This window comes from Rhinatrema bivittatum, chromosome 2 (genome assembly GCF_901001135.1).
Source record: "Rhinatrema bivittatum chromosome 2, aRhiBiv1.1, whole genome shotgun sequence".
Classification (NCBI taxonomy): domain Eukaryota; kingdom Metazoa; phylum Chordata; class Amphibia; order Gymnophiona; family Rhinatrematidae; genus Rhinatrema; species Rhinatrema bivittatum.
The window spans coordinates 82,619,834-82,764,012 of NC_042616.1; the positions used below are offsets into that span (position 1 = coordinate 82,619,834).

Genomic DNA, 144,179 nt, shown 5'->3' on the forward strand with positions numbered 1-144,179 from the left:
TCATGGGGTAGTCAAATGCCCAACAATCCAGCAACTCCATGGACCCCTCAAATGACCTGCAAAAACTAACAATATTAAACAGTACCAGGTCCAAACTCCATCGATTCAAACCCTCATGTAGGACTCAAACGCATCAGACTTCCAAAAGACAATATGAAATCTAACATCCTCCGAAATCCCCAACTCAACAGCCAAATTGACCGCACTAATACAAAAAGAATGTCCCATAATAAACAACATCCAAATCCAGCTGATCAGCACCATTTGCAACACCACAGGAAACTGATATCTAGTTAATGGGCTGTCATCCTCATGCACTAAAAATTGCAAACCACCCGAAGGCCGCACTGACACAAACCTGCTAACAGTGGCCACTGGAGAAGTCACCAAACCAGATACAACCTCCACAGTCAAACATGCACCTCACCAGCCTGATCCATCAAAGAACAATGAATCTTTAAATGGACTGTCTCTGCATCCAACATCACATGTTTGCACAACAGTCCCAAATTGTCAATCCAACCCACCCTTCTAGCGACTAATTCCCCAATCCAAAAAGCCCCCCAAAAAGGCTAAAACAAAAGCCATATGAAAAAGACATTGCCTCATAATCTGAGAAACAAATCTCCGCCAACGTCTGTCACATGCCTGGCAACAACTCATGAGTGATTGCAAGCCTGCTATCAGGAAACAAACCAACCTCCTTCCACCAACTCGACAACATGTGTCACACCAAAAAACAGTTGGATGGGCAACCCCACCAGTGCAACTTAAAGAAAATTAGCCCCTGAGGGAGGTATTGATGTTATGTCTAATCAAAGCCCTAATTTAACAGCTTTTTTAGAGGCGTCAGTAGACGACATACAAACTCGAGCAACTTTGATTGTTGCCTTTAGTTTAGAGCAGGATAAAAACCTTGTTATGCAAAAATACTTTAGAAATAAAGAATTTAAATTTTGTGGACAATTAATACAGGTGTTTCCTGACATCTCAAAAAATACCCAAGTAAGAAGAAAACAATTTCTCGTGTTGAGAGAGAGTGTTAGCCATTGGTGCTACATTCTTTCTCAAATTTCCTTGCAGATGTTTAATCATGTATAATAAAAATAAGTTTGTTTTTCTTCAGCCAACTCACTTAGAAACTTTTCTTGGTGATAAAGAAGGATGAGAAGTTTATAATAACTTTTTTGGAAATATAGGTCAAAGATATTAAATTCCGCATTTACCATGTTATAGGTAATTTTCCTTTTTTGATTTTCATTAAGTCCTCCCAATAATGTGGACTGTATTTGAGTTTATAAATAATTTGTTTTCTTTTATAGAATTTTCTTGGGATGTTTTGTTTGTGATGTAAACCGAATATTCTTATTTCTTTTTTCATTGTAAAATGTTTAAGAAATCTAATAAAGATTAAATTAAAAAAAAAGAAAACTGACAAACTCACAATGTGGCTTGAAACTGCAGCCCTGGTAACATTTGATGCCCTGGCTGTAGTAATTTAATCCATCAACATTACTTCAGATTCTGGACCCCAAGACCATTCCCTAGATAACAAAATAATGTAGCACTTTCCTACAGCTACTGACATTTGCTGTCCATGTAGAAGGGGCAAATGACACCTGCTGCATGCTCCAAACCTCTGGACACCGAACCTCCAAAGGAAATGGGTACTGCCACTTCTAGCAGATTCTCTCACTGTGTCAGCCTCTGGAATACCATCATCTGAGAAAGAGAGACAGAGTCTGCAATAGGATTGTCAATGCCTGGAACATGCCATGCCCACACAGTCGCATCAATTGTAGACATTGCAGCACAAACTTTTGCAACAAATCCACAATTAACCATGAGCTGACTGCCTGTACCTGCACAACTCCCAGATTGCCACACCAGAAGATAACCTTTTTGTCATGCATCCTGTGTCCCCAGACAACGTGCCATCACACTAGGAAACAATTCCAAAAAGGTAATATTCTTCATCATCCCCACCGACACCCATGACTCCAGCCAAGAAGCAGCACACCAAGAACCCCAACAGTACACACCAAAACCAACACCCCCGGCGCATTCGTAAACAAGTAAAATTACCAATCGGACAGAGGCTCCTACACCCAGTTGAAAGTATTCAAGAAAGTGGACCAGACTTGCAAATCCTCCCGAATATGGTGTGTAACTATTATGTGATAATGTCTCTTATGAATGCCAGCAATAGCCACAAATGAGCATCACCAAAAAATGAGATCTATGGGCATCACCCGGCATGCAAAATTCAAACTGCCCAGTAGTGACTGCATCTAATGTAAAGTAAGCTTCTTAGCCAACAAGATGTGACTAACCAGCTCTCTCATCTTAGAAACCTTATCCTCCGGAAGACAAGACACCATAGCAACAGAATCCAATTTAATGCCAAGAAAAACCAGCCTCATCAATGGTCCCTCAGCTCTCACTTCAGCAATTGGAATGCAAAACTGCTGCGCCACCGGGATAGCCATAATGTTCTCATAAACATCTAATGATCCAGGCCTCACGAAAAGAAAGTCATTCAAATAATGCACAATGTTATCATAGCCCGATACCCGCACAGTCACTCAGTGCATGAATGTGCTAAACATTTCAAAATATGCCCAGGAAATAGAACAGCTTATTAGCATACACTTATCAAAGTAGTAGCTTCCCCAAAAGCATAAACCCAAAACAGGAAATCTATCAGGGTGAACTGGAAGCAAACGGAATGCCAACTCAGCATCCACTTTAGCCCAACAGACCCCCTTGCCCACACCTATACACCAACTGGACCGCAGAACTACAAGATGCATACCACACAGTACAGAATTCCCTGGGAACAAAATCATTCACAGACTGGCCCTCAGGGAAGGACAAATTATGTATCAAATGAAAGGCTCCAGTATCCTTCTTAGGCACCACCATCAAAGGGGAAAAAAATCATCATCTGAAATGGATACATCAAAAATGGTCCACCAATCCTACCCAGTTGCAACTCCTCTCCCAATTTCCGCTCCCCTATGCCTGCAAACCTATGAACTGAATCCAAATTGTCCCCACCTCTATCCAAAGGTCCAACATAAGGAATCCAAAATTCCCGACTAAAACCTTCATCCAATATCACAGCCACCTCTATCCATGGATATTCTTGCAGCCATGCTCGCATCTCATCCACAAAAATCAGGATAGGCACCCTGAGTAAAATACCATCACTTGTCCCTTTCTTGGTCCCCCAGCGCCCTGGCATGGACATTTAGAGGCAGGGTGATTCAAGGAACAGATGGAACATGCTTGCTTAAATTTGCCATTTGGAAAAGAACACCCTGATCTGTAGTGCCAACAGACATCAGACACCCCAACAGAACCTTTTCCTAAAGTGGTGAGTACCCCTGTGCCCCAAAAAAGCTTTCCCACCGATGTGGAAGCCGACCCAAAACCCTGAGTTCCCTAAGCTGCTTTGTCATCTGAGTGAGCCACAAGTTCACATCCTGAATGCCCCAAGACATGAACTTATCCTCCATTCTGTCCCTAAAGTGTTTATCACAGTTAAATCAAGCCCAACCATCGTAGTCCTTCTGAGCAGCCAAGATCATGTCTGCATAAGCCAACAGCACCCCATACTGGGAGGAGTCATAGTGACCAACTACACAAGCCAGATGCAGAAAGCACCTGATCCAACTCAAGGTAATCTGAGGTACCCTCCGCTCAGTGCTCTCCCCCTCTTTCTCTTTCGTGTCCTCCCGCCTCTCCTCCCATTAAGTAAATAAAAAATATCAATATACTTCCTCTTCGGTATCTTGTCATGGTAGGACTTGAACACGCTTTCCATGAGCATCACCAGAGCAGGCGCGCACCCCTCTCACCACCATGATCAGCTGCAATACTATTCTACGATGGACTAGGATTTCAGGAAGAGAAGCTAGAAGATGAATCTGAACTAGATGAGCCAGAACTTCCACTATCCCCCCAATACCTGTGCTGCTTTTTAAGCTTCTGATGTACCCAGACTGTACAACACCCTCCACAACACAGAGACCTGCTGTCCCTCAACACCACCTGCCTCTGCTTCCAACTCACCAGGCACAACTGTATTCAAGCTGGCCACGGACTCCAACACCGCAGGCCATCCCAGCATGTTTGACAACCCTCATGTTGTCAAACATGCTGCTCAGCCAGCCCTGATGACTCCTCCAGTCCTCCTGAGGTGATGTTAACAGAAGCTCCATTAAATCAACAAACCCACCATGTGGCTGATCAATCTGTAAAGAAGAAAAAACAGGCACATCCTACTCAACACCTGCCGTAGCCACCAGAGGGAAAAAATACTCTTGCATCTGAACTGCCAAAGATTTGCCATCAGGACCACCTGAGGGCCCATTCATCTCCACATGGACCCCAGCCCTCTCCATTGGCTCCCCAACAGGAAGCAACTTGGATAGCACTCCAGCAGAGGAGACAGACATCTCAAGAGGAAATCCCTCACCATGCCCAGCCACCGCCTCAGCATGCTGTTCAGGAACATATGATGCAGAAGCAGCAGCTCCTCTACACTGAAGAGATACAGATCCCTTCCTGCTCTTTAAGCCTACCACCACATGGCAGACTCGCACCTCCTTCCCACACCTCGTGCTACTCAAATGCAGAGACAGCGACAGTGCCTGCTCAATGCTGCCAACCAGATCACCCTCGCACGATTGTGACGTCATTCCCCCGTGCCCTCATGCACGTCCCTGCAACCCACCGCGACTCAACTCCTCCAGCCTCACAAATGCCTCATCCTGCACAATGCTGTCATCCTGTGGTCCAGAGAAAAAAATCAGATCCTCGAAGCTCAAAAGAAGCGCGCACAACCTCACTCAGACCTCCTCCCTCCAAAACTCTCCCGCTACTCACCGAGGCAACACTGACTCCCTTTCCTTTCCCCATCCTTCCACCAATGGACTGGCATGACCTGGCGCTCAGGAGCTGCCTCCACCTGATGCTCCCTGTCAGCCGACCAACCACTGACATCCACCAAAGCAAGCCCGCGACGTCTGCCTCCACTATCCACGGCAAGCGACACCTGAAAAGAGGGGAGGGAAGGAAAAAACTCACAGGTTGGCAGGACACTTTTATTTATACCCATATCAAAATGTGCCACTTTGTTTTTTTGTATTTTTTTTAAGTTCCCAGTGGAGCCAATCAAACCAAAGCAAACCCTGCATGGTTTGAAAGCTCCCCTGGGAAGAGAGGATTCCAAATCACCTGACACCCCCTCCCCTCCCAACCATTTCCTGCTTGGCCAGCTGCACGAGGCTGCATGTATTTCCAGCTGGAGCTCACATTGTCCCGGGCAAACCAATACCTGGTCTGGCCTGCCCAATCATCACACTCCCAAATACAAGTTATTGTACTTCAAAGCTAATCACATATGTACATAAACTGTTGGGCCTGAGATATACACAGAGCATCTTGTTTATTTACTTGGCTTTATTTTGCTTGATTATACTTTGTTTAAACTGTGTGTAATATAGTAAGATATGTTTACACGTTTTATACATAGAAAAGTAACATTTAAATTAAAATATGTAATTGCAGTCAAAAGCTTAATTCTTCTTTGTGCAACTGCCCACTCCAATTTCACCCCTCCCCTCTAGTTCCCTGCATACAAGAGGAGAGGAAGGGCTGAATTAGACAGCAGAATGGCTATTCCTTGCTCTGCTGTGTCTGCTCCAGGCTTCACCTCTCCCCTCCTGTCCTTCAATGACAGAAGCGGAGGGGGTGGATTAGGGAATAAAGTGGCTCCTCTTCATTGGGCTCTGACTGCTAAAGGCTCACCCCTTCCCCTTCCTGTTGTCTTACGCATTGAGAGTGGAGGGGCTGGAGAAGGAACCAGAGGGCTGTTCTCTGTGCCCTGAGATTCGGAATAGTGGTCAATAGAATTATAGGGTTATAGCCCCGTAAAGCCCCAATAGAGTTATGGGGGTAAAAACAACCTTTCTGATGCTGCCCTGCGGGATGTGACACCCAGGGCAGCCCCCCCACTTGCTACTCATCCCTAGTACTGGTACTGCTCATCAGTCAGCCCAGCCTTTTTGAAAATTTCTATTACAACTTCAATTATAAAAAAAAAAGAATATCGAGCAGCTGTAACCCAAAATCTACTTTTACAATGAAACATTTCCACTTTATATTTATTGTAAGTGCAAGTACATGCAAATTTTGCTGTGGAATATGCAGTTCATACCAATATAGGGAATGGATTCAAAGATCGCTTATCCCTTTCCTTTTGTGAAACTCTCATAGCCATTGGAAAGATCTCAGGCTGATCAACTTACGGATCTTACCCAAGTCTGAGGAGGAATGTAGTAGCTTGCTGTATAAAAAAAAAACACCCCCCCCCCCCCAAAAAAAACAAAACACTTTGAAAAAGCAACTTGTATGTGAGTATTGTTGTGGTTTAATAAACACTTAGAGCCAACAGCTATGCAGAGAAACATATTAAATGCTACAAATAATATGATAAGGCATACCTTATGGGGACTCTCTCTCTCTGGCATTATATAGGGTTTACACTTCACATTTCCAATTCCTAAACCAATAACTGGGTTACACAATTGTTAAAATATTTCTGATTGGACTTTTAAAATAAACAATCCAAATGGCTGTATGTAAATTCACTTAATGCTCTACATGTAAATTCTCTCTTGCTTTGTCTGCAATTGATATCTATGAACCTACACTAAGCTGAAGTACCAGAACTGCCTTGATGTGTTTCTAAACCTAATTCTATGATACTGCAGCCTAGAAACTTTTAGCTTGAACAACACTTCTAACATCTCCCCTTCTGCTATGTCCTTCCTGTCTAGCAAAAGCAAAGCACAAAACTGAAGCACGGATGCCGTAGAATACTTATTAGTAATTATAAAGCTATTTATGATCAAAAATAAAAGTAGGAGAGCAAGAATAAAAATGTCTTTTGTGACATGTCGAAAAATGTTTCACTGCCTCTTCACCGCTCTTTATCACAAGTGATGCCTGCAATTGGGCCCTGTGCACCCATGGCAGGATCTTGGAGGGGCTACAGCAGTGTTTCCTAACTGGTGGGCCATGGCATTTAGGTGTGCTGTCGTCTTCATTTTCTATTTCCCTCCTGGCCTACAAGATGTCCTTCTGCCAGCCGGGGGCATCCTAGAGCAGCACTTATATCTGCAGCCACTCCTTCTTTCCCCTCTGCAACAGAACCTGCACAGGGGTCCTGCAGTCTTGCCAGACCTCTACTGGCCCTGTGCAATTCCAGTTGCAGAGGGAAACAGGCAGAGGAGGAAGAAGCAGTACTAGGTAAGCCTGCTCACAGAATTCTTCTATTCCAGGCCATGGGGGAACAAGGACAACTGAATGTGTTAAGTGCAGAGGGCGAGAGAAGGGAAGGTGACGATCCCAGGGAAGTAATGAACAGGGATAGAGAGGATGCCAGGGTGTGGGGAAGAGGGGTGGGGGGGGGGGGGGAGAGTGAAGATGGTGTTGATGGTGGGGAGGGGAGTGGAAGGAGAGAGAAGGTGATACCAGAGAATGAGGGTGGAAGGAAGATGATGCCAGGGTTTGGAGGGAAAAGGAAAAGAAGGTGATTATGCTGTGGGGTGGAGGGAGAGAGAAGAGATGGGAAGAGAAGATGATGTCAGGAGGTGAAGGGAGTGGGGTGGAGGGAGAGGGAAAATGATGCAAGGGAATGGAGAGGAGAGGTGGTGGGAAAGGGAGGGTGCCACAGGGATCGGTTTTAGGACTTCCAAGATCTGGTACTGATAAGCAGAAATAAGGGGAAAAGCTCAGGACTGCTTCTACTGCCACGTGCATAAGCAAAGCACGTCAAGCAGCACTGTCTGAATTTTCAAGCAGCTCCTCACCCAGTTAAATGTTGCTAGCAGAAATGTTTATAGGTTATCATAAGGCTTGGGGATAACTGCACGAAGTGAGCAATTTCTACCCTTAAGAGAAACATGGGATTGGCCTGCACAGAGCGGCAGAGCGGCAGTTACTACCTTAAGAAGCTTGCTGGCAGTTACTACCTTAAGAAGCTTGCATGGACCATTTGGTCCTTTTCTGCCTTCATTACTATGTTAATATGCGGCCGATGCAATAAAGTGCGCTCAGCCAATGCATGGGTCTACGCAATGTGCGAGTACGTTTTTATGTGCTAGACTCGCACCCAATTTGTGTCCAAAACATGTGCCTAAACCTATGTATATCTAATTGCGCCCATTGCATGTAAATTCCATGTAAATGAAGTTATTAGCTAATACCCCCCCCCCCCCGATGCAGGAAATTTCTGGGTGTCCAATGCAGATTTAACTCCAGCCCTGGAGGTGATGTAAATTCAATCCACGAGTCAAGGGCTCATGAGAAAAAAAAAGTATGTTCCTCTGTGTGTCCTCCTACTTAGTATTGTGACACTCAAATTTACTGCTTGTGGTGTTGAAAAATCAATGTATTTTGGCTTGATTTTAAAAAAACAAAATTCATCTGACCACACAGTTTAGACACCCATAGCAAGGGGCACTTAGCTATGGGCATCTTCAGCAACCTCAGCAAAATAACTAAGAAACTGGCCAGAAGAAGTGGGATAAAAATGGACGCTTGTATTGAGTGCTCATTGCAACTCTGGGTGCCCAATGCATTTGAATGTAGGGATGCACATTTCTCCCCTAGTGCACCCTTTTTTTACTCAGCCCCTCATTTAAATATTGCATCAGGCACTCAGGGCATGTAGCTGCGTGTACATTAGGAAAACGGGTGCTCAATACGAGCACCCATTTTCAGCGTGTGTCTTATTGCATCGGTCTCTATGCATGCCAAAGGCTGGAGGGAAAGGGAAGAGAAGGTGATCTTGCCAGGGGGTGGAGGGAGAGGGAAGGTGATGATAATGTTAAGGGGTGAGAGAGAGGGAGGTGATGAATTCTGGAAGTGAGAGTGAGGGTAGGTGATGCCATCTCTAGCTTCCTTCTCCTGTTCAGGTTTGTCTCCCAGTAGTTGCCTTGCCCTTATCTCTGATTTCTGCCTGTCCTTGACAATTTATTGTTCAGATTCTCCTCTAGTTTTACAGAGCTGAAGTCAAACTAACAGGGAATTAGCCAACTTTAATTATCTGTGCTGATACTGAAGGGAGTTTAAACATTAATTTTGCAGTGTACAAGTGCATTACCTTTGGACAGCTCAACAACAGATCCTACGAACAATGGCAGGCTTTGAAGAGATTCTGAAAGCTGCTGGTGAATTTGGGCGATTTCAAAAATGTTTGGTGTTGCTTCTGTGCATCCCAAGTTTTCTGATTTCTATTCATACTTTTAGCCAAGTGTTCATGGGGATCCCTGTGCCTCACCACTGCAATACAAGCTGGATCTGGAAAATTGGTGCAAACCTGACCAAAGAGCAACAGCTGAATTTAACTCTTCCAAGGAACAGACACGGGTCCTATGAGGAATGCTCTATGTATACGCCCGTTGATTGGGATATTGAATCCATTGAGAAATATGGGTTGAACGCTACAGAGAAGTGCCAGGATGGATGGGTATATGACACCTCTGAGCAGAAGTCAACACTGATAACTGAGGTTAGTAATATGACACTATATTTTACACAGCATTAAGATATGAAAGAGAGGTTTTATCTTGGTGGTATTAAACGCGCCCATCAAAAACAACGGGATTAAACAGTTACATAGAAACATAGTAAATGATGGTACTTAAAGACCAAGCGGTCCATCCAGTCTGCCCAGCAAGAATTTTTATATTGTTTTTTTGGATAGTAACTGCCACTCAGTGCAGGTTACCCCCAAGCCTTTGATTAAGGGTAGTAACTGCTGCTTCATGCAAGTTACCCCAGTTAATACAGGCTTACCCCTTTTTTTCATTTCTCTCCTTTAGTCATTAAGGATCTTCTGTGCTTATCCCATGCCCTTTTGAATTCCATTACTATTCTTTCCTTCATCACCTCTTCCATGCATCCACCACTCTTTCTGTGAAGTAATATTTCCTGATGTACCTGAGACCACCACATTGGAATTTCATATTATGGCCCCCACCCCCCCCAGTTCTACAATTTTCTTTCCACTAGAAAATACTTGATTCCCATGCATCATTAATACCCTTCTGGTATTTAAGTCAGTATCATATCTCCTCTGTCCTTCCACACCTCCAAGGTATATATATTTTGGACCTTCAGTCTCATCCCATAAATCTTCCAGTGCAGACCCCACACAATTTTGCTCATCGTTCTCGGCAGCGTTATCATCCTGTCTCTGTTCTTTTAGAGAGATGGTCTTCAGAAATAAGCACAGTATTCTAGGTGAAGTCTCACCAGGGACCTGTACAGGGGCATTATCACTCCTTTTTCCTGCTGCTCTTGCCTCCTTCTATACAGCTCAGCATCCCTCTAGCCTTAGCCACTGCCTTGTCACATTGCTTCACCACCTTCAAATCATCAGACACTATCACCCCTTGGTCTTTTTCACAGTCCGTGCACATCAGTCTTTCACCCCTATCACATTGATCAACTTTGGGTTTGTGCACTCCAAATGCATGACTCCGCACTTCTTGGCATTGAATCCCAGCTGCCAAACCATCAACCACTCCTAGCTTTCTTAGATCACTTTTTATTCTCTCTACTCTTTCAAGCATGTCCACTCTGTTGTAGATCTTAGTGTCGTCCACCAAAAGACAAGCTTTTCTTTCTAACTGTTCCAATATGTCACGCTCAAAGATATTGACCAGAACTAGCCCCAGAACCGATCCTTGAGGCTCTCCACTTATGACTCTTCTCTCTTCAGAGTAGATTCCATTTACCACCACTTGCTGTCATCTGTCAGTCAATCAATTTATAATCCATTCCACCAATGGGGACCCATTCCCAGGCTTCTCATTTTGTTCATGAGGCTCCTATGCAGGGCAATTTCAAAAGCTTTGCTGAAATCCAGATAAATTGCATTGTGTGCTCTTCCTTGATCTAATTCTCTTAGACGCAACCTTCCTTTGGGAAACCATGTTGACTATCCTTTCCTTCAGCAGCAGCATTATTAATTTTCCCACTGCTGAGGGTAAGGCTAACCAGCCTTTAGTTTCCAGCATCTTTTCTGCTCCCACTTTTGAAAAGCAGGACCACAGTTGCCTTTTTTGAATCTTGTGGCACGATGTCAGTTTCCAGAGATCTATTGACTAAATCTTTCAACGGACCTACCAGCATCTCTCTGAGCTCCTTTAATATCCTGGGATATATCTCAACAGCCCCATGACCTTGTCCACGTTCAGTTTTGCTAATTCCACCCACACACTCTCTTCTGGGGGTATCTCATTGCCATCTGCATACTTGCCAACCAGCAATGGTCTTCTTCCAGGGTCGTCTTTAATGAACACTGAACTGAAGTATTTGTTTAATATTTCTGCTTTTTCCTCATCTTTCTCCACACAATGACCCTTGCCTCTTTTTAATCTTACAATACCACCTTTGGCTTTCTTCTTTTCCCTAATATATGTGATGGGGCTTTGCCAGTCACTAACATTATCCCAAGTATTTTGCTAGCTAAGGAGGAGTTTTGACATTTTTTATTCCTCCCATTGCTATAACCCCACCTTTTTGGGGAAAGAGGTATAAAGACCCTTGCAGCATGCCCAGTAATTCAGTGGGAAGGTGACTGGAGAGTGATTTGAAAGAGATCTAGAGATTCCTCCAGGATCTCAATACAATTGGATTGGAGAACTAGATATTTCCCCAAGGTCTGAAAAGCAAATGGTTGGAAAGCTGGAGGTTCCCCCAGGATTTCAAGAGGCAATTCAAGCGAGAGATTTTGAGGAAGATATTTTTGAGAAGACTTTTGGATTTGATTGACCAGTACCAGACGAAAGGGCATACCCCCGGTATCCGAAAGGATTGGATTAAAGATTTTTTTGCCCAGCATGGATGGAGAGAAGGATTGAGACTGAGGAAAGAACTGAAGAAAATTGCGTGTTTAGAGTTTGGATTGCAGTTGGAATGTTTTGACTTGTTTGGAACCCAGTTTGATATTTTTGTGCTTGGGGATATTTTCCATCTGACCAGTCTGTATGCCGGAGCTGGAGTTACGTTCTAATTATCCCACTTTCACTGGTAAGGACATATTTGCAGTGGATGAAAGTGCAAGGGATAGAAGAGCTGTGAGAACAACAAGGAAACCATCTGCTCTATTTTGGTGATCTGTGTTGATTTTTGTAATTTTGCCCTGGATACTTATCTTTAAGTTGCAGTAAAGACTTTATTTTGAACACCATTTTTGGACTCCTGGTAGATTTTTTCTGATAATTTTCGTGCAAGAGCTGTATGGATGGACACTGGCTTGAATCTTGGCTTCTACCTCTTATTGGTTCTGGCTTTTTAACTCCTTTTCTGGACAGCTTGGCACCTTTTAGAGATCTCCGAGCTGGAGTGCGAGTTGTGACTGAGACTATGCTGGACTTGGACCTGGACTCATAGTGCCCCTGGATGTGGCTAAACCACCCAAACAGGGGACAGGCTGCATATTTCCGAAAAATGTTTTGTCACTTTGCTTTATTTCTGTAACAATTCTTTCTTGCACTCAAGCCTTTGCTATCCTGAGTTCTTTCCTCATCTTTTTCAGTTTCACCAGATATTGTTCTTTGTCTTCTTTTGGAGTTCCTTTTTACCTTTATTTTTTTTTTCAGCCACCTCTTTGGAGAGCTTATAATGGTTTCTTTTCCCTCTTACTTTTTATTTATTTTTCTTACATAAAGATTTGTTGCCTTAATAATAGCTCCTTTTAATTTGGTCAACGGTTGTTCCACTTCACCCAGTCTTTTAGCTCCTCCTCAAGGTACCTCCCCATTTTAACAAAGTCTGTATTTTTGAAATCCAGGACTTTGATCTTAATGTGACTTCTTTCCAACTTAGGTGCTATATCAAACCATGCCGTCTGATGATCACTGGTGCTCAGGTGGGCACCTATCTGGACATTAGATATACTATATACATTTGTGAGAGCCAGGTCCAGTTTCACTCATCCCCTTGTGGATTCCATCACCATTTGTATAAACAGGACACCCTGCAGGGCATCTACAATCTCTACTTCTTACGGATTCTGCAGCAGGGATATCCCAATCCACATCCTGCAGATTAAAATCTCCAACAAGCAAACATTTTATCCTTCCTTCCCACTTTTTGGATGTCTTTGGCCAGATCCTGGTCCAGTTCTTCTGTCTGATTCAGAAGCCTGTAGACCACACCAGTGTAAATAAATGGAAGGGCCATCATATTTTTTAAGGCAGCCTACAGTGTTTCTCGTTTCCTCACTCCCCTTGCATTTCAGTTATTGTATTGTGTTTTTTTGGGTTTTTTTGTACATAAACAGCTACTACTTTCCTTTTTCAGTTTTCTCTATCTTTCCTGAGCAGATTGTCATCTGGGATGGCCATATCCCATTCATGAGATTCATTGAACCACATGTCTGCAATAGCAACAATATCCAAGTCCACCTCCACCATTAGGGCCTGCAGATCTGGAACTTTATAGCCAAGACTATGAGCATTTGTGCGCATTGCCTTCCAGTTTCTCTTTCAATTTGCTATTCCTGAGCACCTTTTCTACTATTGTGCTTAAGATTTATCAATTTTGTTCTTTTTCGCCATTCACTTTCTATATTTGTATGTGTTGGAGGTGACATTCCAATTTCATTGACTTCCTTCTGCCACCTCCATCCTCTAAACGCCTGATAACATATGCTCTGAGTTTCTCACATTTTCTTGCTGCAGGCCATTTTTACTGTATAGTCTTTTATTTCATATATGGCTCTAGCTCCGAATATCGCCAAATCCTTCTTTCCTAGCGTGTAGCAGATGGACTCAAAACAAATGGGTATTGTGTGCTCGTGCTAGCAGTTGGAGACGGATCTGACGTCAGCACGGGTACATATACCCCCACAGGAAGTGTAGCAATTCAGTAATCTTCCTTGCAAAGCTGTAGCTGACCGATCGTTTAAATGAACAGGATTACCCTGACCAATTGATAGTAGCTGGAGACCGCCAGTGATCACAACCGGACGGCGTCGACACCCGGCAGGGTGGAAACCCTAGTATAAGCAAACCATGGCTTACCGTGAGTCGGCGAATCCCCATGTATATCGGCAGCCGGGCGGGATGCTGAGTCCAATACGGCCCCGTATTGCCAATCTTCAAAATGGCGCAGCGCTACCTTTGCCCTCACTATGTCATACGGGCGACCGTCACCCGTATGACATAGTGAGGGCAAAGGTAGCGCCGGCGCCATTTTGAAGATTGGCAATACGGCCCGCGTGCAGGAGGTCGCTCCTGGACCCCCGCTGGACTTTTGGCAAGTTTTGTGGGGGTCAGGAGGCCCCCCCAAGCTGGCCAAAAGTCCCTGGGGGTCCAGCGGGGGTCCGGGGGTGATCTGCGCGCGTGATGTCGAGAGCCAGGAACCAAAATGGCGCCGGCGCTACCTTTGCCCTGTCACATAAGGGCAAAGGGCCACCGGCGCCATTGCTCAACGCAGCCGTGGCCAGAGAGCTGGAGATCGCGTCGGGACCACCCCCACTGGCCCCAGGTAATTTAAAATGTTTTGGGGGGGTTAGGGAGGGTGGGGGATTTGTTTTAAAGGTTCGGGGTGGGTTTTAGGGTTTTTTGGTGTGCCGGTTTTCCTGCCCTCCCCCGATTTACGATTTTTAACGATTTTTTTAAAAAAAAACCACGACAATCAGATTTCCCTCCCCCTCCAGCCAAAATTGATCGTTAAGACGATCGATCACATGATTCACACCCCTGTATACTACCATCCATCTGGCCAAAATGAAGAAACAGACTGTGACATGCTAGCAGAAATTAGAGAGGTAAATAAATTTTGCAACACAATAGAATGGGAGATTTCAATTATCTTAGTATTGATTGCGACAATGTGTTTTATTGATGTATTTGTTTATTGTACATAGTTGTAGAGCACTGCAGGCTGAACCTCTGTTCAAGGAAGGCAGTATATGTGTAACATAACCTCTCTAGCAGATATTATGTTTCTAAAGGCCATAAATGACTGTCTCATGGAGTGCCTGGTCCTAGAACTGACAAGAGGGGCAGCTATTAGGGATGTTTGTTCTTTGGAAACAAATGGGTTAAATGGGATGAAGGAAATCATATTCAGCCACTGCGTGGCTTAGCAAGTTAGTTGGATAAACCTATATTTAACTATCCTAAAGTTAGCTGGATAAGGTTGTTTGGATAACTTTAAGACAATCAGAGTTAGCTGGATAACCTATCTGACTAACTGTTAATATCGGTGTTAGCCAGATAACTTATCTAGCTAACTCAGCTACTTCTAGTTATGCCTCCAGAACTCCTGACCAAATTTAAGGCAGGTAAAAAGTGTCCAAATATTCATTTAGCTGGATAACTTCTGAGTATAAAGATTTTTTACTTGCACACACAAAAAAATAAAAAATATATAGACTTGGGATTTTTGGACATTTGTGTTTATCCTGGGCCAATGATTATAAAATACATGCACTTGTTTCATTCATAAGATGTAGGGCACCGCATTCAGTGGTGCAATCTAAGTGTCCACTGTATGAGGTCCATTAGTGTAAAGTATTTACATACAGAAAACATTTGCACAGCATTGCAATTCGTTGGTGAATTTAGTGGAACAGTAGACATCCATTCATGACCTTTCTCTGGAAACAGAGATAGGTGTAGATCACCCACTAAAGCATCATGACTGGATAATGATGAGGTAGATGCTACAAGTCCTAAAGCCTTTCATGTATGCCATGAAGGATCTGAGTTCCACAAGTGCAATCGTGGACAAGATATATTGCTCTCCAGTCCCAAGATCTCATGTACATGAAGGAGATGATAGTGATTAGGGTACAGGAACAAGAACACCAGAGGCACAGTGTGTGCAGTGCAAGGAAGAGTGGCCTCTCCAGAGAATAGTATGAACATGAACAGCACTGTATCAGCCTCCATTTCCTCTTTCACCTTGGTAGATCTCTCCCATTAGAAAAGGACTGTTATCCACCCCCCCAGGACAGAGAGTTTGTCATCCTAACACCTTGGGCCAATAAGGAGTATTCCTTCCCCCCATCAGTAATAATCTGACCCCTGGGGCCTATGGACTGAGGTAGAAAGAGAGAAGTAAGTTCACCTATGTGATCCCTGCCTTCAGACCCAGCCACCGAGACAGGGGCTACACAGACATAAGTGTAAGGAAACCTTGGTTTCCTTAGCAAAAAGAATGTATTAACTAGCTGGGCAGGTGCAGAAAGTGTTGCGCCCGTCGGTCGCAGACGGCTGCGCCCACTCCTGATTACCTTTCTTTCATCTGCTCCGTGTCACTGGGAAAGAGTGGTGGCCATGGCGTCTTCATTCCGATGCTCTCGGCGATCCCAGGCCCGTATGGGCGATTGCGTTTGCCATCTTTCTGGATACCTCCTAGGCGTGCGCGCATGACTCTGTCCTTTTAACAACGTCATGGCGGGATCCTCGGGGGCGTCCCCCTCGTATGACATCAGGAGGCTCCAGCATTTAAGCTCATCAATTCAACAGCAATATGAGTTAGCAAGGTTTCCTGCTTCTCTGCCTCCCGGCCAGACGCCGCTCTGGTTTCGCTATCTACTTGTCACTCGCTCCTTGAGGGCTATACCTTCTATGGGCCTAGATAAGGACGCTTTGGGATCATCAGGGTACCCGCTCCTCGGGGGCCTTGCTCTGTTCCTTCCTTCCTTTGTACTTTCTCTGCTTGCTTTACCAGAGCCAGACTACCCCGTCTGCTGTGAAGTCTGGGACTTCCACTCCTCGGGGCTTTGCCCCGTTCCTGCCTGCTCAACGGGGACTCATATATCACCCCTTTGGACCTTCAGGGTACCTGCTCCTTGGGGGCCCCACTTTGGTCCTATTTCACTGATTAGCGAAGGCTCGCTCAACGCTGCATTTCACCTCAGTGAGTACTACTGTTCCTATGATCTCTGCTTGCCTCCATAGCACCCTTATCTCACCTCCAAGGGCTGCTTCCGCTCCCTCGGGTTATCGGGGCTGAAGAGGCTACTCACAGTCATCAGAGAACTCTACAGCGCCAGAGACTCCCTCTGGCAGGAAGCTACAACTACAGCCTGAGCTTCCATCTTTTGCAGTATAATAAAGATAACTGTGTCCTTAGCTCTCTAGTTGGCCTATCGCTGCAAGCTCCCCACAGGGCTCCTCCCTGTGGGTGTTACCACTTCTTGCATGACCAAGAGTCCACACTTTATTACTCAAAAGTATATCAGAAAGATTTAGTGAAGAGGGGTTGGATTCTGCTCCTTTATGTGGGAGGCTGAGATGCTGTTGCATTAGCCTTTTTAACCACCAGGCACCATTTTAGGGTGTTGGATTTTTAGTTAGATTTTCTGAAGGCAGGAGCTCTCTCTTTTCTGTCTGTTAATGTTGCTAACTCATATGCGAGGGTTTTTGCTGTTTTGCCCTTTGAAGTCAGCCTGTTTAGAGTGTCCTAATTCAGCCCATGTTTACTCTCTTAAGCTATTTTTGGGAAATTTTCCTGTGAGAGCCTTAACATACCAATTCAGACCGAGGGTCCATCAAGCCTAGTATCCTATTTCCAACCGTGGCCAGTCCAAGTCACAAGTACCTGGCAGAATCCCAAGGGTTAAATAGATTCCAAGCTGCTTATGTGAAGAATAAGCAGTGGATATATGTAATTCCACCTCAATGGTTTATGGACTTTTCCTGCAGGAACTGATCCAAACCATTTTAAATTGCAGCTGCACCATGTTCTCTAGCAATTAATTCCAGAGTTTATTTTATTTATTTATTTATTTATTTATTTATTTATGTACTTGTTTTTATATACCGACATTAAACATGGGTATCACATCGGTTTACAAGATAACTTTTGTGATAATGTGACTGCGGTCATATCTTTACATTGTAACGTTATAATTAACACAACTATGTATTGGTTTAGAAATTGTAACATAAACATTGAGTAACACACGTTAACAAATTGCTTAACATTGTCTTTAAAATAGCTAAATGTTAGTGTTGAAGTATGTTTGAGATGTTATGAGGTCTCTGTTGGGATGTGAGATCTCTTGGCGGGAGAAGGGATGGATCTAGGTAGTGAGGGTTAATTGACGTTAGGATAAGCTTTTCAGAAGAGCCAGGTTTTTAGGGCTGTTTTGAAGTTTTGAGGAGAGGGTTTGGTTTGGAGTTTTATTGATAGTTTGTTCCACAGAGCAGGGCCTGCTATTGAAATTGCGTGTTCTCACGTTGAAGTGAGGTGTGCTTGTTTGATGGAAGGAATTGAGAGTAGTCCAGTGCTTTTTGAGCGTAGGTTTCTTTGGGAGGTGTATGGATGAAGGGTGTCCTTAAGCCAGTCAGTCTTTTCATTGTAGATGGATTTGTAATGAGGGTAAGGGTTTTGTACTGGATTCTGTGTGTGATGGAGTTCTTTCAGTATTGGGTTTATGTGTGTGGAACGCTTGCTGTTAGTGAGGGATTTGGCTGTTGCGTTTTGTAATAGCTGGAGTGGCTTGATGGTGGAGGCTGGGAGTCCTAGGAGGATGGAGTTAAAATAGTCGAGTTTAGACAGGATGAGACTTGAAGTATTGACCGATAGTTTTGGGTGAATAGTAGGGGTTTGATTTTTTTTGAGGACTTGTAGTTTGAAATAGCCCTCTTTTATTATTGTATTTATGAAGATTTTTAGATTGAGCTCGGTGTCTAGTGTGTGATGCCTGGGTCTCTTACTGTTGTGACAATTTTGGCTTTGGATTTGATTGGAGGAATGGTCTTGGATATTCCATGTGGGGGGATGGTTGGAGATGTGAAAGATTTCAGTTTTTGTGTGGTTAAGAGTGAGTGATACTTGTGCTAGGAGTTTTTTTATTTGAGTCATGATGGAGTTTCATTGTAGGAGGGTGTCCTGGAGGTCGTCTTTCATGGGGAGGAGGATCTGGAAGTCATCGGCATATACAAATTATTGTAGGCCCAGGTCTGTGAGGAGTTTGCAGAGTGGGAGCATATAAATGTTGAAAAGGGTGGAGGAGAGAGATGATCCTTGGGGAACACCGTGTGGAAGGGGGTACTGTTTTGATTCTTTGTTGTTGAAGATGACTTTGTATGATCTGTTTGCTAGGTAGGAGCTGAGCCATTTGATTGTGGTGCCGACTAGGCCAATCTCACACAGAGATTGGCCTAGTCGGCACCACAACACCCTCCTGGTTAGGAGGGTGTTGTGGTTGATGGTGTCGAATGCGGCGGATGTGTCCAGTAGTATGAGAAAGTAGGATTTGCCGGCATCTAGACCTCTAAGTGCTGAGTCGGTAAGGGTAAGTAGGAGGGTCTCTGTGCTGAGGGTTTTTCTGAATCCGTGTTGATGGGTATAGTGTTTTTTGGGATTCCAAATGTTCGGAGAGTTGATGGTTAACAATTTTTTCCAGGATTTTTGCGATGGAGAGGTTTGAAATGGGTCTGAAGTTGGTTGGGTTGTTGGTAGCAAGGTGGTTTTTTTTTTAGTATAGGCTTGATGATGGCACATTTAAGGGCTTCGGGGAAGTTTCCCTGTTCTAGGGAAATTTTGATGACGTCTGCTATTGGTTTGGCTATGATTTTTGGGATTAGTTTGAGGGTGGTGATGGGTATGGAGGTCGAGGGGGTGTGAGGCTGGGTTTATTTTTTGTATGATGGTTTTTATCTCTGTGGAGGCTGTGGGTTCGAAGGTGGTCCATGTGGGGATGATCGAGAGCTGGGAGGTAATTAATTCCTTGGTGATTTGAGTGGTGGGTGTGGTTAGTTTGGAGACTTTGTCCAAGAAGAACTGTGCTAGTATGTCGCAGGTTGTAGAGGTGTTCTCATTGGAGGGTGGTGTTTGGATGGGTTGAGTTAGCTTGGTTACGAAGTTGAAGAGGGCTCTTGGGTTGTATTGGTGATCGTGGATTTTCTTTGCATAGTATTCCCATTTAACCTGGTCTGTTGGATTTATAGAAACATAGAAACGACGGCAGAAGAAGACCAAACGGCCCATCCAGTCTGCCCAGCAAGCTTCACACATTTTTTCTCTCATACTTATCTGTTTCTCTTAGCTCTTGGTTCTATTTACCTTCCACCCCCACCATTGAAATATCTAGCTTGATTAGTTAGGGGTAGTAGGGGTAGTAACCGCCGCAATAAGCAAGCTACACCCATGCTTATTTGTTTTACCCAGACTATGTTATATAGTCCTTATTGGTTGTTTTTCTTCTCCCCTGCTGTTGAAGAATTGTTCTGTATTTGTCCAGGTGGGTTGGGGTAGGATCTTTTCTCCATTTTTTCGCAGCTTGTCGGAGTGCTCGCTTGATGTTTTTCAGCTTGTGTTTGTACCATGGCGCTTTGAGGGAGTTTCCAGTTTTAATTTCTTTGGTGATGATGGGACATTTTGATTTTGCAATTTCGGCATTGATGGTGAGCCATGAGTTGGTGGCTGTGTCTGCAGTGTTGAGGTTTAGATCTTTTAGTGCTGATGGTAGGGCTTCTGTGATGACTTGGCTAGGGCATGGTTTGTGGAATTTGATGTATTTTTTGCTGTAGCTGGTTTCTGTGTGATTGATATTGAGTTGGAGCATGGTGTGGATCATTTTGTGGTCAGACCAATGGACGTCTGTTGTGGTGAGGGGTTATTGGTGCGTGATGTTTTGTTGTTGATAAATATGAGGTCAAGTGTGTGGCCGGATTTCTGCGTTGGCGTGTTTACTATTTGCTTGAATCCAATTGCTGACAGTGTTTCAAGCAAGAGTTTGCATGTGGGGGACTGTGGGGGCTGGAGTCAGTGAGGAGGTTGAAGTATCCTAGTATGATTGCTAGTGTGTCCATGTTAATGTGTGATGGGATGATTTCAATGAGTGAGGATATATGGAGGACCAGGCATTTGGGTGGGGCGTATACCATCATGATTTGCAGGTTTTTTATTTTGAAGAGGCCAATTTCCAAAGGTGGAGGGTGATTAATGGGTAATTGATGAGTTTAATTATGAGTAAAAAAAAAAATTGCTCTTTTTAGTTTTAAGTGTATCACCTAGTAACTTCATTGTGTATCCTCTGGACTTTGTAGTTTTTGAAAGAGTAAACATCTGATTAACTTTTACTCATTTTATTCCACTCAATATTTTATAGACCTCTATCATATCTCCCTCATCTGTCTCTTCTCCAAGCTCAAGAGTCCTAATCTCTTTAGCCCTTCCTCATAGGGGAATCAGTCCATCCCCTTTATCATTTTTGTAGCCCTTCACAGCAGATTGGGGCATCCGTGTGTAAGGTTAGATCAGGGAGTAGGGAAAATTCTTCAGTCTTCTGTCACTCCTGCAGGGGCTACACTGTCAGTGACCCGATGCAGAGGAGTTTCAAGCTTGAGTTGTCTTTCTTTAGTGACTATCTCCTCATTTTGAGGCAAGGACGTTTTTACGCCCTTCTTGACTTAGTTTATTTTGTTCACAGTACACTTTTCTCTTTGTATTAGAGTGAGCTAGACATGCGCCTATAGGCTCGCATTGGACCCTTTGTCTGGCCTAGGTCCTATCTCCAGCTTGGTTCCTGTCTTATTCTTAATTCCCATTTCCTGCCTAATACCTTCTCTGTATTTGACTTCTACTTCCTGCCTGGTTCCTGCTCTGCAATTGTTTATCCCTATTTCCTGCCTGCTAAGCCCTAACAGCCACCTGCTTCCAAGGTTGTTTGCTCTGCCTTCAGTGATACCTGGTCACTTGAAAGCATGCCATGTATCCAGGCGTAATACCTTCCTGGACTTGCCAGAACACGTCCATGACACTGAACTTTGATTCAGTGACCGAAGCCACTTCCAAGGTCCTTTTTGACCCTGGTAGCTCTAGGTCAATACATTTGTTGGAAAGGTTAAAGCATTTGTACAAATGTATGTATCTATTACTGTTTGTACAAATGTATGTATCTATTACTTCTTAAAATTGTGTCAATTGTCCCATTGTCACTTAACCAGTTCTCTAGCTTACCCCAATTCACAGTCTTTGTTTCCGTCTGTTGTTTTTCAAATAACTTCCAATTCAGTACTACTACTAATACACTTCTCTTATTTTAAGGAATGTTTTGCTTCAGAGAGAGCACCTATTGTCGAGGCTCTGTTTGTCTGTACACATCAGTCTGTGCACAGCACTCAGTAGGCAGCTGAGGGCCAGGAAGGTGAGAGGAAATCCCTGTGCCATCGCCATCACTGCTGCTGCTCCTCCATCTCTTACCTGCAGCAGTCTCAGTGGGGGAACAGCTGCCGTTTGTGCCATTGCCAAGGGAAGGCAGCGGATTGTGTCCTGAGGTCTGCCGGGAAGGCAAAAGGAGTCAGCAATATGAAGACGCTACTGAGGTCTAACAGGTTCTGTGGCTTGACTACGGTTCCCTTGCCTCTCCGGCAGACCTCTGGGCAGGGACTGTTGTCTTTTTTCCCATCTCCTTCCTGGCAGAAAACCACTGATGCCCAGCACTGACAATGCTGCTGTGGCTGAGCCGCCACTTCCAAATAGAGGGCTCAGCTGTCATCTCCTGGTGGGCCTCTATGTGCTATTTGGCCCAACACAGAGGACGGTGAGAAGCTGCAGTCGACTGGTGGCTGGGGGGGGGGGGGGGGGCTGGCTGCTCAGGACAGCAGATGGAGCCCACATTTCTCCTTCCTGCCTGCCATGATCAGCTGTTCGAGTGCCAGGGAGTGTTGCACAATTGCTGGATCACTCCCCCCCCCCCTCCCCTTCATATTTCTGATCCTTCAGGTCCAATATTGGGATAGATCAAGAACATAAAACAGGGCTGTTTCTTTAAAATTGGTAAGAAAGTCCCTTCATAGATCTCTCCTAACACTTTTTGTTCCTATTCCATTTGATTGGAACATGATTAAGGTTGGTGGCATAGTCTAGATCCTACGACTTTTCCATGGGAGAGGAACAGAATAAAAATTGACAGGTGTACTCCCATACTCCTTGTAGGAGCTGCATAGCAAGTAAAGATATTTGGGATGAAGAGCTCTGGGAAGTGCTCTGGGAAGTGAATAAGTCATGGAAGTGTCTGGCTAACTAACCTCTGGTGAGCCAGATCAGGGCGTTGAGGGAAGGACATCAGTCTTGGGACTATGATGGTTTCATCTCCTATTCTCCCCAAATTTCTTTTCCAAACCATATCCAATAGGTGTTTGCCTTCCTAATATGGATTCTGAATAAGCTCTTTTACAACAACTGCTTTTGAACAAATCCTGAATATCTGTCACTATGCAGACTGAGGTCCAAACCAATGAGGGGGGAGGTGACCAGAATGATCTTATTTGGATGTATTAATAGTAAGGAAAACACTTTACATGAATAATGAATTTTACACTTTCAAGTAATTCTTATATATTTTCTTCAGTTTGACTTGGTGTGTGACAAGAAAGAGCAAGAAGCCATCTCCCAGTCTATTTTCATGTTGGGACTTCTCATTGGAGCACTGATATTTGGCCCATTAGGTGACAGGTAAGAAGCAAGGAGAAATGATTTGAAAAGTATTATAAAATAATTCTAATGCTTGTTTTACTGCATGCCACATTTCTTTGCTCCAAACTGAGAATGTTTTTGGTATGGAAGACCTGCTAGCTGGGATGGCCAACTTTTCTGTGGATTGTACTGGACACCTCACCAAACTTGAAAACCTGGGGGGAGGAGGGTGGTAACTTCTGAGTCTGAGGGTCAGGAAGGGAGTGGGGTGGTTGCTGTTAGTCGTTAATCCACTGTCCTCTGATCACTTGGGCTCCAAACACCCCTCTCCATATACTTTGTATAAGGATCCTTTGGTTTCCCTTACCAAAAAGACTGAGCCAAAATTCTGGGGAGGTAGAGTGAGTTAGTGTGAACAAAGGATTGGGTTGTGCTTCTCTATGTGGGAGAAACAAATGATGTATTCTGAGCCTTTATGAACCCTTGCTACCATCTTAAGGTGCGGAATTTTAGTTGGATTTTCAGTGTATACTTAGTTGGGTTTTTTAATTAACCTTCCCTTAGGGCAGCATATCCTATGCTGAAGTTTTCTTGTTTTGGAACAGGAATCTGGGGACTCTCTGAATAGAGACTGGGACAAGAAAGGAGATTGAAAGGTCCATATTCAGACACAGTCTGGATAGCAAAGTTAGCCGGATAAACTTATGTGACTAACTTTGGAGGCATATTCAACAGTGCAGCCACACTACTGAATATAGCCGGCTATCTTAATTAGCCAGCTAACTTTAGGACAGCTCTATTTTTTTATTTTTATTTTTTTCTATTTTCAAATTTTTCACAATTAATCATGAAATACATCTTTATGAGAATTCGGTACATATTCCGGGATCACATTATTCTTATCTTACTCTGAAACAAAATGAAAAAAGGTACTTTTCTTTCCGAATACATTCCTAAATATAAGAATTACGGAGGCAAGAACAAATTGAACGAGTTAAACAAAAATTTCAAAATATATTAACTTGGAGAATAAGATAGGTGAGCAACCCATGTATACTTAATCGATCACACATCAGGATTCTCTAAGGGATGACCCAATAAGAAGTCCTTCAGTTGTTTAGGATAAAAAAAAACCCCAAACATAATTGTTCCCTTGGAATCTTATACAACATTTACATGGGAACTTTAGAACGTATCGGGCACCCATATCCTGTACCCTTTGTTTCATGGTAAGGAATTCCTTCCTACTTTGCTCTTTGACTCAACATTGGAGTTAGCTGGTTACCTTTGCTGGCAAACTCCCAGTTACACCCCTGGACTGCCCCTAACTTATCGGGATAAATTCTAGCTTCCTAACTTATTAACCATCTAGAATTCAGCCATTATGTTATCCATCTAAACAGCTTTTGAATATGGACCTCAGTGTCTTATCCCTGTAGTATTTTGGCCTATGTTTTAGTAACTGTTTTAGTTGCTGGTGGAGAAAGTTCTTTGCATCCTTTCTGCCTCTGGTTCTGATTACTCTCTTGATTAAAATTTTATTTTTATGTGTTACTGAGTTCTCTAGGGCCCAGTGGCTCAATTAAAGTGGGTTGAAGGAGTAATGGCTTTCCTCTAGAAAACAGAAAGAGAAGAAGAGGTATTATCAAGGAAGAGTGGCCTCATGTCCATTTCCATGGAGAAGTGAGGGACGGTGTATGAGTTTTGGTATGAACGCAGGGAAGTAAGCAGAAGAAAAAACTGTGCTAAGGTGCCTTTTTTGTGGCACAAAGCTGGGAGTGGTCGATAGGAGATAGTTTGTAAGGATAAAGACTAGAGGATTTAAGGGTAAGCTTGTTTAAAGAGCCAAGTTTTGATTTAAATTTATGTGCACATTGCTCTAGTCTGAGTTCAGGTGGCATGGTGTTCCAGGCATAGGGGCCAGCGATTGAAAAGGCCCGCTCTTTTGTAGATTTGAGGTGAATATATTTTTTTTTGGGGGGGGGGAGGGTGTGGAGGGTACCCTTGTAAGAGGATCTAGTAGGTCTGGTAGAGGCGAGGAGGCGAATAGTGTCTTTCATCCAGTGCATGTTTTTGGTGTGGAGGGTTTTGTGCATTATATTGAGAGTCTTGTAAGTTATGCGCTGTTGAATGGGGAGCCAGTGCAGGTCTTTGAGTATAGGGGTGATGTGGTCACATTTACGAGAGTTTGAGAGAATTCTCGCAGCTGCGTTTTGTAGGAGTTGTAGGGGTTTAATCGTGGCTTTGGGTAGACCAAGAAGGAGGGAGTTGCAGTAGTCTTGTTTTGGTCATGACCGTAGCTTGCATGAAATTACAGAGGTCACTAGGGTGGAGGAGGGGGGTCTGAGTTTTTTTAGCGTATTGAGTTTAAAGAAGCACTCTTTCATGGTGGCACCGATGAATTTTTGTAGGTTGAGGTGATTATCAATTGTAACACCTAGATCTCGGGCTTGGAGTGAGAAGGAGGTGCTTGCAAAGGGAGCGCTCTGGGCGAGACTGGGGGGAGAGATGAGAAGCTCCGTTTTAGATGTGTTAAGGGCAAGGTTAAGAGAGGTGAGGAAGCTGTTTATAGATGAGAGGGCATTTTCCCATCTTTTCATGGTGGCGGCTAGGGAGTTGGTGATAGGGATGAGTATTTATACGTCATCCGCATAAATGAAGTGTGTGAGGTGAAGGTCAGAGAAGTTTGCAGAGGGGAAGTAGATAAATATTAAACAGAGTGGAGGAGAGAGAGGAACCTTGCGGGACGCCTCTGGAGAGGTGGATCGATTTCGATTCACAATCAATTTTTATTTTGTAGATTTTGTTGGTAAGGTAGGATTTAAACCAAAGAGAGTGCCTGTAATGCCAATTTCACTGAGGCACGTAAGGAGTATGTTGTGGTTCACTGTGTCAAATGCCGCTGAGATGTCAAGAAGTGCTAGTAAGTGTGAGTGACCTTTGTCTCTTAGAATGGAGTCAGAGTGAGAGTAGGAGGGTTTCTGTGTTATAGAATTTTCGAAAACCGAATTGGAGGGGAATGATAGAGAGATGTCCTCTGTATTGATGTGTTGTCAAATGCCGTGTTGAAAAATGTTCTAGGAAGAAGGTCCCTTTCAGGTACGTGCATACGATATGCCGGTATAGCTATTTAAATAGACGTCCTGTCAAAGGGTTCCTTTCAGGTCTTCATGCCGCTCACTGACAAAAAACGCCTGACTCTGCAGGGTTTCGGAATCCTTTCCTTCCTCAGGGGTGCAGTGTCAGACGCTACAATTATCCCTGCGGTGACAGGAAGATTTTTCAAAATCTGCGCTGATTTCAAGACAACAGAGTGTCACATGTATGATTTTTTACCTGCCGGTGAAAAATTGTACATGTGCATGCGATGCAAAGAGCTCCTGTCTCTCAGAGATCGAGTCTGATCTCTGGAGGCTAGAGTGGCAGACCTGGAGGAGCTGAGGCAGACAGAGGTATATAGATGAGACCTTCAGGGACGTAGTAGCCAAGTCCCAACTTCAGACTGGCAGCCCTGGTGCTACCTTGGAGGAAGAAGGTCTCATGATCAGAGAGAATCAACCTGGTGCAGCAGGAAAGGATTCTGTAGCAAGGACCTGCGCTCCAGGTGATGCATTTTCCTTTTGCACCGAGGATGTGTCTCCAAGGCCTTACTGCCCAGGAGGGAAGGGTTAGGTCGGCCGTCATAACTGGTGATTCAATTATTAGGAATGTAGACAGCTGGGTGGCTGGTGGGCGTGAGGATCGCCTGGTAACATGCCTACCTGGTGCGAAGGTGGTGGACCTCATGCATCATCTAGATAGGATTTTAGACAGTGCTGGGGAGGAGCCGGCTGTCGTGGTACATGTGGGCACCAACGACATAGGAAAATGTGGGAGGGAGGTTCTGGAAGCCAAATTTAGGCTCTTAGGTAGAAAGCTTAAATCCAGAACTTCCAGGGTAGCATTCTCTGAAATGCTCCCTGTTCAACGCGCAGGTCCCCAGAGGCAGGTAGAGCTCCGGAGTCTCAATGCGAGGGTGAGACGATGTTGCAAGGAAGAGGGATTCAGTTTTGTAAGGAACTGAGGAACCTTTTGGAGAAGGGGGAGTCTCTTCCGAAGGGATGGGCTCCACCTTAACCAGAGTGGAACCAAACTGCTGGCACTAACCTTTAAAAAGGAGATAGAGCAGCTTTAAACTAGAACAAAGGGGAAAGCCGACAGTTGCTCAGTAGCACATGGTTCGGAGGGAGGTATCTTCAAAGGATACTGATGATGCATTAGAATTAGGGCATCCTGACAGTGGGGTTCCAATAATAAGAAAAATAGTCCAAGTGCCTGTAACTAAAAACTTAACTGAGCTAAAAAAATTCTAACTTATCCTTATCAATTAAAAAGCAGAATGAAAATACAAACAAAAAACAAACTTTAAAATGTTTGTATGCTAATGCCAGAAGTCTAGGAAGTAAGATGGGAGAATTAGAATGTATAGCAGTGAATGATGACATAGACTTAATTGGCATCTCAGAGACATGGTGGAAGGAGAATAACCAATTGGACAGTGCTATACCGGGATACAAATTACATCGCAATGAAAGAGAAGAGCACCCAGGAGGTGGTGTGGCGCTTTATGTCCAGGATGGCATTGAGTCCAACAGGATAAACATCCTGCATGAGACTAAATGCACAATCGAATCTTTATGGGTAGAAATCCTTTGTGTTTGGGAAGACTATAGTGATAGGAGTATACTACCGTCCACCTGGTCAAGATGGTGAGATTGACAGTGAAATGCTAAGAGAAATTAGGGAAGCTAACCAAATTGGTAGTGCGGTAATAATGGGAGACTTCAATTATCCCAATATTGACTGGGCAAATGTATCATCGGGACATGCTAGAGAGATAAAGTTCCTGGATGGAATAATGACAGCTTTATGGAGCAATTGGTTCAGGAACTGAAAAGAGAGGGAGCAATTTTAGATCTAATTCTCAGTGGAGTATAGGATTTGGTGAGAGAGGTAACTGTGGTGGGGCCACTTGGCAATAGTGATCATAATATGATCAAATTTGAATTAATGACTGGAAGGGGGGACAGTAAGCAAATCCATGGCTCTCTTGCTAAACTTTCAAAAGGGAAACTTTGATAAAATGAGAAAAATAGTTAGAAGAAAACTGAAAGGAGCAGCTACAAAGGTAAAAAGTGTGCAAGAGGCGTGGTCATTGTTAAAAAATACCATCCTAGAAGCACAGTCCAGATGTATTCTACACATTAAGAAAGGTGGAAAGAAGGCAAAACAATCACCGGCATGGTTAAAGGGGAGGTGAAAGAAGCTATTTTAGCCAAAAGATCTTCATTCAAAAATTGGAAGAAGGATCCAACAGAAGAAAATAGGATAAAGTATAAGCGTTGGCAAATTAAATGTAAGACATTGATAAGATAGGCTAAGAGAGAATTTGAAAAGAAGTTGGCCATGGAGCCAAAAACTCACAGTAAAAAGTTTTTAAAATATATCCGAAGCAGCCTGTGAGGGAGTCAGTTGGACCATTAGATGATCAGGGGTTAAAAGGGCAATTAGAGAAGTTAAGGCCATTGCGGAAAGATTAAATGATTTTTTTGCTTCAGTGTTTACAAAAGAGGATATTGGGGAGATACCCGTATCAGAGAAAGTTTTCATGGTTAATGATTCAGATGGACAGAACCAAATCACAATGAACCTAGAAGATATGGTAGGCCTGATTGACAAACTGAAGAGTAGTAAATCACCTGGACCAGATGGTATCACCCTAGGGTTCTGAAGGAACTCAAAAATGAAATTTTAGACCTATTAGTAAAAATTTGTAACCTATCATTAAAATCATCCATTGTACCTGAAGACTGAAGGGTGGCTAATATAACCCCAATATTTAAAAAGGGCTCCAGGGGCGATCCAGGAAACTACAGACCAGTTAGCATGACTTCAGTGCCAGGAAAAATAGTGGAAAGTGTTCTAAATATCAAAATCACAGAACATATAGAAAAACATGGTTTAATGGAAGAAAGTCAGCATGGCTTTACCCAAGGCAAGTCTTGCCTCACAAATCTGCTTCACTTTTTTGAAGGAGTTAATAAACATGTAGATAAAGGTGAACTGGTAGATTTGTATATTTGGACTTTCAGAAGGCATTTGACAAAGTTCCTCATGAGAGACTTCTAGGAAAAGTAAAAAGTCATGGGATAGGTGGCGATGTCCTTTCATGGATTACAAACTGGATAAAAGACAGGAAACAGAGAGTAGGATTAAATGGACAGTTTTCTCAGTGGAAGGGAGTGGGCAGTGGAGTGCCTCAGGGATCTGAATTGGGACCCTTACTTTTCAATATATTTATAAATGATCTTCAAAGAAATACGACTAGTAAAGTAATCAAATTTGCAGATTATACAAAACTGTTCAGAGTAGTTAAATCACAAGCAGATTGTGATAAATTGCAGGAAGACCTTGTGAGATTGGAAAATTGGGCATCAAAATGGCAGATGAAATTTAATGTGGATAAGTGCAAGGTGATGCATATAGGGAAAAATACCCCATGCCATAGTTACACAGTTAGGTTCCATATTAGGAGCTACCACCCAAGAAAGAGATCTAGGCATCATAGTGGATAACACATTGAAATCATTGGTTCAGTGTGCTGCAGCAGTCAAAAAAGCAAACAGAATGTTGGGAATTATTAGAAAGGGAATGAATAAAACAGAAAATATCATAATGCCTCTGTATCACTCCATGGTGAATACCGCACCTTAAATACTATGTACAATTCTAGTCACCGCATCTCAAAAAAGATATAATGCGATGGAGAAGGTACAGAGAAGGGCAACCAAAATGATAAAGGGAATGGAACAGCCCCCCTATGAGAAGATTAAAGAGGTTAGGACTTTTCAGCTTGGAGAAGAGACGGCTGAGGGGGGTATGATAGAGGTGTGTTTAAAATCATGAGAAGTCTAGAACGGGTTAATGTGAATCAGTTATTTACTCTTTCGGATAATACTCTATGGGGCACTCTATGAAGTTAGCATGTGGCACATTTAAAACTAATTGGAGAAAGTTCTTTTTCACTCAACACACAATTAAACTCTGGAATTTGTTGCCAGAGAATGTGGTTAGTGCAGTTAGTGTAGCTGTGTTTAAAAATGGATTGGATAAGTTCTTGGAGGAGAAGTCCATTACCTGATATTAATTAAGTTGACTTAGAAAATAGCCACTGCTATTACTAGCAACAGTAACATGGGATAGACTTAGTTTTTGGGTATTTGCCAGGTTCTTATGGCCTGGATTGGCCACTGTTGGAAACAGGATGCTGGGCTTGATGGACCCTTGGTCTGACCCAGTATGACATGTTCTTATGTCCAAACCCAAAACAATGCACCAGTATTGTAACGCACATCCACAATATGGAAAAAATAACTCGGTCTCTTCTTACTTTCCCTCCCAGACAGGCACACTCTTATGAGCAGGTACCCTTCTACCCAGTACCTGTAAGTATTGCAGATCTGTTCCTTTCTATCTATCTTTTTCTCTCTGGAGTCTCTGGCTGAATTGGATTTGATCAGTTTTTGACTGTGGACTTTACTAGGCAGGATACTTCTCCTCTGGTACCTCCCAGTACACTTGCTTCTCTTCAGGAACATATTTTCCCTTTCCAACTATGGAGTACTAGGAAGTAGGAACAATGACTATCATGGAACTCCTCCTTTTGAGATGTGGTTTGGCCAACCTCTCCTTCAGTCTTAGCCAGTTCCGTTCAATAGGATCACTTTTCCTCTCCTGAACCTTTTATCTGTGAAAAGAGAGTCCCATTGTCATCACTTTGTGGAGAGATGGTCCCAACACACCACAGAATTCAACTTTTTTGCATTGGTCTGTCTCTTTTTGCTGATTTTCTCTTGCCTATCTTTTCCTAACTCCTTTTCCAGGCTTTCTTTTCCATTTTACCTTTTTCACTATCATCTTCACTTCTTCCCCTCCCCAACATCTATCTTTCCCTTTCATCTAATGTTCCTTAATTTCTCTCTTCTATGCCTCCAAATCTCTCTTCTTACATCAGTATCACTTTAGTCTTTCTATCTTCTTCACCTGGATCTCATTATTCCTTCTCCTCACTCCTATCTATTTCTCACGTTCCAGTTCTTCTTATCTCAAGACAGTTTCCTCAACTCTATTCTCCATTGCTCTTTTCCCCTCCCCCTCACTGAGGTGTCCTCCCCCCATCAATCTCCTGATATCTGGCTCCCTTCTTCTCCAATAGCCACTCCTCTCACACCACTGAAGATCTCTCCCTCTTTCAACCACTTCTTTACTCATCTCATCTCTCACAGTTTCCTATCCCCTCCAGTTTGACTCACTCACCCCATCATCTCTGCTCCGACTACCTCACCCCCAATTATCTCCCCTCATGCCTTTCCTCATCACACTTTCTGATTTACACTCACTCCTAGTCGTCCCCTTGTAAATTCTACCATCTTCCCAGCTCTATATCATATGTTTCCCCATCACTCATGGCTTTCACATACCAACTTCCTCATTCTCTCTTTCGCTCTCTCTCACCCTTCCTCTCCCATCATCACCCCTGGCTTTTTATCTCTCACTACCTCTTTCATACACCCACCCCAACCCCCGTTTCTGGCCTTCTTCCCCCATGTGGCATTCTTTCACATAGACCTTTCCCCTTGGATCCCTATTCTATCCTATTATTACCAGCAATTTTGAACCCTTCCCTATGAATCTTTCCCCCACACACTTGCCTTCCTTCCACATGGATTCTCATGCACCTTCATACCTGGGTCTTTTTCGTCACCCCAGGCAGTCCAAGTTAGCATTGCTGATTTTAGGGAGATGGAGATGGATAATGGCATTCACTCCTGCAAAATGATTCTGGTGATTAATTACAGCCACATATTTAAGGTAAAATTTGGCTAATATCTTGCTGGCCTCAGACACAGGAAAGTGCTCTGAATGCAGTTCAGTACTTAACCCCAATTGAAATGTGGCTTGAAGGATTTAATAACCCACCAGTTCCAATATTAAGGAATCTACTCTGGATTTGAGTTAGCATTTATTTTGTTTTCTTTATTGGGAAAATACAGAGTGTACTTTTCTAGTTGAAAATTAAAAAAAAACAAACAAACCAGATTTTCTCTCTGCGTTCCTTCAATGATCACTTTAGGGCAGGGAGATTAATTATCTTTTGATTTTGGGATTAGCAAGAACAGTTCATTAAGAATTCTTGGACCTGCACTAGAGAACACTTTTTAGTTTGTCAGAAGAACATTGGGGGAGAGTGTAGTGGCAACATACCCCAGCCATGTCCACGATCGGCACACCTTAGTAACTGTTGCAGGAGAAAGATAAGTGGGTACACTACTGGCGTAGCAACAGAGATAATTCAGACACACAAAAAAATACATAAAACATAAACACAAACAAAAAGAAAAAACCACAAAGAAAATTAAATGCCTATAATGATAAAGTAATACTTACCTGCAGAAGTCCAGAATACCTGCAACAGAGAATAAACACCACAAAGAATGAAATTCTTTGAAAATACAATGTCAGCTGAGATAATTTAAAGGTTTTGCTGAACTCTGAACATAAATACATAATACTTATCTGATAGAACTTCACCAATAGTTTTCAGAACTGGTTCTAGAAGAAGTCAGAATGCATATTAGAATTTTGTTCATCTAATTTTGTTGAGACATTTAGAATAAGAAAATTTATACCACAAAGATCTGTTGTCAGCACATGTGTTTAACTTAACATAAATTTTGAAGAGAATCTTATTATTTAATTTCATCTGACTTCCCTTTCCTATTATCCCTGTTCTCCCTCCCTACTTCCGGGAGACTGGATTTGGAAGGGTCTTGGGCTGTAACATATTAAACCCAGTAGGGGGGGAGAGAGTGTCTGGGAGTGTCCTCTGAAAGTACCATCAAGAAGCCCCTCTTATCATTGGCCTTGGACATCACAGCAGGAGGAGCTCCCCTTGCAGGGCAGTTTACATTGGTGCAAGCATTGCCGAGAAGAAAACAATTGCCCCACCTATTTTCCATCCCTTTCCTTCCTTTTCCCTGCAGGTTGACTGGAGAGGAGGGACTGGAGAAGAAAACGGATCAGCTGTTTGAGATTCGGGGTGCTGGCCAATAGATTTGGGGGCATAAGCCCTGTGTGCCCAAAGTTAGCAATGGCCCTGGTAGTGCCAATCATCAAGGTTTCAACCTTAGCACTCTCTAATTCAGATGTGGTATTACCCTAGTTCCATTTACCTTGGCTTTAGTGTGCTTTCCATGGTATGTGCCAGTTAGTGGGATAAGAAGACCTCTAGAGAAATACTGGGTTGCCTCTAGGTTAGAGAGGCATGAGAAGGTGGCAATGAAAAATTGCAATGTGCCCTAAAATGCCAATATCCCTTCTATTGGGAGGTGAAAATTGGAAAACAGAACAATTTGGACTGCTACAGATTCCTACACAGAAAATACGTTAAGATGCAGACAAAAACTAAACTGGAAACCCTAAGAAGACAGACTTTCTATATGCAATGCAACACTGGAACAACTGAAACAGAAGTGTATTTCCTCTTGTGATGTGCAAAATACAAAGATATTAGAGATGTACATTTCCCAAAGCTGACAAAATCAGAGACTTCCCACAAAAGGAGCAGGAAAAACATTGTACAGGGTGGCCCATGGAAAAGTAGCCTGCAAACTCCCGTTAGTGCGCACTAACAAAAAACCGTTAATTTTTGTTACTTTTTATTTTTTACTATTTTTATTAGTGCGCGCGCTAACTCTCGTTAGTGTGCACTAAGCCGAAAAAACGATTTTTACTAAAAAAAAAAAAAAAAAAAAAGCCAATCCGCGGGAAACCGAGATTTTCCCGCAGCCACATGAACCCGATAGCAGAAACAATGAGGCACCCAATTCACATCCCTAGTGGTTGCCATCCAAGGATTTGTATGTATGGGAGCAGGAGTCCCATTCCAAGAATTTAGCAGCAGTGGGAGGAGGGGTGTGCCATTCTGAAAGGGATGCCACTTCCTTTGTTCTGTTTGCACTTTATTTAAATCACCACTCAGGCTGAGTGACAGCATCTTATCAAATCCTCTCCCTTAAAGGCTCAGGGGCAAGCTGGCTTCTATTCTATTGCACAGTACTGCCAGTCTGCCCTGTCCCTTTAAGGGGATGGGTCTGGTGGGATGCTGCCACTAGGTGAGAGTTGGTTGTGACTAAATGCTGCCAAAACAGAGCTCAAGATGGCTCCCTTAGGGCTTGATTCACTAAAGCGTTTCTCCCATTGAGTCTATGGGAACATACCTTGATGAATCAGGCTCTTTGGTAGCTGCCTACTCTAGTGGGAAATTTAGGTCTGGTGACAGTGAAGAGCTGCCGAAGCTTGTCTCAACAGAGAAATACAGATTAATGAATCTAATCATTTTGTTACTACTTCAGTTGTAATAAACTTGGAGACTTTCCTGTAAGTTGCCATGGTAGGCACATTTTGTCTGTAGAAGATCACATGCATATGGGATCTTAATATGAAAAATTTAACTGCTGTATTAATCTAGCATCAAGGTATGAGTGGTGTATGGTTGCGTATGTATTCTGTACTATGCTCTAGAAAAAAGATGTTTTTCACCTGCTTAGTTGGAATTGCCTTCCAGGGCTATGTCTGGTGGTGATTCTGTTTTCTTTGAATTGGATGTGCAACTTGTGAGTGGGGTGGAATGCTTAGACCGGACCCAGGGGCACATAGAAAATAAATATGAACCCTATCTGCAACACGTTCTCCATAGATAGCTTTTCCCCCTCTGAGTTCCAGGGTCCCCTGTGGGGGGAGGGGGGAATATAACTTCAAGGCCTTTTTGCATTAACCAAGCCCTTTTCCCCAGTCTTTGTCAACAGCACTGATAATCTCCTCAGCCTCTAGCAGCAAAAGTCACACTGAGAAGCAATGTGATTTCCAACTTTTTACTGATAGTTGATTCAATTGACTGAAGATTATTTATAACACTCATGTTTTAAATAAAGTTGATGAATAATATTGAAGAAGAAAGATTAATAAGTTAGTGAACTGGCTCTTCTAATAAAGTCTCTGATTTTATTGAAGCTAGTTCCTTAATAATTGATCTCACCCTCCTTTCCAATTACACAGGCTGATAAAGGATGGAAGCCTACTTCAAAGTCCCAAATTTATCTCAATCCTCTCCCCATTGTATGGTGGTTAGATCATAGTCCCAATTCCTTATCAGAAATTAGCAAGCCCCAATTCTCATACCTTTCATATAGTCTTCTGAAGTCTCTTAGATCTCCCTCTGAAAGCACCAAGTGGATACTCTCCTTTCAAGTGCCAGCACCACTTGAGTCAGCAACAAATACAATTCTTAAACAATACCTTCAATCCTTCCTTCTGGATCCAGGTTCTTCCTTAGAGAAACACCCCTCTTCCTTAATGAATTGGAAAATGATTCTCTGGTACCAAATGGAACAAAAATAGACTGACTCAAAGCAAAGGGAAAAGGAAAACAAGAGACAGGAAGGATGGAAAAACTTCCTTGTCTCCCAAATGAGGGAACAGTCACTGGAAAAAGACAACTCAACATTGAAACTCCTTTGCATCGGGTCATTGACTGATCTATCCATGGAAGGTAAGATTGAGAGCAGTAGAATCTTCTCTACCCTGGATCTAACCTTATACAATGATGCCCCAATCCTCTGTGAAGAGGCATCAAGGATCTCACAGGGAAAGTCTCAAAAAGTGGTTTACAAGAGTACACAAGCCAAAATGAGTGAAAGGGTTAACCCAAGCGATTGAAATCAAGAAAATTCTAACAAAAACCGCAGAGCACATTCACTACTAGAGATGTGCATCGTTTTTTGTGTTCGTGTCGTTCTTTGTTTTTCGGCCGCCATGGAAAATGTCGTTATTTTTCGGTTCGGGACTTTTTTTTCGCGAAAAATCGATTTTTAGTTAGTGCGCGCTAACTCCCAGTTAGTGCGCGCTAACTCCCAGTTAGTGCGCGCTAACTCCCAGTTAGTGCGCGCTAACTCCCAGTTAGTGCGCGCTAACTCCCAGTTAGTGCGCGCTAACTCCCAGTTAGTGCGCGCTAACTCCCAGTTAGTGCGCGCTAACTCCCAGTTAGTGCGCGCTAACTCCCCGTTAGTGCGCGCTAACTCCCCGTTAGTGCGCGCTAACTCCCCGTTAGTGCGCACTAACAAAAACCGTTAGATTTTGTTAGTTTTTGTTACTTTTTGTTAGTTTTTGTTAGTGCGCACTAACAGGACTTAGCGCGCACTAACGGGGAGTTAGCGCGCACTAACTCCCGTTAGTGCGCACTAACCGGAAAAACGAATTTTTGCGAAAAAACAGGAAAATCCTGATTTTTTTCGGGCTCCCTGAAACATGCCGAATTGGACAATTTTGTTGCAATTTTCCAATTCGGCAAAAACGAATGCACATCTCTATTCACTACAACCCTACTAAAATCCAACTCAAAATCCATGCCCTAAGATGGAGGGCAGGGGTTTATAAGCTGCTAGAGCCCATCAGCTGCATCTCCCTCTTGGAGGAGTCAAACTCAAACCTCTCGGAACCTCCCTAGCTAGTTAGTACACTCCTTCTTACAGAAGTAAACAAATGCCTTTGGGAACTTGAAAACGGAAGTGATCTGTTTTTTGAAAAAAGTACAGATTTGAACCGTGTTGTCCTCACTTGAAACCTGCTTCCCCCAACAGAAAAAAAAAAAAAGCTCTTTTTAGGTCCCTGATAACTATGTGGCTACAATGTTAAAGATTATGAAACATAGTTTGCAATGATATATCTTTAATTTATAATGTCATTGTTCCATAGGATTGGACGGCGTCCTATCATTCTGCTGTCCCTGCTACTGCAGCTGGTGTTCGGTGTTGGTGCAGCATTTGCACCACATTTCTATGTCTACGTAGCCTTGAGATGTGTTGTGGGCATAGGCATATCTGGAATTATGATAAACAATCTTGTTTTAGGTAAGAATTATTTAGCTTTGTTTTGGGCCTTGAATTCAGAGGCTTGGCGAGTCCTGTTTATCAACTCAGCTTCTACAAGAAAGACAGAAGTAATGGAATGTGAATTCACCTATGGGCCTTTGGTTCATCTTATGGGTTGCTTCTGTTTCACATTTTTCTATGCTTACTATTTCAGTTTCTTGTATACTTTAGCTTTCTGTGTGACATTGTTGCATTGGAACATAATAAAAGAATATAAAGTTAATATTCAGTGGCATTTAGTCTAATATCAAGTTAACCGACTAAATGCTGACTTTTAAATATTTCCCTCACTTATCTGGCTACAGTTTATTTAATTAACTCATTATCTGGCTAAAATTGACTGGATTACATAAGGGCATGTTCGGGGGTAGAGTTGAGTTAGCCAGCTAACAACTAGAAGGGTAAATGTTTCCAGCTATCTTTAGCATAGCCTGCCATATTCATTGCTGCAGCTACAGCACTGAATGTCACTCAAAGGTTAGTCAGGTAAGTTTATCTGGGTCACTTTGCAATCTGTCTAGTGACTGACCATTATGCCCTATTCGTATAGCCCTGTGGCTAAGTAATGCTATACCCCAGGAACATCTGTAAAGGAAAGACCCCATGTGATTTGTTTTAAGTTGCACACATTTTCAAGGTGATAGTGCACGCATACTTTCACTTTAAAACTTCTCATGGCTACAAGGTACCCCTTGGCTGTTTGCATCTGATTTTGTGCGGCTCTGCTTTTCATGGAGATAAATGTGAAATAGTTGAAAATCCAGTCTGCGTGTGTTATTTTCCTTCCCAATCTAAACACACACCTGAGAATACCTTGTGTAAGTGCAGATAAAAGTACTCATGTGCAACACCACACACACGTTTAGCCTCATTGTGGGAAGGCAATTTTCAGATAGCTGATTTACATGCATATGTTTATAATTTGCTAGATAATGTGTTGCTATCACTCTGTCAGTCATACGTGAAAACACCCATTTCTAGGACCTTTATGGGGTATCTGGTGATTGCTGTTTTGTTATTGTCCTCACGTCACAGTATCCAACTCAACATTAGTGCACAGGAAGGAGAATTTACAGAGAAATATGCTAAAATATTTTTGGCCTTTGCTTACTCTATGGAATGCATGCACAACACACACCCATGACATGTAATGACATGCGTGCACCACAACACACACCCATGACATGTAATGACATGCGTGCGCCAGGTCGGCCGCCGGCGCGTGATTCCCCAGCTCGGGAGCTGTTTCGGAGTCCTCGGCCATGCCCTCGAAACGCCCCCGGGCAGGAACCACGCCCATGGCCCTGCCCCTGGATGACGTGCCGCTGTGACACGCCCCCCAGGAAAGCCCCGGGACTTGCGCGCATCCTGGGGCTTGCGCACGCCGCCGAGCCTATTCAACATAGGCTTGGCGCGCGCAGGGGGGAACTTGGAGCAGGTTTTTGGGGGGTACACGCGTACCCCTTTGAAAATCTGCCCCATACGGTCATGAGAGAAAGCAGATGTGGAGATGCCCAGCAAACTCCAAAATATGCACTCCATGGGCCGGATATTCAGCCAAGTCTTGGGGAGGGATCGGGATGGGGGGGGGGGGCGGGGTTTGTATTATAGTTAATCTAAATGTTTGGTGTGGTTTGGGGTGGTTTTTAATTTAAAAAAAAAATGTGCCCCTCTCCCCATGCAAACCCGAAAAACGAAATTTCTCCGAAGTTCGGGGAAAATCCTTTTCGGGTTTCAGGGCCCCCGAACCACTACGAATTAGGCAATTTCATTGTATCTAGGAGCCACTGAATATCTGCTTAAGTTCAGCAGCCACTAGATAACCAGATAAGTCACTTATCTGGCTATCTCTTAGCCAGAGAACTTTGTAGGTGGGCAGTGGACAGATTGGGGTGGCGCTACTTAGTTGGATAATTTATCTGGCTAAGTAGTGATATTTAGACTTAGCCATAAAAGTTGTCTGTCTAAGTTAGACCTGCTCAATAACAGGTCTAAATTTAGCTGGATACAACTTATCTAGCTAAGTAGCAACTTCTATGTGGATATTCAGCGGAAGAGCCATGCATGCTCACTGACATTCTCTGTCTCTCTCAATCATTTTCATACACACTCACCCAGATTCAGTAGCACTCGCTTTGACACCTACTCTGACAGTCACTATTTGTCAGGTTTCCCAGCCATGTTGATACTTGTAGATGGGTTGAAGCATAGAGAGGGAACCTGCCATGCTGGAGCAAGGACCAGAGGTGAGACTGGAACTCTGAGTAGTGACTGGAGTCTGGACTGAAATGTGAGCTAGGGTCATGGTGCAAGAGTTGCTGAGGGTGGGGTTGGAGCCAGCACCAGAACTAAAGTTTGGAACAAAAGCTGAATCTGGGGCTCCAAGCAGAGAGTGGGTTTGCAACTATCAGGACTGAGGGCTGGAAGTTGAAGCTGGAGCCTGGCAGACTGGAACAAAACAGGAACTGAGTGTTGGAGCAATGAGGGCTGGGACTAGGAACTGGAAACCTGGTAAACTGGATAAAAAGCAAGACAAATTGAATACTAGTTGGGAACTCTGGTTTCAACAAGGACAAGACTAGAACAAGGCAGATTGGAGATAAGGCAATGGCAACTAGAACAATGCAAAGCAAACTAGGAAATAAGGCAACAACAGACTGACACTTCCCTCTGAACCTAGCAACCATGCCCCCTCCTCCTACTCCCACCTCATCAGCCCCCCCCTCCTCCTACCCCTCCATATCCGCCCTCTTACCCATCACCTTGTGAATAGTTAAAGAACCTACTTTCCTTCTACCCGCACAAGAATTACCTCCTCTTACCCCCCCTTTCCCCTTTTACCTTTTCCCCTCTACTCTCCTTAAGAGTTTATCAAGTAATCACCTGATAAACCACCTATCCCAAGTTGAACAGCTGTCATATTGTTTATCTATTCTAATTTATAGTAAAGCTAAATATTGTTTATCTATGCTTATCTACTCTAAAATATTGTAAAGCCTGTTGCTACGTTACGTTACATTGTGAACCGGGGTGATGTTTTTAACGTGCCCCGGTATATAAAAAACTCTTAAATAAATAAATAAGGCAAAAGCTTCCATCACAGAAAGGGGTAGGTTTACTTCCATTAGAAATCTGGGGTAGCCTTCTCGTTCCCAGTGCCATATCCCTGATACTGGGAGTGTTGTGATCTTCCTGCACTCAGTGCCATATCCCTGATACTGGGAGTGTTGTGATCTTCCTGCACACAGTGCCCTAACCCTGATACCAGGGGTGTTGTGATCTTCCTGCACTCAGTGCCATATCCCTGATACTGGGAGTGTTGTGATCTTCCTGCACACAGTGCCCTAACCCTGATACCAGGGGTGTTGTGATCTTCCTGCACTCAGTGCCATACCCCTGATACTGGGAGTGTTGTGATCTTCCTGCACACAGTGCCCTAACCCTGATACCAGGGGTGTTGTGATCTTCCTGCACACAGTGCCCTATCCCTGATACCGGGGGTGTTGTGATCTTCCTGCACGCAGTGCCCTATCCCTGATACCAGGGGTGTTGTGATCTTCCTGCACTCAGTGCCATACCCCTGATACTGGGAGTGTTGTGATCTTCCTGCACACAGTGCCCTAACCGTGATACCAGGGGTGTTGTGATCTTCCTGCACTGAGCAGGGATACGGCACTGCATGCAGGAAGATCACAACACGGAGGAACAAATGGCACCCGGGACCCCGCTGGACCACCAGGGATGTTCGTAAGTCTTGGGGAGGGATCGGGGGGGGGGGGGGGGGGTTTGTATTATAGTTAATCTAAATGTTTGGTGTGGTTTGGGGTGGTTTTTAATTTTAAAAAAAAAATGTGCCCCTCTCCCCATGCAAACCCGAAAAACGAAATTTCTCTGAAGTTCGGGGAAAATCCTTTTCGGGTTTCAGGGCCCCCGAACCACTACGAATTAGGCAATTTCGTTGTAATTGCCTAATTCATGATAAACGACTGCACATCTCTACTGTCTAGTTATCCCCAGGGATCAGAGTGGCCATAGTGAGCTGAGTGCCTATAGAGAAAGTAGAACCTAAAGGGAGGTGTACCCAGATTATTGACCTGAATGTTTTCCAGTTTGGGGACTCCCTGATTACCCCATCTTGGAAAGCCAGACTAGAGCAAAAATTAGTACAACATGCTAGTGTTTTTTTGTGGTCTGAGTGGAATGTGGGGTCTGCAAAGGGTATAGAACAACACACACATCTCACAGATGAACTGCCATTCCAGGAAAGATCAAGGAGAATAGCCCCAGGTAATTTAGCTGATATGAGAAGACATCTGGAGGAACTCAGGCAGGCAGGGATTATCACTGAATCACATAACCCTTATGCCTCTCCGTTGTAGATGTTAGGAAAAGGGATGAGTGTTGATTACTATACCCTAAATTATAGGATCACACCTGAACAGTATACTACACCATGAGTTGAAGATGCCCTTGACTTTCTGACTGGAAGTCAATGGTTCTCTATCCCGGACCTATGCAGTGGGTATTACCAAATACCCATACGTGAGGTCGATAAGGAGAAAACGACATTTATATGTCCACTAGGGTTTTACCAATCTAACCGACTACCCCAGGGGATCTTAGGGGCCCCAGCTACATTTCAAAGGTTAATGGAGAAGACTGTGGGGGACATGAGTCTATTAAAAGTGCTAGTATACTTGGATGACCTGATAGCATTTGGGCAAACCCTAGAGGAGCATAAAGAAAGGCTACTTAAGGTACTTGATCATTTGGCATGATATGGCCTAAAATTATCATTGGACAAAAGCAAATTTTGTCAAGCTGAGATTGTGTTGGGCATATTGTTTCTAAGGAGAGAGTGGCCACAAACCCTGATAAGATAGCTGCTTTCACCACCTGGCCCTGTCCAGCCAACCTCAGAGAGTTACATTCCTTTCTTGAATTTAGTGGTTATTACATATGGTTTGTGAAAGATTATTCAAAGATTGTTAATTCATTGTTGGGGCTGATGATGATTACCTGTGAACATAGAGTGACTGACAAGAGGGAATATTACAAGGTATCAGAGTCCTTTGGCATAAGATGGAGTCAGGAATGTGAAGTTGCCTTTAGAAGGACCATACTGTATCTGTGTAATGCACCAGTACTTGCTTTTGCTGACCCTGGCAAACCCTATGAACTGCATATAGAGGGCTTAGGGCTGCAATGAAAAATATTTAGCAAAGGACAACAGGAAAATAGAGACAGTGTATTTCTCAAGAACAAAAGCCTTTATTTCTTATGTGCATAAGGAAGTTAGCTCATAAGCCTAAAAGCCCTATTTAATTTGTGATTGAATTGGCCATTCTTAAATACAGTTTTGGTTAGTAATTAAAACACTCCTTTGATTTACAAGGTGAAAGGAAACATTTGCTTACTTCTTACATTCCACAAAGCCCTGGGAAACTAACTAACCTTGATTTTATAACTCTTCATTGTTTTGTCTAAAACTAAAAAGCGATACATATGTTTTTCTGTTATCTAAGTGTGAGACAGCTTCAGAGACAGTTTCAAGAACAGCAGTGCCCTTAATTTACAAGCAAGCAGTGCCCCCTGGACCCCTTTTGGTGGATTTCCACTAAACAGATGGCCCTAATAAATTTTATTATCACAGTCCCTCCTTTTGGTCCAGGGGCAATGCGTGACTTAAATATTAGTTATGCTTTCACTCATAGTGCATACAAAACATTCCAGGAGGGGTTTTCTGAGTCAGTATAGTGAGAAAGGTGTGACAGTAAATTATCTATAGCTTGCATGTGATTTCTAATACTACCATCATTATTAATATAGGAACAACAAGAAGAATTAATAAATTAGCAAACCCCTCCTTTGTAAGCATCATGTCTAATGCCATTCGATTATCTAAAACTACTTCTTTAAGAGATTTAATCTCTAATTGCATTAGTCCCATAATCTTTGTTGTCTTGTTCAATGTGACTTTCACAGTGGCAGAAAGATTTTTTTTTAAAGCACTTTCAAGTTCAAAAACTCTTAAACCAGGAAAAACAGTCCTCAAAATATGATGAAAGGATCACAGTCCATCTGGAAATTGAGTAGGTGACCTGTGCCTCCTCTTGGGGGCAAATCAGTTCTGTTGAAAGAAGATACTGGTATAATGTATCCAAAGGAAAACTGAGCAGTAGTATTGAAGGAAATAGTCTTTACTGCTCCCCACGGTGCAAAGAACCATAGTCCTGAGGTATTATAAACTGATAGTCTGCTGTCATTCACTTTTACCTCAGAGGTGGTGAAGTAGATTTTTGATATGTTCCCTCTGGTTACAACAGGAAGGCCCAGCACAGAGCAGCCTTGCTCTTCAATATAAGCCTTGGCAAGTAGAAACATGGGAGAAGGGGGTGTACTCATCATGATTATAGTTCCCAGTACACCTGAGGTTGCGTCCATAACCAGTAGGGCAGGTTCCCTGAATCCTTTTCTCAGCTTCCATAGGGCACAGTTGGTGAATCACATAGACTGACTGGCTGCTCTTGCTGTGGTCACAACGAGGTAGAGTCCTGTTAAAGCATGGAGGATACCTGGGGCATTTATGCTTATAGTCCACGCAGTATGAAGGATGTGCCCTGGGGAGAGCCACCATCTTGTTGTAAACCTTATACAGGTGAGCAGTCATGTTTAGTTCAAGGTCAAAACATTCACGCACAAAGTTCCATCGTGCAGACAGACAGACACAATAGTAAACCTTTTGTAGGTGACAGTCATTGTATTGGTGCAGTTTGCCCAGAGAAGCAAAAGCAGGGTCATGTCCGTTTCAGTAGCCTCGTGAGAGAGTTCTATGTCCCGGAGCTTCCTGCTGTTGTAGTACTGTAGCCTTTTTACAGTGAGAAAGATGTACCCAGGTAGGGTGTCCTTTTAATTTTACTGCAGAATGTGAGGTTAAAAGTACCTGATAGGGAAAATCTTCAATAAAAAAACAAAATCACTGCTGGTTTCATGCTCTCAGTAGGCACAGGGTCCACTGGAGGAAAAGAGGCTCATACTTTCTGCCAGTGTGAAATCAAGACTTCCTGCAACATAAACAAATAATGGTTAAGATATACTTCTTGTTGAAAATATAAGAGCAGTGAAGAGTTTTGGCATTAGACCAATAGCCATTGGTCGTCCAGTGACTATCTCAAATGGGGTAAGCCCTGTCTTGGAACGGGGTGATGCCTGCAAAGCCATTAGAGCTAAAGGGAGAGCTCGTAGCCAGGTTAAGTGTGCTGCAGCCATGATAATGCCCAGCTTAGTTTTTAGCCTGCCATTGAAGTTTTCTATAAGAGCAGAGGCTTGAGGTCTGTAAGGGGTGTGGAACCTGAGAGAGATGTCTAACATCTTACTTAATGACATAACTATGTTATTAACAAAGTGTGTCCCCTGATCACTATCAATTGATTCTGGGATTCCATATCTTGGAATAAACTCTTTTAGTAAAATCTTAGCTACAGAGATTGCGTCTGCCTTTATTACTGGAAAAGCTTCCTCTTATCCTGAGAAGCTGCAAAACATTTTCAGTACATACTTATAAGTTTGGTATTGGGGTAATTCAATTGAGTCAACCTGGATCTGTAAGAAGGGACCCAGGGGGGCGCTTTAGGTGTGCAGGAGTGATAATCAAGCCCTTGGAGGCCTTGTACAAATTACATTGCATACACTGAGAACATATGGTAGTAGCCAGATCCCTGACTGCTTAAACCAGTCCCCACCAGTGATGAATAAACATGATTACTAATGCTGTAGGAGCTGCATGAGATGCCTGATGGAGGGAAAGCAACATATGAGGCAGTATATGCTGGGGGGCCACTACTTTACCATTTGGGCCGAACCATATTTGATCTTTTCCCTGATTTTGGATAGTGGCCCCTCTTTTTGCCCACAACTTCCAATAATCCTTATCTTGCGCCTGCCACTGTATCAAAGTTTTAATATTAAAGTCTTTGTTTTCCCTATGTGTTTTAGCAAAGGGCATCCTGCAATTCCCACAGTATTGTTTAGTCAGAGCTACATGCTTGGCTGCTTTATCTTGCCAAATTTTTTTTCCTTTTTGGCTACAATTGAATCTTCCTTGCTATGCCCTGCACATTTTACTACTGCCAGCCCGAGAGGCAACAAGATAGCTTCTAGCAAAACTTTAACAAAGGACCATTCTTAATCATTCCTCCATTTGCTGTTAAAAATTCTCTCATTTTCCATAATGCCCCATAAGTGAGACACATAATCCCTTTCCTCTGGTGAGAGGTCCAGCTTTCCAGTACTTCTCACTGGATACATACAGCACATCCAATGGAGAGCAGAGCTATCTACAAAATAAACTGCGGCAACATTAGAAAGATATATTTTTTAAGCCTTTCTGGGGCTGCAATTCATACTCCATTAGTACTGCATAATCATGGTTTGGAATCTTTAAATCAATTATTTCTAATAAAGTAGCAGGGGTGAAAGTAGAACAGTGATGAAAGATAATATTCCTAGATTGTAAAAGGAGTTCATACTTTGTCATGCGTTCCAATGTGATTACCTGATTCTTTGCATTATGTAAAACTGTGAACAAAACGTAATGCCTTATCTTAATTGACATATGTGAAGGTTTACCTTTTAATACTTCAAGACCTAATGAATGCAGGAAACACATCTCTACTTCAATATGGCCTAGGCAAAATTGGGTGAGGCAATACAAAAGAACATTAACAAACTGAAGTATCTTAACCTTCTGGGATAACTGTCAGATGAGGTAGAATGCATGGGACTATAAACTATAAATGTAAGTCATGGTTAATTTTGAATCCTTATTTTTGTTGTGATTAACTCTAATTACAGACACTACATTACCACGCCATAGTTTATTCTCCTAATGCCAACGTAGTTGGGAGTTTGTTAAATCTTCAGCTCCTTTACTCTTTTCTTTCATATACAAATCACTATAATGACAAATATTTAGAAACATTTCTAACCTGGTCATAAAGAAAAAGGTGTCTGTAAGTTTGGAACCCACATGCTGGTACATGGGTTGTGCACTACTCATATAATACCAAATCTAAAACCTTTAAAGCATAACAGAGTACCAGTAGGATTTACTCAGCCTGCCTTTTTACTAAAGGTACAGCCTGCAGCTTTCCTGTTCCCTATAAATTCCTGCATCTGCTGTACTGTTTGCAATCCTGCTTTCCTGTATTGCTAATTGGCAAGTTTGTTAATTTCTTGTGCTGCAAAAGTCTGTAAATGTAAAAGAAGTTCTGTTCCCTGTGCAGACATTTGTGATGGTAGTGAGAACTGTTTACCTCTAAGCAGTAGCAGATCCTGGTTTGATTTTGTTCAGGACTCATCTGTAAATCAAAAATCTCTGCCTATTAGGGGTTAAAACAATTAAAATCCCTGGTACATGTGCTTGCAATTTACGGAGAGCTGCTGCATATATCACAATCCTTAATTCATAATTTGAAAACCCAAATGTACCAGAGAAATAAGTTATGGGGGTTAAATTGTCATGCTGAGAAGCAGCCGCTACCCATGCTTCAGACCCATAAATCAATCTTATAACTTAAATCAACAAGAACCAAACTAGATGCTTTCAATACAAAATGCAATACATCTCCTATGCCTATTGTAAAGTCTTTTAAGTTTATTGTTTATAAACTCAATAGCTTATTAACTTTTAACCACATGTTAGCCAGCCAGAGAAAGCTGATGAAACCAATCTTTCTGAAAGAATCTACTAAATTAAAGTACTTACTGTAACCTTTCTCCACAACTTTAATTCCTCAGCAGTTTGCTTATCTCTTTCAAAAGTAAGGTAAACCAGTTTTCCCCCACCATAACCTACTGTGCATATGAATCGCCTGGAGCTTTACCTGCCAACCTAGTTAACTCTGCAGCTCCCAGTACCCTTTCAAGTGCTGAAATTACCCTTTCAAGTGCTGAAATTGCCATAACAATTGTAATGCATTACAGCAGAAATCAAACATAAATAAAAACCAGATTGCAAGCTACACTTTCCCAACACTTTCTCATGTATATGTTCCTCTAATAATCCTTCAGCCTCACCAGCAGAGCAAGGGCTTTAAACCATAGGCTAACTGGCACTGTTGTTAAATTTCTTTGTATAGTTTTTTCTAGTACACATTTATTAACAAATATACAGATAAATAATTCACAATCACTTTTAATAAATTCTCCTTAAGTAAAAATAGTCTACAATGGGCGTCCCCAAAGTAGATAAAAAGAAATAGTGCATTTGACCAAAAAGAAATCTTTCAAACCAATCTACCATAGCAGAGATTTGAAGTTTGGTTAACAGGCAGCAACACTTGCATAACACTTTTCCTAATGGATATATAAACAGGTCTCAAAAATACCCTGCATCATAATAGACACCGTTTCCCTGTATGCAGGAGTTGTAGCTAATGCAGAGATTAAACAAACCATCTAATAGAAAAACCCCCCTCTAGATTGTTACAGCGCTCGGTGAAAATGAATTGTAAGGGACCCTTGGTTCTGGTATTTCTTTGCTGGGTAAATCTCCTTTTTTTTTTCAAGTAGCAATCCTTTGTCGGATTACAGACCCTCTCCTCTTGTATCACAAATTACTCCATGTATGCAAGAGTTCCCAAGAAATCAAGATTCACTTTGCTATCCCCTTTTTTCACATTTGTTTTTTTTTTTTTTTTTTTTTATCATAAGCAGGGGTGCACTTCCCATACTTATCCTAGCATTTTCCTAGGCTAAATACCCAGGGAATACATCTCAGTCCTAGACTTTCCCAGAGAATTTGTCTCCCTGATTTTGGTCTGCCTAGACTGTCCCAGCCTATTTACCTTAGGCTGTATATCCAGGGATTTTACTTCCCTATAGTTCACTGGGCCCGGTATCTTTATCCAGAAGCCTAGCACCCTTTAAGCTGCCGGCTTTACTGCCCTGCACCCTGTCATGTAAGAAGCAGTTTTTTTTTTTCTTAAGTTGCTGGCGTTACTGGAGCCTTGCGCCCTATCCATTAAGCAGCAGGCTGCCACTGCCTAGTGCCCTATCAATTAAGCTACTGGCTTTGTCACTTTGTCAGGTACCTTTGTAATGCTGAATGCTTTGATATTCATAGGAATACACAAGTCTTAAGAACAGTGCAAAAATAATTGAGTAAACACATTTCCCTTAAAGGGTCTCCATGTGAGTGCAATGCAAATGAGACCGCACAAAAAACAAAGAGAAAAAGATGAAAAATACCTTCAGGGATCCTGTGTCCTGTATTCTGTTCGAATCAAGAGAGGGAATGACTGTGCGTGTCCTGTCCCAGGTCAGTAGGCGTCCTCTCCCCGGCTCAGGCCAGGCCAACACTCCCTTCTTTGATTCCCGCACAATGCACCATCTGCAATGAAAAATGTTTAGCAAAGGACAGCAGGAAAATAGACAGTGTGTTTCTCATGAACAAAAGCCTTTATTTCTTATGCGCATAAGGAAGTCAGCTCATAAGCCTAAGAGCCTGACTTAATTTGTGATTGAATTGGCCATTCTTAAATACAGTTTTGGTTAGTAATTAAAACAACACTCCTTTGATTTACAAGGTGAAAGGAAACATTTGCTTACTTCTAACATTCCACAAAGCCCTGGAAAACTAACTAACCTTGATTTTATAACTCTTCATTGTTTTGCCTAAAACTATAAAGTGATACATATGTTTTTCTGTTATCTAACTGTGAGGCAGCTTAAGAGACAGTTTCAAGAACAGCAGTGCCCTTAATTTACAATCAAGCAGTGCCCCCTGGACTCTTTTTGGTGAATTTCCACTAAACAGATGGCCCTAATAAATTTGGATGACCTGATAGCATTTGGGCAAACCCTAGAGGAGCATAAAGAAAGGCTACTCAAGGTACTTGATCATTTGGCATGATATGGCCTAAAATTATCATTGGACAAAAGCAAATTTTGTCAAGCTGAGATTGTGCTGGGCATATTGTTTCTAAGGAGAGAGTGGCCACAAACCCTGATAAGATAGCTGCTTTCACCACCTGGCCCTGTCCAGCCAACCTCAGAGAGTTACATTCCTTTCTTGAATTTAGTGGTTATTACATATGGTTTGTGAAAGATTATTCAAAGATTGTTAATTCATTGTTGGGGCTGATGATGATTACCTGTGAACATAGAGTGACTGACAAGAGGGAATATTACAAGGTATCAGAGTCCTTTGGCATAAGATGGAGTCAGGAATGTGAAGTTGCCTTTAGAAGAACCATACCGTATCTGTGTAATGCACCAGTACTTGCTTTTGCTGACCCTGGCAAACCCTATGAACTGCATATAGTTGCTTGCCTGGAGGGCTTGGGGCAGTTTTATATCAGCCTCATCCAGAAGAACTAAGACTTGTGGCCTATGCAAGCCACAAACTGAGTAAAACTGAGAGAAACTACCCTGCTCATAAGCTGGAGTTTTCTTATCCTTTAAGTGGGCAGTTGTGGACAAATTCAAGGATTACCTATATGGGGTTCAGTTTAATGTGAAAACAAACAATAATCCATTGACTTATGTTTCAACAACTGTAAAATTGGATGCAACTGGGCACCGGTGGTTGGCAGCATTATCCCTTTACAAATTCAGTTTGCAGTACTGACCTGGAACTGCAAACAGGGATTCAGATGCACTGTCCCGGTGGGCCCCACAGGAGTGACATTACCCAGGGGTATTGGTACAGTTTATCAGAGACTGGAGTGGCAGCAGAGTGTAACCAGGTGGGGAATGGGAGTGAAGGTGATACTGAGAACTTATGTCGTGCTGCAGACAGCTTGGAGATCCCCCCCCGTCAACAGCATTCCCCCTGCCTACTGTGATGCTGTGTCTCTGGTCTCCACTAACGTGCCAAGATTGACTTTGCAGGACATTCGACAAGCACAACAGCCTGATCCCTTGATTGGTGATGTGCTCAGGGGGAAGGAGAGAAATCTGGGGGCACAAGCAGTCCATCAGAGCCACCCGGACACTTGGTTGCTAATCAGAGAGTGGGATCGTCTATTTGTGCAGAATCAGGTACTGTTCAGAGAAAAGAAAGATACCAATTTGGGTCCTCCCGAACAACTGCACTTACCACAAAAATTCTACAGAAGTGTGCTACAGACTCTCTATGATGACATGGGGCATATGGGAGCAGAAAGGATCCTACAACTGGTGAGGGACAGATTCTATTGGCCTAAACAAGCACAAGACATTGAAAAACATTGTAGACAATGTATTAGTTGTATAAAAAGAAAGATCCTCCTGCTCAGAGCAGCAGAGTTGATAAACATTATGAGTCAAAGCCCTATGGACTTGGTGTGTATAGATTTCTTGACTTTAGAAATGGACTCTCAGTGTAAAGAGAACATTCTGGTTGTGACAGACCATTTCACCAGGTATGCACAGACATACCCCATCAAGGATCAGAGGTCAGAGACTGTTGCTCAAGTATTAAGGGATACATTCTTTGAACTATAGAAACCATGCCCGTTACACTCTGACCAGGGGAGGGATTTTGAAAGCAGACTCATTAAAGAGATGTTGCAGGTGGCTGGGGTTAGGAAGTCACACACCTCTCCCTATCATCCTCAGGAAGACCCCCAGCCCGAGAAGTTTGACAGGACACTTCTAAACATGTTGGATGTTGAAGCCAGCTCAAAAGAGAAACTGGAGCCAGTATGTGAGCTATTTGGTGCATGCTTACAACTGCACATATAATGATGCTACAGGGTTTCCCCCCTATTTTCTGATGTTTGGATGCGAGGCCCAGTTGCCAATAGATCTGTGTTTTAGGGTTTCAGTAGATTAGTTATTGCCTCAGACTTTTCAAAGCTATGTGAGGAGGCTAAAAGAATAGTTGGGAGCAGCCTATAGGTTGGCTGCGGAGTCTGCCTTCAGACTGAGCCAGAGAAACAAGTACCAATATGACTAGAAGAAGGAGAGGCAGAATGACTTGATGGCAGAGGACCAAGAACTTAGAGAACTGGGAGATACAAAATTGCTAATAGGTGGAGGTCTAGCCCCTATGTTGGTGATGACAATCTGAACAACCTGCATATTTACTGGGTAAGGCCAGAATGGGATGAAGGACCAATAAAAGTGATACACAGAAAAAAAGACTCCTGCCCATTGGACAGCTGGTATTTCACCTGGAGAAACACCAAGCTATAATTGAACCCCCTCCACGCAGACCAAGAAGGAGGAGGAACAGTAAGACATGAGACCCAACCTCATTGGGAGTTTGATAGGAATCCCCATCAGGAACTGATAGGGACCCCTGAGTATCCACTGGAAGACAGACATAGTGGGTATGATACTAAGGATTCAGAAGGAGAGTAGGTGGGGGACATATGAGGTCCACCTGGAAGCCACATTGGAGAGACTGTACCCCAAACCAACAGGCACATGATGGAGACAGTTCCCAGGGATGGAAATGCAGGAGAGGAAAATCCAAGAATCCTTCCAGAGTAATGATAGGACTGAGGGTGGTATAAATGGCAAGAGAGGGATGGGCAACTTGGAACAAGAGAAGGAAAGAGGTGCCACAGATGAGATTCACCCTCAGAGAGAATCAGAAATTACAGAGGAGGAGGAATTTGTTCTACTGCCACTCTGAAAGCCCAGGACAGATAGGACTGTGGAGCTTTATAATAAGGTTCAATTATGATAGCCCTGGAAATCCAGTGAATGTCCCCCTGACAGTAGCACACAAACAGGAGACTGCCTATTACCCAAAAGTAAAGAAGGAATGCCTTGAGACTTTGGACTAAAAGGGAGGTGCATGCAAAAGAGTGACTTCTTGTTGAGGACTAGAAGAAATTTAAGAGGGGGAGAGTGAAACCCCCCTCCCATGGAAAGGGTTAAAGAGCATGCTACCATTTAAGTGAAGTGCAGCAGAGAAAACAGAGGACAATGCAGCTATGTAACATGAGCTGCCAGTTCAGGAAACACAGAATGAGAATGAAAAGGTTGCCAGACCTCTTACTGTGAAGGTGCTTAAATGACCATTGAATAGATGAGTCAGAGACTCAGGTAGTGAATTTGCATGGTAGAACCCCCTGGTAATTTTCAGTGAAATATCACTTTAAATCATACAGACCTATTTGACTGGAAAAGTCCTACACTGGAGAATTCTGAATGAAAGAGGGATTTGTGAGAAAAATGTACTGGAAAAACAGCCCTAGGAAACAGATTCATACATGGACTAACAAAGGGAGTCAGACCCTTGGGTACCCATTTCTCAGACAACAGAAAAAAAAGCCAGGCAGGATGGAAGGATGTGCACACATTCTCTTTCCATGTTCCTGCCTGGGTTTTGGCCTTTTGGTTGAGAAAAGGTGACCCATCCAGGCTGGGTAACAGTGAATGACTGGCCATGAGCTTAGTAGAGCTAAAATCACTAAAAGCTGAGACTGTGGAAGGTCTGAATCACTGAACACTAAACAAGCCATGTGCCTAGTGGAGTTGTAAACCCAAGCCAGGAGCCCTCCTGCCAAAGAGATCCACTGAAGGACAGCGGCAGATCCGGAGGTGGGGTGGTCCGCCAGGAGGGCGTGGGGACCCCAGCGGCAGATTGAGTGGTCCCCCTTGAGCAAGGGGACCTCAGAGGCAGATTGCATGGTCCCCCAGGAGAATGTGGGGACCCCAGCGGCAGATTGAGTGGTCCCCCTTGAGCAAGGGGGACCTCAGAGGCAGATTGCATGGTCCCCCAGGAGAATGTGGGGACCCCAGCGGCAGATTGAGTGGTCCCCCAGGAGAATGTGGGGACCTCAGAGGCAGATTGCATGGTCCCCCAGGAGAATGTGGGGACCCCAGTGGCAGATTGAGTGGCCCTCCAGGAGGATGTGGGGACCCCAGCGGCAGATCAGGAGGGTGATGATCATCTCCAGAGCCAGTTCGCAGTGTTGGGCCTGGGTCTGGACCCCAGCTGAGGCCCAGGCATTGGTACCGGGTCTCCGGATCTGGGTTGCAGCATTGGGCCTGCGTCTGAGCTTCAGTCTAGGCCAAAGCTCCAGTGTCGGGTCCTGGTCTCCGGGCCTTGGTCTGGGCCTAGGCTATGGCATTGGGACCTGGCCTTTGGGCCAGGTCACTGCATTGAGGGACTTGAGGCACATCCTTGCCATTGGATACCCCCGATGGATCAGGTAAGAGACCCTGGCTTTGCACTTTGGCCTAGGCCATGGCCTCTACTTTGGACCTCAGTGTATGCCCTAGGCCCTAGACTTAGGCCCGATGCATGCCCTAGACTTAGGCCCGATGCATGCCCTAGACTTAGGCCCGATGCATGAATTTCAAACGAATACAACAAACAAGGTTTGATTCATTTTGGGGCCCCCTGAATGAAATAAATTGCCCTTATTTGTCACGTTTTTAAAATTCATTTGAAATGGATGCACATCCCTAATTTATATACTGCCCCTTCAGATTACAATTGATCAGGGTGGTTTATTATTCATAAAATAATAATTACAAACACAGACATAGAACTAGATACAATGGATTACTGTAAATGTAATAACCTCTGGGCTATTTAGTGTCAAATGCTGTTTTGAAGTGCCAAAACAGCACTAACTGCCAGCATTCAAACGGTAACAACCTCACTCATGAAAAGGCAACACTGCAAATATTATACAAAGCCCTAAAACATCAATACACCTCTTATTAGGGAAACACAGCAAGTTGAGGTGCTATATATAGCCCTACACAGAAACTATACCCTAACAGAATACCTCATCTTAGTCTGACACAGGCAGAACACAGAATAAATAGACCATAAAAGCATAAATTGAAACATATACACAAATCTGACCTTGAAACCGCAACAAGCCAGACACTGTATATGAAAAACAGAAACATAACTATTCTTCGTAAAACATGAAACAATAAAACCACAAAATATAAAACATAATAGAAAAAGCATAATAAACAAAAGAACAAATACTTCAAAATAGCAGATGCATAGAGCATCCTATAAGTAAAAACTCATACTTTTTTTTTAATTTACTGTTTTGAAAACTTATTTTGGTGTTTGGGAGACACATCAAAAACAACCAATAATCTATTTATTTATTTAAATTGGTTTATATGCTGTATTTTCGTATTAAAAAAATAATCTCTTACTTTCCATACTTGGGAATGTTTGATTTCCAGTTATTCTAAGATTGTCGTCGATTAGCTGGAGAGATGGTGGGCTGCAAAATTTCTCGGTCCTCTTCTCTCTCTCTCACACACACACACTGCGTCACACACACTTTAATGATGGGCCAGTCACGGGACATCCCCACAACTGGCTGGCTCACCTTGGCAACATCATGGCAGGAACACCGCCAACATTACTCGAGAGCGCCTCCATGTTCCTGCTCCTCTCAGGGCCCCTCCTAGGTGTATGCACGTAGCAAGCAGCTATGCTAAAAGGTCCCATGATGCCCTGTGATGACCTCATATACTTGGCACTACTTAAGCTTCTCCAGCACAGCAGCTTTCAACCTCAGCAATAGGTTTCCTGCCTAGTCTACAGTGCATGTTGCTATTCTTTTGTGTTGCTTTCCAGCATTCTCTTGCTCTTTTGTCTCTCCTTGTCTTGCTGTCCCTTGCTGCATCTGTGCCCTTCTGCCCTGCTCCTTTCTGTCCGGCCTCCCTTTGCCCTGTCCTGGTCCATCCTTGTCCTGTTCTCCATGTCCATCTTGTCCTGCTCCTCCTGCCTGATACTGATTTTGCTCTAGACCTGGACCACTCTCTCGCCTGTTGCCTGGTACAGACCTCTGCTTCAGACCCTGACCACTCTCTTGCCTGCCATCTGGTACTGACCTCTGCTATGGATCTGGCCCACTCCCTTGCCTACCGCCTGGTTCTGACCTCTGTTACAAACTACAACCCAGCCTCATATGCTGCCTGCCCTGATATTGACCTGGCCTGGGCTCTGCTTCTTTGCCATCGTCCCTGACCTCTGCTTGTACCTGGTCTGCCCTTGACTGGACCCCTAAGGTACATTCTCCTAAGTCCTGCTGGTACCTGGAACCCAAGAAACAGGGCTGGTATAGGTGAAGCCCCAGCTCCAGTCCCAGTAAGGGCGTGTCTGCTAGCTGTCAATGTGGGCCTACTAGGCTGCAACAATGCCACAACCCAAGGGCTCACAACTGTGTCACATACAAATATGCACACAAGCAGGCTGCATCTCTCTCTCACACACACACACACACAACCTGACTGCCTCTCTCGCTCTCTCACACACACACAACCTGATTGCCCCTCTCTCTCTCACACACACACACAACCTGACTGCCTCTCTCTCTCTCTCTCTCTCACACACACAACCTGACTGCCTCTCTCTCTCTCTCTCTCACACACACACAACCTGACTGCCCCTCTCTCTCTCACACACATACAACCTTGACTGCCTCTCTCTCTCTCTCTCACACACACACACAACCTGACTGCCTCTCTCTCTCTCTCTCTCACACACACACAACCTGACTGCCCCTCTCTCTCTCACACACATACAACCTTGACTGCCTCTCTCTCTCTCTCTCACACACACAACCTGACTGCCTCTCTCTCTCTCACACACACACAACCTGACTGCCTCTCTCTCTCTCACACACATACAACCTTGACTGCCTCTCTCTCTCTCTCACACATACAACCTGACTGCCTCTCTCTCTCTCACACACACAACCATGTGTGAATGAAGGAGCATGAACATGGTGTGTGTGTGTGAAGAGAAAGTTTGTGCGCAATAACACCCCTTTCTTTCTGCCTGCTAATCCATGACAATCTCAAGGCATCTGGAAATCAAAAGTTCCCAGGTATGGAATGTTGAGATTTTTATAAAATCCTTGTTAGTTTTAATTATTGGCTGTTATTTGATGTGTTTGTTTTGAAATATTTCATTGGTATTCAGAAAATGTTTATATGAATATTTAATTATTGGATAGTATTCTATTCATTCGCTGTTTTGAATTATACTTTTTATTGGTGTGGTTTAACTAGTATTAATACAATTTATATTTCTTGATTTTATTGTTTTATGAGGAATAGTAATTTTTTTTTTTTTTTTTTTGCGTTCTTGCACTACATACACAATTTGGCTTGTTGCAATTTCCAGGTCAGTTTTTGCCTGCACTTTTCTATTTATATTTTATAGTCTCTTTATTCTGTTTTTGAAGGTCTGTCTATGTTCTGCATGTGTGACTGAAGTGAGGTATTCAACTTGAATGCAGTTTCTGTGTAGTGATTTATAGCAGCTTGGCTTATTTTGTTTTCCTAATAGGAGGTGTATTTGTGTTTAGGGCGTAGTGTAATATTTGCAGTGTTGCTTTTTCATAGGTAGAATTGTTGCTGTATGAATGCTGGCAGTTAGTGCTATTTTGATATAGAAAGTTTATTGCATTGCAATTCTGTTTTCTCCTGGCTTTCTGAGGGCCAAGCTCATACCCTTGGTGTTTTACAGTAGGCCTAATGTGTGATATAAGTTCCAAGTATCTGTTTTACTTTTGTGCAGGTTTTTCTGGTTGGCACTACAACATTGCATGTGATATTTTACCTCAGAAGACTATACTTTGAATATCCTTTTTCATATAAACTAAGTTGTTATAAATGCATAACTTTTAATAGTGTGTAGGGAGGGCACGAAAGGGTGCAAGGCTGTAAGGTTTGCCTGGTGCACTTAATACCCCTGCATTGGCCTTTGCTATTGCTGTGCAATCATTTAACACAGTCTCCCTACTCTGGTATCATGTGTTCTGTAATGGGTGAGGGCACAATGTTTCACTTGGCCATAGGTACCAAATTGCCTGGCTACGGCTCTGGATCTAAGAGAGCCTCAAGAGTGGTCAAAGGTTTGGCCGCTGGGATTCAATGCCAAGAAGTGCAGAGTCGTGCAGTAGGGGGTCCAGAAATCCAAAAGAGCTGTATGTGATGGAGGTGAAAGACTGATATGCATGGATTAGAAAAGGACCTTGGGGGTAATAAGTGTCTGATCTAAAGGCAGCGAAGCAATGTGAAAAGGTGGTGGCTAAGGCTGCTTGCAGTAGCACTGGCAAAAATAATGTGGGGAAAAAATGTGGCTGACTGCTTCCATTTCAGAATCAGTTCTTCAGTGTGTTCACATTGACACAAAACATTAATATCCAAAAACCTTCAGGCCCAGCGAGTATTTCTGAATGGCTCCTTTAGGGGTCGTAGTGTGATGATACGGTGTATGATTGATTGCCATAGATATTTCATTTACATGTCTGTGATACTTCTTTTTAAGGGACAATAGCACAGTAAGCTGTTTGAACTATATTCTTCTACAATTAAACACAGCAACACTAACTCTAAACTCACTTTAAACCTTGTATAATACAGCAGCAAAGGTCTAGCATAGGATGATGTGAAACTGAAATAAGTTTAAACTATGATTAGAGTCTTTACAATTTACTATTTTTGTTTTAGTCACTGAATGGGTAGGAGTTGCCCAACGAGCACATGCAACAATAATTTCCCATATCTTTTTTGCCATTGGATTGATGGTTTTGGCTGGACTAGCCTATGCTATTCGTAGCTGGAGACTCTTGCAGTTAGTGGGATCTCTCCCTGTGGCCCTTGTCTTCTTTTACATATGGTAAGTACCATGCTAAATCCTAGTGTACCATAGTGGTAAGAAAATCTGAGTGAAGAGAGATACAGTGCTTGTGTGGATTCTCTCTGTTTCATACATGCTTACTTGATCGATTAACATACAAAGGGTGTAGAAATGCAGCTATGAGGATGAAAAGATAAGACAGCATATTTTCTAACACTGTTATTTATGAACTCTAAGAACATAAGAAAATGCCATACTGGGTCAGACCAAGGATCCATCAAGCCCAGCATCCTGTTTCCAACAGTGGCCAATCCAGGCCATAAGAACCTGGCAAGTACCCAAAAACTAAGTCTATTCCATGTAACCATTGCTAATGGCAGTGGCTATTCTCTAGGTGAAATTAATAGCAGGTAATGGATTTCTCCCCCAAGAACTTATCCAATCCTTTTTTAAACACAGCTATACTAACTGCACTAACCACATCCTCTGGCAACAAATTCCAGAGTTTAATTGTGCGCTGAGTAAAAAAGAACTTTCTCCGATTAGTTTTAAATGTGCCCCATGCTAACTTCATGGAGTGCCCCCTAGTCTTTCTACTATCTGAAAGAGTAAATACCGACGAGATGTTCCCAACGTTCGTCGGTATATAAAAGTTATTAAATATATAAAATAAATAAATAACCGATTCACATCTACCCGTTCTAGATCTCTCATGATTTTAAACATCTCTATCATATCCTCCCTCAGCCATCTCTTCTCCAAGCTGAACAGCCCTAACCTATTCAGCCTTTCCTCATAGAGGAGCTGTTCCATCCCCTTTATCATTTTGGTTGCCCTTCTCTGTACCTTCTCCATTGCAACTATATCTTTTTTGAGATGCGGTGACCAGAATTGTACACAGTATTCGAGGTGTGGTCTCACCATGGAGCGATATAGAGGCATTATGACATTTTCCATTTTATTAACCATTCCCTTCCTAATAATTCCTAACATTGTTTGCTTTTTTGACTGCTGCAGCACACTGAGCCAACAATTTTAACGTATTATCCATGGAAGTATGATATGTGACAAAAGCCACCTCGGCATGCTTGAAATGTCTAGTTATCAAGCATCGGATCACTGTGATGTATGTCTGCTATTGGAATGGTGTAGCCTAGGTCTCCAAGTAGACGTGGATACCATCCTTGCTCATTGGGGTAAGCCATTTTGCTTCTTAGCAACATGTCTGGCTAATGGAGTAAACATAAGAACATAAGAAGTTACCATACTGGGTCAGTCCAAGAGTCCATCAAGCCCAGCATCCTGTTTCCACTAGTAGCCAATCCAGGATACAAGTACCTGGCAAGATCCCAAACATTAAATAAATCCTGTGCTACCAATGCTGGTAATAAGCAATGGCTCTTCCTTAAGTAACTTAATTAATAGCAGTTTATGGATTTCTCACCCAGGAACTTGTCCAAACCTTTGGATATGGTTATGCCAACTGTCTTAACCATATCCTCTGGCAATGAATCCAAGAGATTAATCGTACGATGAATGAGGCAGGAGCTAGGAAAATGCACCTGGCCAGACAAATACAAGAAGAGAGTGTGGGCATGCACCACGCCGCCGAAAAATCTGCTCCCCTACTGTCAGCGCCATACAGTCTTCCTGGTTCCCCACTGCACTTATGCCACCACTCCTAATGGGCCGAACTGCGCGCAGAGGCCTGGGAGGCTGCAAGATTCCCTGCTAGAGCCAGATACCACTTCCCAAAAAGGCAAAGAACTCCTCCCACTGTACCCTGCTCTTTGCTATGAAACGATCGGGACCTTGCCTGTCCTCGACAATCCCGTAGGTCGGCAATGGCTGCCATTAGCGGCGGCTTGCTCAGAGAGGAGTGCGATGGGAAGCGCACTCCATTGTGGCTCCTCCTCTCCATCACACTGAGCGTTCCTGCCAGAAGTTCATGCAGTAGAGAGCGGGAACATTAGAGATATAAACAGTGTCTCTGCTGCACTTCCTTGCCTTGGCAACAGGCTTGTGTAGTGCTTGTTTCACTGTCTTTGAGTTTCTTCATGTCTGCCTAGACCCCTGATTGGATTTGGATTTGGTTTGTTTGCTGCTGCCTTGACCCTTGCTGGACTTGGATTTGGTTATCTGCTGCCTGTCTCAAACCCCTGCTGGATAATGGACTGGATTGTATGCTGAGCCCTGACACTCCTCTTCAGTCTCTGTTCGGACTCCAGTTTGAGGTAAGACTGTTGCTTCCATCCTTGGATCCACAGAATCATAACAGATTGCCGAGGCCATGGATCCAGTAGACCTAACAGCCTTACAAGCTATATCTGACCTGGCCTCTCGGGTGTAGGAACTTTCACTTCAAGCACCATTATTTCCCTCTGACAAGACTAAAGTTACCTTCATCCTTTCTTTACTGGAGGGCCCAGCTCTAGCCTGGGCATCCCCACTGTGGAAACGAGATGATCCATTACTCGACAAGTTGGACCAATATCTTAGAGAGTTTGTTAGTTTTTGATGAGCCAGGAAATTCGACCTCTGTAGCTTCTGACATACTACAAATTTGTCAGGGCTCTCGTTCAGTTGAGGAATATCCCTTCCGGTTTCAGACATTGGCTGCTGAACATTGTTGGGGCGAGGATAGTCTTATAGCCATCTTTCGCCAAGGACTATCAGAATCCATTAAGGACAAGCTGGCTGGACGAGATCCACCAGATTCTTTAGAAGAATTAATCCATTTGGCAATCCGCCTGGATCTTTGCTTTCAGGAAAGGTCTCAGGAAAGAGCCTCTCTTCGCTACCCGGTACTAATAGCACTTTCATTTCAATGACCAGTTCTCCCCACCAAACCACGAGAAAAACGACTGTGTCTGAGGAACCCATGCAAATAGACCAGGTCAGGATCTTGCTGGAAGAGCGACAGTGACGACGGCAACACAATCTGTTTATATTGTGCAGGGATGGGTCATCATGCTGCATCTTGTCCCCTGAAGCCGAGAAACTCATGGACCTAGGATTGAGGGGAGAGGCTTCCCTTGGTCATTCAATCTCCTCTCTGCAAATCTAATTCATGTAAGTCTTTCTATGGATAAGAACTCGATACATCTGCAAGCCTTTCTAAACATAGGGGTGGCCAGAAACTTCATTGAAGAGAGCATTGTTCAGCAGTACAACATTCCCATGGAACCACCAAGAGTTGCTCTCACAATATTGTCAGTTTCAGGGGAACCTCTGGCAGACAGGATCTCCCGCATCACCATGCCATTAACTATGACTACCGGTCTGTAACACCAAGAGAGAATCCATCTGTATGTGCTACCTTCTGCAGTCAACCAGATAATTTTGGGACTACCATGGCTGAAGTTACACCAACCTCACATTGATTGGAGTTCCTTACAATTGGCAAAATGGAGTCCAAGATGCCATAAGGACTGTCTGAGCCAAGTAAAGGCACCCACACTCAACATTCACCACTCAGTTCCAACTCTTCCTGGGTTACCTTGGGTTACCCTGGATTACACAGATTTTGCTGATGTCATTAGTAAGCAGTGAGCTGAAACCTTACTTTTGCATCGAGAATTTGACTGTGCTATTGAGTTACTTCCTGGGAAGATGCCCCCCTTGGGGAAGAGTATACTCATTATCAGTCTCAGAAACAGAGGCCATGAATCAATATATCCAAGAAAACTTAGCTCGTGGGTTCATCAGACAGTCGTCTTCCACGGCAGGAGCTGGGTTCTTTTTTGTTGGAAAAAAAGATGGGTCTCTCCGACCTTGTATCGACTTCCAAGGTCTAAACGCCATTACTACAATAACCCGATACCCCCTACCACTTATATCAGAGCTTTTTGATCAACTTAGAGGAGCACAGATATTCACTAAAGTAAATCTATGGGAAGCTTATAATCTGGTTTGGATTTGAGAAGGAGACAAATGGAAAACTGCCTTCAATACACAGCCATTATGAATATTTAGTTATGCCATTTGGCCTTTGCAACACTCCGGCAGTATTTCAAGTCATGGTAAATGACATATTCCGAGATCTTCTATATTCACATGTTATTGTCTGTCTAGATGATATCCTCATCTTTTCCAAGACTCTAAACCAGTATCAGGATCATGTACGACAAGTCCACCAGCGTCTGTTGAAAATAAGTTATATGCCAATTTAGAAAAATGTGTATTTCACCAAGAAGAATTACCCTTCTTAGGATACATAATTTCCCGAACTTGATTATGGATGGACCCAGGGAAACTTAAGGCAATTCTGGATTGGCCTCAACCAGTAGGTCTTAAGATGATACAACATTGTTTAGGCTTTTCGAATTATTACCGTCAGTTCATTCCTGGATATTTATCATTGGCAGCTCCATTTATGGCCTTGACTCAAAAAGGGGTTGATGTATGTAATTGGACTTCAGAAGCTATTCAAGCCTTCCAACAATTAAAGGAAGAGTTAATCAAGGATCCCTGTTTACAACATCTGGATCTTAACAGACCAGTCATCATTGAGGTGGATACCTCCGTGGTAGGAGTTGGAGCAATTCTTTTACAACCAGCTGAGACCGGAAAATTAGTTACCTTCACTTCTCAAAGTTTTCTTCCATTGAGAAAAACTATTCTATAGGTGACTGCGAACTTCTAGCCATCAAACTAGCACTAGAAGAATGGCGACTTTTACTGGAGGGAGCCAAGCATACTGTTACCATCTACACCAACCACAAGAATTTGGTATATCTCTCTCATGCTCAACAGCTAAATCCTTGACAAGCCTGATGGGCCCTATTCTTTAGCTGATTTGACTTTAATTTATGCTTTCGTCCAGCAGAGAAAAATCACTGGGAAGATGCTTTGTCTAGAAGCTTTTGTCATTAGGAAACTCCTGACTTACCTCATTACATTATAGGTCCAGCTTGAATCATAGTTGCCTCAGCCCTTACGGTTCCAGTAGGAAAAAGTCATGTCTAAACTTTTGAGGGAACGAGTTCTCCAGTGGGCTCATGATTCTTGCCTCGCAGGACATCCAGGACTTCAACGACCTAAGGAACTTCTTTTCTGTCACTATTGGATATATTGAAATGCGCGTTGGTTAAGCCTTTACTGAAGAAGAGTCATCTTGATCCGGAAATATTGGCAAACTATCGTCCCATTTCAATTCTTCCTTTTCTGGCCAACCTTCTTGAAAAAGTAGTTAATCGTCATCTAATGGAATATCTCAAAGATAATCATCTGCTGTTGGTTAATCATAACAAGATAATCATACGCAATTTGGTTTTAGGAAATCTCATAACACAGAAACTTTATTAATTTCCTTGACAGACACAATACACAGGGGCTTTGATCAGAACAAATCATACTTGTTAATCCTATTGGATATCTCAGCGGCTTTTGATACCGTTAAACATGATGTTCTATTAGCAAGACTACAAGAAATAGGATTAAAAGACAGATCATTTTTATCCAACAGATCTTTTAAAGTCAAACTGGATACATCAGAATCAGACACCATAGTAATGTCGACAGGGGTTCCCCAGGGTTCTTCTTTGTCCCCTACACTTTTTAATGTTTATATGGCACCTTTGTGCAGACTTTTAACGGGTCTGGGATTGGTTTATTTTCTTTTTGCTGACGATGTCCAAATTTTGTTGCCGATTAATGATTCTCTTCAATCTACCTTGAAGCTCTGGGAAGTTTACTCTTCATCAATAAGTCAACTATTGTCCCACATGTCTCTTTCATTGAATAGAACAAAAACAGAAATTCTATATATGAGCAACAAAGTTACCGAGAAAATGGATGCAGAGATTAAATCTCTCGCATCAGCTTATAAAATTAATTATGAAGTAAGAAATTTAGGTCCAATTCTAGATGTTGAATTAAATATGAAAGCTTCTATCAAAGCTATTAACAAAGAAGGCTTTTATAAACTACATATTCTAAAAAAAACTGAGACCGTTTCTACATACGGGGGACTTTCGTACAGTGCTTCAGGCACTTATTTCACCCAAACTGGACTATTGTAATGCCCTTTTGTTGGGAGTCCCAAGCTCCACTCTTCGCCCTTTGCAGTTACTGCAAAATGCGGCAGCCCGTTTACTGTCCAATAAAAAGAAATTTGACCACATAACACCGGTTTTAAAAGAACTCAATTGGCTACCGATCCATTCAAGAATTCAATATAAATGCATGATTTTGATACACAAAACAATCTATGGGGCCAACCCTGAATGGCTTAACGCCTCGCTCCGGATTCACACTCCTGCCCGTAATTTAAGATCTATGGGAAAAGCATTGCTTACAGTACCCTCTCCTAAAATGGCTCACTTGAATTCAGTTAGAGATAGGACTTTGTCCCTGGCTGGCCCCAGAATCTGGAATTCCCTTCCGGTTGATATTAGAACTGAATCTTGTGTGCTGAAATTCAAAAAACTGATAAAAACATGGCTATTCGAACAGGCCTTTAATGATATAAGTTAATCTAAGCAAATCACTTAGATCTGTTTTTCTGTATTACAGTTTGAAGTGTAATTTTATTAAGTTTTTATCTTTAAGATTCTATGTTTTAAGATATAGTGGTTCTGTATTTTATTATTTTATTTTAGTTGTTAATATAGTTAGACAATAATTATATAACCTTAGTTTTGTCTGAGACTGCCAATTAGACATGTGCAAAGATAGGTAGTTATTCTTTGTGTTCAATTTTAATATTGTTGTGATTTTATTGTTACTATGGCTATGAACTATGTTTGTAAATTTTACGTCATCATGATCTAATAGATCTGTATAGACACTCTGTTAACTGACTTGATGTCTTCTTTGAGGAAGGTCGGTATATAAAAACATGTAAATAAATAAATAAAAATAAATATTGGTGGCCACAGTGGGAAAATAACCCTAAATGATATGTGGAATCCTGTCCCACATGTGCTGCCCACAAAAGTTCCTGACTCTACCTTGGGGCTTACTTCAACTGCTACCAGTACCTGAAAGACTCTGGACCCAGATTGCCATGGATTTCATCACAAATCTGCCCTCTTCAGAAGGGAATAAAACAATCTGGGTAGTGGTTGATCATTTTTCAAAAATGGCCCATTTCATTGCACTTCCTGGATTACCATCAGCACCGGAATTAGCGCGATTGTTTGCGCCACATGTTTTTCGAATTTATGAACTTCCTTAACACATCTCATCGGATAGAGGAGGAAGGGTCTTTGTAAAAAGAATTTGGAATTCAACTTGATTTTTCTTCAGTATATGATCCGCAAACTAATTAGTCACTTAAAACTTTTTTACAATGTTATGTGAACCAGCATCAGGATGATTAGTCCTCATTACTCTTGTGGGCCAAAGTATGTTATAATAACAATATTTACCAGGCCACAGGAACATCACCCTTTTATTTGGTTTTCAGAAGGCATCCTCAAGTACCATTACCCATTGCCACAACATCCTCATGCCCAATGGTAGATCTTGCTACTCAAAAATTACATGAATTATGGCAGAATAGTCGTAGGCTTTTGAGGTAGGCCGCAGCTCATGCTAAAAAAAAAAAAAAAAAAAGACACAAAAAACGACGACTGGTCCCACAGTTCCATCCAGGAGAGTTAGTGTGGTTAAGTACTCACAACCTCAGATAATGAATGTCTTCATTAAAGTTCGCTCCTCGATATGTGGGACCATTTCTAGTTGAAAGACAAATAGGAAATGTCATACATAAACTCCAGTTACCCTCTACTCTTCGAATCCACAAAGTATTCCATGTATCTCTCCTTAAACCTATAATTCTGTCCTGGCCTACTAGGAAGCCAAAACAATCCTCACCTATGATTTTTGATGATGATATACAATATGAAGTAGAAGAAATCTTGGATGTTAGGAAAGGAAGAAAGGGACTACAATATCTGATCTCCTGGAAAGGTTATGGCATGGAGGATTACACTTGAGAGCTCGTCACTAATGTCCTAAACTTATTCGTGAATTCCATCAATACTTTCCTCTCAAGCCTAGGTCGAGGAGGCAGGGGGGGGGGGACACCTTGGGGGGGAGGTACTGTTATGAAATGATCAGGACCTTGTCTGTCCTTGATGATCCCGTGAAGCAATGGCTGGCCGGTGGTGGCGGCTTCCTCGGAGAGAAGCACGACGAGAAGCACATTCCATTGTGGCTCCTCCTCCTCGTAATGCTGAGCGCCATTTATATCTCTCATGTTCCCACAATAGAGAGAGGGATGGGAACATGAGAGATATAAATGGTGTCTCTGCTGCACTTCTTTGCCTTGGCAACATGCTTGTGTAGTGCTTGTGTTTTGCTGTCTTTGAATTTCTTCGTGCCTGCCTCCACCCCTGACTGGATTTGGATTTGGTTTGTCTGCTGCCTGCCTCCACCCCTGACTGGATTTGGATTTGGTTTGTCTGCTGCCTGCCTTGAACCCTGGCTGGACTTTGGATTTGGTTTGTCTGCTACCTGCCTTGACCCCTTGCTGGACTTTAGATTTGGTTATCTGCCGCCCGCCTCAAACCCCTGCTGGATAGTGGACTGGATTGTGTGCCAAGCCTCGACACTCCTAGTCTCCGTTCGCTCTCTAGTTTGAGGTAGGACTGTTACTTTCTTCCTTGGATCCACAGAATCGTAGCACTCTTCCTGAGCATTAAGCCAAAGGTAGTAGCAGGACGCCTCCCACTGGATAGGAACAAAGCTGGATGCCACAACTAGGTATTGGGAGAAGGGGCAATTTACACGGGAACAAACAGCTGTCAAAGGGAGAGACACGAAAGAGCCTGACAGCAGTGAAGCAGAAAGGATAAAGTATGATGAACTGGGCCCAATGCAGCAGTCCACCTTTCCCCCTGTGCTGCCTCTTTCATGGAGCCTACTCTGGTATTCGTCCGCCAACACACAAAGGGGTAGATTTCAAAAAGGAGCACGCGGACATACATGTGCGCATGCTACCCGGCGCGCACACATGTACGCCCGATTTTATAACATGCGCGCGCAGGTGCGTATATGTTTTAAAATCCGGGGTCGGCGCGCACAAGGGGGTGCACGATTGTGTACCTTGCGCGTGCCGAGCCCGCTCCAAGCTATGCTGCCTTCTCCCCTTTCCTCCCAGGCCGCTCTGAAATTGGAGCGGCCTCGGAGGAAACTTCCCTACCCCACCTTCCCTTCCCCTACCTCCCCTGCCCTTTCCCTCCTACCTTTTTTCTTTTCTTTTTTTTTGTTTCTAAACTTACTTCAGCCCAGTCGGCCGGCACGCGATCCCTGGCAGAGCGGCAAATATGGCCACTGTGCTGGGAGCCTGACCCCGCCCCACCCGGACCGCCCCACCCCTTTTTGCAAGCCCCAGGACTTACACTCGGCCCGTGGCTTTATGCGTGTCGCCGGGCCTTTTTAAAATAGGCCTGGCGCGTGCATAACCTTTTTAAAATCTGGCCCAAAATGTGCCTGTGAGACTGCAGGAGAATGGTGTGCAGAACATTGCAAAAGGACACCCAACTGCAGCAGAGAGTAGGAGTGGAGAGCACACAAGGTATGGCTCAAAAACTGCTGAAAGAAAAGGCTGGTGGGTGGGCCAACCCTTTTTGTAAATTGAGCTTGCCAGCTTGCTACCCATCCTCTAACCCCCCCCCCCCCCCTTGCTCTGGAGGCAGAGAATCTCACCAGCTGTGATCTCCCCCCCCCCCCCCTTTTAACTGAGGTGGGTCGGCTCCTTTGGCCATAATTTTCTAATACCATTCTGTAATAATGTGATCGCTTTTGGTCATAAGGGATCTGATTAAATAATTCTGATTTTGTGCATGGAACTGCAGTCCATCTTCTTTTGAGTAAACTAAATCCAAACTGTTCATCTTTTTCTGGATAAAGATGAATTCATACAACATGCAATCTACATGCTACAAGATAAAACCATAACTGGTTCAGTGTGACCCTTATGGCCTGGAAGGACTTGGTATCCCAACTAGTAACAGAAAAGAGGCCTGGTTAACAGATGCATAATTTTTCATGTAATTTTTTTATTTTTTATTGCACTATTTTAGGATTATTCCTGAGTCTGCTCGATGGCTTTTGACCCAAGGGAAGAATGAGAAGGCAAAGAAACTCCTCCAGAAGGCAGCATTAATCAATAAACAAACCATACCAGAAGAGATGCTTCAACAGGTAAGGAGCACTAAGGAACACATACAACAGGTATAGGTTTCTAAAGCCTCTGCATGTCAAGAGCTGGGACCTGATGCTCCAGCAGTGATCTGATACTGCTGGAATTCAGAAGGTTAAAAGTGCACCACTTTCATTGTTGCCTGTTTCATGAGGTCCACAGATTTCAGAACTTAACACTAAAAGACCAGTGTTACTGAACTGGAGGGAAGAGAACTTAGTTTCTTAAAATGTCTTTGCTAACATGACTAATATAACAGTGCTGGGGCAACCTGTGGGCCTGTCAAACTAATCTTCCAATTGTAAAATAATTTCTCCTCTCCATAGAAACATATAGACACATGATGACAGAAAATGATCGTATGGCCCATCCAGTCTGCCCATCCATCCAATTAATTTAGCATTATAATTCTTATCACTTCCTTAGAGATCCCTTGAACTTATCCCATGCTTTCTTGGATTCAGATACCATTTTTGTCTCTACCACTTCCACTGGGAGGCTGTTCCACACATCCACCATACTCTCTGTAAAGAAATATTGCCTAAGATTATTCCTGAGTCTACTCCCTTTCAACTTTATCTAGAGCTTCCTTTCCATTGAAAAAGTATCACCTCCTGTGCATGGAAACTTTTGAGATATTTGAATGTCTCTATCATATTTTTCTATCTCGCCTTTCCTAGAGCATAGATCTATCATAGAGCATAGCCAAACTAAAAGGAGCAATTACCAAGGCAACTAATCTATGTTAGGTTTCATTTTTCTCTTGTTTTTCGTTACTTTTCTATCTGGTTCTCAAAGGAGGTGGCTGATAAAATAAAAGCTAAAAGAACAGCTTTTAAGAAATATAAAGGATCCCAAAGGGGATAATCACAAGGAAGAATATCTGGTGGAACTGAGGGAGTCAAAGATAGTAATCAAGAAAGCAAAAAGTCAAGCAGAAGAAAGGATTGCCAAAGAGATAAAGCGAGGTGACAAAACATTTTTCAGATACATCAGAGAAAGGAGAAAAGTCCAAAGTGGTATAATGAAACTGAAAGGTGAAAAGGATCAATGTGTGGAGAGAGATGAAGAAATGGCAGAAATATTAAATGAATACTAAAGAGGACCCTAGAGAAGGACTGTCACTAGTTAGCAAGAAACTGGAGGGGAGTGGAGTAGATGAAACTCCGTTTACAGAAGAGAATGTATGGGAAGAGCTAGGAAAACTGAAAGTGGACAAAGCCATGGGACCTGATGAGATTCATCCCAGGATACTGAGGGAGTTCAGAGATGTGCTGGTGGGTCTGCTGTGTGACCTGTTCAATAGATCCCTAGAAACAGGAGTGGTGCCGAGTGATTGGTCCCGCTTCACAAGAGTGGGAGCAGAGAGGAGGCTGGAAACTACAGGCCGGTTAGCCTCACCTTGGTGATGGGAAAGGTAATGGAGTTGCTGCTGAAAGAAAGAGTATTGAACTATCTACAGTCAGAAAAATTGCTGGACTAGAAGCAGCATAGGTTCACTAGGGGATGGTCCTGTCAGACAAATCTGATTGACTTTTTTGATTGGGTGACTAGGGAATTGGATCAAGGAAGAGCACTCAATGTCATTTCCTTGGATTTCAGCAAAGCTTTTGATACGGTCCCACACAGGAGGATTGTAAATAAAATGAGACGCTTAGGACTGAGTGCCAAGGTGGTGGCCTGGAATGCAAACTGGTTGACGGACAGAAGACAATGTGTGATGGTAAATGGTACTTACTCTCAAGAGAGAGCAGTGTTAAGTGGAGTGCCGCAAGGATCGGTGATGGGACCGGTCCTGTTCAATATCTTTGTGAGCGATATTGCGGAAGGGATAGAAGGTAAAGTTTGTCTTTTTGCGGATGATACTAAGATCTGCAACAGAGTGGACACGGCAGAAGGAGTGGAGAATGAGACGGGATTTAAGGAAGCTGGAAGAGTGGTTGAAAATATGGCAGCTGAGATTCAATGCCAGGAAATGCAGAGTCATGCATAAGGGTGTAGAAATCCGAAAGAACTGTATTTGATGGGGGTGAAGGGCTGATGTGCATGGAGCAGGAGAGAGACCTTGGGGTGATAGTGTCTAATGATCTGAAGTTGGCGAAATAATGTGACAAGGTGATAGCTAAAGCCAGAAGAATGCTTGGCTGCATAGAGAGAGGAGTATCTAGTAAGAGAAAGGAAGTGATGATCCCCTTGTACAGGGCCTTGTTGAGGCCTCATCTGGAGTACTGTGTTCAATTTTGGAGACTGTATCTCCAAAGGGACAGAGACAGGATGGAGGTGGACCAGAGAAGGGCGACCAAAAAGGTGGATGGTCTTCATAAAATGACTTATGAGGAGAGATTGAAGAATCTAAATATGTATACCCTGGAGGAGAGGAGGAGCAGGGGTGATATGATACAGACTTTCAGATACTTGAAAGGTTTTAATGATCCATGGTCAACAACAAACCTTTTTCGTTGGAAAAAAAAATCAGTAGAACTAGGGTCACAATTTGAAACTCCAGGGAGGAAGACTCAGAACCAATGTCAGGAAGTATTTCTTCATGGAGGGGGTGATTGATGCCTGGAATGCCCTTCCAGAGGAGGTGGTGAAGACTAAAACTGTGAAGGATTTCAAAGGGGCATGGGATAAACACTTTGGATCCATAAGGGCTAGAGGATGGGAATGAAGAGTATAGCCATGGGGGTGGCATGCTGGAATGGTGGCTACTACCTTGTGATTACTACCCTTACTCAATAAGCCTTCACACGGTTAATGCAACTCCAACATTGCTCTTTGCTTCAATAGCAAGGGTAAATGTGGAACAGAGGATTTGCATTCAGACAACAACCAACAAGGACTGAACTACACTGTCTGAGTAAACAAATAAGTGTGGAGGTAGCTTGCTTATTGCGGCGGTTACTACCCTAAACCAGTTAAGCCTGATACTTCATTTTGAATGCATATCCAGAGTTGCATTCTGCTTCAAACACAGGGGAAATGTGACATTTCAACATCCAACATCCAACAAGGCATTGATCTGTGCAGTCTGGGAAAACAAGCATCAGGGTAACTTGCTTGATGCAGCACTTACTACCCTTAACCATTAAGCCTTATGATTCACCTTTGATGCAACTCCAACATTACTCTCTGCATCAATGACAGGGGGTGGCAGGAAATTCGAATCAAACAGTTACCAATAAGGGTCCTGATCTTGGTGGTCAATGAAACAGATAATTGTGGGAGCTTGCTGGCCAGACTGGTCTTTTTCTGCCGTGGTTTCTATGTTTAAATCTATCCCCATATGCTTTAGAATGAAAACCACTGACCATTTTAGTAACCACCCTCTAGATCAACGCCATCCTGTTTATATCTTTTTGAAGGATGGTCTCCAGAATTGTACACAATGGGCCAGATTTTAATACCTACGTGCGGACGTAAATTTGTGCATGCAACCCAGCGTGCACAAATGTACGCCCGATTTTATAACATGCGCGTGCAAGGGGGTGCACAATAGTGCACCTTGCGCGCGCTGAGCCCTTGGGAGCCCTGCTGACTTTCCCCGTTCCCTCCAAGGCCGTTCCAAAATCGGAGCGGCCTCGGAGGGAACTTTCCTTCCGCCCCCCCCACCTTCCCCTCCCTTCCCCTACCTAATCCGCCCCCCAGCCCTACCTAAACCTCCCTAACCTTTATTTTATAAGTTGCGCCTACCTCCAGGCAGGCGTAGGCTGCTTGCTCCGGCCGACAGCTGGCCCGCGATCCCAGGCATAGCGGCAAATGGCCACTGTGCCTGGAGGCTCTGCCCTGCTCCACCCCCACCCCGCTCCTTTTTTCAAGTCCTGGGACTTACACGCGCTGCCGAGCCTTTTGAAAATAGGCCCGGTGCGTGTAACCCCCCCTACGTAGGGCTTTGAAAATCTGCCCCAGTATTCCAAGTGAGGTCTCACCAAGGACAATATCACCTCCCTTTTTCTGCTGACCATTCCTCTCCCTGTGTAGCCAAGCATCTTTCTGGCTTTTAACATTGCTTTATCCTCCTGTTTGGTCACCTTAAGATCATGAGATACAATTAGCCCCAGATCTCACTCTTCAGCAGAGCTCATGACTCCCAGAATCCCACATTTCGAAATTCTAAATTGTAGTTCCTCTTTCTTGCCAAAAATCCTATTTTGCGGTAAGGAAAAAAAGAAGAGATGAAGTGACATTCTCTCCTGAAAAAGCAAATATGCTTTGCTAAGGATGGGCAATGCAGATGCAATTTTTTATTATTAAGGTGCAATTTTAAAAGTGTCTACTTTGGAACAAAGACTGCATATACTTTTAAACCATGGACTTTGCATTTTCTCTTTGAAACTTACCACAAGGTTACTTGGTTACTTTTACCTTCTTTTTTTTCCTGGGGGTAGATGTTTGCTGGTAAAGTATACACGAAGATTTGAAAATGCAGTCTACAAGCCTCCTTCTTTGATCTAGAACATGACCCTAGAAAAGCCTCTTCGCAGGGTGACTAAAATTGTATGCGGTGTTCCACAACGTGTGGACTTAGCTGCATTGTAAGGCAATTTTCAGAGAGCCAATTAATGCAGGTAAATGCTTTGAAAACCATCCCCTAAAATGAACACCGTTGTAATCCATCCTGCAATATATTTGTATATTCAGGCAACATTATCCTTCATTCATTCTGCACTGACCTAATGAATGGACGCTTACTCTTGAAATCTAGCTGCTATTGTATTAGGCCAGTCCAAAGAAAGTTAGCACCTACAACTTGTTTGTTGATTTGACTACACATTGAAGTGGATTAAAATTGCTACCATGTTAATTCATTTAAAATAAGGCATGAAATTGGGGTAATCTGTGTGATCTTTTTAAATATAAATCTTTTCTGTAATTTTGCCCAGCCACCTGATTTTGATGATGTCTGTGGATGGATTATGCCGTATGCCATTCCACTCTATCTAATGGATTTTGACCAAAATTTGAATTAATGTCTTCTTTCATCCAATGTAAAACCTGCTTTCCACTGATCATTAACTAGATTGTTTTGTGTTATGGAAGCTAAAAGAAGAAAAGAAAATTGCATCTGGAAACATACTGGATCTCTTCAGGAGTCAATCCCTTCGAAAAATAACTTTAATTTCTTCTTATCTATGGTAAGGGCTTTAGAAAGAGGAAGTTAAAGAAAAAAAAATCAGCATTTTTATCTTTAGTGGGGGAAATATTACCCAATATTGACATCAGTTCCTATCTGAATTTAAGGCAAAGTCTTGTAACAATTCAGAGTGTAACAAATTATTGACAACAATTAAATCTCTGTACTTGTGAGGAAATTGAACAAGCTTGCAAATAAATTGATATCGGGATAAATTTAATTTTTCATGCATCGAAATCTAGAACTATTGGTAGGCTACAAAATCACATATAAAACAAAATTAGAGTTTTTAAATTTTGCAAGATTTTTTACACTTATATTCTGATGACAATTCTCTCCAAACATGATTAGAATTACTACTTCTTGTACCATGTACAAACATTATACATAGTGCACATTAGAAAAACTCATACGCTAATTTTTCTAGCAGTTTTGAAATTATACATGAGGCAAATACATTTCTGTAACATTTTTTTAGGAAGGCTCTTATTTCCTTGGGAGCACTTAGGTACTGAATATATCACAAAGCAAACTTTTTTTTCATGTAGGTATGTATGTCAAAGCACTCTTATGCTTTCTGTGTATTATACAGAGAATATAATTTTAGTGCAGAATTCTAATAGCTATATTGGTCCTATATTTATCATTTCTAATGGACTACCAGATGTATGACTATGCAAAGCTGTCCTATATTTATCATTTCTAATGGACTACTCTGTATGACTATGCAGAGCTGTGCAAATATACAAAAGCAACAATACCTACTCTATGGAACTTACAATCAAATCAAGACAAATATACATGACAAACAAGTCTATGAACAGTGTATTTATTGTAGAAAAGTGGTTAAGAATTGAAAGAAGCAGAGGGGATCCAAGATGGCTGCCCTGTAGGAAGGACGCGTGTAGCTCTGCTCCGCGGGTGTCTACTTGAAATTGCCTTTCTTTAGCGATTTTTTCCTATTTTGTTTACCATGCCACACACAAAAAGAAAGGCAAAACTGAAGCCTTCCTTTTCTTCTACTCCTTTGTTGGACTTCAGACAGCCACGGATTGAGTCGCTGCTTGCAGGTTCAGTGAGAAGCCAGCCGGCAGGAGGAAACGCGGAAACGCCCGACGCAGAGCAGACATTGGAACTCCAGGTGGAGGAACTATCCCTCAGTTCCGGCGCACCAGATCCCCCAGAACCGCCATCTGAAATTTTCAGCTTCTCCAGAGAGGCCAAGGCAGAATGGCTGGAGGGCAAAATGGCAACAGAGAAGACAGCTGTCCTGAGAGGACGCAAGTGAAGCGTTCCTTTCGGTGAGCCGAGGTGAGAGGGGCTCCGGGGACCTGGAAGCCATGAATATCCCGGCGGATGGTAAGCCTGGGGCACCCAAGGCAACAGGGAGGAAAAACCCAGGGATACAAGTAACTGGTGTGGTTCCTTTGATTAAACCCCAAGAGATAACAGATATGATTTGGAATATGCTTCTATCAATGGATTCCTCTATAAAAACTTTATCGAGTTTGAGAGAAAATTTACAGCACTCTAAGATAGCAGATGAAAAAATTACTGCTTTAGAAAAGAAGGTGGCAGAGAATGTACAATCTATCAATGATATAAAAGAAGTCCAAAATAATTTGATAAAATCAGAGACTATATCTTATAATAGAATTGAGAGAATGGAAAATGAGAGCAGAAAGGTTAACCTGAGGATTTTGAATTTTCCGAAGATGAAAGGTCTATCACCTCATGATTTTTTCAAAAGTTATCTTAAAGACATTTTGAAATATCCTGAAGAAGCGATACCTGCAATTTCAAAAATATTTTATTTGCCTGGGGTTAAAGAAAAAAAGCCAGAAAATATTCAACAAATTCAAAATGGGAAAGAAGAGTCTTTGAACGCTACTGCGCTCCTTGAAATGACTTTGGACACTGTAATTGCTACAAGGGAAACCCTGATAGTTTCATTTGTATTTATTTCAGAGAGAGACACTGTTTTGAGAAATTTTCTTAGGAATCAGGAGTTAATATTTCATGGATACAGAATCTGGGTTTACCCAGATGTAACTAAAAGAACTCAAGAAAGAAGGAGGTGTTTTTTGCAGATGAGATCTGAAGTCATTAATAGGGGCGCAAAATTTATTTTGTGTTTTCCTTGCAAATGTATTTTGATTTATCGTGATTCTAGGTATATTTTCTTAGAACCAGCTCAGTTACGAAGTTACCTGGATTCTCATTCCTGAAATTTGTCTCAGGTGTTGGTAAATATTAGTTCTCTTGAACCACTTTTATAAGGAAGTTTTGTAAGTTAGAATTTTTCTTATTAACTGCTCATTGTTAATTTAAGATCCCCGTTTACCTATAATTATTTCAGATAACTAGAAGGTATTTCTAGATGTGTTTTTTCTTTTTCTCGTTTTATTAATACGAGAGTATTACTGTCTTAAGTTATCTGTTTTCTGGAACAAATGTTCTGTATATTCGTTTAAAATTCAATAAAAATAAAATAAATAAAAAAAAAGAATTGAAAGAAGCTTTGAAAAGGTGAGTTTTTAGATGGGATTTGAATGCAGCCAGAAATTAGAAATTGTTCTCTCCAAGACAGGTATTCCAGTCTGTTCCTAGGAAAGAAAGTTGCCAGGAAAATTGGTTGGTTAACGTGTGTACTGGGGATTAGAACCAGCACAAATATTTTCCCAGTGGTCATCTAGTGATTTTTGTAGGAAGGCTTTTGTGTGACCTGTACCTCCCCAGCTTTTGGGCTATCCTCTTCTTGGGATAGGTCTCAGGGGTGTGAATTGCCACTGAGCGTGTGCAATAGTCAGATGAAAGGTGAGGTTGCAGAAGACAGAAGGAGATCATTCCAGGATCTCATAGGGTAGAGGTGTTTTGAGAGGAGATTTTGAATAGGTCTTCAAGGCCTAGGCATTTGGAGAAGAGGTTTTTTTTTTTCAGATCAAGAGCATTGGAGAAGAATAAGAATGATTTTTGGATATTTTGGATCACCTCCTGACTGAGAAGGAGGAACCCCCTGGAAGGAAGGACTGGATCCCTGTTTTTCTATCCTGTGCCCAGTTAACAGCAAGGTGAAAGACAGACTGAAGTACTTTGGAAATTCTTTCTAGTTTTGAAGCGAAGAAAGTTTTTCCAATGCTCATATGGTGTGATTTGGAACTGGAGGAGAACTTACCTACCCTTACTGGGGAAGGCATTTTGGACCAGAGCACAATTGAGAGAAGGAGGGTATCAAAAGAGGCACTAAGGATAGAGAGAGCTGTTTTTTTTTTTCTTGATATTCCTCATTTTCTTCATAATTTTTGGAATCGTTGCCGGGATATTATTTTTTAAGCCTAAGTAAATCTTTAGTATTTAAACACCAACTTTGGACTCTGAGTTTTTTTTATTCAAGTGTGCCATTTTGGATCAACGGACCCCCTCACTAAGTATTGATAAAAGAATGAGAGTGACTGTGCATCCTGGTTATCCTACCACAGCAACTGGTGTCCTGGAGGCTCAGGCATTTTCCCTGCCAGAGAACCCCAGCCTCCAGAGCTGAAATTTGGTGTTTGAGAGTGAAAAAGGTCTGGGAGAGTAGACAGCCCTGGCACTTTGCAGTAGCCCTTGCATCAGGGATCTTCCTCCAGAGAGGGGGAGGGGGGTTACGGGTGGAAATCTGACTCAATCTTAGGCAGAAACTTTAGGTGCATGGAAAATGCCGTCTTAAGATGATAAAACTTAGTATGGGGAGGATAAGTCACAAAGGTTTGGAGCTCTCACTCTGGTTGTTATAAATCTTTTTCAGACCATCATAACATTTTTCCAAGGGGATGAGGTACATGAGCTTATAAAGACCACATTTGAAAGTGGCTTATAAGCAAATAAAGTATATCACAACCAGCAAAAAATTCTGCAATCACACATGGTTAGATTATTTGGCTATCCTAATTGTGCTTAACTTCTGGTTTCCTTTGGTTTCAGGTTTGTGAACAGTTTGGTGTATTATGGGCTGAGCCTCAATGTGGGGAACTTTGGTCTGGACATCTATCTTACACAACTTGTGTTTGGTGCGGTGGAAATTCTGGCTCGTGCTGGGGCCATCCTTATATTGGCAAAATTTGGCCGAAAGAAGTGCCAGGCAGCTTGTCTGTTTCTGGGTGGAACAGCATGCTTGGTAATAACTATGATTCCAAAAGGTATTTTATTCATGGCTGGTGTGAAACAGGCACATCACATATTGTCCTGAAATATGATTGTTCCCTCTGGCTGGAAGCAGTAAAGGGAGGATAAGGGCTAGGCCTCAAACAGGAGTTCAAGCAGCAACAACATAGCTCAGCTCACAGAAACATAGTGGTTGGTGGCAGAAAAAGACCAATTGGCTCCTTCAGTCTACTCATTTATTCCTGTCCAAATTGCTAAGGATATATCCCAGCTGACGGTTGAACAGTCTTTTTTTTTTTTTTTTAAACTGTTAGAATCCTTTTGCTTCCTTGTATTTTCAGCTCAGGCAGGGATCTGGCACCAAAACTACCTGGGGTTTATTCTCTAATTTTTTTTTTTGTCCCTACCACAACCCCTAACATATCTAATCTGATCCATGCCATGACAATTCTGGGCCAGGGACCATCCAACAGGGCTCCTTCTATAATCCTGCAGTCTTGAAGAGTCAAAAAATGAAAGGAGGAGTCACTACCTATGGAAAATGACCTTGGAGTCCTTGTGAACAATATGTTGAAATTCTTGGCTCAGTGTATGGCGGTGGTGAAAAAAGCAAATGGAATGTAAGGAATGATCCGAAAATGAATGGATAATAAAATTGAAAATATCATATTGCCTCTGATTCGAGGCATGGTGCGAATACTCCTCTTTAGATGGGGCAACTCCTGGTTGCCCCATCTAAAGAGAGACATAGTGGAACTAGAAAAAGTGCAGAGGAAGGCGACGAAAATGATAAAGGAGATGAAATCTCTCCTATGATGAAGTCTAGGGCTCTTCAGCTCGAAAAGAGACAGTGGGAACATGATAGAAGTTTATACAATCATGAACGGCATGGAACAGGTAAATAAAGGACAGTTATCTACCCTTTCAAATTTGCTTTTTCAAATACTAAAACAACGAGGGCCTTGTCTTTTTTGGTCTGGGGTACTGATACCATGGGGGTAACCTGCATGGAGTGGCATTTCTTACCCTTAACAGGAGGCATGGGGATTACTACCCTTAACCAATAAGCATTTATACTTTCAATGAAACTACAACATCGCTCTCCGCTTTGACAGTGGGGGAGAAAGAGGGAATTGGATTCAAGTGACAACCAAAATGGGCCCCAACTTTTATGTTCTGGGGTACTAATTTGCAGACATAAGGGAAAAAGCACTGGATTGCTTCTATGGCCAAGTCTAAAGCAAAGCACATCAAGCACACATTTTCTGAATTTTCAAAAAGGCCCCACCTAGTAAAAATGTTGCTAGCAGCAATGTTTTATGGGTTTGACAGTTGTTTGATTTTGATTGTAAATATTACTACCCTTATCAAATGGCTTGGGAATAACTGCACGGAGCGACAGTTAATATCCTTAAGAGAAACATTGGGGTAATTTGCACAGTGCGGCAAGCACTACTATAAGAAGCTTGCTGGGCAGGCTGGATGGACCATTTGGTCTTTTTCTTCTGTCATTACTATGTTAAGCGGATGCTCCATGAAATTAACAACCAGCATATTCAGAACCAATCATAGAAAGTTCTTTTTCAGTCCATGCACTATCAAGCTGTGGAATCTATTCCCAGAAGACATAATCAATGCAACTATCATAGCGGGGTTTAAAAGTGGTTTGGACAAGTTCTTGCAGGCAAGGTCCATAACACATTATTAGCCAGCGAGAATAATGTGAGTTATTGCTATCCCTGTGAGCGAGTAACAGGAATTAGATCTACTTTAATAGATCTGCCAGATATTTGTTTCTTGAATTGTCCACTGTTGGAGACAGGATGCTGGGCTTGATGGACCTTGGTCTCACCCAGCATGGCGATTTATTTATATCATTAACATGAGGCTGCCTCTATACTAGCATCCACAGCTGATCCAGAGATCAAACTGGGGGTCCTTTTGCATCACAGTGCACTGCCCTTGCCACCTGCACTAGCCAGCCCAGTGGCTAGCCACCTGAGCCACTGGACTGGCATCTTTAGAGTCTTGATGGCTTGTAGGATATCACTCCTTATACAAGCAAGGTTCCTGAAGAGTTATATCTGCTGGAACCAACATGGCTACCTATCAAGACTGACTAGGGTCATGGATAGTTGGGGTCTGGAAGAATACTTTCAGGTCCTATACAGGGGCTCTTGTAGTCCAGTAGTCAAAGTGAGGATCTGTCCACAGAAGCTTGAGGTCAATTTATTGGATGCTGAAGAAATGGGTTCTCTTTGCTCAGAGTAGGAGTCCTGGTGCAGCAAGCTCATGAGCCAAGCAAAACCTGACTATCGGGAGGACGAAATCATGAAGAGTATGGGATCCAAGCTCTAGGAGTCAAGGTGCTAGGAGAGGCAGTTATAAGAGTTGCAGACATGAGTTCCATGGACAGGCAAGACAAACCAACAAGAAGCAAATATTCCCAGGAGCCGTTTGTATCATCAAATGTTTTGATCTATGCTGAATTTAAATATGGGCATCAATCAGGGATCCACTTTAAGGCCAGCAAATCTTTTCTTTTGAGGGCATGGATTGAATCTGTTTGCTCACAATCAATTTTCTCCATGTTGCTTTGCTAACTTATTGTCTAGGGCTGGCCTTCTATTAAGCCAACTAGATAATTGCATAGGGGTCGATTTTTAAAAGACATGCCGATTTTATAACGTGCATGCGTTGGTGCGCACATGTTATAAAAAAAAAAACCAAAACGGTTCCCACGTGCACATGCACGCTGGAATTTCATGTCCACATGGGCGGGTGGGTGGCCTCCTCTGCACGAGGGGGTGGGGGAAATTTTTTGAAAAATACACATGGCAATGCGGTCAGGCCTAGACCAGTTCCCTCCCAGTCCACTTCAATTAAGGAGCAGACTAGGAGGGAACTTCCCTAACCCTACCCTTCCCTTCCTATCTTTTCCACACTCCTCCCCAACCCCTAAATCTACCCTAGCTATCCCCAAATTATTTTATTTGATACTTACTGCTCCTCCGGAGCAGAGGTAAACTCTGCGTGCCGGCCAGCTGCTGGTGCGCACTTCCCTGGGACAGCATCTAATGGCGCTTTCCCGGTCCATCCCTCCGCCCAGGCCCACTCCTTTCTTCAGGACCGGCACTTCTGCACATATAGGGGGTAACGCATGTGGCCGGACCCTTTAGAAAATGAGCGCGGGGTGCGCAGGACCTGGCCACACGTGTAATCCCCGAATTTTATGTGAGCAGGGGTTTTAAAATTCGGGCTTTAGAGCACAGTAGATTTGGAGCCAGCATTAGGGGCTGTGCTATGAATGAGGACACAAGAATCTGCTCTGCTGACTCTATTGGCCAGTATCCCAGACCTCTGCTTCCTGTTCTAGCTCCTCCCCTCCCAGGCAGCATCGCATTGTGAAGTAACAAGTAACCCTGCAAAACAGTAATTCAGAACATATATAGCGAACCTGCCATACTAAAACAGCACTAACTCCCAGAACTCAAAGAGCAACCCTACCAATGGAAGAGCAACATTGTCAATATTATATTTTGCCCTAGAATACTGATGATACCACTGCTAATAAACATTTATGTAATGCTACAAGGTGTGCTGTACCGATACACATGAGACAGTACCTACAGTCTGGTCAAGATAGATACATAAGTGTTTGGGGAGAACGAGGGAAAACATTTAAAGTCTGAAAGGTGGGTTAATAGATGCAGTTCAATTGAAAACAGGGACCATTTTTTCTCATTACTAGGCACTCTGTGAAGTAATACATAATTTTACAAAAACCATATTCAGCACATATGTAGCACAATTCCTGTTGAGAAAACAGGACAAGCTGGAGTGCGTCAGATCCCTACACAAAATCTACATAATAGCAGAAAACCTCACCTCTGTGACACATGCAGAAGACTGACTCTCACCAAATAGAGAATAAGTGATCAAAATTAGAAGCAGAAATATCAGACAAAAATTGAACTACTCTTTGCTCTGCTGTTCACTCTAGCCTTATCGCCTCCACTCATGTTCCCTCTAGACAGGAGGGGAGAGGCTGGATTAGAGAGTAGAGTGGATCTTCTTTGTTCCGCTCTGTCTGCTCCAGCCTCACAGCCTCCCTCCTATTCCCTGCATGCTGCCTGGGAGTGGAGAGGTTGGCGCTGGAAGCGGAGGCCTGTTCTCTGTTGTCTGAGATTTGGGGCACTGGCCAATAGATTTAATGGGGCAGGGTCCTAAAAAAGCCCTTGATACTGTCTCCAAAACTGAATTGCTCTAGATGATCATCTAGTCTGCCTGACGAATATGCATGAGAAAAACTTGCATTAGCTGAACTCAGCACATGCAAATTTATCTTGTGCATTTCTACTGTGGATATCCTGAAAACTTATCTGAATGTGCTGTCCCCCGGATGGGTTTGGGAAAATTTGGCCTAGATCCTTTTGAAAATTTACCCGAGGGTTTTCTTCCATTCTGTGTTTATGGTAAGAAATCTCAGTGAAACAGGCCCTCATTGTCCATTTATGCAGCCAGTGGATCAATGTGTTGCGCGGCCGCACGACCAGCCTTACTACCCAGCACGTCCAGTTCAGCAACTGCGATGTCTCAGTGCACTTGGGATGCCTCCTCCGACCTGGCCTCTGATGTTAGGAGATGCAGGCGGGCCTCCAGGTGCTCGCCCTGCCTCTTAAAGGGGCCGGAACCAGGAAGTGTCCCAGCCCCGGGAAGTGACGTCTGAGGCAGCTACCTGCCTGCCTGCTTTGCAACAGGTCTTCAGTGTGTGGAGCTGCTTTGGTGCCTTTCTGTTCTGAGCCTGACCCGGATTGCTTGACTCTGCCTGCCTGCCACCTGATTTCGACCCAGACTACCTTTGGACTCTGCCTGTCTGCCGCCAGCCTCTGACCCGGATTGATTGACTCCGCCTCCCTGCCACCTGTTCTTGACCTGGACTGCCTTGGACATCGATATCCTGCAACCTGCCTCCGACCATGGATCTAGCTTGGATCCCAACTGACCAGGTGAGGGTCTTTTGGTTTTCACCCCTTGATTCCGCATACCGACAGTGAGGACCTGCGGGATAACTCGTGGGTATACCATCTCAATTCGGCCTAGGGTCCACACTCCGGCTGGCAACAGCAAACAGTTTGCAAGGCCATGGACCCAGCGGACCTTTCTGGACTCCGAGCCATTCCTGGGTTAGCCCAGAAACTTCAGCAGCAATGCCTCGAGGTGGTGGCCGCTACTATGGATCGTCTTAATGCACATCTCGATGTTCTAACGGCGGCCACAGCCCAACCTACTCCTGCAGCTCCTCTGCATCTGCCAGTTCCACCCAGGTACACCAGGGACCCCAAACTTTGTAGAGGATTTCTGAATCCGTGCAGGATGCACTTTTTGTTACAACCGGCCCAGTTCCCCACCGATGCCGTCAAACAACCTTTATCATTTCACTATTGGACGGCAAGGCACTAGACTAGGCATCGCCCCTATGGGAATGGGCCGATCCCATGCTCCAGGACCTCCAACTTTTTCTACGGATGTTCCAGCAGGCATTTGAAGACCCTGGATGTTCAGCTACGTTAAGCTCAGATCTACTTCACCTCCGTCAGGGCTCCCGGCCCTTGATTGACTACGCTATTGAATTTCGCACCCTGTCTTCAGAGTTAAACTGGCGTGAGGACAGCTTGCGAGCAATCTTCCTTGAGGGGTTGTCGTCATGCATTCAGATTAACATCGCACACAATCAAGTCAGAATCCAAAATAGAATTGGGATTATTCAAATCAAACCAACTGCAGATTCTCTTAGTATATGCACCTCCAGGAGTACTAGAAGCAGACGCCTCCCCCCTCATCGAAGCCATAATGAAGCACATCAACTCAGACTTTCCCACCATAATCATGGGAGATTTTAACCTCCACATCGATGCCGCCCACTACTCAGCCAATTGTGAAACACTCCTCACCGCCATCAGTGCATTGGGATTCACCCAAATTATCAACAAGCCAACACACAAGGCAGGACATACGCTGGATCTTATTTTCATCAACTCCAATTTCTCCAGCACCAGGGAACCCACATGTTCCCCTATCCCCTGGTCAGATCACTTCCTGATAACAACCACCCTCTCCATAAAAAAACAATCACACGCTCCTCAGCACCTCTCCACTATCCACTTCAGGAAACCGTGTGCCTCAAACTTACTCAGCGAACAGCTCACCAAGGAACTTACACACCTGTATTTATCTAACCCCAACTCAGCTGTGCTCTCCTGGCACAAGATCACACAAGCAGTAGCAAACAAACTATGCCTAGCAGTCTCCAAAGTAATTAATCCAACAAAAAAAGGAAATCAACCTTGGTTCTCCAGCGAACTCAAACAGAAAAAACAAGAACTACGATACAAAGAAAACAGTTGGCGCAAAGCCCCCAACCCATCTACCCTATCAACTTACAAAGGAACTCTACATTTATACAGGTCATTAATTCTAAAAGCAAAAAAAGAATACTACGCTAATAAAATCCACGATCTCCAATATGACGCAAAGGCTCTCTTTTCATATGTTGCACAAATCACAAAGCCACTACCACCAACGATCCCTGACGAACAGGCTCAATCTAAAGCAAATGAACTAGCCATATTCTTTCACAGAAGATTGCAAATACTCTAGCACTCCTTCCAACCAAGACCATACCGCCCGCTCCGGTCAGCAACACACACACCCTTAAGGGAGTCAAGTTGGACAACTTCGAATTAACTTCCACCAAAGAGATCGAATCCATCCTTAAAAAGCAGAAACCATCCAGCCACCCCGCAGACAGCATTCCTTCCAAACTACTGCTACTTATCCCAAACACAATCTCTGGAGCACTGACCAACATCATTAACTGCTGCTTAAGTCAAGGAATGTACCCAGATAGTCTAAAAAACGCAGCCCTTAAACCCCTCCTGAAGAAACACAACCTGGACCCTAGCGAATTAGCTAATTTCCGCCCCATCTCCAATCTTCCTTTCTTAGCCAAACTTACAGAGAAACTGGTAAACTCCCAGCTCTCAGATTACCTAGAGGATCACAACTTTCTGTACCCTTCCCAATATGGTTTCCGCAAATCACGCAACACGGAAACCCTTCTCATTTCTCTAACAGACCATATTATTATGGGGCTGGACAAAGGCCACTCATTTCTTCTAATTCTCCTTGACATCTCGGCGGCATTCGACACCGTCAACCACTCCATCCTCCTGAATCACCTGTCAGACATAGGCATTTCCGGAACAGCCCACAGATGGTTCAAGTCTTTCCTTAGTAATAGAAGCTTTAAAGTCAAGATTAATAATAAAGAATCGCCGTCGACAAATTCTTCCCGTGGTGTACCCCAAGGATCATCACTATCTCCCACTCTATTCAACGTCTACCTCCTCCCCCTCTGCCATCTGTTAACTAGTCTCAACTTAATTCACTACATTTACGCCGATGACGTGCAGATTCTGATTCCCATAACAGAATCCATTACCAAATCACTCTCGATCTGGAACAACTGCCTACAATCTATCACCAGTCTCCTCAGCAGTCTTAATTTAGTTCTCAATGCCTCAAAGACTGAACTACTCCTCATTTCCTCCAACCAAGACAACCTCACTCCACAGACCCAACGCAACTCACACCACAACCCCCATCTCACCCATACTCATGTAAGAGATCTCGGGGTCATATTAGACAACCGCCTCAATCTAAAGAAAATGATCAACACCACAACCAAAGACTGCTTCCACAGACTACAGGTACTAAAAAGACTCAAACCTCTCCTATTCTTCCATGATTTCAGGACAGTTCTCCAATCCTTAATATTCGCTAAAATAGACTACTGCAGCGCTCTCCTCACAGGTCTTCCCAGCTCAACCACCAGGCCGCTGCAGATGATACAGAACGCCGCGGCCAGAATTTTGACCAGCACCAGCCGGAGAGAGCATATTACTCCCATCCTCCGAAACCTACACTGGCTACCAGTCAACTTCAGAGTCCTGCACAAATCACTCACTTTAATACATAAATCCATCCATAATCACCTTCACCTCGATCTCGAAATCCCTTTCGGACTCCATACCTCCAGCAGACCGATTAGAGAAAACTACAAAGGAGCACTTCAACCCCCCACAACCAAAGCCACGCGCCTCATCACGACCAAAGACCGAGCGTTCTCTATAGCAGGCCCAGCCATCTGGAACAACCTCCCAGCAGATCTCAGGCTGGAACCCTGCCTAGTAACATTTAAAAAAAAACTCAAGACTTGGTTGTTCCGCCAAGCCTTCCCGGACCCCTCAGACACACATTAGACGATGAACCGGCTCATGAGCAATGGAACCCAGATCCTCTCTAAATACTTCACAAGCATCAGTACTTTCATAACAGCTCAACTAGCACTAGCACTAGCACGGACTTTTAGGTCTTAGTTTCTTAACTTACTACCCTTTTAAGCCTTCTTTCCAGCTGTTCTAAGCTTCCAAGTTTGCAGTCCTTGTTAAATGTAACTTTGTTTTTCTCCTGATTATAATAAGTTGTTTATGTTTACTGTTTATGTCCCTGTTCGATGTAAACCGACCTGATAAGGTATTTAACTTTGAAGGTCGGTATAGAAAAATGCTAAATAAATAAATAAATAAAAGATGAGCTGGTGGCAAGAGAGTTACCTGAATCACTGGATACTCTGATTGACCTTGCAGGAAGGATTGATAGACGTCTTCAGCAACGTGCTCGAGAGTTGTGCCCTCCATGTAGATTTCTACCGTTGGCACCCTCCTTCTCTCGTCCACTTCTCCCCACCAACATTGAGGCCTCTTCTCTGGGACAAGCCGATGAATCCATGCAGCTTGGAAGAACCCACATCTCGTCGGAAGAGAAGCTTCGACGGCGCCGGCAGGGGCTGTGTTTTTTCTGTGCCGGAAGAGGACATGTTGTGAATACATGCCCCCAGAAGCCGGGAAACTAACAAGCCTAGTTGCTGGAGGGGAAAGCTTCTAGGCTGCACCCCTGCCTCCCCACAGAAGACTCTCCCGGTAACCATCCTAAAGGACGGAAAGGAATTTCCCTCATTAGGCTTGATAGACTCTGGCGCCAGAGGGAACTTTATTACCAGAGCCTTGGTGGAAGAGTTACAGCACCCATCCTCTGTATATTTCCTCTATCTATGGAGAGCCCCTGCCAGGGCATATTGGATTTACCACCAAGACTTTACATCTCTGCATCGGACTCTTGCACTAGAAGCAGATCGCCTTCTATGTCCTTGACAGGGCAATACACCCCATGGTGTTGGGGTTACCCTGGCTCCAACAACATTCTCCTGTGCTTGATTGGATGACCCTCCAGCTTGCCAGCTGGGATTCTCAATGCTTCGGAACCTGCTTGCAGCGGGTACATCCTCCAAGAGCCATTTTCCTGGCTCCCACCTCATTGGATCTCCCACCACAGTATCAGGACTTCGCAGATGTCTTTTCGAAAAAGAAAGCAGAGATCTTCCTGAACACCAAAGTTTTGACTGCGCCATCAACCTCCAACCAGGCATGCTTCCTCCCTGTGGGAGGGTGTATCCTCTCTCCCCAGCAGAAACTATGGCCATGTCACAATACATCCAAGAAAATCTCGAGAAAGGGTTCATCCGACCATCCTCCTCACCAGCTGGTGCAGGGTTTTTCTTTGTCACCAAGAAATATGACTCCTTAAGGCCATGCATTGATTATCAAGGCCTCAATGCTGTTACTAAGAAGGACAGATACCCTTTGCCACTCATTACGGAACTGCTTGATCGCCTCAAAACTGCCAGAATGTTTTCTAAGCTGGACCTGCGTGGAACATACAATCTTGTCCGTATTCGGCCGGGGGATGAATGGAAGACGGCCTTCAATACTCGGGACGGCCACTACGAGTACCTCGTCGAGCCCTTTGGCCTATGTAACGCTCCCGCAGTGTTCCAGCACATGAAGAATGAGATTTTTCAAGACCTCCTATACGAATCAGTGGTCATATATCTTGATGACATTCTTATTTTTTTCCCATGACATTGAGTCATCGACAACAGGTATGAACAGTATTACGTCTGCGAACCCATCAACTTTATGCCAAATTGGAAAAATATGCATTTGAGCAAGAGAGTCTACCTTTCCTGGGCTATATTGTGTCTTGCCAAGGCTTCCGCATGGACCCCGAAAAGGTATGCAGTATCCAGGATTGGGTCCATCTACCCTCCGGGGTCTCCAAAGATTCTTAGGATTTGCAAATGTTTATCGCCATTTTATTCACCATTTTTCCCAACTAGTGGCTCCTTTAACAGCACTTACCTGGAAGGGATCTGACACCAGGAACTGGCCACCCGAGGCATGCTTAGCTTTCGCCAAACTTAAGCAAGCCTTCTTACAAGGACCATGTCTCTGGCACCCAGATCCAGAATGCCCATTTATTATTGAAGTAGACGCTTCCTCCCTGGGAGTGGGAGTAGTGCTAAGCCAAATGGCAGACTCCGGGATCCTACGACCTTGTTCATTTTTTTCACTCAAATTCACTTCTGTGGAACGTAATTATGGCATAGGGGATAAGGAGCTTCTTGCCATCAAACTAGCTTTAGAGGAATGGCGGCACTAGTAGGAAGGAGCACACCACCAAATCACGATCTTCACAGATCATAAGAACCTGGCATACCTGCATCAGGCACAACGGCTTAATCCTCGTCAGGCCCGATGGTCACTTTTTTTTTGCCTGTTTCGATTTTGAATTACGTTACCGCCCAGCCAAAATGAATGCCAGGGCAAATGCCCTCTCTTGTTCTTTTGAAACCAATGAGACCCCGGACCCACCGGCTTGTGGTCCCCATTAGGCATCATCAAAATGTCTTGAAGTGGGCCCACGATTCTCTCGTGGCTGGACATTCGGGTCAACGCCGCACCTTGGATCTACTTAAATGATATTACTGATGGCCCTCCTTGACAGGCGATGTTAAAACCTATGTAGAATCCTGTCCAACTTGTGCTCGAAACAAGCCGCCTGTAGGACGACCGTGGGGACTTCTGCAACCCTTGACTGCTCCCAAACAGCCTTGGATGCACTTATCTACTGATTTTATTATGGATCTCCCTTCATCCCATGGCTGCACCGTCATTTGGGTAGTCATGGATTGCCTTTCTAAAATGGCTCATTTTGTGGCCCTCCCAGGCCTCTCATTGGCACCAGAACTGGGCACATCTGTTTACCTCCCATGTTTTCCGGTTACACGGCCTTCCTCGTCATATCTCTGTTCGAGGTGTACAATTCACTGCTAAATATTGGCAATCCCTTTGCCGGAAATTCAATATCCAACTGGGTCTCACCAGTGCCTATCATCCCCAGGCCAACGGGCAAGTGGGGAGACTCAATCGTACACTTAAAACCTTCTTAAGGACATTCACTAATATTCGTCAGGACAATTGGGCTGACCTTCTTCCCTGGGCAGAATTCTCCCATAATTCTCACATCTGTTCCTCCACTGGCACCTCTCCCTTCCAGGTAGTATATGGGAGACAACCCTTACCTCCCCTTCCCTTACCTCTCTCCGTACCCTGCCCTGCTGCTCATTGACAGCGGCCAATCTGCACAATCTCTGGCAACAGACTGAAGAATTGATCTGTAAAGCAGGCCTACGGGCCAAGAAGATAGCTGCCTGCCATAGACGACCAGTGCCTCAATTTCATCCCGGAGAAAAGGTCTGGTTGAGCACATGCAACATCCGCCTTCGGGTTCCATCCATGAAGCTCGCACCACATTATATTGACCCTTTTTCCATTGTGCAGCGCATAGGGCCAGTCTCCTACCAGCTGCGCTTACCATCCTCTCTCAAGATTCATGACTTCTTTCACATTTCCTTGCTGAAACCTCTCATTCTTTCCTGGCCCTCTTGCAAAACACCGGAACCCTCCAAGATTTCGACAGAGGACAATCAGAATTTTGAAGTTCATGAGATTCTGGACATCCATCATCATTGGAACCACTGGGAGTACCTCATATCGTGGTGGGGCTTTGGTTCTGAAGAAAATACATGGGAACCTTTCTCCAACATACTAGATAAGAACCTCCTGTGCCAGTTTCACATTGCTCACCCCTGGAAGCCCAAACCTCCTGGGAAGGGGCCTAAAAGGGGGGATATTGTTGCGCGGCGTGGCTGTGCCGCCACACGACCGGCCTTACTCACCAGCACGTCCAGTTCAGCAACCACGATGTCTCGGGGCACTCAGGACGCTTCCTCCGACCTGGCCTCTGATGTGGGGAGATGCGGGCGGGCCTCCAGGTGCTCGCCCCACCTCTTAAAGGGGCTGGGACTAGCAAGTGTCCCAGCCCTGGGAAGTGATGTCTGAGGAGGCTCCCTTCTTAAGCCTGAGCCCTGCCTGCCTGCTTTGCCTTGCAACAGGTGTTCAGTGTGTGGAGCTGCTTTGATGCCTTTCTGTTCCCTGTGCCTGACCCTGGTGGCTTGACTCTTCCTGATTTCGACCCGGACTGCCTTGGACCTCGATATCCTGCAACCTGCCTCCAACCATGGATCTAGCTTGGATCCTAACCAACCAGGTGAGGGTCTTTTGGTTTTCACCCCTTGATTCTGCATATACCGACGGTGAGGACCTGCGGGGTACCTCGTGGGTATACCACCTCACTTCGGCCTAGGGTTCACACTCCGGCTGGCAACAGCCAACACAATGGTTTGAATCACACTATAGTACCTAGCAATACTCAATGGGAATTGGGGGCAGTTCATGCAAATTGTAAGCAGCAGTTTCTGTATAAAATGTCTCATAGTCACGGTGCAGATGATAATTATTACTAATCTGGGTGCAGACTTCATGAAAAAGATTTATTAAAAGCTGTGCATTTATTTTTAGTGTTTGGCAAATCCATCATAGCTCACACTACATAGAGATCTTCTCTATCAAAATATCTGAATGTGTGCTTTGTAAAGTTTACTGCAGTGCATTTGCTCATTCTTCCTATGATTTGCTTTTGTGCTCTTTCTATTCTAGATTTGCCAGTGTTGATTACAGTGCTTGCTGTCATTGGGAAATTTTCCATTGCCTCTTCATTTTCCATTTCATATGTGTATGCAGCAGAATTATTTCCAACTGTAGTTAGGTAAGATTCTGTGCATTCTAAGCGTGGGTGCAATAATTGAACTACCTGTATAGGTGCAAACTTTGCAGATAATTATTAGCCATGGAGTATATACAATAATAGAAGCAACAGTATATGGGTACTTTTGTTTTGGTTATTGCCCCCTCAAAAATTACCTGTAGATTTCTCTGTGGATAATTTTTCCAAGTAAACCAGCATGCATAGTTTTGATCATACAGACTATATACACGTCCTATCCTTGCCCCTGAGAATGCTTCTTACAATGCAGATAAAATTATCCACAGTTTAGAGCAATTTGGGTAATTTTGTCCAAATGAGGATGGGCAATAATGAAAGCCCTGATTTCCATGGGTGTAAAATGTTTTTCCCTGTGAAAAGGGCTTTGACTATTGCTCTCTTAGAGGGCAATTTTGAAACCCTTTGGGGATCTTGCAAGGACTTGTACCTGAGGGAATGCAAGATCATTTGCAAAGGGAAACTCCTTGGAGTTTCCTTTTGAAAATAAGAAGTGGTACACACACCTCTCAGGTGCCATGCACTGGAGTCTTTGCACGTACAAACGTATGTGCAGAGTTTCAAAAATGAAATCTCCATGCATACTTTCAATCCCCTGACCTAACTTCTCCCTTTTTTTTTATTGGTGGAGAAAAGTGTGAGCGCTGTGGTGTAAAGATACAGAAATAATTCCACTTGTTTTGAGTACCACTTTACTGATTCAAAAGAACTTCCAAGCGCACATCAATGTGTTGCCAGTATGAGCTCTGGAAGATTTTTGGCAGAACGCAAGTATTAATGTAACCCTTTTTCGATGGGGTTAATGTCTCCCAAAAGGCCATAAAATAATTTGTTTCTTGGGGCTGTCTCCATAGGAAATATTTTCCTCTCTATGCTTGTCCCAAGTTGTGGTTTTTTTTTTTTTCTATGGGTGGAAGGATGATCTTCTAGGCCCAGGCGGCGTAGTGACTTCCCTTTGTGTGCTTCTAACTGCTTTCTGTAATGGTGCTGCAGGGAGCAGGCAGGACACAGTATTTGATGATCAAAACAAAAGTTTACTGTGATTCTCTTTGATGTAAATAAAGTTCAAGCAATCAGAAATAACTGGACCACTATACATCTGTATTTAGATCCGGATCCCAATGGTTTCTTCCCCTGATCTCTTCTCTCCTCTCTGTATGTGTGTCCGCAGCACCAGGTCTTGGGCTCTATCTTATCCCTTGGGGAGTGACCTGGTAAGAAAAATCCCAATTGGGCAGGGAAATCCCTAAGATGGTAACTTCCAAACGGTGCACAGGCATGCTTTGGTGCAGGCGTATCAGATACATGGTCATTTTATAATTTGCGCACACACATGCATGTTACAAAGTAGCCTGGGTGTGGACACAAATCCCAATTCTACCTCATAAGTCAGGGTATTTTATAAAGGGCGCATGTCCATGTCATTGCCAGTTTTACCAGTTCATCGGCCAGTTCGCCTAGTTAAGAGCTAGGCCCTCCAAACCCCCCCCTGCTTCAATAGTCTGCATTCTCCCCAGTTACCCCAGACCCTTTAACCCCCACCAAAATAACTTTTTATGTTCTTTTTCCAGTTTACACCTACACCATAGCAGAAGCAAAGTTACGTGGCAGTGGACCCAGGCCCTTGCCGGGGTGCATAAGTATTTATGTGCACATCTCTTGGCCATGCCTGAAATGCCCATACCCACCTAGATCACGCCCCTTTTTGAAATCAAGTAGGATGTGCATGCAGTGGGAGATACACGTACATCTGGGCAGCTTTTACAGTTTGATGGGAGTGCACGAGCCTGACTTCTGCGCCCGCCTCCCGATTGTGGTGTGCATCAGGCATTTAAAATTCACCTTTAAGAGTATAAAGGATCCCCTTAGTCACAAAAATATAGCTGAGGTCCATACGAGTGCAGATCTTCCCCAGCCCCAGACTTGTGTTCCAAAGGGTGAAGATCCCATTCTGAGTCTCCAAAGCTCTTGCCTCTTCTCACTGGACTCCTCCTGATGTGACCTCTCATTAGGATAGGACTGCTGAGGAACCATGGGGAGGGGAGGGTGGCTCTAAATCTCCCCACAAACCAAAAAGGGCAAAACTCTATCCATGACCAAAATACTTCCTCTGAGGCGAGGAGTCACTGCTGTCCTTCCACTTCAGGGATGGTGTACACTGGTCCTCTCACCCCTGGCTTTGGGTCTGTTCCCTCATCTGAACTGGTCCAGGGTCTCAAACTGATAATCTCAGAAGAGCTATCCAAAATGTATCCAAACTCTCTTCTTCCAAAAATCTGGAGGCAGACCCTGACAGACAAGGTCTCCTAAAAAATCAATCCTCTCCCAAAACCAGCTCCTTACTTTCCGAAAACCAACTCAAAATGAGCACACTCTCTAAGCCACTAGCTCACCCAAGTGACCTTAGGAGCTACCATTTACAGCCAGCCTTAAGGGGAGGTGCTGTTCAGAAATGGTATCTCCCACTAAGCTGGAAAAATCCAGAGCAGGGAGCTAGGGCCCATCTAATGGAGACCAGTGGGTCTCTGCATTAAGAGAGTGCTAGCAGTAAATCTGAGACACTGAGATCATACCCAACATATCCTGGCTTAATAATAAATCCTGCTGGATGCTGTTACCGTAGTTTAAGCCGCTATTTCTTTGGTGATGTCACCAATATCACAGACCTTTGAGCTGGTGGATGAGGAATACGTGAACCATCTTGCACTGTTGGGAAGAAGTGGATTGTCATTTCAGCCTTCTTTGCCACCTGCTCAATATACAATTGAAGCGCTGCAGTACTTCCTGCTGGATGATGTCAGTTTGAGCTACACCCCCTCAGTCACATGACCAGTATTGCAGGTCTTTAGAGCTGGCAGTTACATTGGCATCATGAGCATGAAGGAGCTACAAAGCTTTTTTGTGCTCTTATGTGTGCGCTATGTGTGTTTAGTATTAGGATCTTTCTTCATAGTGTACCTATAAACCAGCTGAATGGAGTGAAATTGCCTATCTTTATTGAAATTTCGTAATTACTAATTGCAATAGCTCTAAGCGATGTACAAGACATGTACATAAATAGCATTTACATGAAATAGAAAATCACACAATACATAAAATAAAATGCTCAGAAAATAAATAAAATCAAATAAAACAAACTAAACAATAAATCGATGGACTCATCACTTGATATTAGGGATGTGCAGAAGGAAAAAATTAGTTTCGTTTCGTTTTTTGTTTTGCCGGGACCAAAATTCATTTCATTAGTTTCATAGGGGGAAAAACCAAAAAAGCCATTACCCATTCCAACAGAGCCATGGACTCAACTTCCTACTGACTTTATAGTAGACCTACCGCTGTCTGATGGGAAAACTGTGGTATGGGTTACAGTTCACAGATTTTCTAAAATGGCTCACTTTGTGCCTCTACCCAAGCTGCCGACTGTACCCAAACTAGTACAACTCTTCACCCAGCATATATTTCATATACATGGACTTCTGCTTCATATTGCCTCCGACCGAGGCTCACAATTTATTGCAAAGTATTGGAAAGCACTATGTAAGAAGTTCGGGGTCTGGTTGGACTTTACTTCTGCCTTCCATCCACAGGGCAATGGTCAAGCAGAACGCACTAATCGGTCTTTAAAAGCCTTTCTCCGAGTGTTTGTAGGAGATAAACAAGATGACTGAGTGGGCTTATTACCCTGGGCAGAATTCTCGTATAACCACCATTGTCATTCAGCTACCGGACTTTCCCCTTTCCAATTGGTCAACGGGAAACAACTCAAGCCTCCTTTGCCCCTGCCTCTGACAGTACCATCTCCGGTGGCGCAACTTACGGCCCAACAGCTGTGAGACCTTTGGGAATCCACACAGACCATGTTGCAGCAGATGGCCGCTTCCGCAAAGAAATATGTAGATAAGCATTGGCGTCCTGCTCCTGTATTCTCTCCTGGAGTCGAAGTCTGGTTAAGCAACAAACACATTTGTTTGTGGATCCCATCCATGCGTCTAGCTCCTAAGTACTTTGGTCCATTTGTTGTCACGGAGCGAGTGGGCACAGTTTCTTATCGCTTAAGTCTCTCATCCACCCTAAGGATTTACAATGTGTTCCATGTGTCCTTACTCAAACCTCTGGTTTTGTCGATCTTCCACAACAAACCACTTGAACCCTCCAAGACCATGGCAGAGGAAGAGACAATTTATCAAGTGCGAGATGTCTTAGACATACGCTTCCATCATAGGAGATGTGGGAGTACTTTCTCTCTTGGGAGGGTTGTGGACCTGAGGAGAACACCTGGGAACCTGCTTCCATCATTTTGGACAAAGCTCCTCTCCACATATTCCACCTGGATCATCCTGTTAAGCCTGGACCCCCGGGGAGGGGGCATGGGGAGGGGGTACTGTTACAGCTCCGGCCCGCGGAGGTCCGTGGCTGGTCCCTCTCCCTACCTCGGGGCTGCTCCAGCTGACCGCAGCATCCTCCGTGCCTATCCGGGCCATTTCAGGGCCTTCCCATGGTGCTCTCTTCACGAGGGAGACGCCGCCGACTCTCTGCCGTTGGCCCTGCCCCTTAGGCGCGCACGCGCAGGGACCTGGAATTTAAAGTGACCAGCGCGGGAAACTTAGCTCCGCCCCAGGGAATGATATCAGATGCCTTCAGGTATTTAAACCCGGTTGTGAATCCCACTCTTTGCCTTGCAATGGGTCTTCTCGTTTGAGACTGAATTGCTGTTCCTGCCGTTCCAGCTTGTTCCTGATTCCTGCTCTGCTTCAGCTTGTTCCTGACTTCTGCCCCATCCTCGCCTGGTCCTAGTTCCTGCTACTCCCTTGGTATGTTCTCTGGAATTCCTACTTCGCTGCCTGTCTTGACCTCTGGCTTTTCTCCGGTTACCCTTGCCTGCCGTTGACTACTGGTCCGTTTCCTCGTACTGCACCGCTGCCGCCTGCCACGACCTCTGGACTTCTTCTGGTTTCCCATCATTTTTGCCTGTCTCGACTTGGACTGTTCTTCAGATTCCTCTGTTCTTCCTCCCAGCTATGAGCCTCGCTGAGGGCCTTCCCTCAGTGGATCCACTTCGTCCTCTAGCTGGCTCAAGGGTCCACAATTCAACAGTTCCTTTATCATTAGATGGCCATCAGATTGCAATATCTTCCAAGGTCCTCAATTTAAGGGTTATATTTGATACAACATTATCATTTAAACCACAAATTAGTAATGTAGTTAAGAATGCATTTTACAAGCTCCAAATCTTGTTTTGACTGAAGCCCCAGTTGTCTCTAACAGTTTTTTACTCTATATTACAGATTTTAATTATCTCAGGCCTTGATTACTGTAATGCAGTTTATATAGGTTTACCAACTAGCACATTATACATTCTACATGTTACAATGCTGCTCGCGGGTCTAGCCGTGAGCAGCCTCTCACCTCTCTGCCGCCAGTTCTCCAGCCTGCCCGGAGGCCACTGATGTTATCTTCCTGCCTTGCAGCGGCAGGGAGCCGCCGCCGTATCCTCACGTGGCTTGGAGGCCGCCCTCTGTCTTTCGCGGCAGTCAGAGCCACCACCGTTGTCCTGCCCATGGCCCGGAGGCCGCCGACGCCAGCTTCCTTCGATGCGGCATAGTGCCGCCTCAGCCTCCTTTCCACGGCCGGCAGCCGCTGCCAGCACTGAGTCTTGGCTTTGTGGCCTAATGCTTCTCCTGCTCCTCTTCACGGCATGGACGCCGCTGTCCTCGGTCCTGCCTACTTCCTAGGCATGCAGTCGCGCCTCTCTAGCTGATTTACAGGGCCCGTGGTGGGAGTAGCTCCATGACCCCTCCTGATGATGTCATCCAAGGTGTTCCTCTTCAGCCCTATAAAAAGGGTCCTTCGTCAGTTCTTGGATACCTTTACAGGGAACCAGTTTGCTCCTGGACTTCTCATCATCTCCAGGTTCTCCAAGGCTCTCTGTTCTTCATTTGAATTCCCTTGTCATCTTCTTCTGTGTTCCTGATCTCTCGTCGGATCCCGTGACTTCATCTTAGATGTCCCTGATGTCTTCGCCGTTAGAGACCCTGATGTCCTCATTTCTAGATGTCCTAGATGATCCTGCCTTCAGATGTCCTAGTATACAGATGTCCTAGTACCCAGATGTCCTAGTCTTCAGTTGATCCCGTTGTCTTTGTCTACAGATGTTCTGCCTTCTGGCGTTCACTTCTTCAGGCTCCTCTTTGGAAGCCTTGTCCTCGGATGTCCTTGGTTCCAGCTTCACCCTAGCCTCCCTCCAGAGGATTGAGCTTGCAGTGTATCTGCCATATCTCTGGTTGTGCCAGGTCACTGAAGTCTCTATTCTGGCCAGAAGCTGCTTTGAGTGTTGCCCGGATTCCACCTCATCCTGAGTTTTATCCCTGCTGTCCTCTGTTCACTCATCTAGTGTCTTGCCTGACCTTGTCTCCAAGTACCTTCGTCTTGATCATGTCTTCAAGTGTCTTCATCTAGTTCCAGTACCTTTGCTTGTCCTTGACCTCTGTCTGACCTGTCGCATCTGCCGCCCCAGGCGGCAGGTCCGAAAGGGCTATCAAGTGGCCGGAGGGCTACCGCAGAGATCAGCATCGCGTTGTTGGGTCTCTCTCGATGCGTTCAGTTTGGCAGAGGTCAGAACTCCTGTTCTTCAGCCTGTCCGCCCATACTTGGACATGCCTTGCCTGCCTTGGCGCTTCTTCAGAGACCCTCTGCAGTCACACTGTGATCCAAGGGCACATTAACATCCCCGGAATTGGGACCATTCCCTAGTGCTCCCGTAACACTAAAAGTGATTCAAAATGCAGCAGCAGGAATCTTGACTGGGATTTCCCAATTTGGATACATCTGTCTGGTGGTGTTCAATCTACATTGGTTGCAATTAAATAGGAAAGTTAAATTGTAGATCCTCCTGATGTTTAGGGTTTTGAATTCTAAATCTGTCTATAGTCTTAGTGCCTTATTAAAAATTTATACTCCTAAGCAAATTGTTGTGTTTGTGGACCCTGGGCTGGGGAGGAGTCCCCACAGGTCCCTGCCGTCGGCAGGCAGAGCTGGCGGAAGCAGCAGCCCAACTGGAGCTTCGCCAGTGCCAGATTATATTCCCCTTAGGTTGAACCCTCAGGTGCTGGGGCCAGTTGTTCTTAGGTGGGGGCCTCTGCAGTGATGAAATTTGAGGCAGGTGGGAAGCACAGAAGGCAGCAGGCTGAGAGATCAGTGGAAGAACAGACCGGGGTCAAGATGAGATTAAAACATGTGGAACTCAGCAACATCAGTGTCCAGGCAGTGGTTGGAGGCAGGTGGCAAGAAATAAGGTCAGTGTCTAAGCAATGATCAGGGCAGGTGGAGTACATGTATTGTCGGAGTACAGTCCAGGGTTAAAGCTAGAAGTTTGATTCACAAGGATGACAGAGAAGGAAGATGAGGACCACAGGAACACAAATAGACACTGAAGACAAACGACAGGAATTGACCACGGACAAGAAAATCTGAGGACAACCAGACAATGGGAACCACGGATAGAAGACATGGAGGCAGGAACAAAAGACAGGAACGCAGGCAATACATTACTCCCTGAGGCATCGACTCATTGCCAAGATAGGATTTTGAGGCGGAAGCTGGGCTTAAATCGGTCCAGATGGTGAGGTCATCAGTGGGCACTGGGCTACTATTCCTGCCACTGGCTCTTTAAGAAGGGCAGGTTTAGGTACGCGCATGCCTAGAAGAGAGAGGAGCGTAGGGCCTGGGGAGATCATGGTGACCTGCCGCATGAGCAGGGAAGAGGCTGTGTTGGAGCTCCTGCTCCACGGAACGAGGGGTGTGCACTGAATCCCTGGTGGGCGGTCTTCTATAGTGTCAAGGAACCCAGGGATGAGTGCAGCAACTTGCAGGAGGCCACGAGCCATCAAACCCAACATAAATCTTGCATTCATGCAATAAGAATTTACACCATAAACTAGATCCAAGATCTCTTCAACCTCAAATTCAGGTTGACCATCAATGAAGACTGGATCTGGAGGCATTCCTTGCCTGTTGAAATGGTCTGGCATAGCCAGCTTAACAAGGAGATGTGAAATGATGATATCTTAAGAGTGTTAGGAAGCCAAAGGTGCATAATTACTGGGTTAATTTTCTCAAACATGGCTTATGAAACTATGTACTTTGGTACACACAATGGGTGATGTTTAACTACTTTCTCAACTAAATTGTAAATCACACATATATTATAAGAGAAAAGTTCAATGTTATTATCACAACACTTTAAATAATTCAGGAAATGTGTACTTTGGACCATGGATAGCGCAAGGAAGCTTCAGACATAGATTCTTTGTGAACAACCAGACTTTGTCACCAACCTGAAACTGAGGCTTATGTTTGCGATGATGGTCAATGAATTTCTTCTGTTGGGTCAAGTTTTTTTCTAAATTATTCTGCATCTGTGCCCATGTTTTCTGTAAGTATTGCACTAAGCATTCAGCTGCAGGAATTTCCATAGCTGGAGTGGCATGAGGTAAACAAGTTGTCGGCTGAAAACTGTGAAGAATGGTGAAACCCCATAGATTCACTAACATGATATTTGTGAGCAAATTCAGCCCAAGGGAGCAATCTGACCCAGTCATTCTGATGAGCAAAAATGAAACATCTAAGGAACTGCTCAAGATCTTGGTTGGTCTGCTCCATAAGGCCATTTGTCTGGGGATGGGATCCTGATAAAAATTGCAAATCGGTACCCAAATATTTACAAAAGGCTCTCCAGAATCTGGCAATGATTTGGGGACCTCAATCCGATATGATGCAGGTTAGGATTCCATGTAAATGGACCACTTGCCTAATAAAGATGATGGCCAGTTGAGGAACTGAAGGCAGCTTAGAGATGGGGATGAAACAGGGGCAGTGTAATGTGCTTTTTGTTGGGGAGGCTTCACCCCAAGCTTTGCCCACATTCCCACTGCCAGTTTTTTACATTACATTTACATTCTATCTTACTTACATTCTTCGCATAAATCATAGAGTATGATTACAAAAACAGCATTACTAATAGTGACTATTCTTTACTGTATGGAGAGAAGATCATCAAGTACCAAGGGTGTGGGTGGTTATGTTAAATAACACCCCCCACAAGTTTGGAAAAATAGGCAGTTTTGTTCTAGCATGCCTCAATAGCGCTCTCATGCTATTTTGGATCTGCTGGTGATACGGAGTGAAAATGTCAGCTGTATTTCTCTCTGTATATTTACAACCAATATGTTGTTTGTTCCACAGACAGAATGGAGTGGGGCTGAGTTCGGTGTCAGCTCGATTGGGTGGCATTATTGCCCCTCTGATTGGCCTCTTGGGCAGTTATCACTATGCTATTCCCATGGCGATATTTGGAAGCACTCCAGTCATTGCAGCTGCCCTCTGCTTCCTGCTCCCAGAAACACACAACAGGGAACTTCAAGACTGCACTGAAGAGGCTGCTGTAATACAAAGGTGAGTCCAAATTGTGACCTTCCTTCATTCTCATTTTACCATATCTACATAGTAAAAAAGAAATGACAGCACATAAAGAACAAATGGTCCACTCAGTCTGCCTAGCAGTTTGCTTATGGTAGTAACTGCTGCTCGGTGCAGGTTACCCCCATATTTCTGTTAAGGGTGGTAACTGCCGCTCAGTGCAGGTTACCCCATGCATAAATGTTACACCACCTCCTTTCTTCATTTCCAACTTGAAGCCTTTAAGATCTGCAGTGTTTGTTCCATGCCATTATTAATTCATTAACTGTTCTCGGTGTTTATCACCTCTTCTGGGAGGGCATTTCAGACATCCACTATTCTCTTCATGAAGAAATATTGTGATATTGTGATCCCTAGTTCTACCATTTCCTTTCCAACGGAAAAGACTGGAAATTTGTGCGTCATTAATACCTGTCAGGTATCTGAAGGTCTGTATCCTATCTCCCCTCCACCTCCTCTCGTCCAGAGTATACATATTTAGATCCTTTCAGCTTCTTCTCGTACATCTTCTGAAACAGACCCCACACCATTTTGATCACCTTCCTCTGGACCGTTTTCATCCTCTCTCTAACCTTTTTGAGATACGAGCTCCAGAACTGAACACATTACTCCAGGTGAGGCCTCACCAAGGATCTGCACAAAGGCATTATCACTTCCCTTATCACTTTCTTTTTCTTATGGCCGAATTTTAAAAGAGCTACGCGCGCACATACTGGCACTTACACGTGTGGCCAGGCCTTGCGCATGCCGCGCGCGTTTTCAAAAGGTCCCAGCCACGCGCGTAACTGCCGATACTCGCACAAGTGCCGGGCCCTTAAAAAAGGGGTGGGGTCTGGGCGGGGCGGGACAGAGGCCATTAGCTGCTGTCCCAGAGAAGTCACACCGGCAGCTGGCCGGTGCGCGCAACCTGTTTCTGCTCCAGAGGGAGCAGTAAGTAGTAGGGATGTGAATCATTTTTTATAATGAATTGAAATATCGTACGATATTTCTTAATTCGTTATATATCGGTTAAAAAGCGAAATGAACATTTTTCCCCCCGAATTTTCGTGAAAATCGTTTTTTTGGTTAGTGCACACTAACAAAAAACTGTTTATTTTTGTTATTTTTTGTTGCTTTTTATTATTTTTTGTTAGTGCCAAAACATGATTTTTCACTAAAAAAAAAAAAAAAAAATGCCGATCCGTGGGAAAACGAGATTTTCCCACGGCAAGACGAACCCAAAATCGCAAACGATCGGGCACCTGATTCACATCCCTAGTAAGTAGTGAAACAAAAAAAAATGTTAGGTAGGAAGGGGTTAGGGGTCGGGGTAGAGAGAGGAAAGGTCAGGAAGGGGGGAGGGAAGTTCCCTCCCAGTCTGCCCATCTCCTCAGAAGAAGTGGTCTCTCCTTATCTCCTGTTCAGTTCCTCAGGAGGAAGAAAAAACCCACACGCTGCTCCATGGCTACAGGCCTCTCCCCTTGAGGGGAAGAGCCCCTGTAGGGTCCCACTCCCATCCAGGAGGGTCCCTGAGCCCATTAACCCTCAGGCTGGCTACTCCAGCAGATCATATATCTAGAGGTCCCTGTTACCCACTCTAGCTTGGAAAGCATAGGAACCGAAAAGGCAAAAACCCACTGCAAGTTCCCACCTTTATAGATCCTATTAAACATTTATCACCCAATCAAAAAAGCCCAAACCTTTAAGGGAACATGCACACTATTTTCCTCAAGGCACATTATCAGATTACATCTAAAATGCCATCTAGTGGTCTTTTAGCTATACTGTAGTATAAAATAAGTAAACATTTCCCAAACATATCCAACATGACAGATGCTATGACTTGTAGGTATGTGGGTCCTGGGCTGAGGTGAGAGATGGTTACCACCCACAGGGAGGAGCCCTGTAAGCCTCACTGTTGGGAGGAGCGGTCTCAGCGGACATCAGACACAGCTGTGGAATAGTCTTTATTAGAGAGGTAGAAAGGCACAGCCCGCGGAACGAGAGGTGCAGGAGAAAAATGTCTGTGCAAAGGGGTATACCCAGAGGGAATACCTCAGACGTGGAGATCCAGTAATGGTCTGCAGAGTGGGGTACACCAAAGAAGTTACTCCGTAGGGATGATGCGGTAGTGGACTGCAGCGCAGGGTACACTGGAGGGATTCCTCACTTTCAGATGGTATGGTAGTGGCCCGAGGTATGGGGTACACAAGTGAGGGTCCTGTAGCGAATATGCGGTAGTGGTCCGAGGCACGGGGTACACCAGAGAGGATCCCACAATAAAGCTGGTACAGTAGTGGTCCATGGAGATAAGGTACAGAGTGGTAGTTCCAGGAGAGGTCCCGGGGAATGGGAACAGACAGCAGTCCAAGGCAGAAGGCCCTCCGAGGAGCGGATAGCCAGACATGAGGAAGGACCCCCGTGGAGCGGGTACCTAGAGCATCTCACGCTGAAGTGCAGGAACTGGAACAGGAATTCCGTAAGTATGAAGTGGATTCAGCAACGAGGGAACTCCTTGCTAACTCGTCAATAGGCAGGGCCAGCCAGCTTAAGTACAGCAGAGTGAAGACATCATCCGGATGGGACGCCCCCGAGGTTCCCGCCATGATGTGCTTAAGACTGGCCTGTGCGCGCGTGCATGCCTAAGTGATCTCGGAGGCAAGGTGGTCGGCAGCGCCCACGCTTTCTCGGGAATGCCAGGAGAGTCGGCGGTAGCTGGCAGAGGCCGCCACTCTCCCCAATGATGACAAGACAGCAAAGAAAGAGGTGAGCATTAGTGGTCGCAGCCTTCTGCAAGCGGGCATAACAACAGATAACAGCAGTGTCTCCACTATCCAATCCATTTTGTGATTTATAATACCCCAAAAGAAGTAAATATGGGGGTGCTCCCTATACATGTTACTGGGTGCATTGATAGAGTGGACAGGTTGATGATTCATCTACTTACAAGCCGTTAAGCCCGTCACAACGGGCTACATTACATTTTTGTTTTCGGTCCATTTTCGAACACAGCACCCTCCTACACTTTTTCTCCCTCTCTCCCCCTTCCCCTCAGTCACTCACCCCCTTCCCACCCCTCAGTCTTACTCACCCTCTGTCTTCCACTGCCTCCTTCCCCTCACTCTCACCTCCCTCCCCTTCCCTCAGTCACTCCCACCTCTCTCCCCTTCCCTCAGTCACTCCCCACCCTCTCTCAATCCCATCCCCTCTCCCTCAGCCTTCCTCCACTCCCTTTTTCTCTGCTCCACAACGTCTTACCCTTCCACTTACTCACATCCCTGTCTCTCACCTCTCCCTCATTCTCCCTCTCCCCTCACTCTTCCCCACCCCCTACCTCCCTCCCTCTCAGTCCCTCCCCCTCCCTCACTCTCACTCAGTCCCTCCCTCCCCCTCCCTGAGTCCCTCCCCCTCCCTCCCTCTCACTCAGTCCCTCCCTCCCCCTCACTCAATCCCTCCCTCCCCCTCACTCAGTCCCTCCCTCCCACTCAGTCCCTCCCTCTCACGCCCTCCCTCCGTCCCTCCCTCTCACTCAGTCCCTCCCTCCCTCTCACTCAGTCCCTCCCTCCCTCTCTCTCTCTCCTCCCTCCCTCGCTACTGGCCGCCGCTGCCGCCGCTCCTCGTTGTTGTTCGCTGCCGCAGGCGCCACTCGACGCTGCCGCTGCCACCCGACGCTGCCGCTCGACGCCGCCATGTTTGTTTTTTGTCTGATGCTGGCTGAGACTGACGTCCTTGCCCGCACATGCGCAGTAGAGCTGTGCTGTACTGCGCATTTGCGGGCCGTCGGTCATGGCCCATTTATAAGGTATATATTACCAGTTATTACTTCATTCAATACAAGAGCAAGGCAAGTGAAAGAATTTTGGGCTTGATGGTCCTTTGACTTCCTTCAGATTAATAAACTACAGTATGTATCTCTGCATACTTCTATTTCCTTGTGTGAAATATCATTTAATAACTACATTTTAAATAGTTGTTGGCTGGTCTAGTGGCTGATTGATTGTCTTAGTAGTGGTGTTGCCATGGAGGTGACAATGCCCATTTTCAAAATCTGGCTTGCTCTTTTTTGTCTCTCCACTTCCAAATCATGTCTATTGGCCTTACCCTGCCCCGGTTCCCTCACCTGCCCACTTTGTGGCCCAGCACCAGCTAACAAGGGTGTAGTACCAGCAAGCTGGCACTGTTAATCTACTATTCCTGCTACTGGTACCTTTCCCCCCATGTGGTTCTTAGATAAGCAGTTTGGTTTTAACCAAGGCCACTCCATGCAGGTTACCCAGTGCCTTCTTAGAAACCTAATGCAGTCATGCCATTGCTTGTTTCATTTGCAACTGCTACTCCTGTGGTGCCACTAGGTCATGTTTCTACTACCTCTTCACTTTTTGTAAGTAAGGATCCTCTGAGTTTTATTGCATTAACTTCTTGAAGCCTGTTACCATTTTAGCCTCCACCACCCATTCCAGGAGGTCATTTGAGGCATACAACACATATTTCCTGACATTTTTCTTAAATCCTAGTCCTTTGGAGCTTCATATCATGACCCCTAGTTCTACAACTTCCTTTCTACTACGAACATTTACTATTTGTGTGATAATATCTTTCAGATATTTGCATGTCTTTATCATATCCCCCTGTTTCTCATTTCCTCTAGGAGATGCATATTTAGGTCATTGTCACATCTCAATTATATCACAATGATAGGGAGGAGCAACTTGGTAGGTGAGGGGGAGGGGAGGGGGCACTTTATGTCCAGAATGGCATAAAGCCCAACAGGATAAGGATGCTGCAAGAGACTAAATGCCCAATAGAATCTTTGTAGGTAGAAATCCCATGTGTGCTGGGGAAGAGTATAGCAATAGGAGTATACTTCCATCTAACTGGTCAAAATGATAAGACAGATGATGAAATGCTAAGATAAATTAGAGAAGCTAACCAAATTGGTAGTGCAGTAATAATGTGAGATTTCAATTACCCCAACATTGTCATGCTAGAGAGATAAATTTCCTGGATGGAATAAATTATAGCTTTATGGAATAATTGATTCAGGAGCTGACAAGAGAGTGAGCTATTTTAGATCTAACTCTTAGTGGAGGATTTGGTGAGAGAAGTAAGGCAAGCCAGAAAAAGGGGTGAAAAGTAAGTGTATCAAAGGATAACAGCTAGAGAGAGAACAGGCCAGCATGGTTCCCTGTACATACCTGGATCAATCCAAACTCCTGGGTTGTGCCTCCCTTCCAGCAGATGGAGACAGAGAAAGTTTTACTGACACTGCTACTTAAACACAAGTGCCACGTGCAGTTCCTCAAAGATACAGCAGAATTATTCTATTTATCTTTTTATATTCTGCTTTTTACACTTCAAAGTGTACATCATGCAGACTACATACAGGGCTTACAACCTAATTTTGTACCTGAGGCAACAGAGAGCAAAGCAACTTACCCAAAGTCACGGTGGGATTTGAACCCTGGTTTCCCTGGCTCATAGTCCCCTGCTCTAACCACTAGGCTATTCCCTATTTTTCTGAATTGGGTCTGCTTTCCAATTTTTTTAAGATACTCTTTTAGATTTTATTGCGCCTCACTTCACAATTAACTGATGCAGGCAGTCATTTCGTCTTTGATCAACTTTTATTAGTGCATAGAATTAATTTTGTCTGGGCTTTTGAGATATTTTTAAACAATGTACACCCCTCATGCAAACTTTAAACCTTGGCAACTGCTTTTAGTTTAGCTTTTTTGTTTTCTAAAAGTCTTCATTTTATCAATAGCGCCTCATTTCAAATTAAATGCTACTGCGGTAGTTTTACTTGGTGTCTACCCTTTGGTGATGATTATGTTAAATTTAATTGTATTAAGATCACTATTGCCAAGTGAGCTTTCCCCCTTGCATCAGGTCCTGAGTTCCACTGAGAATTTGATCTAAAATAGTCCTTTGTTGATCAAATGAAGTAATCATTTATAGCATCTAAGAACCTTATCTCCCAGGCATGTCTTGAAATGACATTTACACAGTCAACTGGGGTGATTGAAATCAATATTATTGTGTTGCCAGTTTTATTACCATGCCTAATCTCTGTTGCCTCATCTTGTCCTGGTGAGCAGTAATTTATTCCAACTACTATACACTTGACCATCACAAGTGGAATATTTATCCATAAGGATTCCAGAGTGCAGTTTATTCCTGCAGAAATTGTATCCTGCTTGTCTTTATGCCATCCTTAACATATTGTTCTACCCCTCCACCAATTTGATGTGCCCTGTCGTGTCAACAGAATTTGTACCCTGGTCTCACAGTGTCCTACTGGTTATTCTCCCTCCACCATGTTTGGTGCCAATCTTATTACTCAGACTTTTGGCATTCAGATACAGACATTTTAAACTATGTTTTTATTTGCATTTTTATTTGTATTCACAGCTTGCTTATTATCAGATGAAATGGGCAGTTTGGACTCATTCATATTTATGTGTGCTTTATTTAAATCCATCAGGGCTATTTCAACCTTTACCATATGCTCTCTATTGGGATAGTCTAACTTCCATGTTAAGCCAATATCCTTTGAAGATAACTTCCTCTGAACCATGTGCTTCTGAGTGACTGTTGCCCTTCTTCATGAACTAGTTAAAAAGTTGTCCTATCTCCTTTTTAACTATTAGCGCCAGCAGCTGGGTTTGACCCTGGTTTAGGTGGAACCCATCTCATTGGAACAGGCTCCTCCTTCCCTGGATTGTTCTCTAGTTCCTATCAAATCTATAGCCGCCTTCCCTGCATCATTGTTTCATCCATGTATTGCGATTCTGGAGCTCAGCCAGCCTCTGGGGGTGCTGTGTGTGGAATAGGAAGCACGTCTGGGAATATAACTCTGGAGGTTCTGGATATCAGTTTCTTGCCTAAAGTTCTACATTTTTTCACAAGTATATCACCCTCCTGCACCTTCCTATGTTGTTACTCACATGTACTATGACAGCTAGCTTCTCCCCAGCACTGGTGTGTGAGGTCTGCTACCTTTGCACCAGGCAGGCACATTACCAAGCGATCCACATGCCCACCAGCACCCAGCTATCTACATTCCTAATGATCAAATCACCAATTATAACAGCGCAAGCCCCTGGAGACACATTCTCAGAATGGGAGGATAAGGCATCAACTGGAGAGCATGCTCTAGTTGCAGGATCACGTTCTGCAACATCAAGGTGATGGTCTTCTTTCAGGCAATCTTGCTCCTCCAAAGCAGCAAAGACTCGAGATTGCCAGACGGGAGTTGGGATTACTCTACTATGTCCCTGAAGGTTTCCTCGAGTTACCTATCTGTCTTCCTCAGCTCCTCCAGATTTGCCATTTTGGCCTCCAGAGACTGGACTCATTCTCCGAGAGCCAGGAGCTCTTTGTATCAGGTACACACACACATCCTCTCACGAACAGGAGGATAATCATACATGGAGCACCTGCTGCTAAAGACTAGACCCCCCCCCCCCATTTTTTGCTGCTGGATCTCTGTCTGCCCTTGGAACTTTTTCTTGTAAAGTCGTTATTGCCAATTCAAAGCTCCCAGATGTACTCCGTGTCAAGGTAGGCATAGTCTAAGGTGTGCTCTATTTTCATTGTTATTTAGGAAAAATTAAAATGTTTCAGGGATTGTGGGGGCTTTTTCCAGAAATCATAACCTTTTTGTCTTTTTTAGATTCGCTGTAGGGTCCAGAATTTGAAGTACATCTTTAGCAGATTTAAGGTCTTTGGCAGACCATCTGGTGTATGGAATACAATGACCAAATCATCTGCAGATAGCAGGGCTTTGATATCTGAGTTATTTAGTTTCAGTCCCGAGGCTGAAGATCTTTCTGTTAGTGTGGGGAGATCATGGATGCAGGAGTTAGAGAGAAGGACTGCGGCCATGGCCCTTTATTGTTTGTTCTTCCTGTCTGAAGCTGTCTGAATGCTGTTTATCTTTACCTTTTCAGTTTAATGGATGATGAAGGGGGCCATCAAACTGACAGCTTTTCTTATGTCCCAAAATTTCTTGCTATGTCCTTGGGCAATATGCATAGCAATAACATAGAAAGGTACCCACCAGTGCTGCATACAGAGGGGACAGAGGGCCATACTGCGGGTGCTAGTGCAATGTGTGGAAATGTTGCTTTGACTTGCCTTCATACTTAATTTGCCCCTCTGTTGTGCGCCCCCCCCCCACCCCATGTCTCCCCATATCTATCTAGAGACACCATGGCTTCTAATGAGAATTTTTGATTGATGGAAAGTGATGTCTTAAATACTTAGCCTACAGTTGCCAACTATCTCAGTTTTTTTTTGTTGTTGTTGTTTTTTTTAGTACAGTTTGATATAGTCCTTGTTTTACCCCATTGCATGCATGGGCTTGTAGTTCCGATGGCCCCTATTGATTTTCCTGAAAAGAGCAGGACTGCGGTTCCATGCATTGAATGGGGGATAAAATCAGGACTGGCTCAGCCTTTTGTGAACAAAAAAAAAATGGAGTCATTTGGCAACCCTAAAATTTGAACCATGGTGGTGAGATAAAATCTGATATTTTATGAAGTTCTATGAAATGGGATATAGTAATATAGTACTTATGACAGAACAGGACTAAATGGTCCATGCAGTCTGCCCTGCAAGCTTCTTAAGATAGTATCTATTCTGCTGCCCTGTGCAGGCTACCCCCATGTTTCTCTTAAAGGGAGTAACTGCCTCTCTGTGCAGTTACCCCCCCCCCCCTCCCCAAAGCCTTAAGAGAAGGGTAGTAATATTTACAATCAAAACCAAACAACATTCAAACCCATTAAAAAATTTACTGCCAACAGTGAGGAGCCTTCTTGAAAATTCAGACAATGCTGCTTGACGTGCTTTGCTTTTGGAGTTGGCCATAGAAGCAGTCCTCATATCAGTACCCCGTACCGTAAAACTCTGGGCCCATGTTTGTTGTTGTCTAAATCCAATTCCCCTTTTCCACCCCTGCCATCAAAGCAGAGAGAGTGATGTTGCAGTTGCGTCAAAAGCATCGAGGCTTATTGGTTAAGGGTAGTAATCCCCACGCCTTCTGTTATGGGTAGTAACCACCGTACCAAGCAGGTTACCCCTATACCTATCAGTACCCCAGACCACAAAAGTCCGGTGCCCTTGTTGTTTGTTGTCTTAATCCAATTCCCCCTCCCCCCCTCCACTGTTGATATGGTGAGAGACGCTGTGGTTGCTTCAAAAGCGTCAAGGCTTAATGGTTAAGGGTAGTGATTCCCATGCCTTCTGTTAAAGGTAATAACTGCCATCGAGCAGGTTACCCCCATGCACCCTCTTCTTCATTTTCATCCTCTAACCTTTGACTGTTGATGTATATGAACAGATGTGCCTGCCTCTCTAATTTTTAAACAGTTTTTGTTGTTAAAATCTGCTTCTAACATTTTTACGGAATTGCATACATAGTACCTTTGCATTTTTGTTTCCTAGATACTGAGGTTGCTGTCTCATCTAAATATAGTAATGCGGTAACACAGTCTTCTTAATCTGATGAGAACTCTGTTTAGATGCCATCTTTACATTGTACCATAGTTCTGTTGATGAGCCTATGCTGGTACAGAGTAAAGAAAACCCTCTCTCTCCCATGTCCACGTGCATGAGTCAGCTGGGAAAAGTTCCTTTCCAGTCACCAAAATCAGGTGACAGAACCTGGGAAAAAGAAACACTCTTCCAGATTTGGCACTATTACAGTTTTCTGTAATTCAGTTCTTTGGCAAGAGAAGCAAGGAATCACCCAGTTTACATGTTTTAAGACTGGCCAAATGTGCACCTCAAGTCCCTTTTTGTTTTTCACAATATGTACAATGAATGTTCATGAACTTTATCTGCATATAGTCATTCCAGTTTACGGTTTATTTGCATAGCTCCAAGATCCTTAAAACAAAGGTTGTTTGTGGCACTTACGGACTGGATTTTGCCATCCCTGCATTGCAGTATTTCTGCTTGTGTTTTCCCATTCACATACACAATGGTAGCCAAGAATAATTCACTTACTCAAGCATAGAGCACTATTTGGGCTGCATATTTTACAAACATATTAGTCTATGTAGAAAACTAGTGTCTTTCAACTAAGTTAAAGTTCTCTTTAACTAGTTTCACTTTGTGACCTCTCATTTGCTTTTCTGTTGAGTATTTTACATCCACTCTATTTTCTTTCCTTAGATCCAATGAAACTGTTAATGGATACTTTAAGAAAGAAAATACAAAACAGAGTGAAGGAGATCTTGCTGCATTACAGACGAAGAGCACTCGCTTATAACCACTGATGACATTCTAGTGAAATATAATAAACATCCAATGAAAAGTTTTAATGTATGTGATGAATTTGGGATGCAAATCAGGACATGTTAGGATGCAATACTTGGTCATTCTCCTCTTCCATAAATGTAGCTCTGAATAACAAGGACAGTCATGACTCCTTGTTTCCTGCCACTCTCCTGCCCCCAGCTGCAAATGGATAAATGACTCATGGTTAGAGAAATTAAACACTGCAGCTTTATTTAGAAATTATGACAAGTAATGCACTGCACCTGAACCAAATACCAGCCTATTTATTGTATTTTATCATTATAAATCAACTTGGTCGACTTGCTGTTTGTGTGATATAAAAGATTTGATAAACAAACAAACTACCCCTGTACAGGTTAGCCAGGCAGTTGGCAATTCCTATGCTTGCTGGCCCAGATTGGCCACTGTTGGAGATAGGATGATGGACCATTGATCTTACTCAGCATGATACTGCTTATACTCTAGTAACCTAAATATATTGATATATCTTCCTTTGAGTATTTTTTTCCTCAGTGGCCTCAGCACGCTTCTCTGTAGCTGAGTCATGGATGTTAGGGCTGGGAGATACCAGTTTGGCTTGGCTTTAGAGCCTGAAGGCTGGTTAGAAACACTGGAAATGGAGAAAACGTCTGAGTCTGAACTGTATGTAGGTCTTCTGGAACTAGAATTAAGGAATGACATGCATACCTTTTTTTTTTTTTTAACTTATGCTTAGGTTTTAACTCGTTTATATTAATTTTCCAAATTGAGATTTTGATGTTCTGAATGCTTAGGTTTTATTTATTTGTATGTTTTTATATACCGAGGTTTGGCAGATGCCTTCACTCTGTTTCACAGTTGAAACAACATATTACATTCATTGACGATTAATGTTAAGAAAAGAACAAAACCATTTTTTTACAGTAGGTAACGTTACTAACAATGAGGACAGTGCTTAAACATTTGAAATATGTACATTAAGATCTAGGCATAAAAATATAGTGGAATTTACAATGCAATATAAAAGACCATCTTGTGCCATTTATATTGTGAAAACTATGGAGGTCCTAGTATTTCCATATATTATGGAATCTTATGGGGTATTGCTATCTGACCTTGTGTCTGATCGATATCTATTGTGGCCCTGTCATTATTAACTGAAATCATGGTGGCGATGAAGGATTAGGGTGCTGATGGATTGCAGACAGGCCTCACTGGTTATGCCGGGCTGAGGATGGGCCTTGGCTGCAGTGGTCCAATTGCGGCTGGCAGGCTGTGTCATGCAGCTGGCTGTAGTATGCCATTGTTGCGACCGTTGCTGCCCGACGTCTCCACTCCGCCCACCTTACCTCTTTTGCGACTCCCTTTTTGGTTGATGGAAGTTTGGCTGCCGTGGTGTCATCTTGCCGACCTCCTCTGACGTCCCCGGACTGGCTAGACGCTGCCTTCCGCCATGTTCTCTTGAGGCCTAAAGGTGCGTGTGCGGCGTGGCCCCAACTCAAGTACCAGCTGTGGCACGAACCTCAGGGGCGTCCCCCTGAGATGACGTCATCCTCACCGGATACTTATGGTCTTCGTTTTTGCTAGCTATTCAAGTTAGCAAGGGCTTCCTCCAGGTATCGCTGCGGATGGGATTCGCTCTATGCACACCTTGCTACTCTGCCTCCTCGGACTTTACCAAGGGTACCCGCTCCTCGGGGGCCTCACGCTCTCTCTTGCTTTTCAGGTCGCAGTCTGGAATCGGTACTCGCTCCTTGAGGGCCCACGTTCCCGGACCTGCTACCGAATACAACTTCTGCTAGGAAGTCACCGCTACCTACAACACCAGTGAGTTACCATCTCTCTCAGAGCTTTCCCTGGAACCAGGTACTCGCTCCTCGATGGCCCACATCATTCCAGCCTCTGGGCTGCCTCAAGAGACTATTGTGTGAGTGTTACCATCCAGGTTCTGTTCCTATACTCTGCCTACTCACTATATTTCAGTTTCTCTACAGCTCAGCCATCCTGGGATCACTGTTCCAGTATCTGAGGGACTACAGCCCAGCCGGGCACTTCCAGCTCACTACTGCCACCTCTGGTGGTTCACTATACAGTTTAATAAAAGATCTAGTGTATGTCTGTCTCCCAACTCTGAGCCTGACCGGTGGCCCCTCTCGGGATCTTCCCCCGTGGGCATGGTCATCTGCCACCGGCCCAAGGATCCCCCCACGATTATCATAAATAATAACAGCCATTAAGCCCGGGTCTAGGCAGCCAGCGTTAAAGCTGCTTTGCTTTGTCATGTGGCTGGTCTTCCTCTTCCCCCTTGCACTTACCAGCAGTTGGCTGTGTTGAAATGATGGAGCCACCTTCAGAGCTGCTTTGTTTTTGGTTGATGAGTACGGCTAGGCTTCCCACCCTATAACATCAAATAGAGGTGTGCTTCAGAGTTTGCTGGGCATATGAGTCATGCCGCCCAAAACGTTGGGACTGTGGAGGACCAAGACACCCTGCAGCCCACCTCATCAGTGAGTGGGTGGGGAATGGGAGTAGGCAAAGTGGCTGAGCTTGGATTGTGACATGTTGGTGGAGGCAATAAGAAAGATGTAGAACCAGAATGAAAAGGGGGCTTGCAGTATTCATGGTTCAAACAGAAGTTGAAATGGCTGCCATGGAGAGCTGCACTGGCTTTTTAACTGCTGGGCCCGTCCCTGCTCACATTCAGCCCTAGGAACTTCATCTGGGGTTTTCCCACAAAGCTCAAATTTCCTAGGGCTAAGATGGAGCAGATGTTGAAACAAAGGCTAAAAAGAGGGAGGAATGTATGCGAGGTACAGATGCTGCATTTATTTATTTATTTATAAAATGTTTTATTCCGTGACTTCCACAAAAGAATGTCCAGTGCAGACAACAATAAAACATACAAAGTAAAACAAAATAAAACCACTTAAAACAATAACAGACTGTACAAAATAGAGTAAAATACCCTATTACGTGAACTTTACAATTTATTGCATCCTGCAGCCGGTAATGCCAGCAAATTAGCGTCTATTAAATGCAATATACTGGCTAGCCTATACCAGTTTAATGTTTCAGCTATCAAACATTCCTCGGAGTACATTAGTTTCTGAATAAATACCAAGATTCTAAATTGAGCCCTCCACTTTATTGGTAACCAATGCAATAAAAACGTGGGGGTTATAGGTTCAAATTTTTTAACCCCAGTGATCAACCATGGTTCAGCATGCTGCACCAGCTGCAAAGCACGCATCAAGGTTCCCGGCAAACCCACCAATAGAGAACTACAATAATCCATGTTGCTTAAGAGTAAAGCCTGAGTGACAGATCTAAACAAATCCAGGTGGAGAAAATGTCTAAGGGAGCAAAGTAGTTTTCATTTATAAAAGGAAAATTTCACTAAATACTGCACCTGAGGATGTAAGGACAGTTTAGAATCCAAAAACACCCCCAGATTTTGCACCGAGACAACAAAGGCAATTGATCCTAAGTAACATACGCCGAATCATTCAACGGAGGCCGCTTAGCCACCCGCATGCAATCATAATCCTGTGATGCAACATAGCAAACGCGGAGGCCATGTCTAACTGAATCAGGACTCCAGTACGATTTTGATCCAACCTTTGATATAACAAATCAGTTAATGAAAATAATAGAAATTCAGTATTATGACTTTTTCCTGAATCCAAATTGGTGGTTATAATCTAGAACCGGGTTATTCTCTACAAAGTCTCCTAACTGTTTTAAGACACACTTTTTTAATCACCTTTGCTATCACTGGGAGGTTAGAAATTGGCCTGTAATTTCCCAAATTACCAACTGCCAGTTTATCTTCTTTCTTCACTGGATGAACAGTAGACTGTTTAAGCGAGTTAGGGAGACAACCCACCTGCTAGGAGGCATCAACTATCATCCTTAACCCCTTCATCGAAATTTGCTACAAATTCTTTACTATATAAAATGGACAGGGGTCGAGTTTAGAGGAAGTAGGTCTCAACTTTATCACGACATCTGTGTTACCTCTGTAAGAGAAACAGAAGTAAACACCGACCATTAGACTGGAGATTCACCACCTTCCTCACTCGCTTCCCATACGCCAGTCCTAGGAGTGGTTTGGGAACTCATCCTTCTTACCTTCTCCTCAAGGAAGTCAGCTAGAGTGTCCACAAGTAGGAAAGTCCTGCAATAGATGTCTTTGGTAGCTTGTTAATTTTTAACAATTGCATGCAACTCTAGAAGGTGATTAACAAAATTTTCTAACCTCTTAGCAAAATAATCTCCCCTCACCTTACAATTGCGTCTATAATCACATAACTGGGATGCATACACAGCTTTGCTTTCCACGGTATAATCTTTATACCACTTTCTTTCTGCTCTTCTTAATACCCTTCGAAGCTCTAGCAATTCATTAGTGAACCAGGGGCAGACGTACCAAATTCCCAAACTTAATACCAGCTTGGGAGCAGCAACTTTATCATCGGTCCTGGACAGACTCACATTCCAACACGGTACTAAACTATTCACATCTTTGGCTCCCCCATTCAAACTCTCATATTCCTCCTTCCATATTTCTGAAAATCCCTCATTTTGAACACTGAATCTAATAATTTTCTTTAAATGCTTAAATCCTTGAAACTATACCTAACTTAAATCTGATCTGGTAATGATCCGGCCTTCCAACAGGGCAAATATGGAATTCAGAAATTAAATCCACATGCCTATCTGGACAATACAACAAATCCAGAGTATGCCCTCCCTCATGAGTAGGTTACAGCACTAGCTGATCAAAATTTGCTGCAGACATTAGCAACGTATTTACCACGCAAAGAGGCATTATCCTCAAAATGCATTATCCTCAAAATGCATTATCCTCAAAATGCATTATCTTTTGGGTCTATGCACAATGGCCTGGGCTTAAACATACTTCTAAAAAAAAAAAATCTACATCTTTTACTGTTCAAAGAAATCCATTTGTGATAAAAAAAACAAACAAAAAAACAAAACCCATATGTTTAGCCATATTATCCTCTACCCATGAAAAAGCTTTCTCCCTTGCAGGTCCCTCGTTCTGCAACTCATTGCCACTACACATAAGGGATTGTGCATATGTTTAAAATGAAAGTGCAAAACAAGATGAATAAGGATAATTTGTTTCATTTGGGGGCCCCTGAACCAGATTAGGGCCCCCGAATGAAACAAACCTTATTTGTTTATTTCATTTTAAACTAATGCATCAGGCCTAGACCTACGCCCGAAGCCGGGACCTTGCCTAGGGCTTAGACCGAGGCTCAAAGCAGGGACCATGGCCTAGGCCCGAGCATGACACTGGGGTCTCGGTGGAGGCATGGGCTGATGCTGGGGCCTCGGCCAAGACCCCTAAAAATTAAAAAAACAAAAAAAAAATCTTATCTGACGAAGGCTGGGTATTGATGCCAGATCCTTGACCTGAACCCAGGCCTGATGCCACGACCCAACCCAGAAGCCAGGTCTCGACACCAGGGCCTCAGCTCAGTCCCCGGTTCGACACTGAGACTGGGTCCTGACACCTGGGCCTTCACCTAGGCTGGAACCCGAACCCAGGCCCAATGCTGTGACCTGACCTGGGGGCCGGGTCTGGATGTTGGTGCCTCGGCCCAGGGTCAGGCCCAGACCTCAGAGCCCAGGCCTGGGAGCTCCTCTACGGTCCTCTTCTTCCTCTGGCTCTTCAATGCCAAGTGACTGCATCTCCTGGGGTCACACTGGAGTTAATTCTGGTGCATTCACCTCAGCAGATTTATTTTTTATTTTATTTATTTAGCTTTATATTCCAATTTTCACACTTTTTTCAGCACTTCAAAGCGGATTACATTCAGGTACCATAGGTATTTTGGCATTGCCAAGACCTAGGTGTCAGGACCCAGCCTTCTGGCTGAGGCCCCAGCTTCGGGTCTGGGCTTGGGCGCAGCGACGGGGCCTGAGTTTGGACTCCGACGTAGGCTGTGGCATTGGCCTTAAACAGACTGAGGCCACGGCAACCTGCCTCAGCCTACTCAAGTCTAAGGCTTTGGCCTCGTCCTTGCTGGCGGATCCCCACTGGTCCTGGTAAATAGGGGCTGGGAGGATCTTGACCCTGGCATTTTTCCAGGAGGGTGAGAGGGAGCTTTGCTTTAGTGTTTTGGATGATTTGGGGTTTTTTTTTTTTTATTGCTTGATTCATTTTTTGACTTGAATGAAACAAGCAATCCACGAACTGATTTTCATGGGAAACTAACCTCCTGAAAATGAACCGAATAACGAAAACACATTTTTTCCCCTGTACATCCCTACTGCACATAAGGTCCTTAACGAATGAAAAACATTTCAAATTGCTTTGAAAACGTATGTATTTTCTGCTGCATTTTCCTTGCTTCTCACAACCAGTCAGGCTACCACTCAGTAAGTCGTGCCCTCCTATTGTATCCAGACATAATGTCCTGAACAACAATGTAAATGAATAGGCAATGGATTGGTTTAATGGTGTTTTACCATTTGTGTATTGTTGTTTTATTTCTATTTTTATTTTATAAGTAAAACAAGTATTTTATGTTTGTAAATGCTGTTACCCGCTCTGAACATTGGAAGGGCGAGATAAAAATCATTTGAAATAAATAAATAAGAACTTGATATATGCTGTGTGTTGTGAACTTGCCTGGACAGCTCCATCTCTGTTACTTCAGCACATATGTACATAAGTGTGTTTTCTGTTAAAACCATGTCATTGGCCATGTAGTTGGGAATCCCCATCCCAGAGCAAAGGAAACTTGCAGACAATTCCATATAAAGTAATGGAACTGCAACACAATTTCACCTGCTCACTGGGCCCAGCCAAGTGACCTCTGGTTCAGGACTTTGCAAACTGTGGTCGGGGATCCCAAATGGGGACACAAAACCTTCAGCTGGTGGTCACACGTGTCTCAGCTGGCAGCAGTAGCATTAGTAGTATAAGTTAGTGAGGGGCCTATGAGCCAGAACTTGTTCACAGGCCTTGGAGCAGCCCTATCCTCGCATGAGTTTATGTGGTAACGAGAAGTCCTGCATGAGGGAGGGTTCAGGGCTTCTCCAGGGCCTTTGAACTTGTACCAGTTCACAACCCCTGCTCTGACATTCGTTCCCAATGCTGCTGATGCTTGCAGATCACTGTTGAGCTTGTCATTAGGGGGAGGCTTAGTCTGCACAGGTCAATGGAGATTGCACTGTTTCTCGCATCTCACCCATCACTGAAGTTATCCAAGAGAAGAAAGATGTTGCCCCTGTTATCGGTCTTCCCTCTCTTTCCACCAGTTGTCATCCATCTTTGGGAAATGTTGCTGCTGATCCTGTCCAGTGGGGAAGTTTGGAGGAGGGGTTTGTAAAAGGAGGGAGGAGTTTGAGGATTGGAACAGCTGGAGATCAATTGGCTATGGAGGGTGAGAGAAGGGGGAATATGAACCAGGGCTTGTAAGAGGGAGCTAGAGGTGAAGGGATCAGCTGGAAGGGTGAGAGAAAGAAGGATTGGAAAGGAGATGAAGGATGGGTTGAGAGAGAGGGATGACAGAGGATTAGTTGGCTGTTATAAAAAAGGCTTGGGATAAGAGAGGATTAACTGGGGGGGGATGTGAAAAGGGCTGGAAGGGTCAGAGAGAGGGGATGAACTGGGTAGGTGAGAGGATCTGGGAGACGTAGTAATTGATCAGCTGGAGCCAGAGCCGTAGCCAGGCCATTTGGCACCTATGGCCAAGTGAAAGAATGCGCCCTCACTTTAACACAACATAGAATACCACGAGCTGGGAGACTCTTACATGGAGGGGGCTTTGTTTTCTTTTGACCTAGCAGTTTCCTCCTGCTCCTTTAGGCTTCCAGGTCAATCGGAACCAGTAGACAGGTCCTGGCACCATGAGCCTTCATTCATTCATAGCTACCGAGGTTCTTTTTTCCCCTTATTTGATATCCCTTCCAGGCATTGCAGTGTCAGTCCTGGGCTGGGGACCATACACCGGGGCTGCCTTCAGAACCCTGCAATCATGGATCCCCAAGCCAATCAGCAGCCTCCTCCCAGTCACCCCCTCCCCGCACACAATTAAAAATTATGCATTCATAATGTGGGACTTTACATGAACAAGGAAATTCTAAGGTACAGCTATCACTTACAACAACAGGTATACTATATTTACATACACTGCTGTGGTGCCAACCAGAAAACCCTGCAAAAAAAAAAAAAAAAAGGCATTTGGAACCCATATGATATTAGGCCCAAGATAGCATGGGTTGAGTGTAGGCTTGGTCCTCAGAGTGCGCAAACAGTAGCAACCAACCTAAGAAAAGACAGCACTGTAAATATCACACTAGGCCCTAAAACACAAATATACCTCTTGTTAGGAAAACAGAACAAGCCAGGTTACTATAGATCCCTACACAGAAACTACACACTAGCATAACACCTCCCGTTGCTCATATGCAGAACAAGATAGACCCTCACCAAATATTGAATAAAGAGATCATATAGTGTAAATAGAACATGCAGTCAAAAACTGAACTAGAAACTGCAATAAGTCAGACTTTGTAAGTAGTAAAGCTATATAAAAACAGAAACATCACCATTCCTCATAAAACATCAAACAAAATCAAGAAATATAAATCATAACAGTAAAACCATATTAATAAAAATTATATTTAAAAAAACTGATAAATAGAACATGCAATAATTAAAAATTCATATGAAACTTTTCCAAATGCTAATAAAATATTTCAAAACAGCTGATACATCAAACACCCAGTAATTATAACTAAGGATAAAATAATCTCCTGCTGTCCTTACCTGGAAAATGTTAATTTCCAGATGTCCTGAGATGGTCATGGATTAGTGGGGAGAGGGTTATTGTGTACATGGTCAACCATACATACACACACGCTCATTCATTCTCACATGCTCATACATACATGTTCAGTCGTGCTCTCTCATATGCTCAATTATACATACATACACACACATTTACTCTTTTGCATGCTAAATAATACCCACTCACTCCTTCGCTTTCTCTCACATGCCCATACACACACACATGCTTGTTTGCCCTCTCTCACATGCTAAGTCATACACACATGCTCATATAATCTCTCTCACATGCTTAATCATACACACACACGCTCATATTCTCTCTCTCACATTTTCAATCATACACACAGGTTCATATACTCTCTCTCACACTTGCACACACACACACACACGCGCTCTAGTTTCACCTCTGGAAGCAAAAAGGCAGCAGCAGAAGCCTCCTCCTCAGCCCTTAGGGCCTACCAGACTTCCTCTTTCTTGTAGCATCCAAGTTTGATGCTCCTACTTCCGACTGTGGGGAGGGAGGCTGGAGCATGAGAAGGGAGGTCAGTGCTGTGGTGGCAAAATGGATGGACACTGCTTCTTACGATATTATAGGCTGGCACTGTTCCTCACTGCTGGGGCAGGGGGAGGAGGGAAGGCTGATGAGACCCCCAAGGGGCGTGGGCTGAGTTGCTTCTCATTGCCAGAGCTGGGAGAGGGAGAAGGAAACCGATGCTTTTCGCGGACCTACGGGCTGAGCTTATCTTCACTGCCAGGGCTGCGAGAGAGTGAAGGAGGGCGGAGGCCGATGCTTTTTGCAACCCTGTGGGTCAGTCTGCTCCAGTGCTCTTTATTGCTGGAGCGGGGAGAGGAAGGGGGAGGATGGGACCGCGCTGATCTTCATGCTGAGGTGGCAAAATGGAGGAGGACGCTGACGTTTTCTGTGGCCCAGTAGGTGGCGGTGCTCCTCATTGCTGGTGCAGGAGTAAGGCAATGCTTCCCAGGCGATGGCGCCTATGGCTGTGGCCACATTGGCTAAAGGCTAGCTACGGCTCTGAGCCGGAGGATGTTAAAGAGATAAGGTGCTTTGGAGAGGGTGAAAGTTGAGAGAGACGTGTGACTAGAGAAGGGTGGAAGGTAGAGGTTGAGAGAGACAGTCAGATGGACTGTGGTGAGAGGTGAGTGATTATTGGAGGAGACTGCACCGGTAGTAGTTTGTTTTGGTTGTGTGTATGTGTGTGTGGGGGGGGTCATATGCATTTTTCAGGTGCTAAAATGAGGGTCACATTGGCTAAACGTTTGGGAAGCCCTGCTCTGGTAACTGGCATCACATCTAAAATAGCATTTTAAGCATTAAAAAATAGCCTGCTTTGTGCATTATTTTTTTTTCTGCATGTTTCATTGAATGATGAAAAATAACAGTAGTTCCCTTCAGTGTAATTGCTATTTTATTTTGCAATTTGAACGTAAATGAACTTTGAATAGGTAATAACAGCTTGACGTTCTGGAATTTGAGCAGTATCTCAGAGTAAACAAGAGACAGTTATCACAGGTTTCAAAGGTCTAATCAAATAAAGCTTTCTATTTGCAATTAATAGGCAGTGTTACTCCCATGAATTACTAATTTGTGTTTAAGTTCACTCTAAAGCAGAAAGGGTAACTAGAATTTAACTTGATTGCAAGCCTCTAGAATGTGCACTTAAAAACCCACTCATAAAGATTATTATTGATCTTTAAAGATCAGAGGCCATATTATCAAGATCATTTCTCCCATTCTAAGTCCAAAGGTTTTACATTCATACAGTATGGATCAGCCAGATGAAGGTTTCATGACACAATCCTGTCTCCCTCACAGCTAGGTTTAAGTCATCAAGGTTGGTGCCATGGGTGCAGATAGCACCAAATTCTGCAATTGCAGTAGCCCTGGCAAATATCAGAGGTTCGGACCTGGCTTATGTGTGCAGTTTTCTTCTTCTGGTACCTGAGGAGACGGGGCTGCTACAGTTTGATCACAAAGAGTACGGCTTTGCTCTGACACGTGGTCAACTCTTGTTACAATATGCACATAGAGATGCATCATCCTCATTTGTCCTACTGGTTGTCAGGGAAAATTGCTGCATATCATGAGAGGCCTGATAAGACATCTCTGGCGGAATATAAAAATGACTCTGTTGAATAGGGACATGGAAATCTTCTTTTCCTTTTTTTTTTTTTACTCCCCATTTTCTTTTTTTTTTTTTTGGGTGTCACCCCTCCCCTCCCTCAACCATGATCAAGGACTGCAGGGAAGATTCCTCTGAGAGTGAACCCCTGACTGCCCTTTTTCTACCAGTAGAAGTAGCCACAGAAGTGGTTGCTACCTTTCTTCCCCCTTGGGATCTGAGCATCTCCTCCCTGTCATGTGCTTGAGCCCTGGTGGCACCACTGGAGGGTTAAACCCACATTTCCTGTGTTGCAGCTCTATTGTTCAACTATGTGGCTGGTCTGGAACCATTCCTTCAATGTAATTCATTTTTGCTTCACAGTAGCAGATCTTTTTTCAAGGTCTGCGGCCTCAGTGTTCTGGGATGGTGGCTTTAATCCTTTAAATGGATGTCTCTTGTCTTATTTGGGCCTCTGTTTCATGATGTCCTTGTTCCACTGGTAAAACTTGATTCGCTGCACATTGCATGAATGCAAGTGCAAAAATAGGCAAGTGATTTCACTTGACTGTTTTTGCTTTTGGGTTGGAATTGGTAAATGGCTATGCCCATACCCCTTTGCACAATCTGTGATAATGTGTGAGCAGCTGTGTTGCATATCTGAAGAAGTGCGTTCATGTGTTTCCACTCTTTGAAGTCTTATCAAAATGTGACATGTGTTAATGCTTGCTCTTGATAAATAGCCCTCATCATAAATAAGGCACATTAACACACATCATGTGTTGATAAATAGACCTCTATATTTCAAATGATCAACACAAAAAAAGGCAGGGAAGTACTGCTTTTTTCTTATGCTGATTCCTCCGCCTCCATCTGACCCTATTTCACACCCTGCTTCGTTGTATACCACCTAGAATATGTCTGAAACACACGTGGAAATGCATTTCAGTTTTATTTCAGGGAAAATTTAATGAAAATGGTATTGTGAACATCAATCATTTATGAAAGGGAATTGGGTTTATTGTGTAACTTAGACAGATTCCAGAACATTGCTTCAATGGTTGTGCTAAATCTTATTAGGACAGGAAAGGGATTTCCGGGTGGGTAAAGTGAGAAATCTAGACTTTTATTTTGTTACTTCGATGATATCTAGGTTCTCAAGTGTCATGTTCCTGTCTTCCACGGTTTTTAAAGGCAGTTGACGTAGAGCTGATTCAGAAGCCCTAGCAGCTGAACTCAAGGAATCAAACATCGTAACTGTAAGGAATGCATTGCACTAATGTGGGGTCATCCATTGGTCAGATATTTGCTTCTTGATGATGCAGAGAATCAACAGCTTGGTGTACAATATCAAGACCTAATCCAAAGGGCTCATCATCATCTACTTGGAGCCTGGGCAGCATATCAAGCTTGTTAATCAATTTAGGGTTGTCATCAGCTCTTTTAATACTTAAGTTACCTTCTGCAGTTGGAAAAGGAGAGACTGATTTTGTTAATAACATATTGCTGGATATTTCTGGCAGGTTAAGGTCTGAGTAAGAATGATCCTTAGGCTGTGACTTTGAAATATCTGAGCTGGGCTGATGTAGGATATCTGAATTGCTTATGCCATGATTAATTTTATCAGTAGTATGAAAATCCTTGCTTGCTGAAGGCAGCACATGTGTATAAGATTGTAAAAGATCTGTATCTTCTAAGTAAAATCTAATTTCCTGAGAACTGTCTCTTAACTGGCTTAGTTCAGAACAGGTTTTGCCTGTGGGTGTTGGATCTTGAAAATCTGAACGAGCTATTTCAGGCAGCAATGTTTCATTGGTGTTTTGTGTGATGATGACTGTGGGAGCCACCAAATGGGTGTCAGGCTGTGAGAGGCTTCTATCTTCTGAGTACCTGGGACATTCTTTTTGAAATTCTGCAGACTGAATAAAATCCAAACAAAGTTGGTCATCTTGTTGTAAGATTTGAAATGTGTTGCTAGGTTGTTTCTGATCTTGAAGGTCAGCTGCTCCCTGCATGTTATCGGTGCTGTCCGAAAAGTCAGATGCTGAAGGCCACGGAAGCATGGTAGAGATTGAGGCAGGAGTGTCTTGCAATTGCAGCAAGCTCTCTGTTTGTGCATCTCTTTCCTGGTCTTCGTCCAAAGGACAAATTCTGGTTACCTCCAAGTTCTGCACAATGAATTCATCCTCTTTTCTGCTCTGCAAATTGGTTTTCCCAGCGGGACCTACAGTCTGTAACTGTTCTAGTTGTGTGCTGCTCTTTGCCTCTTGAGAGCTTGGGTGAGATTTTGTACCATCTTCCTTTTGCTTTCTCTCATGCATCCTGTTATCCAAGGAGAAACCAAACAGTTTCCCCCATGCAGACTGGGCTTTCAGTTTCTGTATGGAAGGATTCTTGTTTTCCTGTTTTGCTGTGCTGCTTTCTTTATTCTCTGAAATAAAGTGCCCGGGCAGAGCAATTTTCCCTGAACTTGAAGGCTTTGACTTCTGTTCTTTCGCCATGCAACTTTTCTCATTTTCTTTGCTGGGTGGAAGGGTGCCAGTTATGTCGGAGCTTCCACTTACTAAATTCACTTCTTGGTTGCCAGCAAGGAGCGAATTTCTTGGCTCATTGTGTACTTCAGATTTGACTACTGGCTCATTAGTAATGAGAACTTTGATAGCACTCTCAGAAAAGTTAGAGAGGTGCAGCTTGCCACCATCTAGCATGCCGTCGGAACCCTTCGTCTTCAGATGAATATTTTCTGAACCATTTGCCTTCCCAGGTTGTGCCTCTGGAGTACTGGCTTCAATGCACATGTTAGCTGATGTTGGGGTTTCAGGTACGGCTAATAGTTTGTTGCTGTCTAACTTTAAGCTGTGTTCTGCCAAAATGCAACTCTCAGGACCAGCCTTATTGTTCCATGAGTCCCCAGAATTCAGAGCACCTGGCTCCTGCAACTGGAACACAGAATGAACATCGGTTATACACATCTGCTTGGATAGATTGTTTACTTTTTCTAGCTTGCTGACTTGTGAGATTAGCTCAGGAATGCCCTTTTGATGCTTTGCAGCATATGAATTTTTGCCTCCTATTTCTTTAAACCCTTCATTCTTTTCATCACCATTTTCCAAACTGAGCAAAAAGATTTCTTTTTTTGCCATGCTTGTGCTGTACTTTCTTAATGTCTCATTACCTGTGATCATTTTAATGTCGTTCCAGTTGGCATTATCCACTATTAACTCTTCTTTTCCTACATCAGATACCTCTTTTGAATTTTGATTTCCAGAATCTTCTGGGTTAGTGTCACTGTTAAACAGCATTACTTTATCAGTTGTGTGCGTCTTCTCATTTGCTTTCACAGTTCCTACCTGTGCTGCACATAGTTGAGTTACGTTCTTGCATGCAAAATCAGTGTCAGTTTCATGATTTTGTATGGTATCCTGATCTGTGCCTGTGCTGAACTCTCTTTCACCCTGGGAGACATCTGTTTCTGTTTTCCCACTCTTTTGCTTTATGGGTCCAGAGGTCAGAGGATTGGCCAAACTATGAGTCGTTTTTGGAACAGGATCATTGCTCTGTATGAGATTCACGATCTCCTCACTATGTGTGTCTTTGCTAGGTGGTGTTTCACTTGTTTTGTTTCCATCATTGGTATACTTGCTGGCAAGAGAAACAATTAAACTGGGCTTGATTGTTGTCATAAGTGCCTGATGAGTAACATCAATGGCTTTAAATTCTCCAGAAATGGTAGAGAATGCACTTAATGTTTTGGATGTGTCAGATTTCTCAGACATCTGTGCCAAAGGTGAGGCTGGGAAATCATTACTCTTAATTGTTGGTTTATTGTGTTGGAACACTGTGCGTTTTCCTGTCATTTTGCTTTCTTGGTTTCGTTTTTTTGTTCGTGGTGTATTTCTGTCCGTGAAGTTCAGCCTCCGACTCAGGTCTTTCGGCATTCCTTTTCCACCCTCTGTTGCATTCAAGGAGGGGTAAATACTTTCCCTTTTTGAAAAGCGTGTGCTAGACAAGATGCTTGACTTCATTGCTTCATGAACGTGCTCTGTCATACTTCCTTTCTCCACTTTATTGATGACCATTTCTACTCTGTTAAGAGCTGCCTTATTTGAGCCTACAATCAGACTAGTGTTCTGTGGAGACATTTTAACCTTACCAGCTCTGTTTGTATTTTCGTGTGCATCTTCAATGGGATTTGCTAAAGGAGGCCAGCTAATTCTGAGTTTGTTTCTTGGCTGCAATTTGATGTTGCAGTTACTGCTCGGATCGTGCATATCACTATGTGACTTGGTTTCACATCCTGTCACTAAATCCGCTGCTTTGTTGTGCCATCTCTGTGCATTTTCTCTCACAGCCTTCTCTGTCATCTTGCGTTGGTTGCTGGACTCTACTCCAAGGCCCAAGGTTTCACCCTGTTTCATCTGCAGCTCCTTGGGAGGTTTACAAGCCAGACTTTGATCTTCATTTCCCTTGACCTTGAAAAGCTGAATTTGATGTACTTTGCAGAAAAGTTCACCAAGGTGTGCAGCATAATTCTGTAAGCTACAAAACACAAATATTTATATATGTCATGCTTCCAGCAACCTTTAGAGGAGAAATATTTTAGTAAGGGACTCACTGAAGCATGCACTTTATAAATATACCACAGTACAATAAGGTGTTTACTTCCAATTAACGATGCAGTAAGATGCTATGGCTTTAGTAACTACTGTCATTGAAAGCATACAAATAATCTTGAAGGTTAAAATGAAATAAATGGGCAGCCTAATGAAGGTGAATGTGTACAGTGACTGATATTGTATCTTGACACAAGGTGATAAACCTAAAAGTTAGGACAAAATGATGTTGGAATCTTCAAATAAAGGAGTGGCTAGAGGCCCATGGAAAAATAAATATTGCAATTTTTAATACAAATATGATTAGAACTTCCATTAAAATGCAATAATCTAGAAAGATACATGTAGTCACCTCTGGAGAGGATGACAGCTGCATATTTTGTGGCATTTGGAGAACAAAACAATGTCATAATATCTGAGTATCACTCCATGGTAAGATCACACCTTGAGGACTGTGTGCAATGCTAGTCGCCAAATCTCAAAAAACATATAGTTGCATTGGAAAAGGTAGAGAGAAGAGTGACAAAAATGATAAAGGGGATAGAATGGCTATGCTGTGAGGAAAGGCTAAAGAGGTTAGGACTTCAGCTTGGAGAAGAAATAGCGGGGTTGGGGGTAGGATATAATAATCTATAAAATCATGAGAGGACTAGAATGGGTAAATGTGGATTGGTTATTTACTCTTTCAGATAATACAAGAACTAGGGGGAACTCCATGAAGTTAGCAAGTAACACATTTAAAACAAATCAGAGAAAATTCGTTTTCACTCAATGCACAATTAAGCTCTGGGATTCATTGCCAGAGAATGTGATTAAGCAGTTAACATATCTGGGTTTAAAAAAGGTTTGGACAATTTCCTGGAGTAGAAGTCCATAAACTGCTACTAATAAAATTGAACTAGGAAATAGCCACTACTTATTACTGGCATTAGTAACATGGGATTTATTTACTATTTGGGTACTTGCCAGGTACCTATGGCCTGGATTGGCCTCTATTGGAAATAGGATGCTGGGCTAGTATGGCAATTTCTTATGATGTCTTATATACACCCAATTACATTTGGGCACACTGATGCAAAATTTGCTGAAGTACATAAAGTAATCTCATGTCTACACAGTCAGTGGTAGAACATTTGAAATGACACTCCATAATTTCTCTTGGCTCATAATTAATTGCTTTAGTCTACTAGGGGGGTAATAATCAAAACTGCCCACATTGGTGCAAACTCAATGGATACTTTTCCTGCGGAATTTACACCAGTAATCAAAGCAAAGGTCCGCAAAGACTTTTGCATTGATTATTACCGCTGGAAAAATTAGCTGCAGAGATTGCACTTGTTTTTTCTGTGGAAACAACGCATGGTGTTCCTCTCTCTGCCCCAGAACTGCTTCCAGAGAATCCGGATAAAGTTATGCCCGTTGTTGAGTGATACGCATACTCTTACCCACAGACAAGTTGGTCAATATTCAAAACCCCAATTTCTGTGAGGAAAATATATTTTTACTAGTAGAAAGGCTCTAAATACTGCTTTCTAGGCTGCACCTATATGAGAGGTATCATCTCCTTCTTGTCTTCTGCCCCATTACATCCTCAGCTTTTCTATTTCAAACCCAGGTGCCATATGGGATACCCCATTGACCACCTGTAGTATCACACTGTGTATTGTTGGGGTCAGCAGAGTACAGGCACTTTGCAGAGGTGATTGTTTCCATTCCAGAGGGAGAGGACTGTCAATATATAGGAGGTGACTTGTTCTGGCATAAGTGGTCTTGAAAGGTTCAACCTCAAAGAAGGCTTCTCTTTAATCCTTTATCTATCACAATAAGAGTTAAGGAGTAGTCTAGTGGTTAGCACAGCAGGCTAAGCAGCAGGGAAGCTAAGGTTCAAATCCTGTCGGTGTTACTTGAGATTCTAGGCAAGTCCCTTCACCCTCTGCTGCCTTGGGTACAAACTTTAAGCCATTTGGGGATAGGGAACCACATACAATATCTGAACATAACTACCAATGAAAAAGATGTAGCTAAATACAAATGAAAGGAAAAAAGGAAAGGGCAAGACAAGTACAGTCCTCGAGTAAACAAATAGATCTGGTTTTCAGGATATCCATACTGAATCATATTTATTTATAAATGATTAATAGAAATATAATAGAAATATAGACACATGATGGTAGAAAAAAGACCATATGTCCAATCTAGTGTGAAGGTAGCAGTAGTGTGAGCCCTTTGCACTGTAGCATAGTTGACACAGCCTCTTAGGTGAACCTACGAGGTCTACCCCAGTAGCTGGCGAATGCGCCCTGTAGTGGGACAGACCTATAGCAGCCCACCTACCCTGCAAGTTGAGTCCTTTGGTTCTGGCAGTTGGCAGGTCTTAGATGGGTCCCTAGGATGGTGAAGAGAACTAAAGTTCCAAAGTATGCCAGGGTAGGCAGCAGACTAATGAAGTCAGAGACAGGTCAAGGTCAAGGCAAGCAGCTAGCAGGAATGTCAAGTCTAATCAAAAGGTCAGGTCTAGGTGGCAGGCAATCATAATCAGGTCCAAGGAAGAGGTCAGGTCCAGGTGGCAGGCAGTCATGGTCAGGTCCAAGCAAGAGGTCAGGATCTGGAAGTCAGGCCCAAGGGTAGTCAACGACACACAGAAGACACTTGACAAGTTGAATAGGACAAGGAAAGTCTGGATGAGGCCAGCTGGAAATAAGACTGGAGAGGCAAGGCTGGAAGACGAGGATAGGCAACATGCACTGCAAGGCAGAAGATCCATTGTTGAGGTATGCTCTGTGCCTTAGAGCCTTAAACAGGGGGCAGGTGATGATGACATCAGGAAGAGCTGAGGCAACTTTCCTACTGTGGGGGTCAGGAGGGTCCCCCAAGACTTGCCAAAAGTCCCTGGTGGTCCAGTGTAAATATAACCTGACTGTGCAAACGGTGCTTCTCTGCTACAGGACATACAAGGATATCACAAGGAATTTAGTTGAAGCAACGATGAATTTATTATTGCATATCCTTGGAAGACACAGACCGCCAGACCTTCAATATAGGCAGGGCATTACTGTCTCTTCCAGTATCTTGTAAAAGCTGTATTATATAGGTTCAAACCATACACAGAAAATGCCTGTGACTAGGATCACTTACGCAATATGACAGTGTAATAAGCTAACCTTCTTTTAGCCTGAGAACTCCCCACCCACCTTAAGGTTCCTTTGTTTTAGCTTTGCTTTTGATGTCTCCTATTTCTTCTGAACTTCTTTGCTCTGTCAATAGATCAATCATTTCATTTCCAGGGGGTAGGGAGAAACTCTTGATTTCAGTTGGAGTCTCTTGGACCAGATAACCAAAGAATGCAGTTTCAGCCATCTGCCATCGATAACCTCATGACCTTTAATTATAGGCTTTGCAGAGCCTAAAGGTCTTCCAAATTCTTGAATCTGAGGTCAGTTAAAGGTTCATTGTATACCAGCAGTTTCAGTTAAGTCAGACAGCAAAGGATTCTGGGATAAGCTGAGTGAGCCAAAGTCCTGAGCCAAAGTCTTCATATATCACCAGCGGGGATCTGGGAGCAATCTCCTGCACTTGGGCTGTCGGCTGCCACTAATCAAAATGGTGCCGATAGCCTTTGCCCTCACTATGTCACAGGGGCTATCGGTGCTATTGGTCAGCCCCTGTCACATGGTAGGAGCACAAGATGGCGCCGGCCATCCATTGCTCCTACCATGTGACAGGGGCTGACCAATGGCACCGGTAGCCCCTGTGACATAGAAGGTCAAAGGCTATCAACGCCATTTTGAATACCAGTAGTCGTGGGTGTGAGTGCAGGAGATGGCTCCCGGATCCCCTGCTGGACCACCAGGGAGTTTTCGTAAGTCTTGGGGGGGGTCAGGAGGGTGGGGGGTTGTACTTAATTCAATTTTAGCTGGGAAACGAATAAGAATTAACGCATGTACGTATCGGGGGCCCCCCTTGCCAAATGCAATGTATCTGCCCCCGACTAATACGAATCCCGAATGCAAAGTATGGTGTCCCTCTGCACATCCCTACTGCAGGTTTCAATAGTGAGATGTGGAAAACCTTGGGAATCTGTAAAGATGCTGGTAATTTGAGCATGTAAGCCACAGGATCCAGTTGTCACTCAATGGGAAATGGACCCATGAATCATGGTGCAAACTTTAAGGATGGCATTTTCAAGCGTAGATGCTAAGATGTTTGTTATCTGTCTGTTTTTAAAATACTCCTCCCCTTGCTCTAGGAAGCGATGTGTATTCTGCCACAGTTCATGGAATTTCTGTCCCATCAGGTTAATTGCTGGGCAAAGGACAGAGATTGAAACAGGTCTTGTTTGTACAGAGATGGTGCCTGAACACTATGTAGAAATGTGATCATCCAGTGGAACTGTTCATGTGGTTATTATGGCAGAATTCAGCCCAAGGGAGGAGGGACACCCAGTTATTCTGCTGTTGGATGACATAGGCTCATAGATAGGCCTTGAGACTCTGATTTACTGCTTGTTTTGTCCATTGTTCTGGGAGTGGTAGGCCGAGGTGAAATCTAATGTAATTCCAAACTTCTTATACAAGCCTTTCTAGTAGTGGGCTATGAACTAAACTCCCTGGTCTGAGAGAAAGTGAAGGGGGAAACCCATGCAGACGGAAGATGTGTTGGACAAAGTGTTTAGCCAGTTCAGGCATGGAAGGGGCATGAAATGATCCAACTTATGAAATCTATCCACTACTACCCATATAGTAGTGTTACCACCAGAGTGGGGAAGGTCAGTGATGAAGTCAGAGGTCAAATGGATCCAGGATTCCTTGGGGGCTGGCAGTGGCTGAAACAATCCCCAAGGATTTGCTCACACACTCTTATTCATGGCACACATGGGGCAAGACTCTATGTAATGCTTGACAGTGGTCTTCATCAGTAGTATCAGATGGTTAATTCTGAGATTCGGTTGATACCTGGGTGGCCTGCCAATAGGGAGTTATGAACCCACTGAGGAACCTTCTATCATAGGCACTGGGGAACCACAGTCTTCCCAGGAGGAACTGTGAAGGTGGCAGCAACCATAATCTTCACAGAATGATATGCTGTAGAGATTTCAGAGAGCCCTCAGTATCAAAGGAGTGTGAGAGGCATCAGCTCATCGGTTCTCAGCAGGAAGGTACCACAACTCAAAGTCAAACCAATTAAAAAAACAACAACCAGTGTACTTGCTGGAGTTAAGTTTCTGTGCTTGTGCTAGATGCTCTAGGCTTTTGTGATCTGTATAGATAGTTACTGGGTGCTTGGCTCCTTCCAATAAGTTTCGCCACTCCTCTAAGGATAGCTTGACCATTAGCAGCTTATGATCACCAATGGTATAATTCTTCTCTGCCGGAGACAATTATTTTGAAAAATAGGAGTAGGTCATGAGTGTACCATTCTGGTTATGCTGTAGGAGGACCTTGAGGTGAATGGCTTGGACAGATCTGGGTGGTATAGACATGGATCAAGGACTCCTCTTTGAAATGTTCAAAAACTTGGATAACATGCATGGTCCATTTTTTGGTGTTCAAGACCTTTTTAATTAGGACTGTGAGCAGGGCCACTAAGGAGGAGTAATCATGAATAAATTGCCTATAGTAATTTGCAGACTCGAGAAAGTGCTGCAATGCTTAAAGCCAAACTTCTCTAACTTGGCATAGAGATGGTGCTCATGGAGTCTCTGCAGGACCTGTTTCAGATGATGTTGATGCTCCGTTAAAGATATGGAAAAGACTAGGATATCATCCAGGTAAACTACCACACGGGAGTAGAGAAGGTCCCAGAAGATCTTGTTGACCATAAATTGAAAAACTACAGGGGCATTGTACAACTTGAAGGGTATCACTAGGTTTTCATAGTGTCTGTCATGGGTGTTAAGGGCAGTCGTCCACTCATCACCACCTGATCAGGTTGTATGCCCCCCCCCCAGCTTAGTAAATATCTGTGCCCTGAAGGCAGTTGATGAACTTAGAGATTAAGGGAAGAGGATAGCAGTTCTTCTTGGTAATATAGTTAAGTATCTGCATTGACTATCATGGTCTTAACAGCTCCCCTACAAAAAAGAATCTAGCCCTAGCTAGTAATGAAGAGGGGCAAATAAAGCCTCTGTCCAAATTCTTTTTAATATATTTGTATATAGCCTCAGTCTCTGGAGTTGGTAGTGGGTAAACTCTGCTTCTGGATGCAAATTTGCCTGAGACAAATCTATACAAAATAAACCAATCCCAAAAACTGCAAGAACAATGTAAAATCACTTAAATATATCTTGCTACAGATCAATGAGAACAGAACTTTTACCTGCCATGCTTATGAATAATTAAATGTGACAATCATAAAGCACTGGGTTGTCTCAAAACCATGTGTATTTCGGACAGAGATTCTTGTGCTTAAAAATGATTTAATCATCAGTCACTCAAAGATATAGTGTTTAGGATTTCAGTCCAATAATGCTAACTCCATCCACCAATCTATAGCACAGTAATAGGAGTGATGATGTTAGATATGCCGGCCGCGGCCAGCCCCCTCACCTCTTCCGTGGGCATTGGGAGAACTACAGCGAGATGGCCCTGCCACGCGACGACAGCCTAGGGCTCCTCCACAGTCGCTGCCGATGAAGAAGCTGCCTTCTATGGCAGCCCCCGACGACTCCTGCACGACTCGATGCTGCTGAACAATGCTGTAGGCTGCTCTTTCCGGCTCGGGGCCTCTCTAGGCACACGGCCGTGCCTCCTAGCAACTTTTAAAGGGCCAAGCACCAATTAAAGCTAACCAGCCCCGGAGATGACGTCAGGGACATGGGAGTATTTATTGGACCTTCCTCTTCAGGTTCTTTGACTTGGCAACAGGTCTGCTTCGCTACGGTGAGGTCTTCCTGGTTTTGTGTGTCCTGTTCCAGCCTTCCGAGTCTCATTCCTTTTCCGAGTCTCATTCCTGTCTTCCACGTCCTTCCTCGCCTTCTGGGCCCTGCTCCTGCCTTCCAAGTTCCTGTCCTGCTCCTGTTCCCCTTCTCCAGCTTCTTGGGTGGATCTTCTGGCTTCTGACCTCTGATTGGCTCCCGATGACTCTTGGCTCTTGACCTCGGACTGGTGATTCTCTTGGCTCCCGAACTCGGACTGGCAATTGGCAATCCTTTGGCTTCTGAACTCAGACTGGTGAGTGGCGATCCTTTGGCTTCTGACCTCGGACTGAATATTGATGATTCCCTCATCTCCTCAAGGGCCCACCTAAGTCCAGCCGGCCCCATGCACCCAAGGGCTCAACCTGTGGGGAACGGGGTTGGTATTGGTGAAGCTCCAGCTGGCCCTTGCTTCAGTTCAAGCCTCACCTTCTGATGGTGGGGACCTGTTGTTCACTCCTTCAGGTAGTGCCAACTCCCCCTTGGGCAAGGGGTTATCCCTTTTAAAACCGCTGGTGCTGACATGGCCATCCAGATTGCCACCTGAACCACAGCCTCTCTCCTCCGAGGATGACTCCACCTATCAGGTCAGAGAGGTGCTTGATGTCGGGAAACACAGGAGGAAGTGGGAATAATTGCTAGCCTGGGAGGGGTTTGACCCTGAAGAAAATAGCTGGGAGCCTATCCCTAATATCCTGGTCAGGTATCTGCTCGCCCAGTTCCATGCGGATCACCCTCCAGGCCCTTCCACTGTGAACACCAAAGAGAAATATTTAAGTAATTTTGCTATTTATTTACTTAAAAATTTCTTGCCCACCCATCATCATTTCTAGGTGGTTTAAAATAAAACAGTCATAAAAAGCAGAAATATAAAATTCAAAAGGGCATAAAATTAACAAAGACATAAAACTATAAAACAATAAAAACCAATACATCAAATGGTCTAAAAAAAAAAAAAATCCCCCCAATTCTGCCTACATTTACAATCCATTGGTTTCAACTTTCTTTAGCCATCCTTCTCAGCCGCTTCCAATGATATTAGCTGATCAGATCACCCTAGCAAAAGCCTACTTGTAAAAAAAAAAAAAAAAAAAAAAAGCCTTAACTTCCTTTCTAAACTTTAATAAAGAAAATTCAATCTTAATCAAATCTGGAAAAGAATTCCAGATGTGTGGCCCTTGGATTTAAGAAGAGTGTTCCCTACATTCGTCTAATCGAATTTCCTTAAAGGATGGTACAAAAAACAGGTTCTTTTTCTCAGATCGTAAATTTCTAACTGGCTGGAATAATTTCAAAGCTGCATTAAAGGAAGGAGGAACAAGAGCATGAATTCCTTTAAACACAAGCATTGAAATCTTGAATTTGATATCCAAATGATAGAAAGCAATATAATTTGGCAAGTGCTGGAGAAATATGGTCCTGAAGAGATGTCCCAGCACTAATACATGCAGCTGCATTTTGTACCAGCTGCATAGCAGAAATGTTGGAAATAGGCAAGACCAGGCATAAAGAGTTGCAATAATCCAAAGAGGAAATAATCAAAGATTGCATCACTGTTTTAAGATCAATTTTCCCCAGGAAAAGGCATAATCTTAAAAAAAACCAAAAAAACAACCCCCCACAATTTAAAGAACGCTCCCTTAACCACTCTTGCAATTTGAGACTTCATCATTAATTTGGTGTCAAGAAGGGTTCCCAAATTCCGGGCTTTCGAAACAATAGGAATAGAAAATTCCTCCACCAGCACTTGATTGAGTTTCTGTTAAGAGGGAATCCTGGCAAGATATAACACTTCTCTTTTTTTTTAGGTTCAAAAACAGTTTGTTCTCAACCTGCCAGAGTTTGTTTCTTTAAGCACTGAACAATTCTGCCAGCTGCTTTAGGAAAAGAACTACAAAATAGGAATGAAAATCTGGATGTCATCTGCATATAACTTGAAGGTGACATCCAGCTCAGCCATCACCTTTACAAACTGGAGAAATATAAAGGTTGGACAGCAAAGCTGAAAGGGCAGAGCCCTTTGGAACCCCGGCCTTCATAGGGAAAAGAGAGGATCTTTTACCCTCCATAATGATTTCCTGTGTTTGCCCTGATAAAAAGATTGAAGATACCTCAAAACTATATTACCAAATCCCATCTGACTAAGTTTGTTCGACATGACTGTATGGTCACTCAATATAGTATCAAAAGCAGCCATTAGGTCCTGGAGCACCAAGAAGTACTCCTGTCCCTGATCAAAGCCTCTTGGAAATATCTACTGATGATAACAAGGTTTCTGTATCATTGGCAAGTCTTAAACCCATATTGATGAGCATTTTTCCTCATCAGCCTCTACATATTACTCCCCTTCCCTCTACCACTAACATATCTAAAATAACAAGCCTTGTCCCCCGTTTTACTGTATTTAATATTTAACATATCTAAAATAACAAGCCTTGCCCCCTGTTTTACTGTATTTAATATATAACATATCTAAAATAACAAGCCTTGCCCTGTTTTACTGTATTTAATATATAACATATCTAAAATAAGCCTTCTTCCTGTTTTACTGTATTTAATATTTAACATATCTAAAATAACAAGTCTTGTCCCCTATTTTACTGTATTTAATGTTTTTCTCTTTCATTTGAATTTTTGCATTCCTGACTACTTTACCAGCTTCTCCAGATATTGTCGCCTGTCTTCCACTTTCTGTGATCTCTTGAAGTTTATGAACGCTGATCTTTCCTCCCTGACACTTTCAGCTACTAATTCAGAAAGCCAAAGTGGCCTTTTTCCCCTCTTCCCTTTATTTACTTTCCTAACCACAAAGTCAGTTGCCCTTATCATAACTCCTTTTAGTTTTGCCCACTGCTCTTCTACTTCCTCTAGATTTTCCCAACTTGCTAATGACTCAATGAAGTATTTCCCCATTTTAACAAAATTATTTTTCCTGAGGTCTAGGGCCCTTGCCTTTGAAAGAACCTTCATCTCTTGTGCTCTCATACTGACCCACATCATCCAGTGATCACTGGATCCCAGATGATCTTCAATTACAGGCAGTCCCTTACCTTCCACTGATGCCAGAGGCTCTGCTTCGGTTGGTGCCTCCGCGGTCCTGATGCCAACGCCACCCCCTCCTTCCGCAGCCTACGGCCGCCGCCCGGACTGCTGCTCCTGCTCCTTCGTGGCGTGGAGCCGCCGCAGGGGTTCTTGGCTCAAGCGGCAGGTAGTTGCCTGTTTATTCTTTGTGGCAAGGGTTTCCCGCCGCCGCCTGCCTGGCTTCCCATTCAGCAGGGACGCCGCTGCAATCTTCTATCTCCTGGCTCTCTTAGGTGCGGGCGTGTGTTCCTCTTCATCTCTCTTAAAGGGCCAGTGGAGGGAAAAGCCCCTCGGCCCTCAGCAATGATGTCATCCATCCTCGTCTGGACCAGCCCTATAAAAGGGCCCTGCTTCAGTCTCTCAGGGCCTTCGGATCTGGTCAGCACAGTGGTCTGTGGTCTTCGTTCCGATCAAGGTCCTCCGAGGTCTTCCTGTGCCTTGATGGATCTTTGTTCCATGTTCTTCGTGTTCCTGAACTTCTTCACCTTGATGTTCCTGGTCTCGTCCCTCATTGGAGCACCTTCGTCACTTGTTTCATGGTCCTGATGTTCCAGATGTCCAGTTCTCCTGATGTCCAGATGTCCTGATGTTCTGTGTCCAGAGGAACCATATTCCACGTTCCTGGTGTCCGATATTCCTCTCCTGACTCCATCTGTCTCATCTTCAGCTCTTTGTCCAGTTCCCAGGTCCCTCGTCTGTTTACCTTTCTTGGTGTGCCACCGTCGTGGTCCGTGATGGGGGCCTGTGTAGGGTGCCTCATGGTACAAAGCCTACCTTCTCGTCTGCAATGCAAGCCTCTGGACGACTCCTGTTTTTAATGCCTAGCTTCTGAATCCTGAGTCTTGAATCCTGTCCCGGTATTAATGTGGCTGCTTCCGTCCATGCCTAAGACTCTGCCAGAATCTGCTCTGCTTCACTGTGGTCTGCGACCAGCCACAGGTGGCTATGTAGGGCACGCCCTGGGGCAGGTCTCTCCTAATCTTCATCATGTCCTGGCTTTAAGTTCCACTGCCACATCTGGAATCTGCTTCACTTTCAGCATGGTCCACAACCAGTCATGGGCGGCTATGTAGGGCACACTGCGATGCAGCACTCACCCAGTACTTTCTCTTATATCCTAACTGAGACTTCCTAGTAACCTGAATCCTTGTCTGAGCAACCTGAATCTTTGTCTGAGTCTTCTGAGCCATCTGAATCCTTGTCTGAGTCTTCTGAATAACCTGAACCCTCGTCTGAGTCCTCCGAGTATCCTGAGTCCTTGTCTGAGTCTTCCGAGTATCCTGAGTCCTTGTCTGAGTCTTCCGAGTATCTACATCTGAGTCCTCTGAGTAACTCGAGTCTACGTCTGAATCCTCCAAGTAACCTGAGTCTTCATCTGAGTCTACTGAATATTCTGAGTCTTCATCAGTCTTCTTGTCCCTGCCCTCAGTCTCCTTCTGGCCTCATGCACTCATCGTTCCCAAGCAGCGAGTCCAGAAGGGATATCGAATGGCCAGAGGGCTACCCTCGATACCAGCATTGAGTTGCTGGGTCTCATTGGTGTGTGTAGGTTCAGCGGAGGGCTGAGCCTGCCTTGCTCCTGTTCCATTTGTTTCTTGCCTGAGCTGTCCCGTGGTCCATGGGCTCACAATCCCTCTTGAGAAGCGACCACACCTCCGTGACTCGCAACATACAACATTGGAGATACTGTCCCTGTTGGTAAGCACCAGGTCCATTATCGCCCCCTCCTGGGTGGGTTTCCGTTTCCAGTTGACAGAACAATTCATCTTGCAGAGAATCCAGGATCTCCCGGCTTATTTTTGGGATGTCCCAATCAACATTCAGTAGATTGAAATCTCCTAGCAATAGCACATCCCCTTTAATAGCAATTTTGTGAATATCTTCAATTAAATCTCTATCCATCTCCTCTGTCTGTGTTGGAGGTATATATATTACACCAGTATAAATAGATGTTCCATGCCCTCTTTCCAAATTAAGTAGATTGTTTTTGTTTATCCTGAAAATCAGATATTTTTTTTGCTTTTAAGGACCAGAGTTTCCTACCTTTGACCAAGGTGACCAGACCATCATCTTTTTGACATAGGAGAAAATGAATTTAAAATGTTTGAAAATATATATCGTGTAATCTAAACTGCATTAAAAACAAGATGGGTGAACATATGCTTAATTTTATTCTTTGGAATATAAATTTGCTTATGGTTATGATTACTAATCAAAGTCAGGGCAGCTTTCAAAATGCTTGATGTTAACCAAGGGCAGGGTTTGATGAGACTGCTGCTGAACTGGCCTACTTCCTAAAGGAAAATAATTTAAAGTAAGCTATCTATACCCCATGTTGACGATGCTCACCTTAGTCTCTTTCTGCAGTGCTTACAGCGGAAACATGAGGGGTGGAAAATGGCCTTGCCAATGACCATGTGTTCCACAGAATTCACTGGTCTGAAGCACGCAGCGCATACCTCCTTAGTTACAGGCTGAAACAAAAGAAGGAAGGACTGTGAGAGCATGAACTATGCCAAACCTGTTCGTTTTAATGTTCATAAAATGCAACTTGAATTATAAGAAGTATTTTTTGCAAGATTAACATTTTTCAGTTGACATTTTTAACAGGATTCAGAACAGGCTAAAAATAATCTTAGTAAAGCAGTTTAACCTGTGAGCTTAAGTTAAATCACTAAAAGTTTGCTATGCCTGAAAGAAAAACTCAGGGTCAATTATCATGACAAAAACTCGACATGAACTATCCGATTCCTTAATGCAGTAAATGTTATATTGCATTTGAACTTGACTACATAATTAGGAACTGTGGAGATTATGTAAGTCTGGTGGCTTCTAAAATGTTAACATAATATATTGGCTCATAATTACCATCTTGATATCCACACATCTAAAATAAACTGGCAGGATCCAATATACAAAAAATAAAAATAAAAATACAATCATCATAATTTTTTACAATTGTCTAGTGAGGTTAATGCTTCTGAAAAGTGCCAAGTAGAGCTGACACCTCAAGACTCCATCAGCCGAACAGATTTACCCAGTCCTGGTTTTGACTCATTGAATGCATGGAAAGGTAACAACTAGTAAAGTCCCTGCCCTGCTGGTAAGGCAGGTAATAACTAGATAGTCGCCGAGACAGCCGCCCTCGGGACTATAAACATCCCTCATTGGAGCTCCTTTGTCGCTTGTTTCATGGCCTGATGTTCCAGATGTCCTGATGTTCCGTGTCCAGAGGTACCATGTTCCACGTTCCTGATGTCCGATGTTCCTCTCCTGACTCCATCCGTCTCATCTTCAGCTCTTTGTCCAGTTCCCAGGTCCCTCGCCTGTTCACCTTTTTTGGCGTGCCACTGTCATGGTCCTTGACTAGCGCATGGGGGGCTGTGTAGGGTGCCTCGTGGTACAAGGCCTACCTTCTCATCTGCAGCGCAAGACTATTATGTACCAGCACTGGGGGCTTGCAGTTTTTTAGAGCATCCTTAAAGGTTTCCTTCTCCCGAGGCTGGGATTGGTCAGCTTGGCCCTTTATATTGTAGCTGAGCACATGCAGAAAGGAGAGGGTCTTGGATCTGAGCAGGCATTAGGAGTGCTTTTGTCTTTGGTTTCTTACTCTGCCTTCCCTGGCCTGGAGAAGAAAAGGGAAAGGAGGTTTTGTGAAGATTAATTTTTTTGGAAAAAAATATTTTTCTTGATGCTGCTGTTGAATTGTATCCCAGTTTCAGGAGGGAAAGAGAATCTGGGTGCATTGCTGGCCCTAAACCCAGTTGAAGTGGGGTGGCTTCTGCACTTGCCTGGAGAAAGGAAGTTTTATGAGGGAAGCAGTTTGTTACAGTTTTAGAAGTTTTAGAAGTTTTGGACTTTGCCATCCAATGTCCAATGAGTTCTGATTACCATTAGAGAGATTGTGAACATAAGAACATGCCATACTGGGTCAGATCAAGAGTCCATCAAGCCCAAGATCCTTTTTCCAACAGTAGTCAAGCAAGGTCAAAAGTACCTGGCAGGATCACATGGGGGTCAATAGATTCCAAGCTGCTTATCCCAAGAATAAGCAGTGGATTTCTGCAACTCTCCCTTAATAATTGTTAATGGACTTTTCCTCCAGGAACTTGTCCAAACCTTTTTTTAAATGCAGCTACACTAAAAGCTTTCACCACATTCTCTGGCAATGAATTCCAGAGCTTAATTATGCATTGAGTAAAAAATATTTTCTCTAATTAGTTTTAAATGTATTGCCCAGTAAATTCATTGTGTGTCCCCTGGTCTTTGCATTTTTCGAAAGAGTAAACAGCTGATTAAAGTTTACTCGTTCCATTCCATGCATTATTTTATAGATCGCTATCATATCTTCCCTCAGCCATCCCTTCTCCAAGCTGAAGAGTTCTAACCTCTTTAGCTTTTCTTCATAGGGGAATTGTGCCAATCCCTTTATCATCTTGGTTGCCCTTCTCTGTACCTTTTCTAATTCTGCTATATCTTTCTTGAGATGTGGTTACCAGAACTGAACACGGTACTCAAGATGAGGTCGCACCATGGAGAGAAACAGATACCTGGCCTTTTTCCCAGAAGTCCACTGTCAGTCACCCAGGAGTGTGGATGTTAAGTTTGCCCCTACTCCATAGGGATTTCTAGCTCAGAGAATAACGAAGTGAGAGCAGGCGCTGTGAACTTTTGTGTTTTTCTGAAGATTTCTGTACTTTATCTTTTGACTGGACTGTGCAGTTATTTTTGTTATAGTAAATTTTTTGTGAACACCGCCTAAAGTGTCCTGCCTGTTCTTTTTCCTGAAGGAAGGTACCATCTCTGTGAGCTTAAATAGACTGAAAGTGGGTCCTTTGTTCACCTGCATGCCTTGGGCCCAGGAGGTTAAGCCTCCACCATCAAGAGAATCCATGTCCTGGGTTGAAAGAACTAGTGCTAAAGAAACTGGGACTCAGCCCCGGGACTGAGTGTGTCCCCTGCACCAATTTGGCCCTTACACCAATGTGTAGGGGCTTACATAAAATGGTGCCCAATGCGGGGCTCGAGGGCATTAGATAGGCAAAGATGAGTAAAAAAAAATTGACTTTTCTGGACTTTGTTGTGCTTTTTAAAAAGTTGAGAAAAATGTCCCCATAGGAAATAATGGACTTAAGATGGCCACTGTTCCAGCCTGTGGGGGAGGGGAGAAAAGTAAAACTCCCCATGCCATTTACTTGGAGGTGGTACCAGTGATGTCAGCAGGGAGGAGGAGATAGGCTGGCTGAAGGTGATGTGGCCTGCAGAAGAATCTAACCAGGACCAAAGGAGACTGAGACCGGACTTCCCCCTACGGGGTGGACCCAAGGAACAGACCCCCACCAGCCTCAAGGCTTTCCCCACCACAGAGGGGCAGCAGAGGACAGAAGGGATTGAACTTGGCTGGTCTGCAGAGAAACAGAGGGAGTTGGGACCTGCAGCTACAGAGAAGAAGGAATCCTCTACAATCCAGAGAGAGAAGGATTTAAAAAGTGAGCCAGGAGGCCTGAAGAAAAGAAGCAGGAGGCTGAAGTTGCTTTGGGAAGAAAGCAGGAGAGCAGCACAGTACTGTGAGGCTCCTTGCAGGCAGAGACAGAGAGAGAGAGAGAGACTGTCTGGTACTGCCCAGGAGCCAGGCCAAGAGAGAGGAAGGTCTGCCATGCCAGATGTCTCCAAGGGGGAGCCCTTGCTGCTGCTTACAAGTAATTGGGGATGGACCAGCCAGCCAGCAGCCACTATCTGCTGCTGCTAGCATGAGTTGATCTGCCTTGAGAGGCCCAGAAAAAGAAGGTGATGAGCTATTAGTGAACAGTTATGAACAGAACTGATTCCTTGTCCCAGATTATCTACTTATAAAGGAGCAGAATCATTAAAACAACTTATTTGCCTGCCGTATGGTTTGTTTTTCTCTTGCAGGCCCTGGATGTCTCTGTGATTATGACCTGAGTTGTGGAACTATGTATTGAGATCACCTTTGAAAAAAAAAAAGAAAAGGAATAAAAAAAAAAAGGCAAAATGCTGAAAAATTTTGAAAAAAAATTGGTGTTCTTGGTTTAATTGGGAAACTGATGTCATAGCCATTTACTTCTTTTACAGGTGGGTTCCCACATTTGGATTCTCCCATCTCATAACTAATTTTCTTGTAGTTCCACTTGTGTCCTGGGTCTCTGGTCAAGACGTAAGAATAAAGGAGGATAATCTAACTTCCACATGGTAACATGATGGTTGTGTGTCGTCAATGGGAGCTCCAGTGTTCCCTCACCCAGGGGATCCCCAGGGACCAGAGTGATATGGACCAATACTATCCCAGTATCCCGCCCCAGGAAAGAAGAAATGTATTGTGGGTGTTGATGTGTTCCTGAGGATAGTCAGACATGGGAGGACATACCGGACGGATACATGCACCTTCCTGCTGATACTGTGTCCCCATGAGCTGGGTGTCTGTCAGAGGTGGGCTTGGATGTGCCCAATACTTGGGATGATGCCCCAGAAGTAAGGGTTTGAGGAGGTTGTTGAAGATCAACCACCTCATTGTTCTCCCACCTGGAGAGCTGCAGAATGTGTACTGAATTGTAATGAAACAGATGTGTGTTTGGAAATGTCTCCCGATTAGAGAGTGATAAAGAAATGAATGGAGTGGTAATGTCCGTATATTAAGCTTTCCACTTGAACATCTCCAGACATGGTAGAGTGATGGAGTAAAGTCAATAACATATTTTCGTGTAGAAATGTGTATGTATTGTGTTCAATGTCATCTGTAATGTTCTAGAAGTTGAAAGGTGTGCTGGACACAACCTCTCTCTTGGGTTTGAGCTCCCCCAAGTGGTCAACTAAGGTATAACTCCTGCATTTTGAATGTACATTGTCTAGTGTTAAGTTCCTGTGACTAATTCTCAGGGGTCTGGTGACAATCTAAAAAACAATTCTGAGTCAGTTTCCCTGACATCAAGAATATTTTTTTTTATGAAGGAGGTGAATGTAAGTGATATATCGATCCCTTACTGGTAAGTTTTTCCCTATTATGTACCAGCACTAGGGACTTGCGGTTTTTTCCTTCTCCCAAGTCTGGGATTGGTCACTTTGGCCCTTTATGTTGTAGCTGAGCACATGCAGAATGGAGAGGGTGATGGAGCTGAGCAGGCGTTAGGAGAGTTTTTGGCTATGATCCCTTGCTGGGCCTTCCCTGGCCTGGAGAAGAAAAGGGAAAAGAGGTTTTGTAAAGATTAATTTTTTGGAAAAGAGATTTTTCTTGATACTGTTGTTGGATCTTATCCCAGTTTCAGGAGGGAATCCCCCTGCCTGAGGGAAGGAGAATCTGGGTGCATTGCTGGCCCCACACCCAGTTGAAGTGGTGAGGCTTCTGCACCTGCCTGGAGAAAAGGAGGTTTTTGAGAGAAGCAGTTTCTTGCAGTTTTTGAAGGTTTTGGACTTTGACATCCAGGGTCCGAGGAGTTCTGATTACCATTTGAGAGGCTGAGCCCTGGCCTTTTCCCCAGAAGCCCACTTTCAGTCACCCAGGAGTGTGGATGTTAAGTTTGTCCCTACCCCATAGGGACTGCTGGCTCAGAGAATAATGAAGTGAGAGCAGGCGCTGTGAACTTTTGTGTTTTTCTGAAGATTCCTGTGCTTTATCTTTTGACTGGACTGTGCAGTTATCTTTGTTACAGTAAATTTTATTTGAACACCACCTATAGTGTCCTGCCTGTTCTTTTTCCTGAAGGAAGGTACCATCCCTGTGAGCTAACGGACAGTGAGTACTAACTGGGAGAGTAAAGAGACTGAAAGTGGGTCCTCCGTTCTCCTGCACAACTTGAGCCCAGGAGGTTAAGCCTCCCACATCAAACGAATCCACACCCTGGGGTTGAAAGGACTAGTGCTAGAGAAACTGGGACTCAGCCCCAGGACTGAGTGTGTCCCCTGCACCAATTAGGCCCTAACACTGATGTAGGGGGTTACAAATGCAAGCATAATTTTTTACATTTGTCTAGTGACTTTACTGCTTCTGAGAGGTGCCAAGTAGAGCTGACACCTAAACCCATGATTAGCCGAAAAGGTTGACCCAGTCCTGGTTTTGACTCATTGAATGCGAGGATTTATCCTTCTGATTATCTCATTGATTTGCCTAAGAAAATCAGAATAAATTCATATATTCATTGGATCAAAACCAGGACTGGGTCAACCTGTTTGGTTGATCTAGGGAGAGATGGCAACCCCAGTGCTCAATTGCTAGGACTG

General features: G+C 43.8%; 1 protein-coding gene across 2 annotated transcripts; it reads left to right on the top strand.

The window, feature by feature from the left end:
* The first annotated feature begins 9,211 nt into the window (after positions 1-9,211).
* Positions 9,212-110,430, top strand: LOC115084069 (solute carrier family 22 member 13-like). Of its 2 annotated transcripts, XM_029588384.1 has the most exons (10): positions 9,212-9,586; positions 23,411-23,514; positions 37,327-37,481; positions 57,948-58,116; positions 68,112-68,232; positions 73,271-73,365; positions 77,328-77,542; positions 90,530-90,638; positions 99,894-100,103; positions 110,286-110,430. In XM_029588384.1, the coding sequence occupies exons 1-10, from the start codon at positions 9,212-9,214 to the stop codon at positions 110,380-110,382; spliced, it is 1,650 nt and encodes a 549-aa protein (XP_029444244.1). In that variant the 3' UTR covers positions 110,383-110,430. The 2 variants fall into 2 exon arrangements, with proteins under 2 accessions (XP_029444244.1, XP_029444245.1); XM_029588385.1 differs by lacking the exon at positions 73,271-73,365 and having other exon boundaries at positions 77,328-77,520.
* The last annotated feature ends 33,749 nt before the right edge of the window (positions 110,431-144,179 follow it).

Excerpts from the sequence above, each read along its gene's own strand:
- LOC115084069 (XM_029588384.1), top strand. The coding sequence starts at position 9,212 with ATGGCAGGCTTTGAAGAGATTCTGAAAGCTGCTGGTGAATTTGGGCGA. Across the intron at positions 9,587-23,410 it reads AGTCAACACTGATAACTGAG|TTTGACTTGGTGTGTGACAA; the intron begins GTTAGTAATATG and ends TATTTTCTTCAG. Across the intron at positions 90,639-99,893 it reads TTATTTCCAACTGTAGTTAG|ACAGAATGGAGTGGGGCTGA; the intron begins GTAAGATTCTGT and ends TTTGTTCCACAG.